This window comes from Pezoporus wallicus, unplaced genomic scaffold (assembly GCF_028554395.1).
Source record: "Pezoporus wallicus isolate ANWC-B61680 ecotype Strahan unplaced genomic scaffold, APGP_CSIRO_Pwel_v1 contig_1058, whole genome shotgun sequence".
Taxonomy (NCBI): Eukaryota; Metazoa; Chordata; class Aves; order Psittaciformes; family Psittacidae; genus Pezoporus; species Pezoporus wallicus.
This window is the reverse complement of record NW_026635192.1, coordinates 6503-150681: the sequence shown is the minus strand read 5'-3', so window position 1 is coordinate 150681 and position 144179 is coordinate 6503. Positions and strand designations below refer to the sequence as shown.

General features: G+C 42.7%; 3 protein-coding genes across 3 annotated transcripts; 1 reads left to right on the top strand and 2 right to left on the bottom strand.

Annotated features, from left to right (window-relative positions):
• Positions 1 to 64165: 64165 nt before the first annotated feature.
• On the bottom strand, positions 64166 to 104258 carry IFTAP (intraflagellar transport associated protein; the record flags this gene model as incomplete). Its single annotated transcript, XM_057411506.1, is given in 7 exon segments — positions 64166 to 65045; positions 79098 to 79138; positions 79141 to 79224; positions 85690 to 85744; positions 89859 to 89911; positions 104152 to 104204; positions 104206 to 104258. Coding segments are annotated over 7 exon segments (492 nt in total), but the record flags the coding sequence as incomplete, so codon positions are not given.
• A 13661-nt stretch (positions 104259 to 117919) lies between these two features.
• RAG2 (recombination activating 2) lies at positions 117920 to 119885 on the top strand. The gene has a single exon (XM_057411494.1). The coding sequence runs from the start codon at positions 117993 to 117995 to the stop codon at positions 119589 to 119591; it is 1599 nt and encodes a 532-aa protein (XP_057267477.1). The 5' UTR covers positions 117920 to 117992; the 3' UTR covers positions 119592 to 119885.
• Positions 119886 to 126307: 6422 nt separating this feature from the next.
• On the bottom strand, positions 126308 to 133017 carry RAG1 (recombination activating 1). Its single transcript, XM_057411480.1, has 2 exons — positions 132923 to 133017; positions 126308 to 130450 (listed from the first exon to the last, which is right to left on the bottom strand). Exon 2 carries the CDS (start codon positions 130422 to 130424, stop codon positions 127410 to 127412), a length of 3015 nt encoding a protein of 1004 aa, XP_057267463.1. The 5' UTR covers positions 130425 to 130450; positions 132923 to 133017; the 3' UTR covers positions 126308 to 127409.
• Between the last annotated feature and the right edge of the window lie 11162 nt (positions 133018 to 144179).

The following is a 144179-nucleotide window of genomic DNA, read 5'->3' as shown; positions in this document are numbered from 1 at the left end:
GGGCTTATTCAGCTCATACTCAGTTTTGCACTCTGTCACAATCATTGTTGTCACTGTTCACTTTCATACCTGAAGGAGCTTTTGAATGCAATGTCTCTGAATCCCGCACTCTGCTCCCCAGCAGCAGCACAGGGAGTAGAGTATGAACGTTTGGCCTCTGCTCGCACGGCAGAAGAGCCAGGAGGGAAACCTGTGCTGGGATTATTCAGCTCACACTCAGCTTTCAACTGGGTCACCATCCTTGCTGTCACCCTTCACTTTCATACCTGAAAGAGCTTTTGAATGCAATGCCTCTGAACCTGCACGCTGCTGCCAGGCAGCAGCGCAGGGAGTAGAGCATGAACGTTTGGGCTCTACTTCCACAGCAGAAGAGCCAGGAGGGAAAGCTGCTTCCAGTGATCTTCAGCACACCGTCAGCTTTGCAACGGTGCCTCCGTTATTGGTGTCACTGCCCACTTTCAGACATGGAAAGCATTTTAATGCGATCTCTCCAGAGCTTGCTCTTTGCTGCGCAGCAACACTATGAGCAGGGCATGAACGTTTGGCCTCTGCTCCCACCGCAGAAGAGCCAGGAAGGAAAGCTTGTGCTGGGCTCTTCAGCACACAGTCAGCTTTGCAACGGTGTCACCATCATTGCAGTCTCTCCTCCGTTTAATACCTAAAACACCATTTGAATACAAATTCTCTGGTGGTCGCTCTCAGCTGCGCAGCAGCACAGTGAGAAGAGCACGAACGTTTGGCCTCAACACCCACAGCAGAAGAGCCAGGAGGTAAAGCCCCTCTTGTCCTCTTCAGCATACAGTCAGCTTTGCAACGGTACCTGCAGCATTGCTGTCCCGGCTCACTTTCACACCTGAAAGAGAGTTTCATTGAAACCTCTCCGAAGCCTGCACTCTGCTGCCATCAACACAGTGAGTCGAGCATAAACGTTTGCCCTTTGCTCCCAGAGCCGCAGAGCCAGGAGGGAAAGATGGTCCTAGTGATCTCCAGAACAGAGTCAGGTTTGCAGCGGTACCTCCATCAGTCCTGTCAGGGCTCACTTTCATACGTGAGGCTGCTTTTGAATGCAGCCTCTCTGAAGCCTGCACTCGGCTGCCCAGCAGCACACTGAGTGGAACACCAACGTTTGGCCTCTGTTCTCACAGCCAAATAGCCAGGTGGGAAAGTTGGTGCTGGGAATCTTCAGCACACAGTCAGCTTTGCAACGGTGTCACCATCAGTGCTGTCGCTCCTAGCTTTCAAACCCAAAAGTGCATTTGAATGCAACCTCTAAAGAGGCTGCTCTCTGCTGCCCTGCAGCACCGTGAGTAGAGAACGAACGTTTGGGTTCTGCTCCCACAGCAGAAGAGCCAGGAAGGAAAGCTGCTGCAAATGATCTTCAGCACACAGTCTGCTAGTCAGCTTTACAACGGTGCGTCCATCATTGCTTTCGCTGCTCACTTTTATACAGGAAAGTGCATTTGAATGCAACCCATCCGGAGACTGCTCTCTGCTGCCCAGCAGCACCGTGAGTATAGCACGAACGTTTGGCCTCTACTCCCACAGCCGAAGAGCTAGGAGGGAAAGCTGGTGCTGGGATTCTTCACCACACAGACAACTTTGCAACGGGGCCTCCATCATTGCTTTCACTGCTCACTTTCATACCTGAAACAGCATTTGAGTGAAACCTCACGGAGGCCTGCACTCTTGCTGCCCAGCAGCACAGTGAGTAGAGTAGGAAAATTTGGCTTCTAATCCCACAGCGGAAGAACCAGGAGGAAAAGCTGCTGCTGGCGTTATTCAGCTCACACTCAACTTTTTTGCGTCACCGTCATTGCCGTATGTCCTCCGTTTATTACCCAAAATACCATTTGAATACAAATTCTCTGGTGGTCGCTCTCAGCTGCGCAGCAGCACAGAGAGTAGAGCACGAACTTTTGGCCTCTACTTCCACAGCCGAAGAGCCAGGAGGGAAAGCCGTTGCTGGGCCTCTTCAGCACACAGACAGCTTTGCAACTGTGCCTCCATCAGTGCTGTCTTGGCTCTTGCATACCTGAGTTTGGCGGAAACCTCTCCGAAGCCTGCTCTCTGCTGCCCAGCAACACAGTGAGTAGCGCACGAACGTTTGGCCTCTGCTTCCACAGCAGAAGAGCCAGGAGGGTAACCTGGTGCTGGGCTTATTCAGCTCATACTCAGTTTTGCACTCTGTCACAATCATTGTTGTCACTGTTCACTTTCATACCTGAAGGAGCTTTTGAATGCAATGTCTCTGAATCCCGCACTCTGCTCCCCAGCAGCAGCACAGGGAGTAGAGTATGAACGTTTGGCCTCTGCTCGCACGGCAGAAGAGCCAGGAGGGAAACCTGTGCTGGGATTATTCAGCTCACACTCAGCTTTCAACTGGGTCACCATCCTTGCTGTCACCCTTCACTTTCATACCTGAAAGAGCTTTTGAATGCAATGCCTCTGAACCTGCACGCTGCTGCCAGGCAGCAGCGCAGGGAGTAGAGCATGAACGTTTGGGCTCTACTTCCACAGAAGAGCCAGGAGGGAAAGCTGCTTCCAGTGATCTTCAGCACACCGTCAGCTTTGCAACGGTGCCTCCGTTATTGGTGTCACTGCCCACTTTCAGACATGGAAAGCATTTTAATGCGATCTCTCCAGAGCTTGCTCTTTGCTGCGCAGCAACACTATGAGCAGGGCATGAACGTTTGGCCTCTGCTCCCACCGCAGAAGAGCCAGGAAGGAAAGCTTGTGCTGGGCTCTTCAGCACACAGTCAGCTTTGCAACGGTGTCACCATCATTGCAGTCTCTCCTCCGTTTAATACCTAAAACACCATTTGAATACAAATTCTCTGGTGGTCGCTCTCAGCTGCGCAGCAGCACAGTGAGAAGAGCACGAACGTTTGGCCTCAACACCCACAGCAGAAGAGCCAGGAGGTAAAGCCCCTCTTGTCCTCTTCAGCATACAGTCAGCTTTGCAACGGTACCTGCAGCATTGCTGTCCCGGCTCACTTTCACACCTGAAAGAGAGTTTCATTGAAACCTCTCCGAAGCCTGCACTCTGCTGCCATCAACACAGTGAGTCGAGCATAAACGTTTGCCCTTTGCTCCCAGAGCCGCAGAGCCAGGAGGGAAAGATGGTCCTAGTGATCTCCAGAACAGAGTCAGGTTTGCAGCGGTACCTCCATCAGTCCTGTCAGGGCTCACTTTCATACGTGAGGCTGCTTTTGAATGCAGCCTCTCTGAAGCCTGCACTCGGCTGCCCAGCAGCACACTGAGTGGAACACCAACGTTTGGCCTCTGTTCTCACAGCCAAATAGCCAGGTGGGAAAGTTGGTGCTGGGAATCTTCAGCACACAGTCAGCTTTGCAACGGTGTCACCATCAGTGCTGTCGCTCCTAGCTTTCAAACCCAAAAGTGCATTTGAATGCAACCTCTAAAGAGGCTGCTCTCTGCTGCCCTGCAGCACCGTGAGTAGAGAACGAACGTTTGGGTTCTGCTCCCACAGCAGAAGAGCCAGGAAGGAAAGCTGCTGATGATCTTCAGCACACAGTCTGCTAGTCAGCTTTACAACGGTGCGTCCATCATTGCTTTCGCTGCTCACTTTTATACAGGAAAGTGCATTTGAATGCAACCCATCCGGAGACTGCTCTCTGCTGCCCAGCAGCACCGTGAGTATAGCACGAACGTTTGGCCTCTACTCCCACAGCCGAAGAGCTAGGAGGGAAAGCTGGTGCTGGGATTCTTCACCACACAGACAACTTTGCAACGGGGCCTCCATCATTGCTTTCACTGCTCACTTTCATACCTGAAACAGCATTTGAGTGAAACCTCACGGAGGCCTGCACTCTTGCTGCCCAGCAGCACAGTGAGTAGAGTAGGAAAATTTGGCTTCTAATCCCACAGCGGAAGAACCAGGAGGAAAAGCTGCTGCTGGCGTTATTCAGCTCACACTCAACTTTTTTGCGTCACCGTCATTGCCGTATGTCCTCCGTTTATTACCCAAAATACCATTTGAATACAAATTCTCTGGTGGTCGCTCTCAGCTGCGCAGCAGCACAGAGAGTAGAGCACGAACTTTTGGCCTCTACTTCCACAGCCGAAGAGCCAGGAGGGAAAGCCGTTGCTGGGCCTCTTCAGCACACAGACAGCTTTGCAACTGTGCCTCCATCAGTGCTGTCTTGGCTCACTTGCATACCTGAGTTTGGCGGAAACCTCTCCGAAGCCTGCTCTCTGCTGCCCAGCAACACAGTGAGTAGCGCACGAACGTTTGGCCTCTGCTTCCACAGCAGAAGAGCCAGGAGGGTAACCTGGTGCTGGGCTTATTCAGCTCATACTCAGTTTTGCACTCTGTCACAATCATTGTTGTCACTGTTCACTTTCATACCTGAAGGAGCTTTTGAATGCAATGTCTCTGAATCCCGCACTCTGCTCCCCAGCAGCAGCACAGGGAGTAGAGTATGAACGTTTGGCCTCTGCTCGCACGGCAGAAGAGCCAGGAGGGAAACCTGTGCTGGGATTATTCAGCTCACACTCAGCTTTCAACTGGGTCACCATCCTTGCTGTCACCCTTCACTTTCATACCTGAAAGAGCTTTTGAATGCAATGCCTCTGAACCTGCACGCTGCTGCCAGGCAGCAGCGCAGGGAGTAGAGCATGAACGTTTGGGCTCTACTTCCACAGCAGAAGAGCCAGGAGGGAAAGCTGCTTCCAGTGATCTTCAGCACACCGTCAGCTTTGCAACGGTGCCTCCGTTATTGGTGTCACTGCCCACTTTCAGACATGGAAAGCATTTTAATGCGATCTCTCCAGAGCTTGCTCTTTGCTGCGCAGCAACACTATGAGCAGGGCATGAACGTTTGGCCTCTGCTCCCACCGCAGAAGAGCCAGGAAGGAAAGCTTGTGCTGGGCTCTTCAGCACACAGTCAGCTTTGCAACGGTGTCACCATCATTGCAGTCTCTCCTCCGTTTAATACCTAAAACACCATTTGAATACAAATTCTCTGGTGGTCGCTCTCAGCTGCGCAGCAGCACAGTGAGAAGAGCACGAACGTTTGGCCTCAACACCCACAGCAGAAGAGCCAGGAGGTAAAGCCCCTCTTGTCCTCTTCAGCATACAGTCAGCTTTGCAACGGTACCTGCAGCATTGCTGTCCCGGCTCACTTTCACACCTGAAAGAGAGTTTCATTGAAACCTCTCCGAAGCCTGCACTCTGCTGCCATCAACACAGTGAGTCGAGCATAAACGTTTGCCCTTTGCTCCCAGAGCCGCAGAGCCAGGAGGGAAAGATGGTCCTAGTGATCTCCAGAACAGAGTCAGGTTTGCAGCGGTACCTCCATCAGTCCTGTCAGGGCTCACTTTCATACGTGAGGCTGCTTTTGAATGCAGCCTCTCTGAAGCCTGCACTCGGCTGCCCAGCAGCACACTGAGTGGAACACCAACGTTTGGCCTCTGTTCTCACAGCCAAATAGCCAGGTGGGAAAGTTGGTGCTGGGAATCTTCAGCACACAGTCAGCTTTGCAACGGTGTCACCATCAGTGCTGTCGCTCCTAGCTTTCAAACCCAAAAGTGCATTTGAATGCAACCTCTAAAGAGGCTGCTCTCTGCTGCCCTGCAGCACCGTGAGTAGAGAACGAACGTTTGGGTTCTGCTCCCACAGCAGAAGAGCCAGGAAGGAAAGCTGCTGCAAATGATCTTCAGCACACAGTCTGCTAGTCAGCTTTACAACGGTGCGTCCATCATTGCTTTCGCTGCTCACTTTTATACAGGAAAGTGCATTTGAATGCAACCCATCCGGAGACTGCTCTCTGCTGCCCAGCAGCACCGTGAGTATAGCACGAACGTTTGGCCTCTACTCCCACAGCCGAAGAGCTAGGAGGGAAAGCTGGTGCTGGGATTCTTCACCACACAGACAACTTTGCAACGGGGCCTCCATCATTGCTTTCACTGCTCACTTTCATACCTGAAACAGCATTTGAGTGAAACCTCACGGAGGCCTGCACTCTTGCTGCCCAGCAGCAGCACAGTGAGTGAGTAGAGTAGGAAAATTTGGCTTCTAATCCCACAGCGGAAGAACCAGGAGGAAAAGCTGCTGCTGGCGTTATTCAGCTCACACTCAACTTTTTTGCGTCACCGTCATTGCCGTATGTCCTCCGTTTATTACCCAAAATACCATTTGAATACAAATTCTCTGGTGGTCGCTCTCAGCTGCGCAGCAGCACAGAGAGTAGAGCACGAACTTTTGGCCTCTACTTCCACAGCCGAAGAGCCAGGAGGGAAAGCCGTTGCTGGGCCTCTTCAGCACACAGACAGCTTTGCAACTGTGCCTCCATCAGTGCTGTCTTGGCTCACTTGCATACCTGAGTTTGGCGGAAACCTCTCCGAAGCCTGCTCTCTGCTGCCCAGCAACACAGTGAGTAGCGCACGAACGTTTGGCCTCTGCTTCCACAGCAGAAGAGCCAGGAGGGTAACCTGGTGCTGGGCTTATTCAGCTCATACTCAGTTTTGCACTCTGTCACAATCATTGTTGTCACTGTTCACTTTCATACCTGAAGGAGCTTTTGAATGCAATGTCTCTGAATCCCGCACTCTGCTCCCCAGCAGCAGCACAGGGAGTAGAGTATGAACGTTTGGCCTCTGCTCGCACGGCAGAAGAGCCAGGAGGGAAACCTGTGCTGGGATTATTCAGCTCACACTCAGCTTTCAACTGGGTCACCATCCTTGCTGTCACCCTTCACTTTCATACCTGAAAGAGCTTTTGAATGCAATGCCTCTGAACCTGCACGCTGCTGCCAGGCAGCAGCGCAGGGAGTAGAGCATGAACGTTTGGGCTCTACTTCCACAGCAGAAGAGCCAGGAGGGAAAGCTGCTTCCAGTGATCTTCAGCACACCGTCAGCTTTGCAACGGTGCCTCCGTTATTGGTGTCACTGCCCACTTTCAGACATGGAAAGCATTTTAATGCGATCTCTCCAGAGCTTGCTCTTTGCTGCGCAGCAACACTATGAGCAGGGCATGAACGTTTGGCCTCTGCTCCCACCGCAGAAGAGCCAGGAAGGAAAGCTTGTGCTGGGCTCTTCAGCACACAGTCAGCTTTGCAACGGTGTCACCATCATTGCAGTCTCTCCTCCGTTTAATACCTAAAACACCATTTGAATACAAATTCTCTGGTGGTCGCTCTCAGCTGCGCAGCAGCACAGTGAGAAGAGCACGAACGTTTGGCCTCAACACCCACAGCAGAAGAGCCAGGAGGTAAAGCCCCTCTTGTCCTCTTCAGCATACAGTCAGCTTTGCAACGGTACCTGCAGCATTGCTGTCCCGGCTCACTTTCACACCTGAAAGAGAGTTTCATTGAAACCTCTCCGAAGCCTGCACTCTGCTGCCATCAACACAGTGAGTCGAGCATAAACGTTTGCCCTTTGCTCCCAGAGCCGCAGAGCCAGGAGGGAAAGATGGTCCTAGTGATCTCCAGAACAGAGTCAGGTTTGCAGCGGTACCTCCATCAGTCCTGTCAGGGCTCACTTTCATACGTGAGGCTGCTTTTGAATGCAGCCTCTCTGAAGCCTGCACTCGGCTGCCCAGCAGCACACTGAGTGGAACACCAACGTTTGGCCTCTGTTCTCACAGCCAAATAGCCAGGTGGGAAAGTTGGTGCTGGGAATCTTCAGCACACAGTCAGCTTTGCAACGGTGTCACCATCAGTGCTGTCGCTCCTAGCTTTCAAACCCAAAAGTGCATTTGAATGCAACCTCTAAAGAGGCTGCTCTCTGCTGCCCTGCAGCACCGTGAGTAGAGAACGAACGTTTGGGTTCTGCTCCCACAGAAGAGCCAGGAAGGAAAGCTGCTGCAAATGATCTTCAGCACACATCATGCTGAGAATCACCTGCACACAGTGAGCTCTGCTACAGTCTCAGCAACATCACCCTCTTCTATAGCTTTACAAAGTAAACCTCTGTACAGTGCCTCTTTCACCTTCTCTCCCGAGCTGCAGGACCAAACTCAGAGGTAGCGAATGTCCAGCTATTGCAGATAGTTCTGAGGAGACAGATCGGAAATCTGGTGCAGGGCATCACCAACAAAGAGTGAGCCCAGCAAAGGTGTCACCAACATTGCAATCCACCCTACATTTTCTGAAGAAAACTTAGGACAAAGACTATCTGATTTTGAAATTCCAGCTTCTGATACATAGCTGAGGAACCAGATGAGAAATAATGCTGTAAATTCAGAAACAAACACTGAACTGCCAAAGAGTGATACAAAGAAGGCACTCCTCCTACACTTTTTTTCAGAAAAACTTTTCTCTGATTCCTCTAATTCTGGTGCCTTCTCTCAGATGTCTAATTTCTAAAGTGAAGGATCTATCCCATGCTCCCACTGTGGAGGAGCTGTGAGAGAAACCTCATGCTGAGAATCACCTGTACACAGAGAGATCTGCTACAGACTGAGCAATTATGCTCACTGCCCTAGGTTTAAAAATTCGATCTATATACAGTGCCTCTTTCATGTTCTCTACCACGAACAATACAAAAAACTCACAGATTGTGAACTTCCAGCTGTTGCAGATAATTCTGAGGAGACAGAGTGGAAATCTGGTGCAGGGCATCACGAACAAAGAGTGAGCACAGCAGCGGTGTCACCAACATTTCAATCCACCCCACTTTTTCTGAATAAAACTTAGGACCAAGGCTTTCAGTGTGTAATCTTCCTGTTCCTGATACATAGCCGAGGAACCAGATGAGAAGGATGGTACTGTAAATTCAGCCACAAACTCTGAACTGCCAAACGGTGAAACAAACAAGGCGCTCCTCCTTCGCTTTGTTCACCAAAACTTTTCTCTGATTCCTCTCGTTCTGATGCCTTCTCTCAGATGTCCAATTCCCAAAGTGAAGCGTCTATCCCCTTCTCCCACTGTGGGGAAGCTAGGAAAGAAAGCTCATGCTGAGAATCACCTGCAGACAATGAGCTCTGCTATAAGTGTCATTAACATGGCTGTGTTCCCTAGCTACACTACGGAATGTCCATCTATGTACATTGCCTCTTCGATATCGCTCCTGACTTCCAGTGGGACTTCTCACAGATTGCCAACGCCAAGGTAACATCCAAACAGCCGAGGAGACAGATCAGAAAGCTACTGCTGGGCAACACCAATAAAGAGTTTGTTCAGCAACCGTGGCACCAAAGTGTCAATCCATCCTAGCTTGTCTGACTAAAACTGCAGGGTCTTGGTTCTCAGAGTGTGAACATCCAGCTCCTGCTTATATAGCCGTGGAGCCACATCAGAAAGCTGCTGCTTGGCACCACCTACACATTGTGAGCTCCCCAATAAGGACACCAACATTCAATCCGCCTTAGCTATATTAACTAAAACATTTTCTTATTACTGCCTTTCTGGTGGCCTCTCTCAGGTGTTCAGTTCCATAGTGAAGCGTCTATCACCTTCTCCCACTGTGGAGGGGCTAGGAAAGAAAGCACATGCTGGTAATCGCATGCACACAGTGAGCCCTGCTACAGTCTCAGCAACACAGCTCTTCATGCTAGCTTTACAAAGTCCATCTCTGTACAATGCCTCTTTCATGTTCTCTCCCGAGATTCAGGACCAAGACTCACAGATTGTGAATGTCCAGCGAATACACATGCAACCTAGAGTAAAGATCCGAAAGATGGTACTGGGCATCACCAGCAAAGAGTGAGCTCAGCGATGGTATAAGCAGCATTTAAGTCAACCCTACCTTTAAGAATAAAAGGACCAAGGCTCTCAGAGTGCAAACATCCGCCTCCCCCTTATATAGCCAAGGAACCAGATGAGAAGGCTGCTGCTGTAAATTCAGCCACAAACTCTGAGCTCCCCAATGGTGAAACAAACAAGGCAATCCTCCTTTGCTTTGTTCACTAAAACTTTTCTCAGATTCCTCTTGTTCTGGTGCCTTCTCTCCTGAGACCGAGGACTAAGACTCACAGATTGTGGATGTCCAGCTAATACACATGCAACCTAGAATGAAGATCAGAAAGATCAGAAAAAAATGTTCTCTCATGGAAATTGTTTTTATCTATAATGCATTTACATGCATTATAAAACACTTGAGTTCCTGATGAATCAGTCCTTGACCACTATTGAGAGACAGCAAACTAACTTAAACTAATTGATACAGTTTTGAAATGGAAATTTCAAAGTACATATACTTGAAGAGTAACCAACCAGCTGTTAAAGAAAACTTTCAGTCAGGAAACTGAAAGCGCTTCATAAGGAAAATCAGTTTCAATATCCTCATTTTACAGATTAGAAAATGAGACCAAGAAAAGGGTAGTGACTTAACAAAAGTCACAAGTCAAGCATGGTCAAAACCAAGTGTTCCTTGAAGTTTTCTGAGTCTTCCACCAGTTCTCATCCTGATGGGCCTGAACCTGTTGCTTGGTTAGTTCAGTTCTGTTTTGTTTTCACAAGGTTGTCTTCATGCAAGTTCTTCATGAATCTTGACTTAAACATTGGACTCATTCCAAGTCATTTTCACAGAGCTGTTTTCAGTTAATTCCACTGGAGTCTTCTTTGTCTGGATCAGCCACTGTCCTGGGTTCATCTGCGACAGTTACTTTTCTCCTTCTTGGTAGCTGGTGCAGGGATGTATTTCACTTTTAGTTTGAGAACAATACTGATAAATTGCAAATGTTTTCAGTTGTTGCTCAGTAATGCTTACCCCGATAAAGGACTTTTCAGTCTCTCATGCTCTGCCAGTGAAGAGGAGCACAAGAAGGCAGGAGGAAGCAGAATTTGTTGTTTTCTCTGCAATGAAACAGGCCCAGGAATGGTTATTTATAGGGTTTTTTTCCAGCTAGATCTGTCTTCCTCATGTCATCAGTCATCATACATTTTGCTCGGGACAAGTGTTGGTATATCCAAATGCTGATAGTCTCATGTTTAATCCTCTCCTGTTAATACAAACATTAAAAATCCTGTTGTTGTCTGGAATGTGATTACAATATATAACATAGGCAAGACCGTCCTCCAGAGCTGGAACAGCATACTGAAACCATGGCTTTCCAAGTGCTTATGTCGTTCTCAGAGTGGTCGGTTACATTTTCAATGGCAGGTTCTTGGTGCTTTTGCTGATGATACATCTAATAAGAATTCAAGGAAAAAGCAAGATCATGCATCTGATCTAGGCTCTACAACAAATCTGTTAACTGCCAGTACAACTTCCATATAGAACCTGGCCTCTTAGAAGGCCATGAATTAACTCATGTACACCATGAAGATCCTTATGTGCAAAGTACTTCCTGTGACAGCACTTAATAAAGTTGGCTGGTCTTTTGGCTGAACACTACGGAGACTGGCTTGTGTATAGTGGTGCAGTGTAGGTAACCTCGTTTGTATTTTGAATGTAATTATATTCTCATTTGTATTTGCTCTTGATACAGTCCTAAATACTTCATGTGTCCTCCTCATCCCAAAGTGACACTTTGTCATATGATTAATATCTTTTTTCAGCTGTCCAAAGGAAAACAAGAAGAAGAAAAAAACCAAAGCCAAAAACCAAACACACACCAAAAAAAAAAACAAAAACCAACCCACAAAAAAAAACAGGAACAAAAAGACAGTATTATATTTATTGGAACATGGATGTCAAATCAATTCAGTTGTTTTGCCTAAGGGTCACTAAATCTGACATTTAGGCTTTAAGCTTAGAGGGAGACAGGAGAGGAAAAAAGATCAAACCAAGCCAAATTGAATGAAGCTTGAATATTGAATATATCAATACTAAAGTTCTGTACAAGTCAATAAGCAGACATTAGCTTTGATGGGAATTTGTAAATCATTGTAGATACGGTGTGATACATAGTATAGGTAAACATTCTCAAGAAAATAAAAATAAGAAAACTGGATAAAAGTCACAGTATCACAGTATGTTAGAGATTGGAAGGGACCTCGAAAGATCATCTAGTCCAATCCCCCTGCCGGAGCAGGAACACCTAGATAATGTTACAAAGGAATGCGTCCAGGCGGGTTTTGAATGTCTCCAGGGAAAGAGACTCCACAACCTCCCTGGGCAGCCTGTTCCAGTGTTCCGCCACCCTCACTGAGAAGAAGTTTCTTCTCAAGTTTAAGTGGAACCTCTTGTGTTCCAGTTTGTACCCATTACCCCTTGTCCTATCATTGTTTGCCACTGAGTAGAGCCTGGCTCCGTCCTCGTGACACTCCCCCTTTATATATTTATAGACACTGATAAGGTCACCCCTCAGTCTCCTCTTCTCCAAACTATAGAGACCCAGCTCCCTCAGTCTTTCCTCATAAGGGAGATGTTCCACTCCCTTAATCATCTTCGTTGCCCTGCGCTGGACTCTCTCCAGCAGCTCCCTGTCCTTCTTGAACTGAGGGGCCCAGAACTGGACACAATACTCCAGATGCGGTCTCACCAGGGCAGAGTAGAGGGGAAGGAGGACCTCTCTTGACCTACTAACCACCGCCCTTCTAATACACCCCAGGATGCCATTGGCCTTCTTAGCCACAAGGGCACAGTGTTGGCTCATGGTCATCCTGTCGTCCACTAGGACCCCCAGGCCCCTCTCCCCTACACTGCTCTCTAACAGGTCGTTCCCCAACCTATACTGGAACCTGGGGTTGTTCCTGCCCAGATGCAGGACTCTACACTTTCTCTTGTTATATTTCATCAAGTTACTCCCTGCCCAACTCTCCAGCCTGTCCAGGTCTCGCTGGATGGCAGCACAGCCTTCTGGCGTGTCAGCCACTCCTCCCAGCTTAGTGTCATCAGCTGGCCTTGCCCCACATTCTCACCTACCTCTCCTTCAAGATCCAGGGCCTCGAACCTATTACGCAGGGACACCTGGGGAAGCAGGGCAGGAAGGGGGGAGGGTTTCCCACGACGTCGAACTGGAACTCGCTTCCAACCCTCGTCGTCTTTTTGGTCCCCTACCTCTGCGCAACAGCTACAGGGCAGGGGCTGCCTCGGGCCATCCCCCTCTGTGTGAGAAGGCAGGGGGTCCTTCTCCTTTTGGGGGGTATCTCCCTGGAACCGTTTCGACTGGCCCGCCAGGGAGTTACTCCACCAGTCGATCTCCCTTTCACACTCCCTGATGGTCCTCAGCGTCTCAACCTCCTCCTTAAGTCTTGCCACCAGGCTAAGCAGATCTTCTACCTGCTCACACCTCACGCAGGTGGAATGCTGTCCTCCCTCCCCCGGCAGCAGCAGGCTCTGGCACTCCCTGCACCCAGAGACCTGAACAGCCACGGTCTGGGACGGGGTCTCTGTCTGAGTTACTGTGGTCACCTTACTGCAAGTTCTCTTTCTGGAGGCAACCATATTGGTGCGCAGTCTGGGACACCAGCAACACGACCTGCTTGTTCCTCCCTGTGCCCGCTGGGCAGCGACCGGTCGCTGCCCTCTCAAAGGCTTTTTCAAGGCAAGCAGCAGGGGAGTGGTTGCCGTCACCGTGGGAACGCCCCCCGCCACGTCAGCCTCTCTCTCGCAAGGGCTGCTGGGGCTTCGGGGATCGGGAGATGTCGGGAGTCGCGATGTCTCTGTGCTGTCCCTCTGATTTTCCTAATCTCCGTTGACCCTCGCGTCGCTGAAGCGTGCCGGCTGTGGCTCTAGCTAGGCTAGCTCCGATCAGCTGACTTAAGTGACATGGAGGCCTCTGGGAAAGGATTGCTGTTGATAACTGGCCAGCTTCTATTGTGAAGCAATCAAGCTTTGAGAGGTTAATGAGTGTGCTAAAGCACTGACAATGGTTCCTTTCTGAGAATTTATTTTTAGACACCTTGATCTCTGATAATTTTTTTTTTAAATAAACGTGAAAAGTAATACCAATGCCATAAGCAGAAAATAGCTTTCTCCTTTCTGCAGATGTGTACGACCAGAATAATACTCGTTAGAGCTTTACAAAGATCAGCATTTCTTCCTGATGATGATGTCCAAGATTGACCATGCAGTGCACCCCCCCATGTTACAGGTTCAAAGGAGGGTTGACTGAGGCAAGGTCTGCATGGCAGTCTGATATAATGCAGCAAGCTTAGCTAGAAGCTTTCTCTGGACAGCCTGCAGGTTATAAGCAACATAGTGAGGCAGGTCTCAGATTAAGAGAAAAAGAAATGTTTTCATAGAATTTTGTCTCTGAAATGCTGAGATATGTGGAGCCATTGATCAAATTCACAAAGAAAAACCTTCTACCACTGTCTACACACTTAGTAATGAGATAAGAGCCCTTCAAACCTTCTGAAGAATAAACCCTTACCACTAAGGATCGCTGACTGTAAAACTTAGGTCTTCACACTCTGGCACCTCTCCAAAGATAGTTTAACAGTGAGCTGGAGGTTGAAAAGAGTCTAAAAAGCATAATGGAGTCAAAAAGGATTAAGAGTAGAGACAGATTGTGATAAATGCATGCCCTGATTACCCTTCTTGAAGAACTGTAGATAAGTTTGCACTAAACTGCCATAAGACTGAGACCTAAAGCAGAGCAAAAGCCATCTCTGTAGTATTCTGTTTCCCAGATCTCCCATGAGAAAATGGGAAGCAACAAACAAGCTACAATAGCAGATTAAAGATTACCATCCATTTCTATTTGACCATGAAAACATGCCTCCTTGTTCTAGACAGATTGAATGTGCAGGAGTTGTAAAATATTATCAGTTGTAAACGTCATGGTCAGAGCATTTTTATATTAGGTGAGGGCATTTTTTCAACAGTTTTTACAGTAATAGAACACTAATTTTTAAAAAGCTCTCAAGATGTTCAGGAAGAAAACAGGATCAATCCTCACCATTTTATATTAGCCAATTGCATAATGAAATTTAAATCTATAGTTCAAAATCATAAATTAGCCACTTTCTGCCCATTATCCTATGGAGAAGTGCAAGAAATAGGTTTTAAGAGCATGTGAGAGAGGAGATGGCATCATAGCTGCATCTTTTAATATGGTGTTTATAGCAACAAGATTCTGCACAAAATGTATAAAAGATAATTCTGTCCATAAGTAATTTCTGCATACGGTAAAAGCTTGATTTGATATTTACTTGAAGAAGGCTTTTGGTGATTGTCTATTGTCATAGAGAGACTCCCCAGTCCTGTGCTCAGCTCACAGCCCACACAAGAGGGACGTGGAGCTGTTGAAGCAAGTCCAGAGATGCTGTGAGAGCTGGAGCAGCTCTGCTCTGGAGCCAGGCTGAGAGAGCTGGGCTTGTTCAGCCTGGACAAGAGAAGGCTCTTGGGAGACCTTAGAGAAGCTTCCAGTGCCTAAAAGGGATACAAGAAACCTGGAGAGGGGCTTTAGACAAGGGCCTGTAGGGCCAGGACAAGGAGAAATGGCACACCCCTGGCAGTGTTCAAGATAAGGTTGGATGGGCTTGGAGCAACCTGGTCTAGTGGAAGGTGTCCCTGCCCAAGGCAGGGGGTTTGTAACTGAGTGAGCATTAATGTGCCTTCCAGTCCAAACCATTCCATGATTCAATGATTATATTATCTCCTGTTCTTCCCAGGGCACTTGAATCCCTGTGTTGCTCAAGTGGCAGTAGTGCCAGCAAGGTCTTGCTGGAGAGCTGAGGATGTGGGCTCCTGAGAGGACAGCATAAGGCAGGAGAGGAACATGCTGTTGGTTATGGACAGGTTATGTGACACCAGACAGCAAGCCCTGCTAGCATAAAGCACCATTACCACAGCTCCCAGCCCCCATCTGAACACCGTTTAGGTAATACTGTAAAAATGTAAAAATACTGTAAAAATGACAAAGAGTGCAAGTCCAAGTTCCACTAGATCTCAAGCTGCCACTTGGCCAGGAAGGCTTCATGGAGGTGAAGATAAGCAAGTAATAATTAGCCTATTAATTAATCTGTCTCCAGGCATGTCTCAAGATCATATTTATGGTACCTCAGCAGGCCCACAGAGGATTGGTTTTCATGAACTTTCTTGAATGTCTTCTGTAATGTACTAGAGACAAAGAGGTTCCAGGAATTTAGTGCATACTTTTCAACTCCACCCTTTCTTTGCTGCATTTCAAAGACTGTGCTATGCACTGCTCTCCCCAGCTTGCCTCAGAGTTGTACCATGGCAGTGGCTGAGCTTGTCTACAATGAGTTTACATCTCTCCTCAGCCACACACAGACTGTGGTCCCACATAGTAGCTGGGATGACAGAGGTAGGCTCTAACTGAAGAATCCATTGAAATGAGGAAGTACAGTGCTGGAGTAAAAAGAAGGTGTCCATTTCTTGCTTCCATCATTGATAGGAATATTTTATACATTTTTACTTTAAAATAGGCAGAAATAAATAAGTAGGCTAAGATCCAGTCTGACTAGATACATGCCAATAAAAGACTCATGTTCCTAAAATATAGCATACAATATATTTCATCTATTTATAAAGTTCACTGAAAACAAAGAACATAAAATTGCCTGACATGATCATATTTCACAGTCAATGAAAGTTGCTGTAAATGACAAATTCTTCATAAATTTGTAGAGACTAACCAAGTATTGCAGCCATTTTCTTGTATTCCAGATGGTTCCCAAGTTCAGCTAGGCATTGCAGGAAATGAGAGATGTTCTTTTCAGGGGCTTAACTGTTCCTGCAACCATATTTACCACATAAGGGAAATTAAGTAGGAAAGTACAACTCCTGTTTTTTTCTGTTCCATTTGGCTGCTTACGAGCTAAATAATCAGGACACATTTTAGCATAAGGGACCAATTTGCCTGAGATGGAATAGTTGATTGTATTATTCTAAAGGAATTATATACAGGATCTCAAAATAATTCCAGCTTGTTGCTCTGAGCTCACTAATGCATGATGTTCCTTGTAGAAACAATAACATTAGACCAGTTCCAGTCTATTTTTCAATGACACTTTTTTCATTTACTTTTTGGAAGAGGATTTTTTTTTACTAATCATACCTATCTATTAGTTAATACAAAATTGAAATTCATGTAATTTACTCCTTCATACTAAATTTCAAGAAAGTGTTTCTGAGATTTTCATTTTTCCTAGGATAGCTGGTGCACAGTTAAATATTTTTTATGCTACAGTAAAAGAGAACTAGCCGAACTTTTTGAGACTATCAGATGTAATTGTGTAGTTTTAGACTTTATGATGCCCAACTTAATTTAAGTGTTTAGTATACTAACATGGTTGTAAAATAGCTTACATGAGAGATAAGAACATACAACTTGCTATAAGTATGGAGAAACTAAGTAATGAATAAGTTTGTTAACTATACAACATCAGAAATCAAATATGTGGAAGAGCTTGCTGAGACACAAATAGTAATTCTAGTCAACTCAGTGAAACTACTGAACTGTTAATGTAGCTGAAAATAGAGGTTCAGTTTCACTATACATGAACTGTATGGGACTACAATTATGAAAAATTATTGATGTTACAAGAGTGGAAAACCCTGCCTTTTGAGATGGAAGAGGATCATTCATGAAATATACTATTTGTTGGTTCCTATATTAAGAGAGATAATTTAATTGCAAACTTTGGGTATCACATTAAAATGAACATACTTTTTTATAATAGTAACACAGAAGGGCTAGAGTACAAAACGCCCATATAAATGGCCAAAGAGCCTTAATTATGATCAAGCATAAGAGCCCTACTATGAATTTTATCAGGTGGGATTTTTTTCTCTTCCAAAAAAATTCCAAGTATTTTTCAAAAAAATCTACCTAAAACAGTTTTTAGAAAGAATGAAAAACTAAAATAGAAGAAATCTGGTTTGAAACTTCAACAACAATAAGCGCAGGTGTGTCTGCATATTTTTACAACCCTGCAAATCTTCTGTCAGGTAATTCAATACTGACTTGTTACTTGTGTCTAAATAGTAATTAATTGCTGTAGTATCTTTCAGACTTTTGAACTCTATTATACTCTTAAACTTTATCCTCTGAAGAAAAAAAAAAATCAAATTGGTTCTAGTCTACCCAATAATTATGTTCAGCCTTACGTGGAGGTGCCTAAGAATTACTGAACTCTTTGACTTCGCTGACAGAGTGCTTTCAAGACAACATGCAGCTCTTCATGAAGGCAGGCCTTTAAACCAAAATTTTCTTCCTTAAATTATTCCTAGCAACAAAAGTGTTCAGTAATTCATCCCCACCTGACCTATCCTTTATAAGAATTCCCTTCAGCTGTAAAAGCATGTATCTGTATTTGTGTTTCCAGTGGTTGGGAGTAAAGGGGTGCAATTTTAACATATTTTTAATTAGAGATATTTAGCATTGAATATTGTCTTACATCAAATATCTCAGCCGTTTTGATGCACTTATTCAAGTCTGAGACACAGAGCCCACAGTACTATGCTATGTACCATCATTTGCCTTCCAGTAGTATCCAGTAGTACCAGGAATCAAATGTATGGGGGGCTGGAACAGGATGAACTTTAAGGTCTCTTCTAACCCAAACCATTCTGTGATTCAATGCTGCTATGCACCACATTAGGCTGTGGTTCCCTAGGCCTGAATGAGGCTTTGGTACTGGATAAAAAGTCACTGCCACATTACGCAAAGTCATAAACCAATCCTGACACATTCTATCCATTCAAATAAACTGTTGCTGGCTTGGGTTTGATGTTTTTTTTTCAATGTAGAGGAGTAAGGAAATTTTATGCCATGTCAGTCTCCTACACCTTGCTGCTACTAACATGAATCAGAGCACTGGCTTTGAATAGCATACTTGAGCCTGGCTTTTATTACTCTCCCTGCTGATTCAGACAGTCTCAGGAGACAGGGTGGCAAAGCTGTCCTGGTTTCAGCTGTAACAGTTACTTTTTTCTTTCCCGGTAGCTGGTGCAATGCTGTGTTGTGGCTTTAGTGTGACAGTTGAGGTATGAAATAAGTAGTTCAATATCTAAAGTACAATATAATAGTAATAATAATAGTAATAATAATGATAAGGGAAATAACAAGGTGAGAGACTATAAAATTGAAAGTGAAAAGGAAAAAAAATAAACACAAATGATGTACAATACAATTGCTCACCATCTGCCAAGCAATACCCAGCCTGACCTGAGCAGTCATTGGTCCTTTTCGGGAAACTGGTCCTTCTGTAGGGTGTTTTTTTTTTTTTCTAAAATGGCATAAAATTTCTGAATGAATGAGAATTTTCTTTGAATTAGGAATTCTAGCAGTGTTGGCTTAAAGTAAAAAGGTAAAATACAGCTCTGTGTGCCTTCATTTTCTGAGCTGCCCAGCTTTATTTTTTTCGATCGTTTTCCAGAATATTAGAAATAGTAAATGCATAGGAAGTGTGAGGAGATTCCAGTTAGGATGTCTAATGGTCTAATACTTCTGTCTTAGCCAAGATGCTTCCACTGACTTCTGCTTCATGTGTAATTTTCTGTTATAGAATCATAGATCTATTTAGTATTAAAAAACTGTAGGAAAGCTAGTGGTTATTATTCATCAGGTCTTGCTTGAATTTGATTTAAGTTTTCAAAATCAGCTTCAACAGCTGGAGTTATTATTGCCCGAAAGCAGTCTGTCTGCCAAGAGGAACCAATTTGAGAGAATAGCTACTTTTCACAGAAATAACTTTTTCCTTTTATGGGTTGTCTATTCTGATTGTCTGTGAGTCCTTTCAGATGAGTAATAATCTGTTTGTTCTCTTGGGCATTTTGACATATTCGCAATAGCACAGTTTTAGCAAATATTTCCTTCCCTATCTCCCATGTTTAAACAAAGAATTAGAGAAAAAGTACAGTGAAAAGCTAATACAATAGGAAAATAAATTATGATGTTCTCTGTTGGCTTTCATCTTTAATTCAGAAAAAAAAAAGAAAAAAACAGTAAAAATTTCCACTCTATGACATTCCTGACAGGCCACAAAGTGTGAGTTATCATAAATAAATATTAAAACAATAAGGAGATATGAAGTTCTTCAGGCAAAGGCTTTTGTCACAATTTGCACTCATTTTCCAAGACAGGTACATAATATTCTTAATTAGTATTACACCAGAACACTTTCACTGTAACGTGTGTTAGGGCAGAAGGTTGCTTTAAATGTTCCAGAGCTCAGTATCCACCATTCATCATCTGTAATTACCCAGATTTTTGTAACCATTGCAGCCAAGGGCAATATACAACCAAGCATTTTAGCTTATACCAAGATAGGAAAAGTTCATAAAATAGATTCAGTAAAAACAACATCATATTTAAATTATAGTGACAAGAATTTTTTTGTAACACTTTAGAAACCTATAACCCACCAAGAGCTTAAAGGTCTGTTATGGTTAATGAGGCTAGTAATGTGATACTATTACAGGAACAAATGAACAGATATATGAATCACAAGAACAGATTGCAGTTCTAATAATATTTCTAACCTAAACTAAACCAGTACTCCTGTATAGAACACTTATCCAAATGCCACTTAATGTGCTGGCCTAGCTGTCAAATTATAGGACAATAACTGGACCTGTACCAGGTATGAAAGGGCAATTAACAGATTAAATTCTCCTCAGGGGTTGTTCCAATAGGCTTTGAAAAATGCTGAGTAAAAGTCTTGATGATAGCTGCTTCTGGAGCCATTTTTACAAATCAAATTGTGAAAAAAAAAAGAGTATTAAAATTCATTCCTTCTGCCACCTTTTGTTCATGCATTGGAAATATTAATCCTGTGTGACGGAAACTCTCTTTTCCACACTATTTTGAGATTAAAATAACCTAAGTGCAGTCTAGCATTTCAAACGAAATGTTGCTGCACTCAACATATCTCAAAAAAAAAATCACTCTGTCTTGCCTTACTCAGGCAGGTCCCACTCTATCGAATAAGGGACACATGGTCATTCTACTGTCAAAGGCCAGAGTTGCCTTCCTCAGAGACACTCACCCTGTCTATGAATGGTCTTACAGAGATGAGTGTCCAGCTCTTCTGTTTACTGTGCTAGGAGTTATTTGAATGCAGGTTGGTGGGGCTGCTGGAGCTACATGGCTGTAAACAGTCAGCTCAGAAAGAGTGAGGGGGTCCTCTTGGAACCAGCCCAAGAGCTCTTTAATCTTCCTGGGTGGCATTTTTTGTTTTTGTTTTTGTTTTTTTTAATATATATATATAAAGCTGAAGAGATAAAAAAGCTTTTTCTCAGTGTAATCTTTCTCCTTCAATTCAGAGCTGAGTACAGCTACAGAAATGTATCAAGAATGCACAGAAATTAATGTATTGTTACTTTAATTAATGCTGTTCATGTTGACAAGATCATTGGGCTGTATCTATTAAACTGCCTGCCCAAATTGTTACTGGATATTAATTGCATTTGGTAATTTTGAATTGTGGGTCTGCTATTGGATTGTGAGGAGACAAGCAGATCTTTCCCTTGCCTTTTCCCATATGTCTATCGAATAATTTCAGACGTTAATCCCGGGTAGCCACTTCTCCCATTTCCTTCTGGAAAGTCTGTCTTTTGTTTACAATATGCCTAAAGAAGCCCTTCCTGTTACCCTTGACATCCCTGGCCAGACTCAATTCTACTGGGCCTTCCCAAAGGCCTTCTATTCTTCCCAGTCTGCCTGTCCTTGCTTCCACCTTCTATAAGTTTCTTTTTTCTTCCTAAGTTTTCTCAGCATTTCCTTGCCCATCCATGGAGTCCTTCTGGCTTTCTTGCCCTATTTTGTTCTTGTCAGGACACAATGCTCCTGAGCTTGGAGAAGGTGATCCTTGAATATCAACCAGCAGTCTTGAGTCCCTGTGCCCTCTATGGCTTTATCCCAAGGACCATTACGGAGCAGGTTCCTGAAGAGGCCGAAGTCTGCTCTCTTGAAGTACAGGGCAGAGAGCTTGCTGTGTGACCTGAAGATCTCAAACTCCACCATCTCATGACTGCTACATTCCCCGCCATCCCCTTCCTGTTGGTGAGCACAAGGTCAAGCATGGCACCTCCCCTTGACAGCTCATCTGTCACTTGCAGGAGGAAGTTCTCTTTGAGGAATTGGGGAATTTGAGGAATTGAGGAATCTCCTGGTTTGCTTATTCTGGGCCATACTGTCCCTCTAACGGATTTAGGGGTGGTTGAAGTCCCCCATGAGGACAAGGGCCTGTGAGCATGAAGCTGCTCCTATCTGTCTGTAGAGAGCTTCATCCACAGACTCCTCCGTATTGGGTAGCCTGTAGCAGATCCCCACAGTAATGTCCCCCACTGCAGTTTTCCCTTTGACGCTGACCAGAAAGCTCTCTGTTAACACAGCACCTGTCCCCAGGCAGCCTATCACTGACGTAAACAGCTACACCTCCTCCCTGTCTGTATGGTCTGTCTTTCCTAAAGAGCCTATAACCTTCCATTCCAACACTCCAGTCACAGAAGTCACCATGTTTCTATGATTCCAACAACGTCATATCCCCATAGCTGTGTACACATCTCTAACTCCTCTTGTTTATTCCCTGTACTATGAGCATTTTTATTAAGTCATCTGAGCTGAGCTCCGTATGAAGCCACTTCATTGGCTGGAGAGGCTGGTGTAGGTCTGCATCATTCTGAGCATTCATTACAGGGGCTGGCATTTGACTGGAAGTGTTGAGATGGATCCGTGTTCCATTCTCCTGACAAACCTAGTTTAAAGCTTCCTTGACAAACATGGCAAGTCTTCTACCAAAGCTGCTCTGCCTGACTAGCCCCACCAGTAGACCTGGTCTCCCAAATAGAATCCCATGTTCTAAATAACCAAGACCCTGACTATGGCACCACACTTCTAAACTTTTATTAACCTGCCAAATCCACCTGGCCTTTTCAAGTTCCTCCCCTTTGAAACAGAGGATCGATGAAAAAAGTATCTGAGCCCCAGAGCACCTAACCACCCTCTCCCAGGGCTCTGTAGTCCTTCTTAATGATTCCCAAGCTATTGTTGCCTATGTCATTAGCACCCACATGGACCACTAGAAGTGGGTAATAGTCAATAGGACTTACTAGACCAGGTAGTCACTCAGCAACATCCCTGATCTGAGACCCTGGTAGGCAACACATCCCTGTGTGCCTCTGTGCCTTTCAAAGTGGAGTCACCTACTGCTATGACCTGCTGTTTTTTTCTGGGTGCACTAGTAGTAATCCTCTTTACTAGTGTGGCAGCTAGTTGGTCCTTTGGTACACTGGGTTTTCCTCGTTAGTTCCCTACAGAGCTGTGAATCAGTTCTTGGGGAAGTCAGATTTTGGAGGAAGCCACTTGCTTGTCCTCTTCCTTCTTTTTCTGTTGTGGTTTTTGTTGTTGTTGTTATTGTGGGTTTTTTTTGTTTGGTTGGTTGGTTATTTTTGAGGGGGTGTTGGGGTTTTTTTGTTTGTTTGTGGTTTTTGTGTGTTTGTTTTGTTGTTGTTGTTTGATTTGGTTCAGTTTGATTTGGTTTGGCTTTTTTTTTTTTGTTGTATTTTTTGGGGGCGAACAAGTAGTCCAGCCATCTCAGCTTCCTTAACATCTTTTCGCCTACTGTCAGTGTTCCGCAGCTCAGCCCCTTGCGGCAGGAGGACCTCCAAGAGGGCGCACGAAATGCAGCCCTGTCCATTGTGCACCGTCGCCTCAAGAGACCACTCGAGGCACTCTCTACACTCCAAACTCCGCGCTGCAGCCTTCCCTCTCATTGGCTCTGTCTGGTGTTCACGGTGTCACCGCCAGGCAGCCAGAGCAGAGCTGGCACTGGCCCTGGGGGGGAGTGACTGCCATTCCACTCGCTGCCCTCGCCAGCTGCCGACTGCCCAGCTCTGCTCGCCGCGCTCCCTGTTGAGGGTTTTACCTGCTCAGGGTGGTGCCGTTCTCCTTGGCACTGCTCCCTGTGAGTCTCTGCTCCAGCCAGCGGAGCTGCCGGCTTCCTGTCGAAGGCTTGAGGCTCCCTCGGTGGCTCTCGCGGCTCAGAACTGAGGCTCCTGGACACTGAGCTTCTCCCCACTCCAGTGCTGAAGGCGTCCTTTTTGGAGCTACTCACCTAGACAAAGCAGCAGAAGTAGTGACAGTGCAAGAAAGGGGAAAAAAGAAAAGTCACTGTGGAAGGATTATAGGCTAGCACATGAGAGAAGGAGTGACTGGGGAAAAAAATAAATCTGCAGAAGGAAGAACTCAGGGGATTATGAACATCATCTATAAATATTTTCATGGAGATAATAAAAATGAAAGAAGGGGATTATTAATGTTATCACAAGATGGATGTAAAAGAAGCAATGTCCTAAATGTAAGACAGGAAAAGTCTGTAACAGCAATGATAACAAATAATTAGGAATAGACAATCTTGATGGGTTTACAAACCTTTCTGGGTGATATCTTCAGTTCACAGGGTGTCACTAGCTTAAGCATGTCAAAGCCCCCTGCCTCCTCCTGTCAGCTGAAATGCTATTTCACCAGGGATACATAGGTGAAAAAAAATCTCTTCCAAGATACATGGTGGCCTGCGGCTCCCGCAGAGACTGGAAAGGCAATGGCCTGAACTAGGCTGACACAGGTCCCCTGTGGTTAAAGTCATCTAAATACTTCTACAAGCAATGCTCTCCTGACCCTACAAATGCCAGCTTGAGAGAACACCTTCAGCTTTTCCAGGAAGGAGTCAATTCAGCTCAAACTTGTCACCAAGCCACAAGCACTCCTAAGAATACCTATCCCTCATCTGCACTGGTGGTCTCCGAAGCCTCATGCTCCTACGACACGGGCCATAACCCTGTTTCCAGTAATTATAGCACTACCTGCCTCCCCCACTCTCCCATTCCTGCCTCGATCAGCTCAAATACCTAAAGGGATGGAAGCTTACAAGTGAAGGGACAGATATTCCTTTATGGCTTCTTTTAGATTGTCTTATTTTTTCTCTTAAAAAATTCAGTCTTGTCTTGTAACCTTTCTTTTAAATGTGTTTCACGTGAGCCAGTGCTCCCTTTTTGTTTAGCATCCTAAATTCATGCACGACTTCCACCCTTAGACTGACCAGAAAAACTGACTATCGGAATCAGTGCAATGACATTCTACTTTTATAGCAGCACTTTCACTACCATTAATGGAGACAGGACAGATCTAATCCGTTCTTGGATCTGTAAAAAAATCCCACTGACTTCAGTGGGAGTAGCAGCTAATGAGTGGCCTTGAGAGCAACTCCAAGGGCATTTATCCACAGTCTCAGCTGAATCAAAATGTTGTTTCATAAAAAGCAAAAATAAGAAAAGCTGTTTTGGGTACTTGGAGGATAAGAGTGTGCATTTGTAGTGCAAACATGTCAAAAATTTAAGTACCTACTGTGAGTAAACAAATTTACTGTAGCATGAAAGGGATTTTTTCCTATTAATTTGCTGATTTTAAAGAGAATCTAAAATCTTTAACTCTTGGAGAAATCTACAGTGATGCACTGTGTCCGGTATGAGAGATCTTTTTCAAGATCAAGATCAACTATCAGCCCCTTTTTTTTTCTAGAATCTCTTTAATAGCATAAACAGAGAAGGTATCTCTTCTTATATGTCACTAGCACCAGTTGGTAAAAACAGTAAAACAGAATTTAGAACAATCTTCATTATTCTGTTGTATTAAAGACTTTCTGTCTCTTACTGATGTTACACCTTGGAAATACACAGATTTTGCCACTCCTGACATGTCAATGTTTCCATACTCACCTGAAGTCTCTCATCAACTAGCCTGCAAATGCCAAACCATTTCACCTAAGTAGCGCTTGCTTGTTTTTAGGCAGTGGCTTTTGCAACTTATTTCAGTTTCCAGTTAGTGTCTTTCCTTTTTGTCTTTTTCACCCACATAAATGATTCAATGTCAAATCCTTAAGAAGCATGGCAAGAATCAATAGTAATAATAATTTATTTGATAACTAAATTATTTGATAACTATATTGCCCTGACATAATGCTTAGAATCCTGAATGATACTAGAATATTTTGCTAACTTGATATAGAATCATATAATAGCTAGTGTTGGAAAGGACCTTAAGATTATCTAGTTCCAACTACCCTGCCATGGGCAGAGACACCTCCCACTAACCCATGCCACCCAAGGCTCTGTCCAACCTGGCCATGAACACCACCAGGGATGGAGCATTCACAACTTCCCTGGGCAACCCATTCCAGTGCCTCACCACCCTTACAGTAAAGAACTTCTTCCTTTATATCCAATCTAAACCTCCCCTTGTTTAAGTTACCCCTTATCCTATCACTACAGTCCCTAATGAATGGCCCAACCCCAGCATCCCTATAGGCCCCCTTCAGATACTGGAAGGCTGCTGTGAGGTCTCTATGCAGCCTTCTCTTCTCCAGGCTGAACAGCCCCAACTTTCTCAGCCTATCTATCTTCACACGGGAGGTGCTCCAGTCCCCTGATTCATCCTCATGGCCCTCCTCTGCACTTGTTCCAACAGTTCCATGTCTTTTTTATGTTGAGGACACTAGAACTGCACACAATACTCCAAGGGTTGTCTCACGAGAGCAGAGTTGAGGGGCAGGATCACCTCCTTTGACCTGCTAGTCATGCTCCTTTCCATGCAGTCCAGGACACAGTGGGCTTTCTGGGCTGCAAGTGCACACTGCTGGCTCATGCTCATTTTCTCATCAAACAACACTTCCAAGTCTTTCTCCACAGGGCTGCTCTGAATCTCTTCTCTGCCCAATCTGTCCCTGGGATTGCCCCAACCCAGGTGTAGGATATGGAAGAAATGTATGTTGGTGAAATGGGATAAGTACTGGTTTGAAATGGCAGCAATACAAATGTGCACCATTTCTTTCTATTGTTGTTTCTCTGCAGCTGTTGGAAAAAGACTATTTCAGGAACATTTCAGATAATTTTAAATAATTGTGTGACAAATTTTCTAACCCATCAAGTAAAGCCAGGTATTTTAATAATTTTGACTGAAGCAGCACAGGGCTCTGGATGTCTCACAACATCCTTTCTCAAATTCCTTTTTTAACTATAGCAGTGTCATGACATTATATTTGTTGGCCATGGTGAAGATCAAGCTCAACAAATTAACTGTTGTTATCTAGGGAACGAATATGTTGAAAAGGCATTATACTTCAGTCCCCTCAAAAATGCCCCAGTTCTCTACTACTGTGTTACGCACCTGAGTATACACCAAATGTGCGCATTACAGAGCTTACCCAGGGAGTCACAGCACATATGGTGAGGAAGATCCTACCTCTGCTTCCAGCTTCCAGAACTTTGACCTGGTGGCAGCTCCCTGTTTCCTGCCATGAAGTTTATTTTAGCTATCTGGACATACTAATTTAGTTCAATAGCACGGAAAAGATCTAATTTTGATTCAACTTCACTGCTTCAAAGCAGGCATTAAGACCTTTGTAAGTGATGTTACTTCCAGACCAGGCATTTGACTGTCTTTTTCTTCTATGAAAGGCATGTGTTTTTTGATTTATTATTTAAAATAAATAAACAGACAGACACAGAAATAGACAAATAGATGGATAAATAAATAAATAAAGCCAAATCATAACAAGTAAGGCTGTTCCACAAGCTGTTTAATAAACATGTGGTTTGTCTATGCAGTATGACAAATATCCCAGGAACCAATGTTGCTCTTCTAAGCACTCGATAAAAAGTTGCTTTATCTGAATAATAATGTATCTAAATTTAACCTATCCTCTTCAGCAGACAAAATTAAACAGAGTAAATCTGCCTTGGGATATGAGCTTATTATTGATACAGATCTTCTAACTGTATGAAAAAATACTGTTGTGCTCCTTGACAATTTCAGTTCTGTTTGCACTATGGAAAGCTAATACATTAACTTGGCAATAAAAATGCATGGCGTTATGCAGTTAATGGATTGTATGAATGATTTCTGCTGGTTCTATGCACGGTCTCAACACATTGCTGGCATGCCCTTGTTTTTTGCAAGGGTGAGTAATATAAATAGTCCCATGCTTGGTAGTATATTTTGCGAGACTCATAAAGAGTAATAAACCTACAGTGAATTCACTATTTTGCAGACATCTTCCTGTGCAGAAATCGACTGTCTGGGGGGGTGGGCTGGGGACAACATTGTATCGCTTTCTTCCTTTTAAGGTGGCATATGGGGTTCAGTCTTTTAAAATCTCTTCACTGTTCTGCTATAAAAAATGACAGATCTCAGAAACCTCTTTAAAAATAACTGTTCTTCACAAGCTCTGCTTTCAGTCTACAAAAAGGTTTAAGATATTTCAGCAGATCTGTTCCAAGCTGTGATTGTCCAGGAAACTAGAAACAAGACACATTTACTGTTTAATGTTCACTGCATCTCATCTTTTTAGATTCACTTCTTCACTGCCTATTGAGTTCTTACATTTCAACATATGCCCTTGAGAGCTTTTGAATGAATCAAAAACATTAATGCAGCAGGGCATACTGATGTGCATCTCCTGAAAGTGTATTAATGGACTTGTATATACACCTCCATACAAAGTTCTAGCTGACATAAACAACTCACTTGACTCTCCAGATGTCAGAGTAAGTGGATACTGAGCAAAAGACCAAGCATTTGTTATTCATCTGAGCTGTAACACTAAAACTGGTTTTAAAGGCTACAAAGCCTGGCTGTATGAAAATTGCACACTCACAGATCTATCCTGGTTTTACTCCAGTCTCCTTATCCTAAAGGGCAACTTGCACTCAGAATTTTCCCTTTCACAAGCTTTTTGCCCCAGAAAAGTGCAACTTCGGTGTTAAAGCCACTGCTGCATAAGTCACCAAGCTCCTAGATTTTATAGGTGCTTCCAATCACAGCCATGAATTGTTAATAGCAAACTTTTGGCCCAGGTATACCTCTTCTCTCAATTTATTGCCTCAGCTTCTTTGCTCATAACACTCAAGTGGTTCCTCAGCACATTTAGGGATTGCAGACTAAAGTACAAAGAGGGAAAGCAAATTATACCATGGCATACAGAAAATGTATTTCTAAATCACCACTACAAGTTAATTCAAACTATCCAGCTCTCCGACCCTTTTGGTGAAGTAATTACTTCTAATATACACTCTAAACCTTTCCTGGCCCAATTTGAAGCCATTTCCTCTTGCCCCATCACTTGCCACTTGGGAAAAGAGACTGAACCCAGCCCTGCTGCAACATCCTTTCAGGTAGTTGTAGAGAGTGATAAGGTCCGTCTCAGCCTTCTTTTCTTCAGAATAAACAACCCCAGTTCCCTCAGTTGCTCCTCATAGATTTTAGAATCATAGAATCGTAGAATCGTTAGGGTTGGAAAGGACCTTAAGATCATCTAGTTCCAACCCCCCTGCCGTGGGCAGGGACACCTTACACTAAATCATATCACCCAAGGCCTCGTCCAACCTGGCCTTGAACACTGCCAGGGATGGAGCATTCACAACCTCCCTGGGCAACCTATTCCAGTGCCTCACCACCCTAACATTAAAGAATTTCCTTCTTATATCCAACCTAAACTTCCCGTGCTTAAGTTTTAACCCGTTACCCCTTGTCCTGTCACTACAGTCTCTAATGAAGAGTCCCTCTCCAGCATCCCTATAGGGCCCCTTCAGATACTGGAAGGCTGCTATGAGGTCTCCACGCAGCCTTCTCTTCTCCAGGCTGAACAGCCCCAACTTCCTCAGCCTGTCTTCATACAGGAGGTGCTCCAGTCCCCTGATCATCCTCATGGCCCTTCTCTGGACTTGTTCCAACAGTTCCATGTCCTTTTTTATGTTGAGAACACCAGAACTGCACACAATACTCCAGGTGAGGTCTCACAAGAGCAGAGTTGAGGGGCAGGATCACCTCCGTCAACCTGCTGGTCACGGTCCTTTGGATGTAGCCCAGGATATGGTTGGCTTTCTGGGCTGCAAGTGCACACTGCTGGCTCATGCTCATTTTCTCATCAACCAACACCCCCAAGTCCTTCTCCGCAGGGCTGCTCTGAATCTCTTCTCTGCCCAACCTGTAGCTGTGCCTAGGATTGCTCCTACCCAGGTGTAGGACCTTGAACACTGTACTGTAAAATGCATCAGAAAGTAGCTGTCCTGACACTTACTTGACCCAAACTCTGTATCTTTCTTCATGACAACCTGAGTCCTGTTTGAGCTAGAAGGATTTTGCAGTAAGGTTTGTAGCACTCTACAATATGGGAGGGAGGGGACTGAAACATAACAGTAGGGATACACGTTAGACTCTGAAATCTGTTTGTTAGATTCCAACATCTGTTTGTCTACCAGCAATCATACTTATTTTGAATATTTTGAACACTTGTTGTGAATAGTAGATGCTCCATATTTTATTTTTAAAGTTCTTAAAAGGAGGTAGACTTGTAGCTAGTTGCAGATCTGGCTTCACCCCAAAAAGATGAAAGAATCCTGTAGCAAAAAGGGGTGTTTCACCACCCGCTTGTGCAGGATAACCACAGAAATATCCTTCCCAGGGATTAAGATTTCTGCCTTGTGCCTGGCTTTCTTTCTGCAATTTGGAGATTGTAGGGAATGACACCCCCCTTCCTATATCCCTTATGCCTCACCCACGTGGAAAATCTCCACCATCTCTATCATCAACTCAGTCTTTCAAAAACATAACTCCCAGCATTCTCTATGGTTTTCTCCAGTTTTTTGTTTGGAGAGAAGAAAGATGATGAAAGAAGGAGTAGAGACATCTCATGTACAGCCCAGTTATTTATGCTGAGCCCTATCCACAGTGGAGTACCTGTCAGCACCTTTTGGCATGTCAGCAGAACTTCTGACAGACAGTCTCAGAGACAGGAGAAAAAGAAAAAAAAAAAAGGCATTGAAACCAGGAAATGTCATTCATAAAATTTCCTTTTTATGCGGATGCTGCTTTATTTCAATGCCTTCAAAGTCAACCCAAGAACTATTTAAAATAGTAAACCAATACGGCTTGATTTCTGGCTATAAGACAAATGACATGAAAAAATAATTACACAGCTAAATGGGAGAAATACAGACAGTATTGGCCCTCTGGATATATGTGAACAGAAACAAATGGGACTTAAGTATATAGTTATTTCTCAAGGATTGATTTGAAGGCAATTGAAGGGATTCATCAAGTAATAAGATATTTACTTGGAGAAGTTTTCCTTTTCTTAGCAGAAAAAAAAACTGAGATAATTTAAATAAAAGATCATGAAATAAAGTTTTCTTCCAGAAAAAAGTTTTCAACAGAAAAAATAGGTGAGTAACTACACCTCAAAATTCAAATGAGCCACAAATTTTGGAATAAATACTATGCAGGCCTAGTGTGCAATGATGCTATTGTGGATGCTGATTTGGTTTACAATGGATATAGTTAAACATAGTGAGATCAAAAGGTTAAACGTCAGAAAAATAAAATAGAATTAATAAAGCTTTATCAAATAAAGTTATAGAATTCATTGGTTAACTAAATTAGAAAAAATTACAGTACATTTACTGAATAGAAGGTAAAAGAAAATAGTATTTTTGCTCATTGTTAACCTCACCTCTATGAATGACATCAGATTTCACAAAACGAATGAGAAGGAAATTAATACCAAAACCATGGAACTACATAACCAAACCCAGAGGCTGTTCCAAAACTTATGGGTAGAAATGTCTAATTGGTCTTTAAATCGCACCTGTTAAGTTCTGTTTTATTTCATTAATGCAGATACTCTCATACATATTTTGACCCATTTATATGTCCCTGTAGCCTTGTTAGAGGAGTAGCTATTTGATCCAGATGCCTCTCTGTCCCCTTAGCACACTGTGGAGATCATCCAGCATTGTGTGCCAAGGGAAAATGAAGAAAACAGCCCATCCCCTGAGGCTCAGTATAAAGCCTTTGAGTGTTTGTAAGACACTAGAAAAATTGAAAGCCATGCAAACAAGATAGGGTCCCTTCAGCTAAACTTGCCTGAGTGGTCTCAGGGATGGTTTGCCCTTCTCAAGAGGATCGAGTGGTTCCACTACATTGATTTGGAGCAAGACACTGGAAGCACCAGGCAGCTGAGTGAGTCCCCATTCCTTCTTTTGAGTACTTTTTCTGATTCTGTTTTTCTCCTTTCACTCTGACTATAGCCCAATGTGAAGTTTACGGTGCTCTTCACAAGACAGCCTGGTCACAGCTGGACTCCAACCACTGCCCACTGAGGCAGGAGCACTGCCTCTTTAGACAGATTATCAGTAGATTTACATTAATAAAACATATCTGATTTTCATCTATTAATTGTATTTGTCTTAATTCACTTTATCTGTTTTTCCCAGTAAGAGTCAGAAGTAGATTCCTTGAACAGCCTTCTATATCCTAAGTAGAAACAATAATAACTGAAAAGAGTTTAAAGCCAGTTCCAGAACTATTCCAGGAAGAAGGATACAAAAAGAAAATGTGAGGTAAGCAGGCTCTAGATAAAGTTAAAAAGTAGGTGCTTTTTAGATGCTTTCCTTTGAGAACTATCAGGCAGTGTGGGTATCATCATGAGATTACTGTGGGGAAAAGAAATGAGCCAGCAAATTTCTCCAGATTGCCAGAAGCAAACAATGCTTAGCACTATAGTCAGTGCAGCTTCTCCCTTGTGACTTGAGCAGTGCTTGAAAATTATGACTAGATACAATCAAAACAGCCAGTGTACACAACAAAAGGCTGGAGAGAAGGCATTGCTAAGAGAAAGCCAATTAATGGGTTTCATAACATTGAAGCGTGTATTTAAGAGTAGCATGACCTATCTCTTTGCCTAATAGACATACAAACTTTTGAGACACGTTAGCTGAGTGACAGCTGTGAGTGCAGGATACATGGAATTTTTTAACTTGTGTGGAAAGAAAAAAAACACATAAATTACTTCACTAAAGGGACTTCCTTAACCCTTGAGCCCAGAAATAGGCTGATTATAAACTTCAGACTCACTGTCAGACATTTATCAATGTGACTTTTGTTCCTGTTCATCCACATGAAAGCCACTTTAGTAGCTACTGTTCTTCACCAATGTCATCTAAGTCTCTGAAGCAAAGACAGAACAGAAGATACGGGTTTTTTACATGTGTTTTCCTTATTTCTCGCTATTTTTCTGTCATGCTTACATGCACAAATAAAAGCTTTTTACTATTTTGTTTCAAAATTAAATGTGTGCTATAGACATTTTTGAAAGGATAAAAAAGAAACTAGAATGCATTCTTTCTTTTATCAAGAAATTATATAGTATGGGGAGAAGTTGGTCAGAAAAGATGATGTTGTATTTGCCTCTTAAATTTAGGGGATATTTTCAATATATTTGATTTATTTTAAATTAACGAGAACCACAAAGACTTTCAGAAGAAGGTATTGTGCATTTCAGTATAGCAGGCAGCATCTGTTCTGTCCCACAGAATGGCAGCTACCTCTGCAGACTGCCAAGTCCCGTAAGTTCAATGGTGCAGCCTACAAAAAACAGGATGATTATTTATCTATAAAAAGAGATTCATGGTGCTAGAAAGGCCCATTCAATCATCTAGCTGGCTTTCTTATGCATTGAGGTGCTCTTAAGCTTCCCACTGTAGCCCACAATGCAGGAGTAAATACATAGCTAGTCTTTATCACCTATGGCAATTTGAAATGAGCTCCAGATCCATACTAGCAGAGTCTGCAGTGTACACAGGGAGGGACTGCCACAGCATCTAGGGCAGAAGGGCATCAACCAGAATGGATACTTTTCTGTAAACCTGTTTCTTCAACCTCACTTTTTTTCATGTCTCTGCTACTTTCACATAAAAGCCCTTCAACCATGAAAACTTACTGAAATAGAGATGGGCTTCTTCTGTAGCCTAAAAAGCTGTAGCACAGTACTAGAAGTACTGGGGATAAAAACAGAGTCAGGCACTATAGGAAGAGAGAGTAAGATGGCAATGGCAGGTCTGGGGTGGGCTTTTTAAAATTCTGAGGGCCTTCATTAAAACTAAGCTAACTACTGAGTGTATAGACTGAAATTATTGTGCACCAATCATAGTCAATAGAATGGTGAGTAGTGTTAACACAGAAGACATCAAGCAAAATGCCTGACTTGAGGGTCAAGAGCTTTACAGTACAAATTCTGGTGTTATCCCAGAAAACATACTGGCTTTGGAGTGTAACAAAGAAAACTGGACTCTTTTGAAGCTGACCTCAGGATGGATCACAGATACATATTCAAAAAATTAGAAGTCATGTTTCTACATGTGAGCCTGAGGCAAACAGCAGATCTTTCCCAAAGATCTCAACATACAGCAGTCCATTAGAAATCTATAGACTTGTTTTGTCTTACCTCTTCTACTAATGTGCAGAAATTGGACTTAGCAGAATGAAACATGGATATTTGCTTGAAAATGTTGTAAAAACATGCTTTGAAATACTATACACTGACGTGAGGCATTCTGGAACAGACTAAGATTTGCTAAACTCAGGCTCCAGTGCTCAGTTTTGGATTGTCAGGCATAACTGGCCCACTTTGAATTATGTGGCTGTCCCCAGCAGAGACAAGTATCTGCATACCTGAAATCAGAGATGTTATTAATTCACAGAAGTCCCTATAGTAAGTACATACGCTATATATAATTTTCTGTCACTACAATGCCTTTTTCTTCCTATGTTGCATTTATTTCCCTCTTTCGTTAAGCTTGCTTTTCAGATAGTTGGTTAAGTTAACGTGCTTGGCTCATGCATTAATCTCTGCAAAGTATATGACATTTTACATACTGCACACCTTGCAATAAATTATTACTTCATAGTATGTATTACTCTGTATTGCTAACCACTTTAAAAAAGGTAAAGCAATGCGTCAGCTACTGGTGACTAACAAAATAATGTTGACAGAAGGAAGCCATTCCCAAATAGAGAAATAATGAGTATTTCTTTTCAACCTATTTGCTCCTTTTCTTAGTTCAACTTTGGAATAAAATCAAAACGTTGTTTTATTCTGTGGATTCTCCTACTTAAATTTATTTTTATCTCAGAATTCAATTACATCAGGCTCTGGCAACATTACATGATGTGTGTGCGGGGCAATATATAAATGTCAAATCTTGTTGCTGGAGGCTACAAGGGAAATGCTGCTTATGAAATATGTTTTAGGAACGGAAAAGAGTATTTCTAGGCTGGAGTTTACTAGCAACTTAAGTGCCCTCAGCCCTGAAAGTCAGGTGACATAAGCTGAAATCAAAGTTGTGACATTTGCAATTATTGTCAAGCAAATACATATGACTTCAGGGATAATATTTGAAGAAAACAAAAACTTACAACAATAGACTTTTTTCTCCCTCTGTCTTTCAAATGTTTGGAAGAGCAAAAATCTATTGCAAAGACACAATGAGCTACTAATAAACTAAATGAACATGCCTTTGTCGTATCATATGGGAAAAAAAAAATTAATTCTTTGTCATTGTTCAATATGTTATTTGCTAAGGACGCCTACATTTTCAAGGTCTGGGACTGGACTTGAAGCTGGGAATGGTTTTAACCTGCCAGAGGGGAGACTGAGATGAGGCAGAAGTTCTTCCCTGTGAGGGTGGTAAGGCACTGACACAGGTTGCCCAGAGAATCTGTAGTTGTCCCATCCCTGGCAGTGTTCAAGGACAGATTGGATGGGCTTGAAGCAACCTGGTCTAATGGAAGGTGTCCCTGACCATGGCAGGGGGTTGGAACTTGTCCTGGGTTCAGCAGTAGCAGTCATGTTTCTCCTCCTTGGTAGCTGGTGCAGTGAAGTGTTTTGACTTTCGGCTCGGGAACAGAGCTGATAGAGATGTTTTGGTTTGGCCAAGGACTTTGTGAGCCTCATGCTCTGCCAGGGAGGAGGGGAAGCTGGGAGGAAGCAGAGACAGGACACCTGACCCAAACTGACCAAAGAGGTATTCCATACCACAGCACGTCATGCCCAGGATGTAACTGGGAGTTAGCCGGAAGGGCTGGGAGACTGCAGGGTTGGAGGAGGTATCGGTCAGAGCTTGGTCGGGCTTGGGGGGCGAGTTATCGGTCGGCTGGTGGTGAGGTGTTGTATTCTCTTCCCTTGTTATTTCCTTTATCATTATTATCATTGGTGGTAGCAGTAGTGATTTGTGTTATACCTTAGTTACTAAACTGTTCTTATCTCAACCCGTGGGAGTTGCATTCTTTTCGATTCTCCTCTCCGTCACTCCGGGAGCAGGGGGAGGGCAAGAAAGGGGGGGAAAGTGAGCGAACAAATTACCTGACTGGGTTTAAACCACGACAGTTCTTTTTGGCGCCCAACGTGGGGCACGAAGGGTTGAGATAACGACAGATTTGACTGGATTAATAGTCATTCGTCACAATGCTGATTTATTGGGTATCAGAGTTGTTCTTCTTGATCTCACAGCTTCAGACCGTTGTAACTTACGCAGAGCCGGTATTTGCTGTGATAGTGTTTATCAAGTGTGGGGCCTGGGCTAAGGTTCTTGTCTCACTGTGCTTTATGGCAATGGCTTGTAATACGGGTGGGCTCCAGCAGCAGGGCGGGACGGACGTGGCCGTGGACTTGTACCTGGCCGTCCGGCTGCTCTTCACCGTCCTGGCCCTCACCCTACTCTCCATCTTCGTGAGGCTGCGGGGAACTGAGGGGGAGCGGTCCCGGGAGCCGGCGGCTGCTGAAGCGGCCCGGGAGAGCGGCCCCGGGGACCAAGCGGCGGCGGGAGCGGGGCCGGAGGCCGCCAGGGGACGGCTGCCGGTGGAGGAGGTCGGGGAGGTCGAGGAGCAGAAGGAGGCGGCTGCCGAGCAGCGGGAGAAGGCGGCGGAGGAGCCGAGCCCCGCGGAGGAGCCGAGCCCCGCAGCCGAGCCCAGCCCCGCGACGGCCGAGAGCATCCTCCGGAAGCCGCCCGCCGAGCCCCAGGAGGATGCAGGAGACCACGCAGCATTTCCCAGCAAGGCAGAGGAGGAAGAGCTGGACTCAGGAAAAGAGAAGCCGGTGGTGGGAGAGCCGGCAAGCACAGCAGCTGCACCAGCCCCAGTGACAAGTACAGCAGCATCGTGTGAGAGTTCTGAAGGTTCTGAATGGCCTTTGGGTACACCTGGGACCTGCCTGCTGATTGTGATGGGGATCAGCATGTTGGCACACATACAGGCTGTGTGCTACCCACCACCATTTTGTCTGATCTCAAAAGTTAAGCAGAGTCAGGTTTGGGTCTTGTCTGGGGTTAGACGACGATATAGGAGGACCAAGAGATTTTCCCCAAGGCTGGACAGCCATGAGTGGCAGGGCATGTGGGACAGTATGGGCAAGTATCTAGTCCACTGGCCCCCTCCAGTGCTTTGGAAGCATCGGAGATGGAAGGCAGCTGTATGGAGTCCCCAGCAACAAGCTGCAGAAACTGCTGAAGGGGACAGTGAATTATTTTAAGCCTGGTGGGCCCATGGCACTTCAGGCCATCAGAGCAGAGATGCAATACAGAGATGGACTCATGATCGAGGGGTGGACTTAACAATGGACACTATTGCCCAGGTTATTCACGAGTGTGAACACTGCACACAGTCTCTCCTGCTCTGGAAGACTGTTACAAGAGATGGAGCCTGACATGGACCAGATGGACGCAGCAGCTTTATAGGGACTGGTCCATGCACTAAGATAAGAGTGCACCGAGATAAGAGTGACGGTATATTGAAAATGTGGGATCTGAGCATGATGTGAATGGTATGGAATAAGGGGTGGATAATGTCCTGGGTTCAGCAGTAGCAGTCATGTTTCTCCTCCTTGGTAGCTGGTGCAGTGCAGTGTTTTGACTTTCGGCTCGGGAACAGAGCTGATAGAGATGTTTTGGTTTGGCCAAGGACTTTGTGGGCCTCATGCTCTGCCAGGGAGGAGGGGAAGCTGGGAGGAAGCAGAGACAGGACACCTGACCCAAACTGACCAAAGAGGTATTCCATACCACAGCACGTCATGCCCAGGATGTAACTGGGAGTTAGCCGGAAGGGCTGGGAGACTGCAGGGTTGGAGGAGGTATCGGTCAGAGCTTGGTCGGGCTTGGGGGGCAAGTTATCGGTCGGCTGGTGGTGAGGTGTTGTATTCTCTTCCCTTGTTATTTCCTTTATCATTATTATCATTGGTGGTAGCAGTAGTGATTTGTGTTATACCTTAGTTACTAAACTGTTCTTATCTCAACCCGTGGGAGTTGCATTCTTTTCGATTCTCCTCTCCGTCCCTCCGGGAGCAGGGGGAGGGCAAGAAAGGGGGGGAAAGTGAGCGAACAAATTACCTGACTGGGTTTAAACCACGACAGAACTGAATGAGCTTTAAGGCCCCTTCCAACCCAAACCAGTCAGTGTTTCTATGATAGCAAGGCCATTGTCTTCACTAGCCATTTTCTAGCCGGTGCCACTTCATATGAGGACAAACTGGTTTTAATTGTGAGACAGGCTGGGGGCCGGGCCATTGCGTTTCCATGGTCCTGTGTGAATTACTCATGATTTTTTCCACCCACACTTGCAGAAGTAATTGGACAATCTCACCCTCTGCTTCTAAAAGAGCTTATATTACATCTGAAACCTTTTCACGGAAGAAAGGATATATGAGGTACTATGGATTTTAGTGTTTGTTACCATCAGACCTTAACCAAGTAAAACATTTTCAAGGCAGTATAATAAAGGTACATCAGCTATGAACTAGTTATGAGTGTTAAATATCACAATCTCTGTAATTTTCTAGCCCTCAATCAGTACTCTACAGTGCCTGCCTTTACTACTGATAGCCACTGCATTTTTCATCAGTATTTTTCCTTTGCTGTAATACTTCTAGCTGCTCAGTGGAAACAAAGCTGCACATCAAAGAGGCCTTGCTGGGCATCCTGGGGACTTAATGCTTCAACTGTGAAAATGACACTCATATTTGTCCTTCCAAAAAGACTGGCAGAAGGTCATTGTGCCATAAATACAAAGTGCAAAAAGACGATGAAGAAGGTCATTGTGCCATAAATACAAAGTGCAAAAAGCAAAATTGTTTTATCCTGAGCAATAATAGAACAACTGATAAATGTTTGGGATTTTAACACTTGTTTGTGATTAGGGAACTGAAATTTTACCTATCTGTGAGGAGAGAAAACAAGCAAAAGGCAGCAGGAATTTTTTTAAGATGGGTAAGTGTTCCAGAAAGGATCTTAATGTGCTTCTTTCTAAATTACAAATGTTTAGCTTAGGTGTTTCTTCTGCACTTCATAGAATCACAGAATCACAGAAACATCATGGAATCATCATAGAATAATAGAATAATAGAATCATAGAATCATAGAATCACAGAATGGCTAGTGTTGGAAAGGACCTTAAGGTCATCTAATTCCACCCCCCACCGCCACAGACAGGGACACACCTTGTGTCTAACATAAGCTTATCCTATTTAAGTTTGAACCTGTTACCCCTTGTCCCATTACTGCAGACCCTGATGAAGAGTCCCTCCCTGCCATCCTTGTAGGCTCCTTTCAGATACTGGAAGGTTGCTATGAGGTCATCACGCAGCCTTCTGGTCTGTAAAGCCAAGTGTGCAGAATGTCACAAGAAATAGTACAATCCCGATGCACTACTGACAGGTGTTGGGCAAGTGGGGTCTTGGCTGAGCCTGAATAGGGAGATATATTTCAAGAAAATACATTACCATGGCCTCTTAATTTTTCTGTTCAAATTTGCTGATAGTAGAAATAATGATCATAACTTCTGGCTTATGTTACGCACTGAAAAAAAGAATTGTACGGCACTTAATGTTTCCTCCCTCAATACATTTTTCAGTGTACCATCACAGTTGTTGGACACAGGGAGAGCTAGGAACTACCAAGATATCAAACTCTTGAGCAGTTGTTGGCAAATTTCCATTACAATTTTTTTTCACTACCACATAAGCTATGCCTCCCTTGAATCAATAAAGATGTGAAATTGTAGGGCTCTTGATCTTCATCCTGGAATGTACACCTAAAAAGTACTTTAAGCATTGAAATAAACTCAGTTGATTGTCCTGCAGTTGATGCATCAATTACTTCAATATATTTTCAGTGGTTTTATCTGGGTTTTATTTACAGTAACCTCACCAGCAACATAAACTGAATACTTGTTTAATTCCTAATATTTATTTTTTTGCTGGCCTGTGTGAGTATGTGTCACTCACCAAAATCAGCCTATACAAGCCAGTTTGCATAGGTTGATCTCCCAAGCATGAATCTAAGCAGTTGTTTAAGTGTGGCTTGCTTGGAGTGCTTGCTCTCATGCTTTGGAATTCGGTGGGTTTTTTCCATTTTAGTTCACATTTGTGTCTGGTAGAATGGGTAGAAGGGAACAAAGACAGAAGAGCATAGCTTGCTATCTGAAAAAACTGCCTTTTCCTTCTTGCATTATAAGAAAGCATCTTAAGCCTTTGCAGCTTTGGTATTATTCTAGAACTCTCCCACTCCGAGAGTGAGGTAGTGCTGTGGAGAGTGGTTTGAGGATACCTGCTGGGTGCATTGCTCCTGCTACAGAGATCTAGAGTTGAATCCAGACTGTTAGGGCTAAGGATGATGGAATTATCTGGCAGTGGCCCATAACATGCCTAGACCTAAGAGGCTCAAAGGAAAAAAAACTCATTAATTTTGTGTTGGTGAAATGGAAATCGGCTCAGCTGTGATAGAAGCACAGAGAAGGGGTTGTCTGCCAGGCACAAAGCTCAGTGAAGGCAAAGGAAAAAACAGGGAAGACCATGGCCTAGGAACCAAACCAGGGGAGCTGCAACAGCACACCAAAAGCAGGACAAACAGAGAATCACAGAATCATAGAATAGTTTGGGTTGGAAGGGACCTTCAGAAGTCATCTAGTCCAACCACTCTGCAATCCGAGCATCTTCATCTAGATCAGGTTTCCCAGAACCACAGACAACCTGGCCTTGAATGTCTCCAGGGATGGTGCATCCATCGCCTTCTCTGAGCAACCTGTGCTGGTGTTTTACTACCCTCATTGTAAAGAATTTCTTCCTCGCATCCAGCCTGAATCTCCCCTCTTTTAGTTTAAAGACAACACCCCTTTCCGTATCATAACAGGCCCTGCTAAAAAGTCTTTCCCCATCTTTCTCATAGGCCCCTTTTAAGAATTCATGGGCCATAATAAGATCTCCCCAGAGTCTTCTCTCTGAAAGACAACAGCCCAAGAGAAATTAAATACTCAGTTGTCTCCATTGTCTTTGCAATGTAGGGCCTCTCCTTCTCTGTCTCCCTCTGACGGGGCTTCCTGTCAGGCTGAACAGAGAAAAAAGCCATAGGCATTGATCATAAAACTGATCTCGATTATGTTCCCCTTGTGGTCACCACCTTTATATTTTGGGAGGTATATAATAGAAGTGCTTAGCAGTTGCACATCTTTTTTCTCGTTCTTGGGTGGTCAACCTGTGAAGGAGACATTCTCTTACCCTCCCAGCCCCCTTGCAGACTGTTTACAGCATTGTTTGAGAGTTTTGAAGTTTTTGAATGGCCTTTAAATACCCTTGAGACCTATTTGCTGATCGTGATGGGGATCACCATGTTGGCATGCATACAGAGTGTGTTTTGCTCACGACCATTTCATCTGATTTCAAGTGTTAAGCAGAGTCAGGTTTGGGTCTTGTTTGGGGTTAGATGATGATATAGGAGGACCAAGAGATTTTCCCTGAGGCTGGACAGCCATGAGTGGCAGGGTGTGTGGGATAGTATGGGCAGGTATCTAGGTCAGTGGGCCCCTCCAGTGCTTTGGAATTTCACCACCAAACAAGTGCAAAATCCAGAAAAATTAGTAAAACACTTAAATGAGGTGTGTGGTCATTCTGGCCATACCAGAGACGGACAAATCATGGCAACGTGCTGGGGCTTGGCCTATGCTTACAGGGCCTTGTTCAACACTATCCAGCACCTTCAAAAGGAAAAAAAATGTCCCTGAATCTGAGGGCAAAGCAACAGATAGTGCAGCTACTCCAGCTCCAGGCACAGCAGCTACACCACCCCCTGCAACAAGTACAGTTGCTGCTCAGACTTTGGCTGCAATGGACAGCGCAGCTACCCCAGCAACAAGTACAGCAGCTACTCAAACTTCAGCTGCAATAGACAGTGCAGCTACCCCAGCTCCAAGCACAGCAGCTACACCACCCCCAATGACAAGTACAGTCGCTATTCAAACCACAGTGATAATTACTGCAGCTAAACCAGAGGACCAATTCATACCAATATCTGTTGCCCCTGTACTCAAGAGAAAAAGCAAAAAAGAGGCAAGAAGGGTGAAGCAAGATGAAGAAATAATGTACTCACCACCCGGGCCAGCATCTGATCAGGAGTCATCATCACATGATGAAGAAGAAGAAGAAGAGGTGACTTCTCGACCTTGGTCCTCAACCGAGCTACAGATTATGCGAAAAGATTTTCCCCGTCAACCAGGGGAGCACATCATCACCTGGTTGCTCCGATGCTGGGACAATGGGTTCACGAACTAGAAGGTACAGAAGCCAAGCAGCTGGGATCACTTGCTAGAGAAGGGGGAACTGCCAAAGCAATTGCAAGAGAGAAAAAGCCCCTCAGTCTTTGGAGGCGGCTCTTGGCAGCTGTGAAAGAAAAGTTTCCATACAAGGACGATGTTATGAATTGTTCAGCCAAGTGGACTACTTTAGACAAAGTCATCTAGTCTCTGAGGGAATCAGCCATTGTAGAGATGATCTATCACATCAAGCTGAATAACGGGGATATACCCGTAGATCCAGTTGAAGTTGAAGGTACACGACCCATGTGGCAAAAACATGGAATGCACCGTCATCATATGCCCATTCATTGGCAACAGTAACCTGGAATGACATAGCACCACTAACAGTGGATGAAATGATTCATAAACTCCGAGAGTTCGAAGACAATCTCACCCCTTCCATCATCTCAGCTGTGGAAAAACTGTCCCAGGATCTCAAACAACTGCGAGACGATCTATCTGATTTATCCAGCTCCTCACATGTACCAACACATGTCTCAGCTATTAACAAAAGGGGTCCTATTGTTTGAGAGAGAAGATACAGAACGTACACGCCACGTGCCACCCTATGGTTTTACCTGCAGGATTACGGAGAAGACATGATGAAGTGGGATGGAAAACCTACTTCAGCTTTGGAGGAACAGGTGCATGAACTGAAGACGAGAACAAGGGTCAAGGCTGATCATCCCATGAAAGCTGCGGCTTCAGTCTCTGGTAAGCAGGATCCCAGATGGAGTGGAAGAGCCGATTTTACTCCGGCTCCTGTGATAACGAAGAATAATCCCTTTCAACAAGACTTAAGTGTCCAACTTTGTGTCAACTATTAGAGAGGCCCTGCCTCCAGCCAGGGGGAGTTAGGGGACAATCAGATTTACCAGACTGTGTGGATCAGATGGACTGGCACATCAGTCCCACAGAAGTATAAGCCTCTAGTAGATACCCATGCACAGTGTACCCTGATGCCATCAAGCTGTCAAGGGGTGGAACCCATCTATATTTCTGAAGTGAAAGGGGGATCCCAAGAGTTGACTGTAATGGAGGCTGAAATCAGCCTGACTGGGTGGAAGGGGAAAAAGCACCCTATTGTGACTGGTCCAGAGGCTCCATGCATCCTTGACATAGACTACCTGAGAAGAGGGTACTTCAAAGACCCAAAAGGGTACCAACGGGCTTTTGGTATTGCTGCTTTGGAGACTGAGGAAATTGAGCAGCTGTCCACCTTCCCTGGTCTCTCAGAGGATCCTTCTGTTGTGGGGTTGCTGAAGGTCAAAGAACAGTAAGTGCCAATCACGACCACAACAGTGCACCTGCACCAGTGTTGCCCCAACCAAGACCCCCTGATTCCCATCCATAGGCTGATCTGTAGACTGCAGAGCCAAGAAATGACCAATAGGACCCACTCACCCTTTAATAGCCCCATATGGCCAGTGCAAAAGTCTACCAGAGAGTGGAGACTAACAGCAGACTATTGTGGCCTGAATGAAGTCACACCACAATTGAGCGCTGCTGTACCGGACATGCTAGAACTTCAGTATGAATTAGAGTCATAGGCAGCCAAGTGGTATGCCACAACTGATATGGCAAAGGCATTTTTCTCAATTTCTTTGGCGGCAGAGTATAGGCCACAGCTCGCTTTTACTTGGAGGGGGTCCAGTACACTTGGAACTGACTGCCCCAGGGTGGAAACACAGCCCTACCATCTGCCATGGACTAATCCAGAGTGCACTGGAACAGGGGCAAGCCCCAGAACACCTGCAATACATTGGTGACATTATTGTGTGGGGCGATACAGCGGAAGAAGTCTTTTAGAAAGGAAGGAAAATAATCCAAATCCTGCTGAAAGCCCGTTTTGCCATAAAACAGAGTAATGTGAAGGGACCTGCACAGGAGATTCAGTTTTGGGGAATAAAATGGCAAGATGGACGTTACCAGATCCCCATAGATGTGATCAACAAGATAACAGCAATGCCTCCACCAACTAATAAGAAAGAAGCACAAGCTTTTCTTAGGTGTTGTGGGGATGTGGAGAATGCACATCCCAAATTACAGTTTGATTGTAATCCCTCTCCATCATGTGACCTGGAAGGAGAATGATTTTAAATGGAGCCCTGAGTAACAACAAGCCTTTGAACATATTAAACAAGAGGTAGTTCATGCAGTAGCCCTTTGGGCCAGTCCGGACCAGGCCTGATGTAAAAAATATACTCTACACCGCAGTCGGGGAGAATGGTCCTACTTGGAGCCTCTGGCAGAAAGCTCCAGGGGAGACTCGAGGTCGACCCCTTGGCTTTTGGAGTTGGGGATACAAAGGATCTGAGGCCAGCTATACCCCAACTGAGAAAGAGATACTGGAAGCCTATGAAGGGGTTCCAGCTGCTTTGGAAGTGATTGGCACTGAAGCACAGCTCCTCCTGGCACCCCAGCTGCCTGTGCTAGGCTGGATGTTCAAAGGCAGGGTCTCCTCTACACATCATGCAACCAATGCTACATGGAATAAGTGGGCTGCACTAATTACACAACAAGCTCGAATAGGAAATCCCAATCATCCAGGCATTCTAGAAGTCATCATGGACTGGCCAGAGGGAAAAGATTTTGGAATGTAACCAGAGGAGGAGGTAATGCATGCTGAAGAGGCCCCACCATATAATAAACTGTCAGAAAGTGAAAAGCAGTATGCCTTGTTTACTGATGGGTCCTGCGGTACTGTGAGAAAGCATCGGAGATGGAAGGCATCTGTATGGAGTCCCTGACAAGCTGCAGAAACTGCTGAAGGAGAGGGTGAATTGAGTCAGTTTGACGAGGTGAAAGCCATCCAGCTGGCCTTGGACATTGCTGAACAAGAAAAGTGGCCAGTACTTTATCTCTATACTGACTCATGGATGGTGGCAAATGCCCTGTGGGGGTGGTTGCAGCAGTGGAAGCAGGGGAACTGACAACGCAGAGGTAAAACCATCTGGGCTGCTGCACTGTGGAGGGACACAAGGATAATCAAGGGACTGGAGCACCTCCCGTATGAAGACAGTCTGAAACATTCGGGCTGTTCAGCCTGGAGAAGAGAAGGCTGCATGGAGACCTCATAGCAGCTTTCCAGTATCTGAAGAGGGGCTATAGGGGTGCTGGGGTTGGACTATTCATTAGGGACTGTAGTGATAGGACAAGAGGTAATGAGTTAAAACTTAAACAGGGGAAGTTCAGATTGGGTATAAGGAAGAAGTTCTTTACTGTGAGGGTGGTGAGGCACTGGAATGGGTTGCCCAGGGAAGCTGTGAATGCTCCATCCCTGGTGGTATTCAAGGCCAGGTTGGACAGAGCCTTGGGTGGCATGGTTTAGTGGGAGGTGTCCCTGCCCATGGCAGGGTAGTTGGAACTCGATCATCTTAAGGTCCTTTCCAACCCCAACTATTCTATGATTCTATGGTTCTATGATATCGCTGCCTGGGTGCAGAACCTGGTGGTGAAGGTATGCCATGTACCCAAGAGTCAGGCCACTGAGGAGCACCAGAACAACCAACAAGTGGATAAAGCTGCTAAGATTGAAGTGGCTGAGATGGACTTAGATTGGCAACATAAGGGTGAATTATTTTTGGCTCGGTGGACCCATGACACTTCAGGCCATCAGGGCAGAGATGCAACATATACATGGGCCTGTGATCGAGGGACGGACATAACAGTGAACACTATTGCCCAGGTTATTCATGAGTGTGAAACATGTGCTGCAATTAAGCAAGCCAAACGGTTAAAGCCTCTTTGGTATGGAGGACGATGGCTGAAACACAAATATGGGGAGGCCTGGCAGATTGATTATATCTTACTCCCCCCAACCTGCCAAGGCAAGCACCATGTGCTTACCATGGTGGAAGCTATCACCGGATGGCTGAAAACATATGTTGTGCCCCATGCCACTGTCTGGAACACTATCCTGGGCCTTGAGAAACAGATTTTGTGGCGACATGGCACTCCAGAGAGAATTGAGTCAAACAATGGGACTCATTTATAGACACTTGGGCCAAAGAGCATGGCATTGAGTGGGTATATCACATCCCCTACCATGCACCAGCCTCTGGGAAAATTGAACGGTACAATGGGCTGTTAAAAACTACACAGAGAGCAATTGGTGGTGGAACTTTCAAGCATTGGGATACACACTTACGAAAGGCCACCTGGTTGGTCAACACCAGAGGATCTGCCAACAGGGCTGGCCCAGCCCAATCAAAACTTTTGCATAGGGGATAAAGTTCCTGTGGTGCACATAAAGAATTTGCTGGGAAATAGACTTGGTTATTCCTGCTTCAGGTAAAGGCAAACCCCCTCATAGGATTGCTTTTGCCCAGGGACCCGGATATACTTGGTGGTAATGTGGGAAGATGGGGGAGTCTGATGCATACCTCAAGAGAATTTGATTTTAGCTGAAAATAGCCAATGAAGTCAATTATATGGTGTTGCCTGCTACGTATCACTTTTATAGCCCACCAACTAGATGTCTTCAGGTCACCAGTGACTGGCCCTGACTTCCCTCTGACCATCATCCCAACAAAGAATGATGAAAAAACACAAGCTCAGCAGTGACCAGACAAGTTCCATGGTGTCATCAGCAGGGAACAATCCAACACTGCACACTGTCTCTCCTGCTCTGAAAGACTGTTGCAAGAGATGGAGCCTGACATCAGGGACTGGATGAACTCAGCAGCTTTATAGCACTAAGGAATGATATCTCTGTGTATGTGTGGATGTACATATATATATATATATATTATTGAGACAAGAGTGATGGTATATTGAAAAATGTGGAATCTGAGCATGATGTGAATGGTATGGAATAAGGGGTGGATACTGTCCTGGGTTCAGCAGCAGCAATCATTTTTCTCCTTCTTAGTAGCTGTTGCAGTGCTGTGTTTTTGACTTTCAGCCTGGGAACAGCACTGATAACACCGATATTTTTTAGTTGTTGCCCAGTAATGTTTACTCTGACCAAGGACTTTCTGAGTCTCATGCTCTGCCAGGGAGGAGTGTAAGCCAGGAGGAAGCAGAGACAGGACACCTGACCCAAACTAACCAAAGAGGTATTCCATACCACAGCACGTCATTCCCAGTATATAAACTGGGGGCAGTTACCCAGAAGGGCTAGATGGCTGCTCGGGTCTGGCTGGGTATCAGTTGGTGGGTGGTGAGCAGTTGTATTCGCTTCCCCTGTTATTTCCCTTATCATTATTATTATTGGTGGTAGCAGTAGTGGTTTTGTGTTATATCTTAGTTACTGGACCGTTCTTACCTCAACCCATGGGAGTTACACTCTTTCAACTCTTGTCCCCATGTCTCCCGGAGCAGGGGGAGGAAGTGTGGGGGGGGGGGAGTAGTAAGCAAGAAGCTGTGTGGTTCTGAGTTACCAGCTGGGCTTAAACCAAGACACTGCTCTGCTGCAGTGATCACCTGAAGGGTTCCATCAAACAACACCAGCTTCAGGGGGTTTTGTGCCAAGAGCCTGAAGCTTTTCCCTCTAAGTTCTTCTGCAATGCCAGCGTTTCTTTGTAGACATTTAGGGAAGCTTATATTTAGGCTAGAGATCTTTTTGAAAGCTCATCGCTAGCTTATTTGAGCAGTAAAGCTTTCTTTTGAGAGGGAGAAAGCTTCACAGCTCTTGTGTTATCTCTGTGCACAATGGGTAGAGGTTTTTATTAATCTAAGCGCTCCTCTAAGGCAGATGTATTTGGGTTTATGGAATAAAACTAAATAGTCATATCTTTTTCCAGTATCAGCTACATTATTTCTGCAAAACTTAAACTGTATCAGTGCTTAGGATGCACGTAAACAATATAAGAGTGGTAAAAGGAAAGGAAAAAAGAGTATTTTTCTTACAGTTTACTCTGTATTTTAATAGAAAACACAATCAGTGCTACCATGTGCAAGTATAATATTCCCTGGGTAAAGCATCACTCTACTGCATCTACCTATTTATTGCTCAGTAAATTAATATTGGCTGGGTAAGTGCCACATGACAATTCTTCAGGAGTGGTGCAACATTGCCATCATGTGTTCTGAAGTGAGAATTTGTTTTACCGTGTCAATACCACTACCCTCCTTTGCCCATTAGTTCAGAAAAATTTCTCCCCAGTAAAATATTTTCTTATTGTAGACTTAGGTATTGGGAAACAGCACCTGGAGCATTTTGGAACTATTACATGATGCTCAGAAAATCCCACGTTGATCTTAATCCCATTTCACAACTGAATCGTAAATTTCATGGAATCACAGAATCATAGAATGGTTTGGTCTGGAAGGGACCTTACAGCTCACCCAGTGCCAACCCCCTGCCACAGGCAGGGACACCTTCCACCAGACCAGGTTGCTCCAAGCCCCATCCAACCCGGCCTTTGCTCTCACCCCTTTAGTCTTTCTTCTCCAAAAGAAAAAACCTTTTTAGTTAGTGACCTTTCATCTCTCCCTTTGTCGGCTTTCCCTCAAACCCTGTCTCGTAATAGATTCAGACAGCAGGACACTTGGGATTCTCTTACTGGTCTTTTGTTCTTGTGGAGTAAAACTTGAGTCAGGAATTAATGACCTGACATCTAAGTGGAAAATTCAAGAACTGAAATAGATCAGGGCTGTTTGGGTTTTTTTCCTAAGAATAGTGTCTTTCTTTAATATTTCTGTGAAACTGTCAAACAGCATATTTTCTAAAGTAATCCAGTGGAAATCACATTCTAGATAAAGTGGGAGTGATTTGCTATACGTGCTATACATGCTGACTGCCTTTATGCATCAGTGACATGTTCAACCATCTTTGACACATTCTTCTGTCTTTCGGAGGGGTAGGTCTTGGCTATCTGTGATGCTAGTTCCAGCACTAACAGAGTTCCCAAACCATCTGTCTTTGCCTTTCAACAAGATCAGAATGTACTTTTTTCCTCTTGATGAAGAATGTTAAACATTAAAATCAGAACCTTAATGCAAGGAAAATACAGTAGTGTGAATGCATATGATATTTTTGTGATTTTTCACTTTGAAGAACTAAAAAAGTACACAAATGTATGGCACCTGTGATGATAGGAAAAACAAACCTAAATTGGAACTAGGTAAGCTTTAAGGTTCCTTCCAACCCAACTATTCTATGAATATATAATTCTATGAAATAACAAAACCAGGAAAAAGTCTTTTTTTGTGTAATGCCTATGGATGGGAAGGTTGTGGGCTACACTGAAACACTCATGCCACAGATACGCAAGGCAAATGTGTGTTTGTACCAGCAGTGTGAAAAACAAATACATTTATTTTCAAAGATATGTTTATTGACTGCACTGAGTCAATTAAGCCTGATCATTGTTGCAGAATGACTCTAAGAGCAGGACCATAGAGTTCTGGAGGACTGTGCAAGCAAGGCAGGGGGTGGCCCCCACAGGTGGCCGGAGACCGGACCTGGGAGGAGAATGTGGAGGAAGCTGTGGGGGGCTAACCAATACTGTTGTGCCAAGAAGGAGTGGCTGAATATCACTCCTATATATGTGTGAACTGCGTCACAAATAAAGTAGAAGTTGCTTATCACCCATATTGGGTTGGCCTGTCTGCTTCTCCTCGCCGCTTACAAATGGCGGCTGAACAGGGACGCGGACTACAGGGCCCTGGTCGCTGGGGACCCGGATTACAGGGCCCCAACTAGCGGGGACCCGGATTACAGGGCCCCGACTAGCGGGGACCCGGGATACAGGACCCCGGTCGACGGGGACCCGGATTACAGGGCCCCGGTCGACGGGGACCCGGATTACAGGGCCCCGGTCGACAGGGACCTGGATTACAGGGCCCCGACTAGCGGGGACCCGGGCTACAGGGCCCCGGGCGACGGGGACCCGGAAAGGCGAGTGAGCGGCGCCGGCAGCAGCAGACGGAAAGCGCGGGCAATGCTGCTGCGGTGGCGTGACGGACCCGGGTGCTTGGACTAACCGAAAGAAATCCGCCGCTGGGGCGAACCAGACACTGCTGCGTCGGGAGGCCAATCCGGAGACTGAGGTTACAGGACGACCCAGAAGAAGACGATCCGGAAAAGGCTGGCCATGAAAATGGACCGAGAGGCAGCCCTGGACTTATTACAGTGCTTTTTATAAAAGCGGAGAACTGAGCCCTGAACTTTTTACAGTGCTTTTTATAAAAGCGAGGAATTGAGCCTGAGACTCTAAAGCAGCTAGCAGGTCTACTGGCTGTAGGGAAGGCTAAGATATTTTTTTTTGCAGATCCTAATACAATATTTGAGGAGAGTGAGTGGCGAAAGTTTGGTGATGAACTATTTGACTCAGTGCTTAATGATTATAAAAAGGCAAAGAAACTCGGTAAACCACGGAGAGAAGTAATAAACTGTATAAAAAGATACAAGGCAGAAAACTGCCGCGGTAGCAACGGAGAAACTAGGAACAGACGTCCCCGGTCGGTTGAAACCGGGGGAAGATTACAACTCGTTCCCCCCAACTCGCGGGAGCAGAGGGTTTCCCACCCCCCCACCCCGCACCCCCCCACCCCGCACCCCCCCCCCTTCCTTTTCTCCCCCTCCATCAGAAGGTGCCGCGGAGGAGGTGTAACCCCCTGCTCCCCCACCACCCCAGTTCCGAAAGTAGGGACTTTGAAAAGGACAGAGAAAGTATATTAGAAGGTATACGCATGATAAATGTCGAGAAATCCGAAAGAAAGAGGGCGGTGCCTCGGCGCCGGATCGATTGCGGCGCCACTGTGAAGCACGCAGTAGAAAATAGGGACCATGCGCGAGCGGGAGATTTAAAGGAACCGCGAGCCTTTCCAACCCACTATGCCCTAGAGTGAAAATAATTTTAACTCAGTCACGGAGGAGCCAGGTCTGCAGATGGCTACATACCGAACGAAATACATCTGATAAGAAAGACACAGCTGCGAGCAACGGAGACCCCGAGTTCGGCGCAGGATCAGCCCCCGAATCCCCTGAATCCGATCCAGATTTATATCCTCTGCTTCCAGACCCTGACTCTTCGTCTCCCGGGTCGGTCTGCTCAGACTTACTGGCCCTGGAGACGCTCAGTTGTAACAATGGGTAACCAAATATGTGATCATTACTGGGGAATTTTCTGCAGTGGGCATCTTTGCATATCCTGTGTTTACTACACAGCAGGGGGCTAAAGAGTGGGAAGCTCTTGATCTCAAAATAGTTAAGGAGGCCTGACAAACAGTGACCACGTATGCGTTAAAATCCTCTTATACTCAAGCTGTATATGTTATGATTTTTTCTTGCGATTGACAGGGAGAGCCCATACAGTTTCTCTGTGATACTCATGTACTAGAAGTTGGTAAATATAAGTATGCCTAGGTTTCTATCAACCCTTGGAGACCTCTGTAGATACTGCTGGCCACTTTTTCCAGCACAGGCTGGCCACCTGTGTCGGAATGAGTGTGCATTTTGGTCAGTATAAAAGCCCAAGCCTCATACGATGTGGGGGAGGCAGAGCCTCTGTGGGGACGCCCGCTAAGGTTGAGCCTGCCACCTCGCACTGCAGTGATGCTTCTCGGAGCTGGTGTGCTGTTAGTCTCCACAGGATCCTTGTGCCACGTTCTGTAGGTGGGACTGTAGTGGGAGTAATGATGGCTTTTGCAGGGACTTAAAAAAAAAAAAAAAAAAGTGTGTGGGGGAGAGAGAGAGTAATGATGCTGCACTTAACCTGTCTAACCTGTCTACTTCTCAAGAACTGAAGAACTGATAACCTGGGGGAGGGGGTATATTTGTGTTCTCCTGCCTACAGGTCCATGGTGACTGCCTGCAAAGTTTGTCAAGCCTTGCCATGAGCTGGACAGACAAATGGATAAACCTGATGCCTCAGCTACAGGCGCTGACTGTGATTACCCCAAGCAGAATGAGATAGAGGAAGAGAAAGAACAAATAACTGCAAAACATCACCTGGGGACAACTGAAAAGTAACATCCTGAATATGTGTGCTTGTAAAATAGCTATTCTTAGAGGTTGTGATTTTGTGTATAAAACCACCTGTATTTACTAGCTAGTTGCTAATAAGAAACTGCACCTTGCATTGTGTAGATTTGTACTTGTAAAAGAGATGTTAGAGTATGGAAATTTGCAGTAGCTGCTAGAAAATGCTAAGGCAAAAGCTAGAAAAAATTTAATACAATGGTAGTGTTATAAAGCAGGTGATGGAACAAATTAAGAGGGGGGAGAATTCCACTGGTAAGAAATTTCTTTGGCTAGTCCTTCACTGCCATCAGCATCTTCAACATGCTGCTGCACCCTGTAATAGTTACTCTGCTAATGTAAATTTGTGTGTGCCTTGCTGTAGTAGCGACTTGTTACTGGATAAAACAAAAGGGGGAAGATGTGGAGACAGTGTTCTCACAGGAGAATGCATAATTGGTACATAAACTTTGAATAGTCCTGAGAGATACAGCAAGGCCATGGGAGGCCTGAAGAAGCTTAAGCAAGCAAGATAAGAGGCTGAAATGCACCAAGTTAATGAGAACTGTGGACTGTTGGCAAGCTTTCAAGGTTGAGTTCTCACACCTGTGTTTAACCAATTATATGTTAGTCACTAAGGGTCTTCAAAACATGTATCCAATCATAATATGCCAAATCACTGTAAGTGCTTCAGCCAGGGCCTTGGCTCAACTAAGCAGACTGGGTTGCTGAGTTGCTAAGCAGACAAATCTACATCAAAGGCAATTCCTGATTTGTTTTAATGTTGACTCTGTAAGACATGCAAGACTGCAGAACCTTTTGTTGTTGAAACAGGAACATGGATGTGAAGAGTTTGATGGAATGTGTTGTATGAGTCTCTCTGATTATGCTAATTTGACGCACGCACAGCTGAGAACCCTGGCTCAGCTTACCCAGCAATAGTAAATGAGCAATATCCTAAGAATAACTAGATGGTTGTCTTCACGGGGCATTACAGGTTGAGTCAAACACTGTTGTTTGAAGTATTGCACTTATGTATCATTGATTAGGTTAATCATCATAGCTGTTAGACTTGTTTATAGTTGTGTGATAAAACAGGTGAACAGAATAACCCATAATGCCTTGCTTGCACAAAGAAAAAGGGGGGAATTGTTGCAGAATGACTCTAAGAGCAGGACCATAGAGTTCTGGAGGACTGTGCAAGCAAGGCAGGGGGTGGCCCCCACAGGTGGCCGGAGACCGGACCTGGGAGGAGAATGTGGAGGAAGCTGTGTGGGGCTAACCAATACTGTTGTGCCAAGAAGGAGTGGCTGAATATCACTCCTATATATGTGTGAACTGCGTCACAAATAAAGTAGAAGTTGCTTATCACCCATATTGGGTTGGCCTGTCTGCTTCTCCTCGTCGCTTACAGATCATCACAGTCAAGGTTGTGGCATTTCACGACACGGACTCAAGTTGATGCAGAGACTCAAATCCAGCTTTATTACAACCAAGCCCTTTTTATCCCCCTGTTCGGTACTTTCCCAACCTCCACATACATACAACGTTCAATCTCATTGGCCCCTGTAAAACTCTCCAGGTAAATAGTCCAATCGCAATGCTGCAGACCCTCTCATAACCCCCACATCCTCTGGCCTTCAGCGCCCCAACTCATTACCCCAGGGCTTGTCAAAGCACCAAGGCCCCAGAGCATATTCCCAAACTGTTCTTCATGCAAATCGTATCGCCTTCACTCCCCACAAAGGTCACTGATACTACAGTTCCCAGTTGGTCCAAAATACTGGAGGGGCTTGTACTGAGTTAATCTATTTACCACACTGGCTCCCTCAGTGAGCCACAAGCACATTAGAAACCTACCCTTAAGGAAGCCAGTCTTCACTGAATTAGGTGGTGTAAACTGCACCCAATGCAAGGCAACATGATATGCAGCCATTCTGGTCATACTAAATATTTTTACTGGTACAGAAGCTTTGAGTGATATTATTTAAAAATCATATTCCCAGCAAACACACCAAATGTAATTGTTTTTGGCTAAGAGCTTGAGGCAAAAATTGTTTTAAGCAGCAGCTAGTGCAGCAGCTACTGTAGATGCTACTGCAAATTTGATGTGCTACCAATAGTCCATAGCTGCACAAGAGTTTGAATATCACCTGTCAGTACACAACAAACAAAGAATCACTTCCACTCCTCATTTCAGTACAGAACCGACACAAAATAAGATCTGAAGCCTGAATATTCCCCAAGTAGGGGCTGCCTTAAGCTGTGGGGGGCTGCTTCACTCCCCAGGGTGGGTACAGACTCTGAAGTTCAGCTCAGATTTCACCAAATTTTTTACTAGAGGAGACATTTCAGACTCTTCACTGAAACTGCCTTTTTGTTTACTCCATTTAAGCCTCTCTTCTGTATACAGCTAATAACTTTTCTGTCACATGCTCTGCAATTAATAGATAATTGCATCAACCCAGCAAGAGCATGACTCATTAAGTGAGCAATATCCATTTTCAACAGGACAAAAATATCCATATAGGCCAAATTAACTGTTCCATGATACAATTTAGCATGTATTGAATTAATTAAAAGGCTTTCCTCCCTGTCAAAGGTATAATCAAGGCAATTTGCTTACAAACATAATCAAGAAACTGTGCAAGGAAAGCTGAGCAATATGAGCTATTTTTTCATGTGGAAAGTTAATTGATTTTCTATCATTTTTCCGCTCTGGGATTCAAATAGAGCTTTACAAAAGTTGTTCTTTTATGTGTAATTGGTCCATGTGAAACTAGGCCAGGAAAGTACTTTTTTTCCCTTTTTCTCCTGAGAGATTGTATCAATAATTCTTTAAAAAAAAAAATGAGCTGAGGTCACAGAAAAATCCAGAATGCTTAAACTAAAATAACTGATGTTTGAAACAGAGAAACTTTACTGTGAGGTAGCAACTGATGGAGGTGTTTTGGGTTTGTTTTTTTTTTCCTCAGTGCTGGCACCAGAAGTAAAATTCCATCTGGAAAAGAAAGGTTAGGGAAGGTCACCTGAAAAGCTTGAAAATGAAAAATTGAAAGCTCAGTTAAACCAACAAGTGATAATCATAGAATCACAAAATGGTTTAGGTTGGAAGAGACCTTAAAGCTCATGCAGTTCCAACCCCCTGCATGGAAGGGACACCTTCTACTAGACCAGGTTGTCCAAGGCCCTGTCCAGCTGGGCCTTGAACACTGCCAGGGATGGAGCAGCCATAGCTTCCATGGGAAACCCGTCCCAGTGCCTCAGCAGCCTCATAATCATAACGACAACCATAATCATAATCATCATCATCAGTTGGCATTGGTATTCTCCCCTAGCTATTCCTTTGGGGCGGTAAGGGTGAGGCATGTTTTGGAACAGAAAAGAAATAAAAATTACACTCTCCTCTGGGAAGCCTCTTGATAAGCTGCAGCTCCCTGGAAATGTCCCAGAGAAACGCAAGAGATGGCAGTGAAAGTCAGTATGTTTCCTATGCTGATTCTGATAGAGCTACTGTGGGATGGGAGTATCAAGAGGAACTTACAGTGACCACAACAAAAACTATTATTTTGAAGTTGATTGAACTGAGTTTTCTTCTGAATTATTTCAACCAGCAGCACCTCCCTGACTTGGGTAATACAAATGCTTCATAAAAATAAGGGCTTAACGCAATACACACGTATTCAAATTGAAAAGTGGTCATTCAAAGGGAGACTCTTAGGCTCTTGATGTGGAGAAGGTTCCCCTTTCCCATTGAAAAATGTAGCAATGCTACACCCTGTTATCTGTATATTACACTAGAACCAGATGATCTTTAAGATCCCTTCCAACCCAACCCATTCTATGATTCTCTGATTATATATTTATTGCTGTATAGTGTGGCTGTTAAGACCAGTAAAGGCAAGGAGGAAAAACAGTACAAGAAGCATGCCCTACAAATACAAATTTGTTACTGGTTTTGAATTCTGGAAAAAAAAATAACTTCATATATTCCAAAGTAAGATCAAACGTGATGTAATTTACTCAGGCAAAGAGTTCAAGGCTGTACTTGAAGTCATGAGCCACAGGTCTACATAAAGACAGGTTTTCTCAAAGCCCTAATGTGGTTCCGATCCAACGTTTCCCTTCAAAATTCTGAATTAAGGAGTTTACATAAAAGCAGAAAAAAAAAAGCCATCTCTCCTATACTAGCATGCAAATGTAATGCACTAGACTGCTCAGAAAAGCAGAGTATTTAAATAATACATCATTTGAATTTTTGCAAATGCTGGCAGTGATGCATCATAAATGGGTTGCCATCCTGTGTACAAATCAAGATTTTATAGAGATGCCCTGGAACTAAGTCAGACTAAACCTACATCACTAAAATGTACCATCCTTTTTACCATTTTCAGAACTGGAATCCCAAGACAATAACAATCATAGTGAGCAAAATTCTCCAGACTTCAACCATTTGTTCTCACATTCCTTAGTCTTAGAGGGAAAATAATCAAATCCAGCTCCTAGCTGATGCAGTGCTTTGTTCCTATAGCATATTCTTCACCATTTTTTTTCAGATTTATTTTACTTAACCTTAGCCCACCAGCTTCCTTCTGTGGTAGCTGCAGAGTCTAGTATATAAAATAGCATATATTCACAATAGAGAATGAGAATAATATATATTCAAGGCCGGGGGGAGGGTTAGGACTGGATGAGTTTTAAGGTCCCTTCCAAACCAAACCAATCTGTGATTCTATGATTCTATATCTGAATTTCAGCAAGTTGGTTTTTTCCTAAATTTAACATAAGTTAATTTTATTTTGTTCCTTATTTCATCACTTCTGTTACGAGAACTCTAATTTATGTTTTTGCAGTATCATCTCTGAAGGATGACTTTAATCTGTTGGTTCTGGGGCAGTGAGCGAAAAGTATGAAAAGAATACATATTTCAAAAATGAAATTTGGACAAGTAGAGGATTCCAAGCAGATAAACACTTATTGGAACATTTCTGCTCAGAAATGCTCTCAATTGCAAGCACCTTGCAAAACACCCTATAATGATCACTATTACCCTTGGAATAGTAGGCAATTAAATTTGGATAGCTTGTTTGCCAGCACATTCATACTTGTGGGTTTGGGAGTGGGATTTTATTCAGCCAACTCTTTTGACAAGGAAGATTCTTGTACGACTATTGTAAAATCAAAAGAAAACATCAAGTGCCACATTCAGAGCACAGGCAACATTTGGCTGCTCAGCAAAACTCTCCTTACACTAGCTTCCTTCTTCCTTCTGTCAGCAGAAAGATACTCACTGGGCCATTATCTTTTTTATTGATAATGTACATTATCAAGTACAGTTTACTTTACGAATGTTTATGAACATTAAATAGATCTGTGGAATTCTAGAAGTGTTTTAAAACCCAAAACAGAAAGTCTTAAACTGATCCCAATTTGGTTCTGGGAAATGCTATTCAGCTAGTGAGAGCTGTCTGTACTTTTGGCAGTCTGGATTTTGAAATATGTTACCAGAACCCTTGGTGGGCAGAGGGGTCGAATTGTAAGCAGCTGACTTAAGCACAGGCAGCTTGTAATTAAATTTTCATTCAGTAAGCAGGCTGGCCAGCATTTGCATTTTCCTGAATGATTGTTTTTAATGGCTTCGCAAATGTTAAGCTTGTGCATGAAATTCTAATGGTGCTTTGATGTTTCCTGGCCCAGGCAGCAGCCTTCCATCTTTTTTAACTTGAAAAATTTATCCAGCAGGAAAGTCGTTCATTGCTTTAATGTAGTGTCTTATCAAGTTTAGGAAAGCTAGTTGCAAATTTGACATAGGAAAGACAAAAACAAAAACAAAACAAAAAAGGGATGAAAAAATGTATCTCAACATTTCTCTCTCAAAGAACAAATGTGCAATCTGCAGCAAATCTAAATGGCAGAAGCAACACTTCCAAGTAATTGGTAAAATTTGTCTACTAGCTAAGTCATTCTGAGGAGTATAGGCAACATGATAAATGACACTTGCCTCTTTCTAAGAATTATGCATATCATATTGCATACTACAAGGATTTATACATACAGAGAGAAAGCAGATGGATTTAATAGAACTTATTAAAATTAAGGTTTACTTGCTGCAAGTACACACCTGCACTCCAGAAAGGGCCACCAGATTCCTCAACCACAATAGCCACAAAAGAACGAAGTCTGTTGTAAAAGATGATAGAATGAGGCTAAAACCTTAATTTATGCTGTTAGCACTGCCACAGAATACACTGAAGAATCCTATACAATTTTTAATCTCATTTTAATGGCTCAAGAGGTAACTGGGTTGTAAATTCACTTGAATTACAAAATCATTACACTAATTTTTCAGCTGGGTATTCAAAGGTTCTCAAGAATTGTGTGAAGTCAACAGAATATTTTAGTATGGTTTATTATCTAGAAAAATGTATTTTTTGACTTAATGGTACTGCCTTTAGAATCCTTTTATCCATTATCTTCCTATACAGTTATTCCAACTGTCATGTTCCCTAGTTTTTTTTCTATGGGCAGGTCCCTGACTGCTTTGTATTTTGCAGTCCAGATGGGTACTAAATGGTTGCCTGAGAAAGGTTTGGTTAGAGATTTTTCAAGTAGAATATCTGCTTTCCCAAAGTTTGGGAACATTCAGATTAAAGAGGGCTTTATTTAGTGTGAAGTTAGACTTAGGAACTTTGTTAAGATCTGTCTTTGCTTATTATTTGGAAACATTTATGTGCATAGATGTACTGAACAAGACACCCCAGAGCACATAAAATTATAGATGATTAATCAGGGGAATTTTATTATCTGTCCTTTTTGGAAGTGCTGTAAATGAGACAAATATTTCTGAATTTTTCATAGACCATTAAAATTGATTTCCATTTTAACTTTGGAGCACTGCTGTTGCAAATAAAGTAGCCTGTCTATAAAAATGACAGTACCTCTTAAGATTCACTTTTCTTCTTGCAAACTTGTCATAAACAAGCACTAAAAGTATCTTCAGTCTAACTTCGTGGCATTTCACAGCACCTGCAAAATCCGCTTACAGTACCTTGCCAGCAAAACACAAGGTGTCACCTCCAACAGCCAGAAGTCCCAAACTTACCAAACTCATCACCTTTTGAGATGAGGTACAACTTAATACTATGTCAGAGAAAACTGTCTTGTTTTCCCAAGGGATAAGCAGTCATTTAGCACTCAGGTGAATTGCATATGCCTAAGACTGGCAAAGGCAGCTGCCTTTCAGTGAGAGGGTGCATCCCTCCATGAGGAGCCCAGGACACATGGTACCTCACACCCACCTGTGCTAACTGACGCCTCACCACAAGAAAGCACACCGTGATGGGAATGCCCTGCACTATCACAAGTGCTCAGCTCTGTGGTGAAGGGAGCTCACCTCCTGAGGCCAGAGGGAACCCTTATCATGGGTTTCCTCACTTCACTGGGTGCCCTGAAAACACCAAGTCTGAACTTCAGCCTGTGAAGGGGGGTAGTAAGCCACTTGTTCAGCATGGTCCAAGAAAGTCATGAGGTCATAAAAATCATAGAATCATGGAATGGTTTGGGTTGGAAGAGACCTTCAAGCTCCTCCAGTCCCAACGCCCTGCCATAGGCAGAGACACCTTCCACTAGACCAGGTTGCTCCAAGCCCCCATCCAAACTGGCCTCGAACAGTGCCATGGATGGGGCAGCCACAGCTTCTCTGGGAAGAACTTCTGCCTAAGAGCTCATCTCAATCTCCTCTCTGTCAGGTTAAAGCCATTCCCCCTTGTCCTGTCCCTACAGGCCCTTCTTAAAAGCCCCTCTCCAGCTTTCTTGTCAGCCCTTATTTCTTATTTCTGCATCACTAACCAAGAAAGTCTGCCTTTATAAGAAAGCATATGTTTTCACAAAGGATATCATACTTTCCTAAATTAATTCCAAGATAAAGCAAAGTTCACTTCCAATCCTTGCCAAGATGAAGAGGGAGAAAAGAAAAAAAAAACCCAACCCAACCCAAACAAACTTTAAAGCAGGTGGGAATCTTTATTAATGTGTGTAATCACGTTTCACAATTTGAACAGGATTTGAAAATACATGTGATATTTTTGTTAAAGCAAAAATCAATGTTCTAAGCACACGCCACTACAGAAACTCCAAAATTACCAGAGTAAAATTAGTAACTGAATTGTTAAAGATGTTTTTTACATTTCAAGATACGTTTTTAATATTTCATGTTTGCATTGGCTCTGCATTTAAATATTTTCCCATCATGAAAATAGGTCATATACATAGCTATATATTCAGTAATGTTAAATCAGGAACTAATTTGGCTCCATATTCTTTCAGCTAAGACTGTAAATACCTGGGTCCCATCTGCTCTGTATGAATACAGATGGCTTCGGTGGAGTTCTGCCAGTTTATAGCAGCAGAAAATCAAGGCCAGAGGATCAAAGCGTCTCCTCCATAAGAGTAAGGATTTGCTTCCATGCCACCCTCTTCAAGAGGTTCTGAATTATCTGGTGAGTACTCTCCATACTAAAATTATGTATGTATTGTATGTAATGTAATGATACCTTTGTGCATTAATAGAAATATACTTAGAACTGTATCTGAGTCAGATTCGTCTGCATCTCTTCATTTCTTCCATTTTTATCTTACTCTTTCACAACCATTATCTCAGCAAATAATTACTCTTCCTTTTACGCCCACAAGGAGTAACTCTGAGCATTAGTAATATCTAAGCTTGCACCACTGCCAGCCAAGGTAACAACCATTCAGGTTCCTACCCTAGTGGAAGGAGTATTATTCTTTCCATAAAACTCCAGGAGTTCCTCCCCACAGCTCAGGATCCATCAAGACTGCAGAAAGAAACAGTCTGGTAACACCTTTCACTATATCATTCCCCCTTGTCCTTGTCCAAAGCCCCTCTCCAGCTTTCTTATATGTCCCTTTAGGCACTGGAAGCTGCTCTTAGGTCTCTCCAGAGCCTTCTGTTCTCCAAGGATGAACAAGCCCAGCTCTCTTTGCCTGCCTACAGATGAGCTCTCTGAATTATATGGATGTATATCTGTTGCACTTTGGACATCAATGAAGTCACGAACACAAAGGGATTAGAGAGATGCATCACCCAGCCTTAACTTCCAAGGGGTGAAAGATTCTGCAGTTCTAAATCCTTGCCAGTGTACTAGGGGTAAAATCATATTCCCTACCGCAGCAGCTCCTAAGTTGATTCCAAGTAGCACTTTAAGCTTCCTGTTCCATGTGTGAATTTTGCCTTTAATTCTTCTGGAAAAGAGTCTAAATGTTTAGAAAAGACTGTAAATAGAAAAGGACAACATCCTTACAGAAAAGGACAACATCCCTCACAACTCATGCTGAATATTTTAAAGAGAATACAAGCTACAAGAGGAAAAGATACATATTATTCAGACTTTGAACCACCTTGTGAACACTGAAACAATTCCAGGTAACTAACTCCATGTACATGTATAAAATCTAACATGCACATAAAGTATGTTCTTAAAAATGACAACCTGGTAATGGAGAAGAGGGAAATATGCCTCCTCTGTGAAGGATAATCAATTGAAAAGTACAGTCCAAAAACAACCACAGGGGCAAGCCAATAAAATATTCAGAAAATGAAGCCTGCATTGCCTGACCACAACTGTGATATTCATCTTTCTTAAAAAAGAGCAAAAATCTATCTCATGAGTGGTGTAAATGTAAGTGAATTATCCCCATTCCTCTGTCACTAGAGTTCCAATTTTGTTGGGTATTCTGTAACAAAGTGCTTCTTTATATCAAACAGAACCATACAATGACTAGACTGAATGATATTTACAGAGCATAATAGGTATTCTGAACATCTGGTAAAAGAATCATCTCATCATATGAGGGAAGGTCCTGAATGGCTGGATGTATCTCTAATGTACAGGGAAAAACTGATAATGAAACGAACAGAAAATGTACTTAAGAGATTCCAGAGGTGATTTGGAATGAAGATCATCATGAATCCCTGGACAAGGTTTCTCATTGATGCTACTGGCTATAAGATTCCAACAGGACGAATCTCTAGTTTGTGTGCCTCATACCTTTTTTATAATAACATACAGAAAAGTTCTGAATTCATTATTCCACAAAAGTTCATCTTTATTTATGGTTGATTCTTTGTCTGCAGGATAGCAAACTCTGTACACACAGGTCTCTTGCTTTATATTTGCTATACATACATATAGTAATGAGGCTGTCCCTCTTATTTCTCTGTTGAGGCTTTTAAAGGCAGACCTTGCTATCTTTATGCAGTAGTTCTCCATTTGTTCCTCCCAGATTTGCCATGGGAACTCTTCCAGAACTTAGTTCTTATCCCTCCCATTTATACACATTAACTGTGTCTTCCAGAAGAAGGTGAATTAATAATTAAATCTGCTCAGGAAATTTTAGCTGAATGTTTCACTGGAATATTCCAGTTGGATCTGAAGCACTTCATTCAAAGTAGGTTGGGTTCAACAACACAATTCATGGAATTCAAATGAACTCACATTTAAAAAAAAAAAGGAAGATGTTTCCCAAACAACAGTAGAATCTGATAGATAGCAAATTATCTCAAAAACTACAGCACAGGCATCTTTATTAGTGTAAATGTAAAAAATTAATTTCTCATTATCTCCTACAAGCAAGAACCTATACAGACTAGTTTTTCTATACAACACACTGGCAGTTTTATATTACTCTCTTTAAACATCTTGTCTGAGACCCCTTTCTTTTCTGGAGAAGAGAAGGTTCTGGGGATACATACAGCAGTCCAGTACCTTAAGGGGCCAACAAGCAATCTGGAGAGGGGCTTCTGACAAGGGCCTGCAGGGACAGGACAAAGGGGAATAGCTTTAACTTGACAGAGGAGAGACTGAGATGAGCTCTTAGGCAGAAGTTCTTCCCTGTGAGGGTGGTGAAGCACTGGCACAGGTTGCCCAGAGAAGCTGTGGCTGCCCCATCCATGGCAGTGTTCAAGGCCAGTTTGGATGGGGCTTGGAGCAACGTGGTCTAGTGGAAGGTGTCCCTGCTCATGGCAGGGGGTTGGATCTAGATGAACTTTAAGTTCCCTTACAACCCAAACCAGTCTGTTATTCTATGAGTCTATGAATCTCGCTCTTGAACTATATCCCCCTAATCAAGGTAAACACCATTTCTCAGAACAAATGCTATTCAGATTTCAGTGGTGTGTGATTATGGTCTACAAAACTACTGATCCAGAACATTTACTTTGGAGAATCAAAGCACCTTTCCTTGCTTTTCTAAATTGCCAATAACAGATCAGCCGACCAGGCATGGGGATTTCATTCACAGCCTTAAGCAACTTGTGTTTTGGTCTCTAGTATGTCTGTTCCCTTCCTATATTGATCCCACTTCATAAGTAATATATTCACCCACTTCAGAAGTAATGGAGATAGACAGGCCAAGGACAAAATGTTGGTCAACAGACTTTAGCTAATGTAGTTTCACCAGAAAACAATTAATAATACAATTCAGTGCAGTGACGTTAAACCAAACCTCAATAGTGAAGCTTCCACAGTAAGCTGGAAAAAAGTAATTCTAAAAACCTCATAGCTAGAGTACATACTACCCTGTGTCAAAGATACACACTCTTCTCACCTTTACTCAACTCCAGAGTATGCTGTATTTCAGTGATGCTTAGTATAAGCCATAAGCTGGAATTTGGAATCATCTCAATGCCAATTTTCAATATGAACTGAAATTTGTATTTTCAATGCCAGTTCTTTTAATGCATGAGATGATTATTTTTTACTTTGTGTGGAAGGCACATGTTATTATTGTTAGGAGTTATACAATGTCAATTTTGATGAACTCAACAAGTTTATTGGAAACAGGAATATTTATTTCTCTGCAGAACTGAAGTAGCTCAAAAAACAGAGAAAAAAAACAAAACAACATTCCCATATTTATCCACTCACGTAACTCTGTACATTTAAACCTTATAATGAAGTGAGTTTATAGACTGATCTGTCAGCTGCAGAAAGCTCTTATTTGCATTACTGAAAGAAGTAGGTAAATGGCAGCTCTAGGACTAGTTTAGCACTAGTCAGGACCTGAGTCTGTACCAAACAGAAGCAATAGTAGCCATAGCGCTATTTTGAATTCCACCAGCTTGCTTTGGTCCTATGGAGCAATTACTCCAGCATACCTCACCTGAACCAATACAGCATGCACCCTGCTCAAGGATTTTTCTACAAAAGGGAATTCATGGTTGTCACTGGATACATCCTTCCAAATGTCTTGTACCACCTGGAAAACAACATCATAGCTAAACACTGCAGACTAAAAATATTATCTATATAAATATTTCCTATACAACATTATTATTATACAAAAATCCTGTTTGGGTTCAGGAACAAATGCAGACTTCAGTCAACCTGAATGCCTAAGCAAATCATTGTACAGACATATAATATAGTAGCTGAATGGCTATTATACAAGAACTCTGAGCAAGCACCATCTTCCTATTTCATGTTCTCATGAGGACTTGGAAGGAGGAGATACAGGGGAAGGGAACCAAAGTCTCCAAGGCACATTGGTACAGCAAGCAAAAAGGTATTGAGGATGTCATTTACTGGCCACACAGACAAAACCACTAAATAAGGATACAGTGAAGTGCTAGATTTACCCCCTAAAATGTTATTTAGCAGCACTGCACAGAATGCCTTCAACCCAGTCTTCAGCTCATGCCGACTTCACATCTGTCCCTGTTTTCTTCTCTTCAGACAAATCTATAATGGCCTTGAGCTCAGCTTCAGAGAACTTCGGGGTCAGTGCCACACTGTCATAATCAAATTCTTCATCAAGTGAGAATGGGTGAACATCATCTCCTAGTGGCTGTAATGAAGAGAAACAGATATGTAAGTAACATTGCTGCAAATGAAGATAAGGGAGCTCAAAATACAAACTTCTAATTAATACTTCCTGACTCTAGCACTGTCAGCTGATTAAGCTCTTTTTAAGTAAAAGAATAAATTCAATTATTCAATTTGACCTAATTTAAGCCATTTAATGTGCTCCATTTGTGCTGTACTGTATCTGAATTAATATAATTAGCTAATTTTGCCCAAGGCAAGGAATCTAAAAACCTCCCTTGCATGTATCTATTACATTCTTGACACTAATACTGGCAGGGCTGTGGAGATATGGACAGTTACGTACAGATATGTTAAATTTCAAAGACAGATTCCATATCCCTAAAATTTCAGCAAATATCACATGGAGCTTGGGTGTACATGCATCTGATACTAATGTAACATGCTTCCCAGAACACAGTTTCAACAAAGGAAATGCCTGGAATAAGCAAGATGACACAATCAATTTTCAGACTGTAATTCTTTTCACCATGTCAGAAATATGCAATTGGCTGGTTTGGATTTCTTGCATGATGACTGTAAGAGTTGTACTGCATTTGCCAATGTTTGCTTTGTTGACATAGTGTAAAGCATTTCTTTATTGCTTCTTATTGAAATAATTTAGAATAAACAATCTGCCTATAAAATAAAATAATGAAAACAAGTAACTGTGGCAGGCTGTATAAGGGGCCAAGACACAGAAGATTTATGGCCAGCAGTTACATAAAATTAATTCCAGAGCTACACAGAAGACACATCCTTCCTGCCCAAAATGGATATGAATGCCCCCTATCCTTTGAGAAGTCTAGAAATTTCAACCATGAAAAACAGCACATCTCCTTAAGGGCTATGTGTTTCAAAGATTTAAGTACTTGAGTACCAAGTAAGCAAAACATTTAAACACATGCTTATTTTTATAAACTTCTGACAAATCCTCAATGAAGCCAAGGACTACTGACACATATGAAGTTAAAAATATGCCTTTTTTTTTTTTTTCTGAAAGGCAAGAAGGACACTCAGCATCTTACCACTCAGTTTAGAAGGCCCAGTTTCTGGTAACATTTTCTAAGAAGCTGCATTGACACAGTTAATGCCATCTAATAAATCAGAGAAGTGGTAGTGGGATTTCTCTCCAGTGAACTGGAACCTGATAGAGATGGCAGCAAGTGCCCTGCAAACTCTACATCTTTTATTAATAAACTTTAATATTTTCTGACTGATCAGGAAATATTTTTCTGGTTTTGTACAATTTTATTAATCATCTATATTGCTTAATGGCTTAATGTACTATGGGCCTGGATTACATTGGCTTCTAGAGTTGCTGGATCATGTATACCATCTCAGATGCAGACCTTGAGACCCTAGGCAATTATAAATGAGAAAAACAAACTTTAGATAAGAGTTGGTTTAGAAAACAGTATTCATTCTGAAAGCAAATATTACCTTGATTATGTCCATAGACAATAAAAGGTAAACTGTAAGCGGCGAGGAGAAGCAGACAGGCCAACCCAATATGGGTGATAAGCAACTTCTAGTTTATTTGTGACGCAGTTCACATATATATAGGAGTGGTATTCAGCCACTCCTCCTTGGCACAACAGTATTGGTTAGCCCCACACAGCTTCCTCCACATTCTCCTCCCATGTCTGGTCTCCGGTTACCTGTGGGGGCCACCCCCTGCCTTGCTCGCACAGTCCTCCAGGGCTCTATGGTCCTGCTCCTAGTGTCATTCTGCAACAATTCCCCCCTTTTTCTTTGTGCGAGCAAGGCATTGTGGCTTATTTTGTTCACCTGTTTTATCACACAACTATAAGCAAGTCTAATAGCTACAATGATTAACCTAACAATGATACATAAGTGCAATACTTTAAACAGCAGTGTTTGACTCAACCTGTAATGCCCCGTGAAGACAACCATCTAGTTATTCTTAGGATATTGCTCATTTACTATTGCTGGGTAAGCTGAGCCAGGGTTCTCAGCTGTGCGTGCATCGAATTAGCATAATCAGAGAGACTCATACAACACATTCCATCAAACTCTTCACATCCATGTCCCTGTTTCAACAACAAAAGGTTCTGCAGTGTTGCATGTCTTATAGAGTCAACATTAAAACAAATCAGAAATTGCCTTCGATGTAGAATTGTCTGCTTAGCAACTCAGCAACCCAGTCTGCTTAGTTGAGCCAAGGCCCCGGCTGAAGCATTTACAGTGATTTGGCATATTATGATTGGATACATGTTTTGAAGACCCTTAGTGACTAACCTATACTTGGTTAAACACAGGTGTGAGAACTCAACCTTGAAAGCTTGCCAACAGTCCACAGTTCTCATTAACTTGGTGAATTCCAGCCTCTTATCTTGCTTGCTTAAGCTTCTTCAGGTCTCTCATGGCCTTGCTGTATCTTTCAGGACTATTCAAAGTTTATGTACCAATTATGCATTCTCCCATGAGAACACTGTCTCCACATCTTCCCCCTTTATGTTTTAGATATGGTTTGGGTGACCCTACTTGAGCAGGGGATCTGGACTACATTATATCTCCAACATATGCCAACTACAGGCTGCTGGGCCTGCCCCTTTTTTCTGCTGTATGGCTCTCTGGTAACAGGCTGTATAGCTCTCTGATCCTTCACATCAAGGTCTGGCATGGCATGTGTCCCCACCACTCCACGCCTGCTGGGTTGCAGCCAACAGCGGAGCTAAAGGTTCTTCTTGGTGGCAAACATAGAAGCCAACCCAGTCTTGCCCTTGATTGTGGTAGCAGGCATTTGGTCAGCCTCAGTCCTTGCACCTTGTTGTCAATGCACAGTTTCACCTGCTTCATCCTGTAACAAGTCGCTACTACAGCAAGGCACACACAAATTTACATTAGCAGAGTAACTATTACAGGGTGCAGCAGCATGTTGAAGATGCTGATGGCAGTGAGGGACTAGCCAAAGAAATTTCTTACCAGTGGAATTCTCTCCCCCTCTTAATTTGTTCCATCACCTGCTTTATAACACTACCATTGTATTAAAATTTTCCTAGCTTTTGCCTTAGCATTTTCTAGCAGCTACTGCAAATTTCAATACTCTAACATCTCTTTTACAAGTGACAAATCTATACAATACAAGGTGCAGTTTCTTATTAGCAACTAGCTAGTAAATACAGGTGGGTTTATACACACAATCATAACCTCTAACAATAGCTACTTTACAAGCACACATATTCAGGATGTTACTTTTCAGTTGTCCCCAGGTGATGTTTTGCAGTTATTTGTTCTTTCTCTTCCTCTATCTCATTCTGCTTGGGGTAATCACAGTCAGCTCCTGTAGCTGAGGCATCAGGTTTATCCATTTGTCTGTCCAGCTCATGGCAAGGCTTGACAAACTTTGCAGGCAGTCACCATGGACCTGTAGGCAGGAGAACACAAATATACCCCCTCCCCCAGGTTATCAGTTCTTCAGTTCTTGAGAAGTAGACAGGTTAAGTGCAGCATCATTACTTTCTCTCTCCCCCCCCCCCTTTTTTTTTTTTTTTTTTTTAGTCCCTGCAAAAGCCATCATTACTCCCACTACAGTCCCACCTACAGAACGTGGCACAAGGACCCTGTGGAGACTAACAGCAAACCAGCTCCGAGAAGCATCATTGCAGTGCGAGGTGGCAGGCTCAACCTTAGCGGGCGTCCCCGCAGAGGCTCTGCCTCCCCCACATCGTATGAGGCTTGGGCTTTTATACTGACCAAAATGCACACTCATTCCGACACAGGTGGCCAGCCTGTGCTGGAAAAAGTGGCCAGCAGTATCTACAGAGGTCTCCAAGCGTTGATAGAAACCTGGACATACTTATATTTACCAACTTCTAGTACATGAGTATCACAGAGAAACTGTATGGGCTCTCCCTGTCAATCGCAAGAAAAAATCATAACATATACAGCTTGAGTATAAGAGGATTTTAACACATACGTGGTCACTGTTTGTCAGGCCTCCTTAACTATTTTGAGATCAAGAGCTTCCCACTCTTTAGCCCCCTGCTGTGTAGTAAACACAGGATATGCAAAGATGCCCATTGGAGAAAATTCCCCAGTAATGATCACATATTTGGTTACCCATTGTTACAACTGAGCGTCTCCAGGGCCAGTAAGTCTGAGCAGACCGACCCGGGAGACGAAGAGTCAGGGTCTGGAAGCAGAGGATATAAATCTGGATCGGATTCAGGGGATTCAGGGGCTGATCCTGCGCCGAACTCGGGGTCTCCGTTGCTCGCAGCTGTGTCTTTCGCAGTTCCTTTAAATCTCCCGCTAGCGCATGATCTCTATTTTCTACTGCGTGCTTCAAAATGGCGCCGCAATCGATCCGGCGCCGAGGCACCGCCCTCTTTCTTTCGGATTCCTCGACATTTATCATACGTATACCTTCTAATATACTTTCTCTGTCCTTTTCAAAGTCCCTACTTTTGGAACTGGGGTGGTGGGGGAGCAGGGGGTTACACCTCCTCCGTGGCACCTTCTGATGAAGGAGGGGGAGAAAAGGAAGGGGGGGGGGGGGGGGGTGAAACCCTGTGCTCCCGTGAGTTGTGGGAAATGAGTTGTAATCTTCCCGCGGTTTAAACCCACCGGGGACGTCTGTTCCTAGTTTCTCCGTTGCTACCACGGCAGTTTTATTTTCCGCCTTGTAACTTTTTATACAGTTTATTACTTCTCTCCGTGGTTTACCGAGTTTCTTTGCTGTTTTATCATCATTAAGCATTGAGTCAAATAGTTCTTCACCAAACTTTCACCACTCACTCTCCTCAAAAACTGTATTAGGATCTACAAAAAATCCCTTAGCCTTCCCTACAGCCACTAGACCTGCTAGCTGCTTTAGAGTCTCAGGCTCAATTCCCCGCTTTTATAAAAAGCACTGTAAAAAGTTCAGGGCTCAGTTCCCCGCTTTTATAAAAAGCACTGTAATAAGTCCAGGGCTACCTCTCGGTCCATTTTCATGGCCAGCCTTTTCCGGATCGTCTTCTTCTGGGTAGTCCTGTAACCTCAGTCTCCAGATCGGCCTCCCGACGCAGCAGTGTCTGGTTCGCCCCAGTGGCGGACTCCTTTTGGTTAGTCCAAGCACCCGGGTCCATCACGCCACCGCAGCAGCATTGCCCGCACCTCCCGGCCGCTGCCGCCGGCGCCGCTCACTCGCCGTTCCGGGTCCCCGTTAGCCGGGGCCCTGTATCCTGATCCCCGCTGACCGGGGCTCTGTATCCGGGTCCCCGTTAGTCGGGGCCCTGTATCCTGGGTCCCCGCTAGTCAGGGCCCTGTATCCCGGGTCCCCGCTAATCGGGGCCCTGTATTCCGGGTCCCCGCTAGTCGGGGCCCTGTATCCGGGTCCCCGTCGACCGGGGCCCTGTATCCGGGTCCCCGTCAACCGGGGCCCTGTATCCCGGGCCCCCGCTAGTCGGGGCCCTGTATTCCGGGTCCCTGCTAGTCGGAGCCCTGTAATCCGGGTCCCCAGTGACCAGGGCCCTGTAGTCCGCGTCCCTGTTCGGGCACCATTTGTAAGCGGCGAGGAGAAGCAGACAGGCCAACTCAATATGGGTGATAAGCAACTTCTAGTTTATTTGTGACGCAGTTCACATATATATAGGAGTGGTATTCAGCCACTCCTCCCTGGCACAACAGTATTGGTTAGCCCCACACAGCTTCCTCCACGTTCTCCTCCCATGTCCGGTCTCCGGTTACTTGTGGGGGCCACCCCCTGCCTTGCTCGCACAGTCCTCCAGGGTTCTATGGTCCTGCTCCTAGAGTCATTCTGCAACAGTAAACCATCATTAACTTTTAGAAATAGCATGGTCAAGAATGTGTACATGTACAAGAATGTGAGACAAAGCCTGCAAACAAGTTCTTTCCTATTAAGTCTAAGGTCAACTCCTTGACCTCCTCACTATATTCATGTCCGGTTTCATCTTTTCCACAGGCAAAACATCTTAAAATTCCATGCTAGTAATGGTACCAGCAACTGGGTTCATTACTACCTGTCTTTCCCTAGCAGAAATCCAAAACACTCTTCTAAACTACAATGTAAGGTGCAAATATTTTTCGGTTTGTTTGGTTGTAACAACAGCAAATGTTTGCCAATGACACCAAGCTGTGTGGTGCAGTCAAGACACTGGAGTGAAGGGAAGCCATCCAGAGAGCCCTGGGCAGTCTAGAGAGAAAGAAACAGAGATGCTCTGAGGGCTGAAGCACCTCTGCTATGGAGACGGGCTGAGAGAGCTGAGCTTGTTCAGCCTGGAGAATAGAAGGCTCTGGGGAGACCTTAGGGCAGCTTCCAGTACCTAAAAGCGCCTACAAGAAAGCTGAAGAGGAGCTTTTGACAAGGACTTCAGGGACAGGACAAGGGGAATGGCTTTAAACTGACAGAGGGGAGATTTATATTAGGTGTTAGTCAGAAGTTCTTCCCTGTGAGGTTGGTGAGGAGGCACTGGCACAGGTTGCCCAGAGAAGCTGTGGCTGCCCCATCCATGGCAGTGTTCAAGGCCAGGTTGGATGGGGCTTGGAGCAGCCTTGTCCAGTGGAAGGTGTCCCTGCCCGTGGAAGGGGGGGTTGGAACCAGATGAACTTTAAAGGTGTCTTTCAACCCAAACCATGCTGTGATTCTATGAACATTTGTTACATTTATAGGTAACTAAGCTAAGAAGAGGTTAAATTACAGCAAGTCTTCATGAGGGTTCTACAAAACCAAATCTACGTTTTCTCTACCAACATAGTTACTGAAAGTATACACATTCACTATGCCCTTATGTCGACCTTGTTGTTCCAGGAACGTTTTATGCATGTGCAGAGAAACAGTAGACAAACCTTTGTTTAAAAGCTCGAGCCCCAAATGCTTATGGAAATTAGATACCAAAGTAGAACACACTCAACTTCACTGCTAACAATTTTCTCTTACCCACTCATTGCCTATTAGAAAAGTTTGTTCACACTGCATATTTACCACTATGCTTCATCCTTCAAATGATTCCTCAGTGCACTAGGGAGTCTCTTTTTCACTTCTTTTCCCAAAAAGCCATTCATTTCAAACTTCCACACAGACAAGTGGTCTAAAATTTTCACACTGCAAACTGCAATTTTCATCTATTTCAAAAGTAAGACATTTTGCCACAGAACATCGAATACTCTGAGCTGATCAAGTTATGATCTTGTTACTTTTGCCTAAAAAGCTGAGAGAAATAGGTGAATTTCAGGTGTCTAATTTAACATCTAATTGAAATCTTTTTGAGAGCTCTCTGGGAATAGAAATTTGCTCCATTAGAAAACTGACAGTAGCTTAAGATTGCTCCTGCAATTTACCCTGAAGAAAACAAATAATTTTCATTAACAGTTTCTGGATGTCCAAGTTAAAGCAGAAAAGACTGTAATATTCCTATTAATAACTAAAGTATTTTGCTAGAGGCTGGTTTTCAAATTAATCTTATAAATAAAGTACCTTAAAGTTGAGACTTTCAAAAGTCTATTGATAATTGGCAACTCAGTTCTCTTTATTAATCTGTGCAGAGTTACAGCTAACTGAACAGCTTGTCTCTGTCCTAGGATTTTTATTGTGTAATTATGGCACTCTATGATTCACTTGTTCAAACTATGTGAAGTATGCACATATACTCACCAATGATTTCACTGTATACTCAAGGGAAAGCTTACTAAATCAGTAACAAGAAGTTAAAAAAAATAAAATTAATATATAATGATGTATGTCTTGAGCTTGGGGCACTGCATTGGGAGTCAATAAATCTTGACCAATTTTTCACTTCTGCTTCATCATTCTGGACAAGTCACTCGTTCTCTGTGTCTTAACTGGCCTCTGAGAAGATGCAACTCTTACATCTTCTTTCACTTAGTCAGTCCTGTCTTTCAGTTCTTATTTGTTCTTACTGTATTTATGCATAGCATGTAGGAGAAAAAAAGCTCAGTTGAGGCCTGTAAGTAAAACCTTAAGCCAAAGAAACTCAATGAAGCTGTACTTCAGGTGACAGGTACTGCCATTCTGCAGAGAAAGACAGAACCATAGAATCATAGAATCACAGCATCAACTGGGTTGGAAAAGACCTTTAAGATCATCGAGTCCAACCATCACCTCAGGACTGCCAAGGCTACCACTAAACCGTGGTCATTCAGGGCCTCGTCTACACAGTTTGTGAACACTTCCAAGGACAGTGAATCCACCATTGCCCCAGGCAGCCTGTCCCAATGCCTGAACACTCTCCCTGTAAAGAAATTTTTCCTAATATCCAGTCTAAACCTCCCCTGGCAGAGTTTGAGGCCATCACCTCTTGTCTTGTCACTTGTTACATGGGAGAAAAGACCGATCCCCGCCTCACTTTTAGGTAGTTGTAGAGAGTGATCAGCCTTCTCGTCTCCAGACTAAACCCCCCAGTTCCCTTAGTCGTTCCTCATAAGACTCGTTCTCCAAACCCTTCAACTTTGTTCCCCTTTTCTGGGCCCACTCCAGCACCACAATGTCTCTCTTGTCATGAGGGGCCCAGAACTAAACACAGGATTTGAGGTGGGAATTCACCAGTGACAAGTGCAGGGGGTTGATCACTGCCCTGGTCCTGCTGGCCACACTATTGACGATACAGGCCAGGATGCTGTTGGCCTTCTTGGCTGCTGGGGCACAAGCTGGTGGCTCATGTTTAGTTCTGTCAATCAGCACCCCAGACCCTTTTCCACCAAGCAGCTTTCCAGCCCCTCTTGCCCAAGTCTGTAGCATTTCATGGGGTTGTGGTGGCCCAAGTGCAGGACCCTGCACTTTGCCTTGTTGAACCTCACCCCATTGGCCACAGCCCATCAATCCAGTCTGTCCAGAATGAACTGCAAGAGCCTTCCTATCCTTCAGCTGATCAACACTCCCAGACAACTTGGTGTCATCTGCAGACTTACCAAGGGTGCACTCAATCCCCTCACCCAGGTCATCAATGCAGATATTGAACAGCACTGGCCCTAACACTGAGCCCTGAGAGACACCACTAGTGACCAGTTGCCAACTAGATATGACACCATTTACCACCACTCTTTGGGCTTGGCCATCCAGCCAGTTTCCAACCCAGTGAAGAATCCACCTATTCAGGTCATGAGCAGCCAATTTCTCCAGGAGAATGCTGTGGGAAATTGTGCCAAATGCTTTACTTAAGTCCAAATTCAATGACCACAGCCCTTCCCTCATCAACCAGGTGGGTTACCTTATCGTAGAAGGAGATCAGGTTGGTCAAGCAGGACCTGCTTCATAAACCCATGCTGACTGAGCCTTATCCCTCCATTTTCCCACACATGCTTTATGATCTCACTTAGGATCATCTGCTCCACAGCATTTCCCAGTACTGAGGTCAGGCTGACAGATCTGTAATTTCTGGGTCTTCCTTTCTGCCCTTTTTGACCTCCAAACCTCTGGGACCTGCCAACTAGATCAGGACTGCTGAAAAATGATGGAGAGTGGCTTAGCAAGCTCCTCTGCCAGCTCCTTCAGCACTCTTGGGTGGAACTCATCCAGCCCCATAGAACTTCCAGCTCCTCCTGTTTGTTGCCCATGATGTGGGCATTGACAGAAATGCATTTAAGTTGCCCTGTGGATCTCGACTCCAACAGCAGCATGCTACCCTGTGGCTCATGTCTAGTGAGCCTGGTGTTATCCCATTCCACCTTCAAACCTAGTTTAAAGCTCTCTCCATAAACCCTGGGCTAGCACCTATTTCCCTCTTTGGGACAGCCATAACCCATCTCCCCTCAGCAAGCCTGGTGCTGTATGAACTGACCCGTGGTCAGAAAACCCCAAAATTTTGGTACTGACACCAGTCATGGAGCCAGGAATTACTTAATGCCATTTTTCTGATGTTACCATTGTCACTGTTTGTGACTGGCAGGAGAGATGAGAACACTACTTGGGCTCCCGAATCCTGAACCAGTTGCCCCAAGGCCCTGAAGCCCTTCTTGAGTCCCCTCAAGCTTCTTGAGATTTCCTCATTGCCCACCTGGAAGACTAATAAAGGATAGTAGTTGCAGGGCGATACCAGATGAGTGAGTTTTCTGGTGAAGTCCCTTAATCTGGACCCAGGGAGGCAGCAGACTCCTCTGAGTCTGGTCACAGGACAAAATGATAGGCATGGTAAATACTTTTTAAAATGCTCAAACTAAAGACAAACAAAGGATAATTAACAAAGAATTAATTTTTCCTAATCCCAGCCATATAAAAATTAGTCTTCCAGATTAAGATGGAATCCCAGCCAAAAAGGACTCAGCTGAGAGTCAGCTTGTGGACAGACACATACTACCATCATAGGACAAACAACTACAGCAAGTGGGATGAATCACTCGCTGGAAGTGCCCATCTCCCTTCCTGATGACAGAAGGACTAAATTAGACTACATTTAAAGCTGAAGGTAGGTGAGATGAACTCCAATTTGAATGCATGTTTATAGTGAGTGGATGGAAAATACGCATTCAACTGCACTCATATGTATGGGAGGTGAAGGGAAAATAAGGACAAATCCAGACCCTAGGAAGCAAAAAACTCTAATGTGTTTTATGAAATAAACTATTAAGTAGAAATAAAGGACAGAATAAATATCTGGGTAGGGAAGGGAAATCTTCTGTGATAACGTACTTCAACAATGGAGTTAATGCTGTTTGAATTTTCAGTGACCTGTGGGAAGTCATTAATATTGCACTGTTGATATTGAAATTCAGAAATATATTTATGCTAAAACCAGGGAAGAAAGATGAAGCAACATTGGTGAACAACACAAATAATTTGCTGTGTCATTCACTAAGCCTCTTTCCAACTGCTTTTGACAAAAAAACATTTTCAGGGAGACAATCTGTTCTTTAAAAATTAGCCAAGTCAGACACTGGGTCTTAACAGAGCTTCTTTTTTTAAACTTTCCCTAGCAATACATTCAGCAATACACACCTTGCCCTAAAGTCCTTCACAGATGCATCTGTAACAGACATTTTTGAAGCTTGTTTGTTTTTCATAGGGAATAGTTTTGCCCTTCCCTAACAGATTTGCTTTGATGGGCAGAGAACAGCCTCATTTCAAAGTAGGAATGTCTCCAGGGAAAATATTTTTCTCTTTCTAAACTAGTCCTGCCATAAGCAATAGAAACCTTAACTTCCAAGGCAATGACAACTTAAAGAACAGAATTATTTTAAAATGGACCTCTTCAGCCTTGACATTCTAAAAATCAGGCCACAGTTATATAATCTAAATGAAGCCACAAATACATGTATTATTTAGGGAATAGACTGCTTTCATCTTGAGTAGCTTGGCACCAACCAAATGGTTATGAAAATCTTAAGTCTTTCTCCTTGAAAAATGCAGCAGTGAGACACTGGCACAGGTTGTCCACAGAAGCTGTGGCTGCCCTATCCCTGGCAGTGTTCAAAGCCAGGTTGGATGGGCTTGGAGCAATCTTGTCTAGTGGAAGGTGTCCCTGCCTGTGGCAGGGAGTGGAACTGGATGAGCTTTAAGGTCCCTTCCAACCCAAACCAATCTGTGATTCTATGATTCTGTGAAACTCTAAGCAACGTAATAGTACTCAGTTTCTCTTTTATAAAGCAACTTTTACTCAAACGCAAAGGAATTTTGCATGCAGTGGGATCGTCATCTATTTTTCATGAATTACAGTTTAAAGGGTCACATGCAATCCTTTATGAACACTGTTGGCTGCTACAACCCTCCTTTGGTTTTATACAGAAGTTACCAGATAAGAAAACTATAAAATGTCATTCTAGGTTGGTTTTTCTGTGTGCCAAGGGATACTTCTCAAGGTAAAAACCTTGAATTATGTCAGTCCTTAGGGAAAAGGGTCAGCATTTTTATTCACAAAATGGTGGATAGTAAAGCTTGAAAGGTCATTTTAGAACATTTACTTTTTCCCAAAGCAGACTTGTTCCTTATAGTAAAGAGTTTATTGCAAAGAACTAAATGCAATTGAGCTCAGGAAAGGAGGTACCATATGCACTGCTGTAACATCGAACTTTCACTGGTCACACATCATTTATAAACTTGATTTAAGCCTCATGGGACATCAATGAGCACATGAAACTATCAAAACTGGCCTATTTCAGCCAGCACCTGGCCTTTCAGCCAGGCAAAAAGAGTGGTGAAGAACTCTGCAATAGAAATCCCCAAAACTTAATGCTCACACTCTACTTGAATAGGAAGCTTAATGACTTAAAATCAGCCTGTAAGCCATCCACACCTTCTGGAAGCTTGGAAAGAACTGAATTTCTGAGGAAAAATGGCCATTTTCATGTAGCGATTGTGACTGATTAAAAGACTCAGACTCCATAAAGCAAACCTCTCCAGCAAAGCATTTGACACAGTCTCCCACAGCATCCTTCACGGCTAAATTGAGGAAGTGTGGACTGGATGATCAGGTAGTGAGGTGGACTGCGAACTGGCTGAAGGAGAGAAGCCAGAGAGTTGTAGTCTATGGGGCTGAGTCTAGTTGGAGGCCTGTAACTAGTGGAGTGCCTCAAGGGTCAGTACTGGGACCGGTATTATTTAATATATTCATCAATGATTTAGATGAGGGAATTGAGTGTACTATCAGCAAGTTTGCTGATGACACTAAGCTGGGAGGAGTGGCTGACATGCCAGAAGGCTGTGCTGCCATCCAGCGAGACCTGGACAGCCTGGAGAGTTGGGCAGGGAGTAACTTGATGAAATATAACAAGAGAAAGTGTAGAGTCCTGCATCTGGGCAGGAACAACCCCAGGTTCCAGTATAGGTTGGGAAACGACCTGTTAGAGAGCAGTGTAGGGGAGAGGGACCTGGGGGTCCTAGTGGACGACAGGATGACCATGAGCCAACACTGTGCCCTTGTGGCTAAGAAAGCCAATGGCATCCTGGGGTGTATTAGAAGGGCGGTGGTTAGTAGGTCGAGAGAGGTCCTCCTTCCCCTCTACTCTGCCCTGGTGAGACCGCATCTGGAATATTGTGTCCAGTTCTGGGCCCCTCAGTTCAAGAAGGACAGGGAGCTGCTGGAGAGAGTCCAGCACAGAGCAACTAAGATGATTAAGGGAGTGGAGCATCTCCCTTATAAGGAAAGACTGAGGGAGCTGGGTCTCTATAGTTTGGAGAAGAGGAGACTGAGGGGTGACCTTATAAGTGTCTATAAATATATAAAGGGGGAGTGTCACGAGGATGGAGCCAGGCTCTACTCAGTGGCAAACAATGATAGGACAAGGGGTAATGGGTACAAACTGGAACACAAGAGGTTCCACTTAAACTTGAGAAGAAACTTCTTCTCAGTGAGGGTGACAGAACACTGGAACAGGCTGCCCAGGGAGGTTGTGGAGTCTCCTTCCCTGGAGACATTCAAAACCCGCCTGGACACATTCCTGTGTAACATTATCTAGGTGTTCCTGCTCCGGCAGGGGGATTGGACTAGATGATCTTTCGAGGTCCCTTCCAATCTCTAGCATACTGTGATGTCAGACCTAGACAATGCAGATTCTCAGCAGCATCTTGCTACTGTTCATTTCCAAGAGGAAAATGACCAATTCTGATCACAATATATTCTAAAACCTTCTTTACTTTTAATTGTCACGTTAAAGCAATTATTCGTTAACTTCTTGTTGCAAAAGATTTTTCCTATCTTCAGCCCAATGAAAATTGTACTATGTCATAAGATCATGAGATCACTGGAAAATTACATGACCCATCATTCTACATGAGTAATGATTTGTTAAAAAGTCAGAAAATGCAAGAATTTACTTGAGTATTTTGTGAGTTGCACCAACTAAATACTAAAAATCACACACAGAGTTTAAAGTATTGAAGTACACATTTTGAAAATGTCAGATTATACAGCAGCTCTGTGCAAGACAAAATAGTAACTTTCTGTTAAGAGTTTTTATCTCAGTTCTTAACGTATTTTTTTCATTAATTCTTAATGCAAAAAATCAATAATGTGACTTGTTAACTTATAGCAGTTCCACATTCTCCATCTTTATCTCTCTGTTTTTGTGGAAATAATGTTAGAAGCCAATATTTAAATAAACAAACATGACTTCATACCTCCTGGGTTTTGCTGTCCGATGGCTGGGGAATTGACAAGGTCTGGACTTCAGTTACATGGGTTTATCAAAAAAAGGTGTACAATAAGTCACTGTCTGTTCCACCTCTCCTGGGAGAAGTAATGACCCTGTTGAATAAAAAAAAAAAAATCAACTTTAACCTTCCATTCAATGTATAAATTTCAAAATCCTGTGTAAAAACCTGTAGTGCTCAGACATAGGCAGCAATTTGTTATTCAAAGCGTGCTGTACTTATTCTTGCATAATATAGGCAGCTATCTTCAAAACAGATCCATGCAGTCCCTGAGCTAAAAGCTAGATAGTAAACTACACTATGCTAAGGAATAATCAAACTTTGTTGAAAACAGTCAGGTAGCTCTTCTATCTTGAGGACACTGAATTAAAAATCAGTATGTAGACACTCCTAAACTCAGAGAGCACCTGGGATTCAGTTCATCTCTTTCATAGTAAAGTAGGAAGGTGCTGAGTAGAGATGTCTGCAGCAGGAGTTATAAAATACCAGACTGAATCCTGTCTTGCCATTGATTAACTGGGCAGTCTCATTCAATTCTCTTTCACTGGACTTTCACTACTTGTACATTGGGCATAAAGATCTTTGCATCTTAAAATACTCTCCTGAAACATTAAGTAAAAACATCTGCTGGAACTACTAATACTCCCCACTGCAGTGCTAGATGACTCTTTTGTCCAAGGATATTTCATGGATGTTTGCTCCTCCAAGAGCTGTCAAAAAAAAGAGGTACCTGAAAGGACTTCCCTACACCTGGGACATGGGAACACATAACCTTTCCATACAGTCAGGATTTGGTCCAGTGTTTACAAATGCACGGACTTTCTGAATCACTTTTTCTTTACATATTTAAGCAAAATGTGTCTATTGGGAACAGTAGGTTTGCTTTCTGTGACAGCTCAGAAGGATATGCCTTAGGTTTAGAAATATCCTTTAACATGAATCAATCTCAGCTCTGCTACAGCACAGATGCGTCTATCTTGTCTCAGTAATGTTTTTATGAAGGTACTTCAGAGGACCATATGTTTTGCAATTTATTCAAAGAATTATGTAAAACTAACCTACTATTTTTTCTGGCTGATACAGCAGTTTCTTTACAGCTTTATAGTACATTTTAGTAGCTTGTTTTCCTCTTGAAATCTCAGACTAAATTTTCAAAGTGTTGCTTAAATGTTAGTTAAAGGAAGCAATAAGATGGTACATAGATCCAGGGTTAAAAGGAAGAAATGGCTATTTACCTTTACCTGCACACTTTTGCCACAGTAGTGGAGTTACACACTTCTCATTCTCCTATAAATCTGCATTTGACCATAATGATTTCGTAGCTAGGCCTTCATAAAAAATGCGTTATTTAATTCTTCATTTCATTTTCTTCTGGGAATTGCATAGTATTTCAAAGCCAGCAGGGCTTTGCAATTGTGTAGTAGAATGTTCTTTAACATAGAGCTCATGCAAAATGAATTCATTCCTTGGGGTATTTCATTCCTGGGGTTTTGTCTTTTAGTTCATGATTCATGTATAAGTGGTTTCATTTTCATCCCTATTACATTGATTGTTTTTATCTATCTCTAGTCACCTATGTGCTTACAGTCCTTGTTCTCAGTATAGCATCTTATCTTATTCTGCATCAGTTACATGAGAAAGCTTTCTGAAAAGAGCAGTGCAGCCCACAAATATATATGCTATGTCTTCACACGCTCTTCAACTCCTTTTTTCCATCTTTTATAACTTGGGCCAAAACTATTTGTAGGACAGAAGGATGATTTGAATGCTCCTTTAGAGGCAACTGCATCTTCCACTGCTGTTTACAAATAAATATATATCACCACTGAAGGAAGGAAAGCCTGGACATTAGGAGGTTTGTATCACCTCTCGATATAAACACTTCTTCCTTCATTGAGAGGGCTCACCCCCTCAACAAACCAACCTGTGGAGAGATGAGGAGGAAGCACTGTTACACAACAGGCTGGCAATGGCTCAGAAAGGCAACCTTTAAAAATGAGGACAACAGAAGGAAAGGTATTTTTCCTTTTAGCAAGAACTACTTGACATACTCAGAATGTCAACTCCACTATTTTAAGGCTCGTTAGTAATGCAAACAATGTTTCAGATTCCTTTCAATCATCCCATGAGAATGGTAATCAATCTCTGTTTGCCAGTAGACATGCCAGACATGAACTTTGTCTCTCTAGCCTGGCTGCTGACAGTATATGAAAGTCTAATTGGTAAATTCTGCTTCCCCTCATAATGTTTAATCAAGAAACTCCTTCAGAAAGATTAGGGAGTTTTGACACTCTTCCTTCTTAGTGGAAGCTCCTAAAGGAACTGTACACTATCGTAAGTTCTGGCCAGTACCTCACAGCTGGTTTAGCCTGATGTTACAGCATTAGTGGACGATGATCCTAATTAAGCCACTAATTATGTTCTCTGTGGAGGTGAAAGGAAAATTAAAGCCTTGGAAAGCCTTGGATCCTGCCAATGGCACCACATACAGAGGTAAGAGGAGGCAGCGATACCAAAAATCTGAGATTTCAGAACACACCTCTCACACCATGAAGAATGAACTTCCTGGTGATAACAGCAGCAAACTCCAATGGTTTACCCATGTCCAGCACACTTTAATGAGGGCATATTTGGAAACTGAGCAATTCTTTTCTGTTCAGTCCCTTTCCCCACACACACAAAACAGACCCACAAAAAGTGATTACTAAATGTGTGAACACTACTCAGTTGGGTTTTTTTCCTCATTTTGTACCATTGACATTAATTACAAGTACAGGAAAATAAATCTATTGACACAAATCTGATTTGAACTTTCAGGAGTGAAATTCAAAGTTTTGTCTGTATCTTTAGCTTTACTGTAGCCAAATGATGCTCAGCTGGTAAAACACCGGTCTTACCACCTTCAGGCACTACATTTCATGAAAATGCTGTTGATGGGGGGCTGAGGACAGGGGCAGTGATAAAGAAAAAAGCTTAAAAGCTAAATGTTCTTGTCTCCTCTGATTCTCAGTCTTCAGGGTGTTGGCCCCAAAGACCTACCTAGCGTGAAATCAACATGGCAGTGTTAAATGATTGCAAAGAAAGGAGAAATAAAAAAGGGAGAGATTTACCAGTTGAAGGGAACCCTGTACTTGAAAAAAATCCACATAATTTAACTAAATCCTCTTCCTCAACTTGATTTTTCTGGATATCCCTGGCAGTGTTCAAAACCTGGTTGGATGGAGTCTTGGGTGACATGCTTTAGTGCGTGGTGTCCCTGCCTACGGCATGGGTCTTGGAACCAGATGATCTTCCGGTCCTTTCCAACCCTAACTATTATATGATTCTCCTCAACCTCTGCAGGGTAACAGAGAACTGAAACCTTGAAAAGAAAAGTTTACAGTACATCAGCACTCCAAGTTGAATTAGGATGAAACTGATATAGAATCATAGACTGGTTTGTGTTGGAAGGGACCTTAGAGCTCATCTAGTTCCAACACCCTGTCCCAGGCTTGGAGCAACCTGGTCTAGTGGAAAGTGTCCCTGCCTATGTATGAGCTTTAAGGTCCCTTCCAACCCTAACCATTCTATGATTCTATTTTGTACCATGCTTCTCACACTGTAAACTTTGAGCCACTTACCCTTGAGTGCAAATATTGTACTAATGTACAATTGCTGACTAAGCTTACTGATCTGCCCTTTAAAGCTAAACGAAAAATGAAGATACTCAACTGTTGCCAATGACAAGCAGAGATAAAAACTTGTTGTAATTACACTAGCAAGGTAAGATATTTTTTGCTAGGTGTCTTAGCTTGTTTTCTCAATAAGAAGTATTTAATCTACCATTTGTTCTGACATACAGGTGGCAGCATTTAAAAAGGACAACAACAGAATGGCTTTCAAATTCTGTCACACTTTTTGCCTCACTAATAAACTAACTGGAATTACTCAGAATTAATCCTTTACTGAAGTGGTTAGTACGGATAATTTTTGTATTACTTTATTACTACAAACAATAGAAGCAACACCATTTTGTATTTTGATTAGCATTTTGTTGGTATGGTTTCTATGTGGTTGCCCCATCCCTGGCAGTGTTCCAGGCTAGGCTGGATGGGGCTTGGAACAACCTGGTCTAGTGGAAGGTGTTCTAGTCTAGTGGAAGGGGTTGGAACTGGATGAGATTTAAGGTCCCTTCCAACCCAAACCAGTCTGTGATTCTATGATTCTCTGAAATTGCTTCTTTCTGCACTGAAGCAGTCTGTGCAGAGTTTGTGCAGGGGGTGCTGTCCCCTAGAAAAGCTGGGAGAGCAGAGATTCAAAGCCAAACCAAATGTCATGTAAAAAGCGAGTAGTTAGCACATTTATCTACAGTAGTGGTAGTATAATGTTGTGTTTATTGCTTTTATAATCGCCTATAAAAGCACTAACTGAAAAGTTTTCCCAGTGTGGCTTGCATAAAGTGCTATTTAGATACTACAAGCAGAGGATCATTTTTGTAATTCTCATCGTGTTCAAATACAGTCTGTTTTACTAGGAGTTTCTAAATGTGATTAACATTTAATCTTGCAGACAAAAAATACACAGAGATGACTGAAAAGCCTAGAGAGAAACATGGTCCAGAGAGTGGTGAGCTCTAGCAGAGCTCTTCTTTCCTCACTGCCCTGCTTGATATTTTAGTTTGGGGTTTATTTCTCATCATCCAATTTTTGGCCTGTTTTGAACTAGAGCTATCTAACTATACTTCCATGAACTAGACAGATTGAATTCTCATTTCATTACGGTAGAAGTGAACTGTAGGTTTATTCTTCCACTAGTAAGCCCTGGGAAAATATAGATATTACCAGAAATTAAAGCATAAACACAAAACAATGTCCTACAAAGGGAAAAATGGATACATTTGAACACAGCACTCAAAAGAAATCTTTGTACCTGATACAAGACTTCTACCTTACTTCTTCCTTCCTGAGATACCCACTTTGGAGAAAATATTTGCTGTAAACCTGACATGCTGATTTATTATTTCCTTGCAAGTTACAGTCAAACTCCAAATATTAAATCAACTAGAAGTTTAGAGGGCTTAAAAATCTCTAAGCCCTCTGACTGCACCTACAGCAAGGAAAGACTAAACAAATCTTTAATGTATTAGACAGACTCATCAAATAGCAATAAGTAAGGACCAAAGTCCTGTTCTGTACCAGCTTCTTTCAGTGACCTTAAGCAAATCCCTTCATCTGTGTAGCTTGGTTTCTTTGTGCAGTAACAGCTATAGACAAGGAAAACTAATTTAATCACTAAAAGGTTGTCAATGCTGATGGTAATAAAAACCACACAAGCAACTATGACAGACAAATAACTACAGACACTAGGTTTCTCTTTACTTGTTAGAGGTGGAAGAGTTATAATTATTATAGATACACAGAACACTTGAACAGAAATCCAAATGCTCCTAATTGGAATTCTTAAAGGAGTTCACTGTAAATTCAAAATTAGGCTCATTTATTAACCCCAGGATGGAATAATTTTAATAGGTAGAGACATTGTTATTAAATATTTCCACTTCACAGAACTCTCTTAGCACCCACAATACTTTGTGGAGAAAACTTCGTAATCAAAATAATTTCAACTGCAGAAAAAGAAGTGCATAAAAAATGTGGAAATGATGCTAAAAATAAGTGCTTTGCAATTCTGAAAAAAAAACAAAACACCAAAACACAAACAAAAAACAAACAAAAAAAAATTGACAAAAAAAACAAACAAACAAAACCGAAAAACAACAAAAAATCCCCAGCCCTGCTCACCAGGTGTCGTGGTTTAAACCCAGTCAGGTAACTCGTTCACTCACTCCCCCCCTTCTTTCCCTCCCCCTGCTCCCGGAGGGACAGAGAGGAGAATCGAAAAGAATGCAACTCCCACGGGTTGAGATAAGAACAGTTTAGTAACTAAGGTATAACACAAATCACTACTGCTACCACCAATGATAACAATGATAAAGGAAATAACAAGGGAAGAGAATACAAGACCTCAGCACCAGCAGACCGATAACTTGCCCCCCCTCAGCCCGACCAAGCACCAACCGATACCTCCTCCAACCCTGCAGTCTCCCAGCCCTTCCGGCTAACTCCCAGTTACATCCTGGGCATGACGTGCTGTGGTATGGAATACCTCTTTGGTCAGTTTGGGTCAGGTGTCCTGTCTCTGCTTCCTCCTGGTTTCCCCTCCCCCTGGCAGAGCATGAGGCTCACAAAGTCCTTGGCCAAACCAAAACATCTCTATCAGCTCTGTTCCCGAGCCGAAAGTCAAAACACTGCACTGCACCAGCTACCAAGGAGGAGAAACATGACTGCTATTGCTGAACCCAGGACACCAGGACAGACACAGTATAATAAATATTGCTTATAATTTATTATCTCATTACCTCCTAGAGTAAGGAAATAAATCCTTTGATTTGGGGAATTTTCTAACAATAGAACTGAGGAAGAATATCTTTTTCAGAGGAAAAAAGTTTTTTAAACAAAGTCCATACACTTGCATCCAAAGACAGACAATGATAGTAAATATAAAAGGGGGGGAGGGACCCTACCACTGCACGTCTTTTCATCTGTGTCGGTATCTTCCAAATACACGGCCTTGTCTACCTGTCATTAGAAAAAAAAAAAAAAAAAAGAAAGTAGATTAATGTATAAATTTCATAATATAATGAAATGGGGTTTGGAACTAGATGATCTTAAGATCCTTTCCAACCATAACTATTCTATGATTCTGTAATCCAAAGCAAAGCAAAAAAGCAGCACAGTCTGCTTCATCTTCTCTATTCTCCCCTGCATTTTTCTAAGAAAGCATATGAATTTTCTTTGAAATGTGTAGCCCAAAGGAAATAATTTTACCTGTAAGCAAAGAACTGCTGCCAAAATTGCTGCATATCAACTACTGCAACAGGAAAGAACCTCAAGCTGTACATCAACTTTTTCAGGAACTTAGCGGGAAGGTGGAGAAATAAAATATATATGACAAGTTACCTTGCAGTTTTGCAAGCTCACTGCATATGGCACAGAGATAATACATGCTGCAGGCAAAGAAAAGCTTTTGTTACTAATGGTGAACAGAATGGAAAACAAAAAAGCTAAGAATTATTACATTTTTGATATTTCATCTGGGACATTGCACCACTGTTTATTCAGGCTGATTTCAGTCCCTTGAAAGAGATCTAAACTATCTAAAATGTACCACAAGACTGTGTCCAGCTCTGGAGTTTCCAACACAAGTGGGACGTAGAACTGTTGGAGTGAGTCCAGAGGAGGCCACTGAGATGCTGCGAGGGCTGGAGCAGCTCTGCTCTAGAGCCGGGCTGAGAGAGCTGGGCTTGTTCAGCCTGGAGAAGGCTCCAGAGAGACTTTAGAACAGCTTCCAGTGCCTAAAGGGGTCAACAAGAAATTTGAAGAGGGGCTTTTGACAAGGGCCTGTAGGGACAGGACAAGGGGCAATGGCTTTGACTTGACAGAGGGGAGATTGAGATGAGCTCTTAGGAAGTTCTACCCTGTGAGGTTGGTGAGGCACTGGCACAGATTGCCCAGAAAAGCTGTGGCTTGCTCCATCCCTGGCAGTGTTCAAGGCCAGATTGGACTGGTCTAGTGGAAGGTGTCCCTGCTTGTGACAGGAGGGGGTTGGAACTAGATGAGCTTTAGAGTGCCTTCCAACCCAAACCAGTCTGTGATTCTGATTCTGTGTTTCTTATTTCAGGTAGTATTCCCTGCCTATGTGCACATATTATTACCAATGGAAGATTCACTACATACTGTGTTTCCATAGATTAGAAATGCTCCTAGATAATTTTATGAATTGATTTGACACCATTCTCATCCACACCTACATAACCTTTACATACTAATTAACACTGGGGAGAAAAAAAAATCCTGGATGGTGATGTGCTCATCCTTCTTTCCCACCTGTGGAAAAAAAAAAATCATCAAAGAATTGCAAGTACTTTGTAAATGAATACAGCAAAAATAAGGCATGTTCTGCTCATCTTCCCCACTTTGAGGAAAAACAAAGAAAACCTAACTGTCACTCTTTCAGACAATCTGAGATTGTTTTCATCAGGGCCACCAGCTTTCCAGCTCTTGTTCATCACTGGCTGTAGACAGACAGGTGGAAATGCTTACATTCATGAAACAAAACCATACCACAGTCAAAGATACTATGTTAGTATATACAGATCTTTTACAGTGTACTTAATTTAAAAAAAAAAATTGAATGCAATGTTCCTGAAAATAGAACAGACGCAGGTAACCCTCTGAAGTCACACACAGGATTAGACTGAATCAATTGGAACAACAGTACAAGAAATCATAATACACCTACAAAGCAGCATTTAGAACAGAATCATTGTTTTCAAAGCAGGGTTTCTTCCTCTTTCCTAAGGGCAGGCTTAAAGGTTCCAGTGGCCAACTTACTGTGTTACAGCTTCCTCCTGCTAGTAATTTTTCTGATGTATTCTCCTATAACTGTATTTGTTTCTTAAACCGCTAATGTGACAAAAATGTGCAGCCATGCCTGAAACTTTTCTGTTCTATAGCAACAAAGTATTAAGGTGTTCCATTATATAAAGAATAAAGTGTTATAAAAACCTAGCCAATCTGTTTTAATTGATTTTTATTATAATTAATATTGAGAGACAATAAGCAAGCAGTGCTGGGTGTGCCAGGGAGTCTCCGCTCCGCCTGAGACACACGAGGGGAACTTCTGGGGATAGTCTCTTATACTTTTTGGTTTCCCGGGCTTCTTGGGTTTCAACCAATCCTGTTGTCTTCTTTTCCCGCGCTTCTTCAGCCAATCCTGTTGTCTTCTTTTCTCGGGCTTCTCCACCTGTTGTTTGGGTCTTGTTTCCGGGTGAAGAAATATTATGTCTATCACAAGTTTGACCACCATCTTAGCCCCCATAAATTCCACTCCTTATGTGTTTATTTGTTCAGCTCACAGATTTCACAACGTTCTGTAACAGGACCTATCTCTAAGTTACCTACCCCCCCCCCCCCCCCCCCTTTTCTAAGGACATTCATGCAATTTAAACAATGAACAAAACATTTCTTTGCACAATACTGCGACTGACCCAGGGGAATTATTTCCATCTTTCTTCTTCCTCTTCACTGTGGTATAGACAGGGACACTTATCATACCCTTTGCACATAGCACAATGATCACAAGGGATTCCATCTCCACACAAAGTGCAATGATCACTAGGACCCCTGAGTTGCTGACACGAATCACTCTTATGTACCTCACATAAAGGAAGTTGCCCATTGCTTTATGGGGCAGAAAGACAATTCAAAGGGGCTAAAGTATGAGACCCTAAGGCAGTCTATCCCAATTAGGCAACCATATTCTTCATGAGAAGAATGGCAAAAAGATTCTTATTTATTATACAATCAATTGGCAGCATGGGATTGTTATAAAAGCCTTACTTGACTCCTTCTCAAAGGCACATGCTAGTAGTGAGGAAAATGAGGCCTGGCAGGCCCATCACTTGAAGGCACTTAAGTACAGGTCCGTGGGTCCTGATGAGATCCATCCACAGGTCCTGAAGGAGCTGGCAAATGAAGTTGAGAAGCCGCTGGCAATCATATTTGAGAAATCACGGCAGTCAGGTGAAGTTCCCGCTGACTGGAAAAAGGGAAATATAACCCCCATTTTCAAGAAGGGGAAAATGGATGACCCGGGGAATTACAGACCAGTCAGTCTCACCTCTGTGCCTGGCAAAATCTTGGAGCAGATTCTCCTGGATGGCATGCTAAGGCACATGAAAAACAACAAGGTGCTTGGTGACAGCCAGCATGGCTTCACTAAGGGGAAATCCTGCCTGACCAATGTGGTGGCCTTCTGTGATGGGGCTACAGAACTGATGGACAGCGGTAGAGCAGTTGATGTCATCTACCTGGACTTGTGTAAAGCGTTTGACAACTGCCCCACACGACATCCTTGTCTCTAAATTGGAGCGACATCAATTTGATGGATGGACCACTCGGTGGATAAAGAACTGGCTGGATGGCCACACACAAAGACCTGTGGTCAATGGCTCAATGTCCAGCTGGAGACCAGTAACGAGTGGCGTCCATCAGGGAACAGTGTTGGGACCGGTCTTGTTTAACATCTTCGTCGCTGACATGGACAGTGGGATTGAGCGCACCCTCAGCAAGTTTGCCGATGACACCAAGTTGTGTGGTTTGGTTGATACCCTGGAGGGAAGGAATGCCATCCAGAGGGACCTCGACACGATTGTGAGGTGGGCTGATGCCAACCTCATGAAATTCAACAATGCAAAGTGCAAGGTCCTACACCTGGGTCAGGGCAATCCCAGGCACAGCTACAGGTTGGGAAGAGAAGAGATTCAGAGCAGCCCTGCGGAGAAGGACTTGTGGGTGTCAACTGATGAGAAACTGAACATGAGGTGGTAGTGTACACTTGCACCCCAGAAAGCCAACCATATCCTGGGCTGCATCAAAAGGAGCGTGACCAGCAGATAGACGGTGGTGATCCTGCCCCTCTACTCTGCTCTTGTGAGAACTCACCTGGAGTATTGTGTACAGTTCTGGTGTCCTCAACATAAAAAGGACATGGAGCTGTTGGAACAAGTCCAGAGGAGGGCCATGAGGATGATAAGGGGGATGGAGCACCTCCCGTATGAAGACAGGCTGAGAAAATTCGGGTTGTTCAGACTGGACTGGTAGGCTGCATAGAGATGTCATAGCAGCCTACCAATATCTGAAGGGGGCCTACAAGGATGCCTGAGAAGAACTCTTCATCAGGGACTGTAGTAATAGAACAAGGGGTAATGGGGTCAAACTTAAACAGGGGAAGTTTAGATTGGATATAAGGAGGAAATTCTTTACTGTAAGGGTGGTGAGGCACTGGAACAGGTTGCCCACAGAAGTGATAAATGCTCCATTCCTGGCAGTGTTCAAGGCCAGGTTGGACAGTCTTGGGCGACATGGTCTAGTGTGAGGTGTCTCTCACCACAGCAGGGGGGGTGGAACTTGATGGTGTTAGCATCCTTTCCAAACCCTAACTATTCTATGATTCTATGATTTCTTATCAGCTCCTTTAATCTATCCAGGGTTTTATCTATGACAGTAGCTCAGCTGTCCAGAAAATATATAACCTCAGAAAATAAGTTTGCCAACTCCTGTGTACTATCTAATTATTACTGCCCAACTATGTGTCACAGGTCTTTTGATGCTAAAAGTGATATTTTATTTAGTGAATTCAGAACCTGTATTTTGGAGAAAGATGACATGATTTATATCCTGGAAGAATGAACACAGTGGTATCCAAGATAGACATGGCCTTGTGCAGAAGTATCATGTTTATTCAGAATTTTTTGGCTGTATGAATTATGTTGCTGATTATGCCAGTAGGTGATGCCCTTTGTCTCTCTGTTGACCTGACTGAGGAAAGTGCATGGCTTCCAGAAACCTTTCCTCACTTCTCATGCACAAAGGCTACAGATGTGCACAGGAAGGTTGCTGGGTCCTCAGTCCCTGTTTTTACTCTGTAAGTCTGCGCATGTTTGTCTGCATAATTTTCTAATACATACCTTAAAATACAGTAAATATCCTTTTATGTCTTGTCATTCCTAAGTATAAAACACTTGTAACTTCTTTGTATAAAACAGGAAGCCCATCCTGTCCTACTAACTAATAACACGAACAAAAGATTGAAGCTTTTTCGGTTAGTAATCCAGTTCTTCCTATAAAGAAGGCTGTCAGTAAAAACACCGTCTAATAGTGGGTGACCATTTTACCTGTCAAGAATTTAAAAGAGGGTTTCTTGTGTAATACTGCTTCATTTCTGTGGCTTGACAAAGAGTGCGTAGGAGGAAGAGCTTGCCCATATGTACTGATGCTTCCAAATGCTGTTATAAGAAAGTACTTACTGAAAAGGGAGGTAGAACCCAGAAGCTGTAGCAAGAGATGTGGAATTTAGGGATTATTCAGAGGATCCATCTGTGGTCTGAGCATTAGAATCTGTTTGCTCCATTCTGGTGCAATTTACATTCTATGAATCTTGACTCTTTTGAGTGAGGACTTGACATTACGCCCAGACTGCCAGCCCTCTCTGGGTGTCAAGGTGACTGCAGCACAGACCTGACCCTTGGGATTAATCAATAGCTCAATGTAGTAATCCCAAGATCATCATTAAAACTTTTCATATCAATCACTTCAATGCCTGTTACATATAGTTACGCTTTAGAAACATGCTGCAGTGTTTCTTACTGCTACAAAGTAGGTTTTTGAAACTAATCCAAAGAAACTCTGTTAAATGAGCTTTTATTTTTCATTAAGAACATGTGGTGTGAAGTTCATTTGAATGATTTGTCCTATAGCTGCTTCATATTTGATAATGGGATTTTTTGAAATAAAAAGTCCTGCATTTTTATTTTTCGTAATTATTTTGCATAATTCTTGTAGGTCTCCTTTGGGTACTAGAAAGTCTGCTATACGGTCTCCCTGGAGTCTTCTTTTGTTCAGCCTAGAGAAGCAGCTTCCAGTACCTAAAGGGGTCAACAAGAAAGCTGGAGAAGGGCTTTGGACAAGGGCATGTAGGGACAGGACAAGGGGCAATGGCTTTAAACTGACAGAGGGGAGATTGAGATGAGCTCTTAGGCAAAAGTTCTTCCCGCTGGGGGTGGTGAGACACTGGCACAGGTTGCCCAGAGAAGCTGTGGTTGCGCCATCCCTGGCAGTGTTCAAGGCCAGGTTGGATGGGCTTGGAGCAAGCTGGTCTAGTGGAAGGTGTCCCTGCCCATGGCAGAGGGTTGGAACTGGATGAGCTTTAAGGTCCCTTCCAACCCAAACCAATCTGGGATTTTATGATTGTGTGATTATGTGATGCTGTGATTTATTTTGGTCATAATTAACATATTTTTTGGCCTGTTGTGGGAAAATAAAACCCTAATAAGATTCAGCATAGGTTTGGAAATCCATACTTCCATGCACATACTTGTCCTGTTCTGTTGTCAGCTCCTAGATCCAGTCTGTCATTTTGAGGTTTCATTTGATGATCACCTAGCTGTACCCTAATTCTGCCTGCTGCTCCATGCCCCATGGACCTGGCTGGTAGGACAGTCAGAAGGAGTAATAGTTGTTGAACAAGGTAGTTGTTGTAGGAATAGTTGTTGAGCAAGGACAAGTTGCTCTTGCTATCCAAGGAGTTGTTAAAGGCCTGAAAGATGTCACAAGCTATCATTGAAAGACTGAGTTCTGTTTCTGAATAGTTCCCTATTTTCATTGAGGGCCTGATCAGCCATTATTGATACATAAAATAAACATGAGAAAAGTTTTTCCAATCTTCTATCAATTCACTGACAAAGTATTTTTCCAGTCTGCCTTTCAAGAGTAAAGGAATCTCCTAAGGGAACAAACCCTGCTTAAACCTCTGTATTTCATCTTTAATCTCAGGATCTAAACTCTGGCAATTAGATATCACTGGTGCAGTGCTGTTTGTTAGTCTGATCCCAATTAAAAAAATTTATACTTGCAAAATTTTCCCACCCAGTCAGATTGCTGATACAGGGAAGAAATCAAATCAGTAATAAGCTAAGTCATGAGCATACTTTACTTGTTAAACACTGAAAGCAGCAGTGCCTAAAGAAATCAGCTAAAATGAGGTATTCTGTCAAAGAATCTTAGAATCATAGAACGGTTAGGTTTGGAAAGGGACCTTCAAAATCATCTAGTTCCACCCCCCTGCCATGGGTAGGGACACCTTTTGCTAACTAAAGGTACAGGGACTATGTTATGGGGCCTGTTAGTGCATCTCATCAAATGGTCCTGGACTGGCGGAGATTCTGGCAGTGGTGCCCATGGACACGTGAGAGCTCTGTGGGTGCTAGCCCTGGTCAGATTCACCAGCTATTATCAGTATTAGCTCTGACAAGAGCTGCCAAGGTTCACTTCTATCCTAGGCAACATGGGCATTTGGTCTAATGGTTTTGAGGTTTCCTGATGGTCTAAACAGGGTGACAACCTGTAAGTTGAGATAGAAGATACAAGAACTACTCCAATTTTGGACCAGGTCATTGCTGTACTGTGATCAAAATCATAGTCCGGTCTTGTGCTTGGTAAGAAAGTACATCGTTTTGGTAATGTGAAGAAAAGGAAGGTCCGGAGAGGTTGTGTGCCCATGGAAGCTGTGGCTGCCCCATGCCTGGCAGTGTTCAAGGCCAGGCTGGACAGGGCTTGGAGCAACCTGGTCTAGTGGAAGGTGTCCCTGCCCATGGCAGGGGTTTGGAACTGGGTGAACTTTAACGTGCCTTCTAACCCAAACCAGTCTGTGGTTCTATGATTCTATGAATATGTGCACCTGAACTTCTGAAGATATCAAGTGATTTTACGAGGAGAGAGTCCACATAAGCACAAATGTTGGACTTTTAAAACTAGACACAAAGTGTTGAAAGTGTGTGTTGGTTTTGGGGAATGAGGGGGAGTTTTGGCTTTAATTCTAAAAATGTGTAACTAAAATAGCTGTGCTGAGCCTGTGCAGGTGCTAGGGGGTTTATAGTAGTGTTGCAAAGAAGATAGCCTTCATATGTCTGGTGTTTGCAAGTGCCAGATGAAGGCATGGGCAGAAATGTTATGTACCATTTTGTGCAGATTTCAGAAAGTGATTAAACAAAGTTTTAAAGTAAAAACTGATGTGCAACTTTCCTCACCGTCTTGATTTTTTTTTGAATTTTCATCTTTCATGTTGTTTTGTCAAGTTTTCGATATATTTCATAAGCTTTTGAGGCAACGAATTGTTCAATATTGAGGAATAGATGATACTCTGCACTTGAAGTTCAAACTGTATATTTAGTTCTGTGATAAAGATTGCAGAATGCATGTATACAATGCACATGGAAGCTCTGAGCATGAGAGGAAAAGTGAATGTGTGAAATAAGTCAATATTAGATTTAATGAAATTCATATTTTTCATTTTCTTGGATAGTGTATTATGTTATCTGATCTGGTATGGTTCTCCTTGCAGAGGAAGAGAGGAAGACAATTTATGAAAGTAAAGTTGACTCACTGAGGAAAATATTTTATACTTCTGAATTACCAAACAGAAATAAATGGGATGGCTCACGTGGAAGAAGCAAGAAAATCGAGGTGTCTCTTCTAACACAGCTGCCAAATGAGAATAAGGTAATGAGTTAACATTTATCCATGTGGACACGCACCATATTCAAACAGACGGAAATATGTGGAGATACACTGTCCAAATATTAAAGGCTAGTGGTATTTATTCCATCTGATGCAAATACTTAAAATGCTACCTTGATGTGTAATGCTTAGAGAGGCACCTGCAGGGATCACATTTGGCTGTGGCATTTGCTCTACTGAAGAGCTGCCATAATCTGACTAATAAATAAGGCATCCTGCAAGGACCTTTGCTATGCTTTCACTGAAGACTACAGTTAGTGGTAGGGTTGGCAAAAAGGAAAAGAACTTGAGTATATGAATGCCAGCATGCACAGATTTATTTTGATTTTGGTAGCTTCAGCTACCTAAAGTAAACAGTAGGCAGGCCAGCAGCATTTTTAATCTTCTGAAACATATGAGATTAGGGATTTTACTGTGTAGGTTCAGGAAAAAAACAGGCATTATCTGGAGAGAGCAAGATGGAAATCTTTGTCCACTTGTTAAGCACTCCTGATGTTCTACTTGAATGACAAATAGCTAAGCTGTGATCCAGCTTCTACTATTCACTTCATTAAAGTTTTTATTAAAAAAGAAGTAGTAGCTCATTTTGCGCAATACGCAGAGCAATATACTTACCCAAGGCCTCGACCAACCTGATCTTGAACACTGCCAGGGATGGAGCATTCACAACCTCCCTGGGCAACCCATTCCAGTGCCTCACCACCCTAACAGGAAAGAATTTCCTTCTTATATCCAATCTAAACTTCCCCTGTTTAAGTCTGACCCCATTACCCCTTGTTCTATTACTACAGTCCCTGATGAAGAGTCCTTCTCAGGCATCCTTGTAGGCCCCCTTCAGATACTGGTAGGCTGCTATGACTCTCTATGCAGACTACTAGTCCAGTCTGAACAACCCGAATTTTCTCAGCCTGTCTTCATACGGGAGGTGCTCCATCCCCCTTATCATCCTCATGGCCCTCCTCTGGACTTGTTCCAACAGCTCCATGTCCTTTTTATGTTGAGGACACCAGAACTGTACACAATACTCCAGGTGAGTTCTCACAAGAGCAGAGTAGAGGGGCAGGATCACCACCGTCTATCTGCTGGTCACGCTCCTTTTGATGCAGCCCAGGATATGGTTGGCTTTCTGGGGTGCGAGTGTACACTACCACCTCATGTTCAGTTTCTCATCAATTGACACCCACAAGTCCTTCTCCGCAGGGCTGCTCTGAATCTCTTCTCTTCCCAACCTGTAGCTGTGCCTGGGATTGCCCTGACCCAGGTGTAGGACCTTGCACTTTGCACTGTTGAATTTCATGAGGTTGGCATCAGCCCACCTGTCAAGTGTGTCAAAGTCCCTCTGGATGGCATCCCTTCCATCCAGCATATCAATCAAAATACACAGCTTAGTGTCATTGGCAAACTTACTGAGGGCACCTCAATCCCACTGTCCATGTTGCCGACAAAGAAGTTGAACAAGATCAGTCCCAACACTAACTCCTGAGGGACACCACTTGTCACCCAACTCCAGCTGAACACTGAGCCATTGACCACAGCTGTCTGCATCCAGCCATCCAGCCAATCCTTTATCCACCGATTAGTCCATCCACCAAATTTATATCTCTCCAGAATAGAGACAAGGATGTCATGCGGGACAGTGTCGAGCACTTTGCACAAGCCCAGGTAGATGATGTCAACTGCTCTGACCCCGTCCATCATTTCTATAGCCCCATCACAGAAGGCCACCAAAGTGGTCAGGCAGGATTTCCCCTTAGTGAAGCCGTGATGGCTGTCACTAACCACCACATTGTTTTTCATGTGCCTTAGCATGCTTTGCAGGAGAATCTCCTCCATGATACTGCCAGGTATAGAGGTGAGACTGACTGGTCTAGTTCCCTGGGTCTTCCATTTTTCCCTTCTTGAAAATGGGGGTTATATCGCCCTTTTTCCAGTCATTGGGAACTTCACCTGACTGCTGTGATTCTTCAAATATGACAGTGGCTTAGCAAGTTGATCCACCACTTCCTTCACCTGCTGGTGAAGACTGAGGCAAAGAAATCATTGAGAAACTCAGCCTTCCCCATAGCCAGGGTAGCTAGTTCTCCCATTTTCTTCTGGAGAGGGCCCACATTATCCCTAGTCTGTCTTTTGCTTGCGACATACCTATAGAAGCCCTTCCTGTTACCCTTGACATGCCTGGCCAGACTCTGGGCCTATCTGGGCCTTAGCTTTCCTGACCTGGTCCCTAGATTTCCTGACCTGGTGCCTAGATTTCCTGACCTGGTCCCTAGCTTCCCAGACAACATCCTGTATTCTTCCCAGGCTGCCTGCCCCTGTTTCCGCCTTTTATAAGATTCTTTTTTCCCTCTTAAATATATGAATGCACTTGCTGAGAAAGCTTATGTGCCATTTAACGGTCTCAGACTACAGCTAGAAGAACTATCCCTTTTCCTAAGAGATCAGTCATACACTGCTGTCAGAAACTTTTCTCTGCTTAAGACCATTGCAGAGTCATTGTGTTATAGAATAATAAACATTGTATTTGATGATGAAACATTCACAACTGCAATGTGATACTAGATTCATGACTGCAAGTGAAGAAAAATTAAGAAGGAAAAAAGTCTAAACCCAAAGCAGTTTTGAAATGGATGCTGTGGACAGAGTATCAGTTATGCAATCATGCATAATGAGGCTACACCACATAAAATGGAGGCAGAAGGACAATCAAACATTACATCCCTCAGGGCTAGTAGGATCCACCTTCAGATGTTCAAAGTAACTACTGATACCTGTAGTTTCTCAATGCACATGCCACATAACTGGCTCTTTTGAAGCAGTAATAGTCATGATCTTAAACAATACTACAAAAACTAACACATAAATTGTTCTAAATCTAAAGAAACTACAACGTGCAGAGAAATATAACAGTTGTATCCCTTTGACAGAGTCATGAAGTTCAATCATTTCTGTCCTTACTTTCGAAAGAGAAACGAAAGGAGGGAGGATTACATTCAAGCCAGAAAGAGGATCACTCTGCCTTCCCACTGATTTACTAGTCACAGTTCTCAACCCGCCAGGACCCAGATGTACAACACTGGTCTTTGCAACATGTGACAAACGTCCAAAATAAGGTATACAAACACAGCAAAAAGTAGCACAAGAAGGAGGTTGAAATGATGGATGGAAAGATTCACATATTCAGAGTTTTTCAATCTTACTTTTTAGAAATTCCACTGTCAGTGCCTTTACAATGAAATAACAATCTAGCTTAGGTCTCTAGAAAAGTATAACCAAGTTCCTCAATAGTAATATCTATCATAACTGTGTGTCACTGAAAAGTATGTTGCAAACTTCAGAAACATGTTTCTCTCAGAAAGTATATCCAGCTGGATAAATCTTTTTCTCTCCTGCTATGTATCCTGTATATTGATTAAAATTCCCTTTGTCTTCCACTTTGGAAGGGAATCGTTTGAAAATGTCCACTGAGCACCCACATATTTCAAAGAATAATGAACTCACTTATTACAAAGCCAGAGAAAACTGCTACCAGGACTAGCAGAAAAAAAAAATCCCATCAGTGAAATCTGTTAGATGAAATAGTAGCCCCAGAGGAATGATAAAAGTCTCATGGTCTGAAACATTTCAAAGCCAGACCACACACAACAATCAATAACAAAAGCCTATAGAAAACACTGGGCAAAACAACAGAAATTACCAGGTATTTCCTGTCTTTTTCAATTGAATGAATTCGTTCCCCACCAAAAACAAATCATGTGCAAATAAAAAATAGGTCCCTTTAACTACATACTGAAAAAATAATACAGCTAAGCTGCTATTGTAAATTCCAATTTACTCCTTTGTCTTCCAAATGCTGAATTAGGCAAGGGCCAGCAGAAGGCCTGTGAACCTCTTAAATCTCTTCCAAATTATGCTTTGATGGAAAACCTGGGATTCAAATAATCACAGAATCATAGACTGGTTTAGGCTGGAAGGGACCTTAAGGTCACCCAGTTCCAACCCCCTGCCACAGACAAGGACACCTTCCACTAGACCAGGTTGCTCCAAGCCCTATCCAACCTGGCCTTGAACACTGCCAGGGATGGGGCAAATACAGCTTCTCTGGGAAACCTGTGCCTGCTCTTCACCACCCTCTCAAGGAAGAACTTTCAATATCTAATCTAAATATCCCCTGTCAGTTTAAAGGCATTCCTCCTTGTCCTGTCCCTACAGGCCCTTGTTCAAAGTCCCTCTCCTGGTTTCTTGTGGCCCCTTTAGGCACTGGAAGCTGCTCTAAGGTCTCCCGTTAAGGAGCCTTCTCTTCTCCAGGCTGAACAAGCCCAGCTCTCTCAGCATGGCTCCAGAGCAGAGCTGCTCCAGACCTCGCAGCATCCCTGTGGCCTCCTCTGGACTCACTCCAAAGGCTCCACATCCCTCTTGTACTGCTGTCCCCAGAGCTGGATGCAGTATTTGCAGCAGGTGTTTCACCAGAGCGGTGTAGCAGGGAAGAACAATACAGTGACTTAGGGCAGGACTCCCAAACAAAAAATTATTCTACTCATAATAGCATGGTAACTGCACAAAGGTTATGAGTACAAATCTCATGTTCATTCACCATCTCCATTTTTCAAGCAAATCATCAGCAAACAGACACATTTTAAAACCAGATGAAACCCTATCACTGACATATTTCCATGAAATATCACTGTGCCATATTCACAAGATGAAAACATACCTATATTACAACATATTTACAACTATGTACACTGTTGTATGCTGAGTTCATGTACCATAAATGACAAGCTGTAAGTGTAAAAAACAGATTTAAAGGCTGAAAATACAAGCTGTAAGCGTAAAAAACAGATTTAAAGGCTGAAAAATACAATTATCTTCCCAATAACTGGGAAGATAATTTTTGAAGCCTTCTACTTCTTTTTCATAATTGAATCAAACCAACTCTCAGATATTTTGCAGTAACCCAATCAAAACTTGCAGCCTCCTTCTGCTTGTATATTGCTCAGCTGATAATAGTAGGTAGTGTTTTCAAGTTACTTAGTCCAGAAAACCTGCTCTGATTTAAATTCTCAAGCTATCTTCCTTTTTCCATGTATTAAAAAACCATGAATCTCTGTACATGAATGCCATTTGACAACTTTTCATGACAAGTATTCCATATAGTAAGTATCTGAAGGATTTCAGTATTAGACTTCTACATGCCAGTACATAAGAGCTATCCAGATGCACCTAAACTTCGTTATATAGTCCTTCTTTAAGAGACTTAGGGCATCCTATATGGCTTCTTGTTGCCACCCACAAAGACAGTGTATGTTCACAGAATCACAGAATCCCAAGGGTTGGAAGGGACCTCAAAAGATCATCTAGTCCAACCCCCCTGCAAGAGCAGGGTAACCTGGAGTACATCACACAGAAACTTGTCCAGGCGGGCCTTGAATATCTCCAATGTAGGAGACTCCACAACCACCCTGGGCAAGACACCATATCCTATCTGCCAGTCTTCAGCACCTGAATTGTCTAACCCCTAGTTATCTGAATTCCTGAAGTCCTTATTTCAATCTTACTCAATCAAAATCCTCACTACTTCCAATGACAGTAATCTTGCAGTAGCATTGAACAAGCAGAACTCTTCTGCCGACATACCTTGATCTATACAGCAGAGAAAAGAAGAACTTACTTGCCTAAGTGTGCAAATTAGTCTTTGTAACACATCTTGAAAGTCCAGTATGTCAAACATTGTGGCCTTCCCTTTCTACACTTCACCTCCACTTAAGAGTATTTTTGCTGTAGTGTTTCCTTCACTGTAGTGTTTCATTCACTGTAGTGTTTCCTCATTGTAACTCACTCCTGCCTCAGGAATTCTTTGCTCTTTAAACCAGAAGAGAGATTCTGCTGGAGCATCTCTGCTCTGGAGCCATGCTGAGAGAGCTGGGCTTGTTCAGCGTGGAGAGGAGAGTTACCTTTTGTCCTATCACTACAGTTCCTGATGAAGAGGCCCTCTCTGGCATAGGAAAAAGGCTGCAAATTCCTCTTCAGGTTAACATTGTCCTACTGGTCCATTTTTAAAATAAAAGCAAATTTACTTTCATTTCTTATATAGTTTTCTGCTGTTAAGACTCACATTTGTAAAGTGAAAGTGCCCCTACTGACACATATATAGGAAGTTGAAAGTTGTTGTTTTGCCTACATGTGGTTAATGAAAAAAAAAAGGAGATAACTACTGTCAAACGGACTGTGAACTAAACATGTTGCTCAGCCTTCACTGGGGAATTCAATTAGTCTAATAACAACCCAGAATACAGATTTTGCATACCACCTGGGAGCAGAGACATGGTCGGCCACTTTCCAACTTCCTCTGCGTGACAGCTTGCTTGGCACAGGGGCATCAAAACAACTGCACTGAGGCTATGAAGTATATATCCAAGGTTCAGTTTGCTTAGAGATGGGGCTGACCACCACCCTTAGGCTTTAAGGCATTGCCACGTAGTGTGAGGTATATGAGATCAAATACAGCTAACAGCAGGAATGGACTTAATTTAATCCCAGTGGTCAAATGTCCCAGACCATGGAAAAAAATATGTATCTAAACTTGGGTTTGGGTAAGAATTTTATTCATGGCAGCATTTTTCTATGCAGCTGATTGATCCAGGATCCCATATTTTTAGAAACGGGAGAGGACTAATTAAAAATCTAGATGAAAAATTTGAAGCTTGGACAATTCTTTTTTCCTTTTTGGTAAAAGGTCAAATAAAATGTTTTATGCTCCAGGGAATTTCCCAGTCTTCCTCTGAGTTTAGAAAAACAAGCAGATGCTGCTTTCTAATTTTGGATATTATAGTTCTCTCCACCAGATTTTGAACACTCTTCCTAAGATTTAAAAGAGTCTCTCGCCCTGTATGGCAACTGGGGATTTGATTTATTTCCATGAGATTTTCATCCAAAGTTGTTCTAGAAAGTGTTTAGATCTGAAGAGACCACACATTGAACACATCTACATAACTCTGTGTCATAGATTCCTTGGTAAATCAAACTCTTCTGAGGCTTCTTCCCTGTGAGGGTGAGGCACTGGCACAAGTTGCCCAGATAAGATGTGGCTGCCCCATCCCGGGCAGTGTTCAAGGCCAGGTTGGACAGGACTTGGAGCAACCTGCTCTCGTGGAAGGTGTCCTTGTGTGTTGTAGGGCATTGGAACTGGATGAGCTTTAAGGTCCCTTCCAACCCAAACCAGACTGGGATTATAAGATTCTATGATTCTTCAAGTGCACAGTCAAGAAATCTTTGAGTCTTAAGATTTTTCTCTGGACTTAATAAAACATAGCAAATACCTCAAAGCAAGCACCAGTTACCTGTTCTATTATCATCTTGTTTTTATACTCAAAGGTAAAAGAACAAGCTAACAAAACTAAATATTAACTGGGCATATGCATAAGTGAGTTCAGTGATTCTAAAACCAGCATATATGAATGTATTAAAATAAATGACTAATGAAATTTTTCCTCTAACCAACATGTTTGCTTTGGATTTGCACAAGAGGTGGTTTTGTTTTTTTTTTTTTTAATAAATGCTGAAAACTTCTGCAAAACTTTACAGTGAGCATGACAGTTTCATTTCTGGACCTGGGCTCTAATCACTAAAATACATTCCAATGGGTTCACCAAGCCTTTCATCTATCTATTAGTTTTGTTAATATTACCCTCTTGACAAAAAAAAACAAAAAACAAACAAAAAAAAACAAAACGAAACAAACAAAAAAAAATACAAACACAAAACCCAAACCTACTTTGGATGCTCTAAGAAGGAAAAGTAAGAGACTTACAGAATCTTAAACTAGCCAATCCATTAAATCTATCCATCCATTACAGAATCAATAAAAATGGTTTAAAAATTTCCAGTTATGGAGTAAGTGCTTAGATACTTTTTAAATATTACACATTTAAGATATATAGGCCCTGTTTGTTAGAGTATATATAGGTTTTAAAAGCTGAGTTCAGAGTTTTTGAATTACACAGAGGTATGTTTATCTAGGTCCCATCAGATATCACAGAACTGAGGTAAAAGCCTTACTCTGGGATTTACTTGTCAATTAGCCTATGAATTCTCATTCTGTCACAGCATCAAGCACAGTTTTAAAAATAGAATCATTAGGGGGTTTCAGGAATACTAAAATTAGGAAGATTAAATTCCTGTATCAAAGATAAAATTTTATGATGCAACTAATTTATAAGGTATCTGTGTGCTACTTAAGCCATACACATATCACTAAATCAACTACACAGAATTTAGAAAGACCTTATTTTGACTGCAAATCTTGTTCTAGTTGAGCTAAGACAACATCTTTTCAAATAGAACAAGGACGAATAAGAGTTAGCCAAAGATAATTATCACACATTTAGAGATAAAAAGACAACATTCTAAAAATGCAATTTTCTTGATTAGGATATTAGAAATCCTTAAAAAGCCAGTGGAAGTCAGGAATGCAAAAATTCAGTAATACTGTTATTTACAACAACGGAACTATTCCGCCAGCAGAAGACCCTAAGGTCTAATAAACTGAGAATGTGATACTGTATAAAGTATTTTGCACTGCTCTGATGCTAAAATGCCTCATGCTTTAAGTGGAATTGCATGGGTCATTAGTTCATAATGCAAACCAGCACCTTGTGGTATTTTTTAAGGAAAATAAAGGTGGGAGGAAAACAAGCTGAGCTGTTTATACCAGCATAGGCAACTGCATTTCTAAGTATTTGATTCAGCTGAAGCTCTAGCTTTTATGCAGTTTTAGTGGCAGATGCTGTAGTGACAATGAAAGTGACTGAAATACACGCTAGGGCTTCTTGCAAGTAGCATCATGATATGCAGCACACGTCTAAGATAGGAGCTATCTCCAGTATATCCATCATACATAAAGAAGACCAGAACCTAATTTTCAGTCCTCTTGCCTCATCCCCCAGTGTCTCTTTTCTCTTCTATTTTTTACTGGGAGGAGAGACAAAAGGTTGCCACAAGATTATTTCAATGGCAGCTTCAACTCCCCCAACTGGTTTTCTCCTCAAGGCCTGTGACTTGGTTCTGCCTGAAGGACAGGACAGATTTCTGAGTGCCAATCACTGGAGCATGCCACATGCTGTAAGTGAAAAATACAGTGCTACTGCAGTAGCATAAGGACATCATTTTTAATGCAAAGCTGTGGTAAAGAGAATTGTAAGTGAGTTGTATGTAGCTAGCATTTATTTTATGGCACCTGACTTAACATGAACAAAAGAAATGAACCTGAGCTACAGAGTTTGGACCCAGCTCTAAACTGCCTGTAATTCAGCAATGCTCAGATCAGTGTTATGCCCCACCTCTTATTTCATCTGCAGAGCATGAAACCTTTTCAGACTGATCATCCTAATCTGATGCCCTTATGTGCCTTCATCCGAGTTATCTGCTAGCTTGGCACACACAACAGCACAGCGTAGCATGCTAGTCTTAGTAAACCTGTGAAAGTATCCAAATTGCACAGCCCTTATCTTAGGCCATCTGATACTTTTAAGGACTTCCCTTAGACTCTTCTTCTTTTATGGAAACTTCTCTATCAAAACAATGCAGAACATACTTAGGAAAAGCCTATGCATCCAAATAGTGCAAGAAAACCATGATTCACCACCCGTAGAGACCTACCTTAGCAGTTTGTGAACCAAGCTAAGGAAAGTTATCCTTAGGGATTCCACTGATAGGAGAAACAAAAGTATCACAAGAATTTGCCTACACAAAACCCACAAAACAAGTGGGTAGCAGAATGACACTAAATACTACTGCTTCTCGCCTTTCTTTCTGGCTGTGATTTCTAATGGGAGATTTGGAAAGTTACATACCTTTCAAAAGATAAGTGAATGTGTTTAGAAAGTCTTCATATGACTGCTCATGGCAGGATGCTGCTGTTCAACAGTTGTTCTCCCATCATCCACACCTTGACAGTCAAACGGGTTTATCTGCTTTAGTAGGCTGTTTCTGCAAAAGAAAGAAAAGAGTAGCATGCATCTGCAGGCAGAAAACAACTTAAGAGTACCTAACTCAAATAGATGAGCACCAGAATGTCCACTTTTTATCCTCTCCTTTGAAGTTCTGATCTTGCTAACATTTCCCCCAAAATTCAAGTGAACATAGTAATTTTAAACACAAAGGGAGAGACTGATGCCTGAAATTTCTGTCCTTGGGAAGTATGAGCCACAGAAGTGCCAAACTCTCTTGGTAGTGCTCACTCCCTCTCATTTTCACAGTCATAGAATCACACAGTAGTTTGGGTTGGAAGGGAACTTTTAGTTCATCTAGTTCCAATGACCTGCTGCAGGCAGGGACACTTCCCACCAGACCAGGTTGCTCAAAGCCCCATCCAACCTGGCATTGTTTAGTCTTACAACAGCTGCCTTCTTTGCAGAAACTGTGCCAACAGTCACTTGCACGATGGATTTCACAACAGTGACACCCGTACATTCAAAACTTGGACTGGATCCATCATTTTGCAGGTGCACTTCTCTGCATCATCAAAGCCACTAAACCCAGATTTAGGGCATGTTAAATCATGATGACACATGTGTATGGTGAAACAGTACACAGAATAGGAAGGGTAGGATGGGACTGGGCAGCCACACAGGAAGGCAACGGACATTCTCAAGAGAGGAACAAATGCTGAGAGCTGAAGGAATCCCATAGAAGCTTCTCTGGACTTGAAAGCTCCACTGTCCATGTCACACAGCAGTTTTCTAGCCTAACCCCACCACTTTACCAGACTCTAAGAGAAACAATTAATGGTCCTGACATGGCCCTCAGTAAAATGAGTAAAATTAACTTGCCCCTCACTTATAAAAGCTGTGTAAATAATAGAATCACAGAATGGTTTGATTTGGAAGGGACCTTAAAACTCACCCAGTTCCAGAGGCAGGGACACCTTCCACTAGACCAGCACGCCCCAAGCCCCATCCAACCTAGCCTTGAACACTGCCAGGGATGGGGCAGACACAGCTTCTCTGGGAAGCCTGTGTCAGTGCCTCACCACCCTCACAGGGAAGAACTTCTGCCTAAGAGCTCATCTTGATACCCCCTCTGTCATGTTAAAGCCATTCTTCCTTGTCCTGGCCCTACAGGCCTCTCTCCTGGTTTCTTGTGGCCCCTTTAGGCACTGGAAGCTGCTTTAAGGTCTCCCCTTAAGGAGCCTTCTCTTCTCCAGGCTGAACAAGCTCAGCTCTCTCAGCCTAGCTCCAGAGCAGAGCTGCTCCAGCCCTCACAGCATCTCCATGGCCTTCTCTGGACTTGCTCCAACAGCTCTACATTCCTCTTGTGTTGTTGCCCCAGAGCTGGATGCAGGGCTGCAGCAGACGTCTCCTCAGAGCACAGCACAGGTGAAGAATCCCCTCTCTCAACCTGCTGGTCACGCTCTGGGGATGCAGCCCAGAACATAGGGGGGTTCTAGGCTCAAGCGCTCACTGCTGGGGCATGGAGAGCTTCTTGTTACCCAACACCTCTAAGTCCTTCTCAGCAGGACTGCTCTCAATTCAGTCTCTGTGCAACCTGTATTTGTGCTTCAGATTGCCCCAAATAGTTAATAATATTACTAAGTTTATATACATTGGACCAGACTACTAGAAGCAGAAAAACACAGGTGAGAGACACATATAACTGGCATATTTGACAACTTAATAAAAAAATTTGAATGACCATTTTGCGCATCTAACAAAGATGCAAGAATGCATTTTACACTATATATCTGATTTTCATATGTTCCTGTGCTGCTTCTCAATTTACCACAGCATTAAGAAGTGGAGTTTGGGAATGAAAACTTAATTTTTCAGCAAAACTACAAATCAAGAAAGGCTGCCAACCTGATTTTAAAGTTAAATAAGTTCAAACAAGAATTGTTCAGAGCACAGCAGGAAAATAAAGTGTGATTTCTAATGTAGAACTCTAATGTCATTGGATTGCCAGCTTCTTCAGAAGACTACTGTTCTGAAGATCTAAAAACACATGCACACCCACATGACCTAAACTTTAAGTCTTTCAGTGTTTTACAAAAAACCAAATCAGTATTAACCTCTTGGTGAACTGACCAAACAGAATGTCATTTACCAGATTCTCAGAGTGGTTTATGCAAATGGCAGTGGTTTTAGAAGGAAGCAGGGCCTTCTACTCCTTATTATTGTTCAGTTATTACAGTCTCTATTTGTGGTAAATTTCATTATATGAAGGACAGCAGTGATTTTTAAGGCTAGTGTCAAGGGGAAAAAAAAATCATATATTTAATCAAGAAAATGATAATGTAACCTTTTCTTCTTCTTTGGCTTCTGGTGCCTAGGCTCTCCAAGTCCTCTATAAACACTAATGAAATAAACTTCACAATAATCACATGAGGAACAGCAAACAAATATTATTCCAAATAACAAATGAAAAAACTGAGTTACCAGGAGTTTAAAAGACTTCAAAGCAAATTAGAGGAGGGCTGGCAGTAAAGCTTAGATTTCTTGACTCCAAAATGCTCCAGGAAGCTAGAAAATCATCAGCCTGAGATTAAGCAAAATCTCAGGTGTTACTAAAATGCTATAGCTCAATTCTTACTCTGCTGTGCAGCCTCTGCTTCCTACATAACAATGTCATTCTGGCATCTACACTCCATTGCTTTTTATAAGAACTTCATGGCTCTGCTTCAAAAATCTAAGCAGGAAATAGAATGCCAAATGGACTAGAGAGGTGCTAGTCCAACACAGCCCTGAAATCTTTTTTTCACAGCTGTTATTGACATCTACAGACTCATCTCCTCACGGAAAGGAAAAACAGCCAGGTTCTAATGAAAGCCTAGGTTCTGTCAGAAGAACAGCATTTACTCAGAGAGACTGGCAGCTGGAACTACTTGTGTTCCCACTGTTTTCAATTATTTTGAAGAACTGCAGGGTGCTGCTGCATCCTTTTAAATGAAAGCAAGCACAGAGGAAGGTATTTGGAGAACACCTACTATCCCTGAAACTGAACATACGCTTCAGGTAGGATAGATGGCATTAGGATGCAAGGCATTTGACACTGACCTGCACAAGATCCTTGTCTCTGAACTGGAGAGGCATGGATTTGACAGATGGACCACCTGGTGATACTCAAAAGAGTTGCGGTCAGCGGCTTGATGTCCAAGTAGAGACCAGCAAAAAGTGGTGTTCCTCAGGCGTTGGTGTTGGGACCAGCACGATTCAACATCTTTGTTGGTGACATGGGCAACGGGGTTGAGTGCACCCTCAGCAAGTTTGCCAATGACACTAAGCTTTGTGGTGCAGTCAACATGCTAGAGGGAAGGCATGGGATCAAGAAGGACCTGGACAAGGTGGAGAAGTGGCACCATGTGAACCTCGGGAAGTTCAACAAGGCCAAGTGCAAGGTCCTACGCTTGGGTCAGGGCAATCCCAAGCACAAATACAGGCTTGGGGAGACTGGATGGAGCAGCCCTGAGTAGAAGACTTGGGGGTGTTGGGTGATGAGAAGCTCCCCATGACCCAGCAGTGTGCACTTGAGCCCAGAACCCCCCCTGTGTGCTGGGCTGCATTCTCAGAGCATGAGCAGCAGCTCAAGGGAGGGGATTCTCTAGTTTGCGAAGCACCTCTGCTATGGAGACAGGCTGAGAAAACTGGGCTTGTTCAGCCTGAAGAAAACTCCAGGGAGACCTTAGAGCAGCTTCCACTGCCTAAAGGGGCCTACAAGAAATTTGGAGAGGGACTTTTGACAAAGGTGTGTAGGGACAGGACAAGGGGGAATGGCTTTAATGTGACAGAGGTACGACTTTAGGCAGAAGTTCTTCCCTGTGAGGGTGGCGAGGCACTGGTACTGGTTGCCCAAGAGAAGCTGTGGCTGCCCCATCCTGTCAGTTTTCAAGGCCAGGTTGGACAGGGGATGGAGCAAGCTGGTCTAGTGGAAGGTGTCCCTGTCTATGGCAAAGGGCTGGAGCTACATGAGCTTTAACATCCCTTCCAACCCAAACCATTCTATGGTTCTATTACTCAATGATTCATGGTACAACAGAGGTGTTCAGAAACTTATCAAAACCTATCAAGGTTTTTGAGTTTTTCCTTTTTACTCCACTTTGGTTTTCTGCTGCTTGCCACCTATTTTATTCCTGAGTATCTCTTAAATGAGCACCATACTTAGGTAAGCTTCAGAGAAGTCTGGTGATGTGAACAGCTGAAGCCAGGCTGACCAGAAGACTCTTATGTTTGCTAAAGATCTAACTGGTAGATTCTACATTCAGTAAAAGGTTTCAGCAATCATCTAATTCCCAGCCTCAAGGCAACGACTTCCTTGAACTGTCATGAGGAAAAATAAAAAAAAAAAAAAGTACAATAATTGACTGGAATCACAGTTTATGAACTGAAAAACATCACATCTGTATGAATGCAAGGACTGCACTGCTCTGTTAGAGAGTAACTAATCCTGACACCAAAACTCATCTTCTTTTTCCCAAAAGGCATCAAACTAACTTGGAGGTTTCAAAAAAGGCAAGTTAGGCAAGGGTATCCCATGCTCACTCTGAATGGTTGCAGAGTCAAATATCAGTATGTGATGCATTCAAGTAACAACTGTACTTTCTTTCTGCATCTCTTGCTTTTCCATCCAAAATACCATAATAAGGTTTCTTGAGGTGATCATTCACTAAGCCTTGGTGATCATGAGCAGACTGTAAAAAATCAGTTTTATTTCTCCAAATACAGTCTTCTTCCCAGCAGTTTAAGGCAAAGCAGAAATCTCTGCCTTGAATCACAGATGCAGGTCAAGTGAGTATCAGCATGATTTCAATTATACAGTTATTAGTACTATTAAAGAATAAAAAATGTGGTGGAATATAGGCTTCCTGTTTTACGCTGCATTTTTGAGGACTTTATTTTAGTTACTTTAAATATAATATAGGCAGTGAAAGAAAAATCAAGATTATGAATTTTAAATGGAAAGAGCAATAAGCTAATCCTCTCTACAAACTCACTAAAACCTGGCATAATTTTATTTTAAGGGGAGAAAAAACAACTTTACTAGTATTTCTGGCATAGGTTTAAGTCAGGTTTCCACACTATAAATTTGCTCTCCCAACAGATCATTCATAGTTCATGCAAAACATCACTAGATACACCTGTTCTCTAGATTTTATAACCTATGTCTGCAAAAATAAGACTGAACATAAATACATTTTTACACCTTATACTCTGTTATCACTAGACAATGTCTGATCTTTTCTCCTTATGGAGTTAACACTAACTGGAGTACCTACACTGGTCACAACTTTTTTTCCAAAAGAATTTCACAGAACCATAGAATGGCTTGAGTTGGAAGGAATGTTAAAGCTCACGGAGTTCCAACTCCCTGCCACAGGCAGGGACACCTTTCACTACACCGGGCTGCATGAAGTTCCGTCCAGCCTGGCCTTGAACACTGCCAGGGATGGGGCAGCCACAGCTTCTCTTGGGCAACCTGTGCCAGGGCCTCACCACCCTCAAAGGGAAGGATTTCTTCCTAATACCTCATCACATCTCCCCTCTGTTTGTGGTATAGCTAAACACAACTGTGGTCACTACCTTAACAAATATCCCAGGATGGCACTGTTAAAGTGGGCCTAGTGACCATAGTGATTCTGGGAATTCCTGCTCCCAGAAAGACACACTTTTGCAGTGGGTCAGCAATGGAAGGTTACTCCCTTTCCAGAAAGCAGTCAACTGTTTCCTTCTCGTTCACACATCTGCAAAAGCCAAAGCTACAGTTACAGACGAAAGCCCTCCCTGCTCTACTACCCTGCCCTACTTTTCTGTCTCATCCTCCCCACTCCTCACCACCTGCAGGGAGACAGAGCTCCTACAGCAAACTCAACAGCTGCAAGATCTGGCCACAAACAGGTGTGGGTCAAGTGTACTAGGGAAACAAACTGAAAGACAATTACAAAGGAATAAGAAACATAAAGATGAGGTTCCTTGCAGTGTTTCTCAACTCAATGTGATGTGTAACAGCTAACCCTGTTTGCATCAACTGGATGTTTGCCACTGCCTTCAGCAGGACACTTTAAAGGCACACACTTAATGCATCAGCAATTTGCACGGGTAGAAACTGCATTTGCTGGCATGAGTGCACTACTGAGCCTCAGAGCCAACCTTGGCAATGGTCAAAAATATGTGCCTCTAGTGCTCAGCTTGTAAAAGTTTTTAAGGCACATATCATAGAATCACAGAAATCACAGATTTGAGTTGGAAGGGACCTTAAAGCTCACCCAGTTCCAGCCCTTCATGGACAGGGACAACTTCCACTAGACCAGGTTGCTACAAGCCTCATCCAACCTGGCCTTGAACACTGCCAGGGATAGGGCAGTCACAGCTTCTCTGGGCAACCTGTGCCAGCGCCTCACCACCACCACCCTCACAGGGAAGAACTTCTGCCTAAGAACTCATCTCAATCTCCCCTCTGTCAGGTTAAAGCCATTCCCCCTTGTCCTGTCCCTACAGGCCCTTGTCTAAAGCCCCTCTCCAGGTTTCTTGGAGCCCCTTTAGGCACTGGAAGCTGCTCTAAGGTCTCCCCTTAAGGAGCCTTCTCTTCTCCAGGCTGAACAAGCCCAGCTCTCTCAGCATGGCTCCAGAGCAGAGCTGCGCCAGCCCTCGCAGCATCTCAGTGGCCTCCTCTGGACTCACTCCAACAGCTCCACGTCCCTCTTGTATTGCTGTTCCCAGAGCTGGACACAGAGCTGCGGGGTGGGGGGTGGGTGGGGTCTCCTCAGAGCGCAGCAGAGGGGGAGAATCCCCTTCCTCAACCTGCTGCCCATGCTCTGGGGATGCAACCCAGGACATGGGGGGTGGCTCTGGACTCCAGTACACACTGAAGACAGGCCATGGAAAGCTTCTCATATATTCTCAACATACCTAAGTCCTCCTCCTCAGGGCAGCTCCATTACGTCCCCCAGCCTGTATTTTTGCTTAGAATTGCCCTGACCTAGGGGCAGGACCTTTCCCTTGGCCTTGCTGATTTCCATGAGGTTTCATCATATACATCTAAGGGCTTTAACTGCAAGCAAGCACATTGATTCTGTTTGATTTCAGTGTTATTGTATCAGCCTCATAGATGATCACAAGCATTTCCAATGGCTTGTCCCTTTAAAGACTACTTGGAAGCCTCTGACAAGGGTAACATTTTCTTGCACCAAACACTCCTCCCAAACATGGCAGCCTGCAATGCAGTCATCCTGCATTTGATAGTCAAAGCACAGCTCTACTATTTTAGATGAGCCTTGCCCCCCACATGTTAAATACTGGTTACTGTATTGGATGGGTTTAGATGAGACATAAAATTGCAGACTGTGGGATGCTGGACTCCCTGTGCCATTTTTCCATAGGTTTCAGCCTTTGAACCCTGGCTAAATATCCAGCATGTCTGCATTCTGGCTGGCTAACCCTGCACAAATGAGTAAGGCAGCCTTCCCTTTCCCTGCTGGAATGCATTACTGCAGCCCACAGGGAGTGAGCTACATTCCAGCTCTGAGATTCCTGTGTTCTTCTGGCAGAAAATACACTGAAAAGTCTGACTAAAAAACTCAATGCAATTTTGAATTATATGAAGAAAATGTAAACCACAAATTATTTTAAGTAATTACTTGTGGAAGAAGAAAATCAAGTGGAACAAAGCATTTCCACAGCAGCGAGCAATCTGCTGAAAACATATTACCTATGTCAGTGCTATTAAAAAAGAAATTATGAAGGAAAAGTCTACTTATTCATTTTCACAAGTTCTCTTCCAAATAAATTTAGAATGCAAATCCCAGATGTTCTTGCTATGACCTGGACAGTTCCAAACGGTACTTTCCTGCCTTGTACATATATTATTCTGAAGCTAATTGCTGCACCTCCTCCAAAGCAGCTTGTCACTGACAGTTACAAAAGACCAGCTTGTACATACCATGTCCTCCTCCAAAACCAACATGTTGTTGCCAAAAAACTTAATTTCTCCATCTTCTCAACCACAGTAATTGCAAAAAGAATTTCTAAAGATAAGGCATGTCAACTGGCAAAATGAGAATAAAATTAATGTGAAATATTCAATGAGACACAACTGTGGGGGTTGGACATTTTCCATAAACATTTATACCTCTTTTGCCAGTAGATCTTTCATCACAGACCCAAACATTGGTCAGAGTATGAATAAGAAGCACTTGAATAAGAAGCTGTCGTATATCATCTAGGTGCTACTGAAGACAGAAATCGATGTAATCTGAATGCTCTTAAATTTGGGGCAAGTTCAGTTCTTCGGCATTCAACTCTGCAGGGTAGTCTTTCATCCTTGTTTCAGTAGAGAAGTAATAGGCCCATATGGATGCTACAGGGCACAGTGCCTTAGAGCTGCTCTATCTCAGATGAGAAACATCCTCACTGCACAGCAGTTATCCAATGTCTCAAGGCAATTTTCACAAATATTCGGTACGTTTCCTTTGCTGTACTAGTCAAATTCCATTTCAAGCTCTATTTCATAGCAGTTTCAAATGGGAGATGAGGTATTTCTAGAACACTGTGCAGCAGATGTTGTAATTAGGGAGTGGGTGAAGTAAGGCCAGGAAAACAAAAGCAGGGAGCTATGAAGAGTGAATCGTTTTCCAAGTTTCCCTGTTTCCCCGCTGTGCTATGTTATGTAAATGGCTTACCCTCTGTGCCCCAGCACTGCTAGCTGTTGAAAGGATATGTTCCCAGAGGACTTCCCAGGAGTCTAAGAATTTTTTGTTGGAGAAAAGCACTGGGAAACTGATAAGAATGCCACAGAAGGGTGCAAAGGCTTATTAGTCTTTTAAGGTCTGATCAGAAGGCCACTGAAGGAGAAAAAAGACATTCCTAATGACCTCAGTGGACTTTGAATTGGACTTCCAGTCAGCCCTCGATCAACAGGTTGCATGTATTTGTCATTTCCTTTGCTCTGTTTCAGTGTCACTACCCACCTGCAGGGGAGCATTCCTGGGAAAAGCAGTAGTATGCCCATCAACAGGAATTGCTTTATTTTACTAGCTATTGAAATTATTTTATCTTTTAACCTAAAGATTACATTTTTATATTACAATAGCACTGAAAAATCCCCAAAAGATCATGAGGTTGACAGTGTAAAAAATTAAACTATAATGCAGCAAATGCAGCATATGATGCATACATTTACAATCTAACTACTAGGGATCTACTGTCACTCTGGTCTGGTTTTACTGCAAAGAGTTAAAACTTCTAGAGGCTAGTGGGTTTCTTTTTGTTCCGAGAGGAAAGAGGTAAAAAAACCTGCCACAGCCAGTTAGCCACAGCAGACCGAGTTCTGAAGCGCACATCTGCAAATTCAGCAGATAGGTTCCCCTCTGTCAGGCTGTGTCTCTATGCCACAAGCTCCCTGTGCTGTTAGAGAAGATTCCTCAAAGTGCTCACATTTGAATCCAAACTACACACAAAGATTTCGGAGGACGCATAAACCCCTATCAGCCAGGTACGTTGAACTTATTGGTTTGCCCAAAGCAAACTTGGTTGATACACTTAGCAAATGTTCTCAGAAATACTATGTAAACATTTCTTTCCCCAAGTCTGATTATGGAGGACTTCAAAACTCTGTGTCTGAATATTATTTTGATTGTGCATAATTTGGGAACAGCACTTGCTTTTCAGGGATATGCTTTTTCACTTTGCAAAGGGATACCCAGCAGATCAGTAAAAGAAAAAAATATATACATATACATATATATAACATTGCAAATTAAATTTAATTTGCAAAATAAATTTAATTCTACTGTAGATATCTGTGTTTAAGCCAAGTTAAAAATAACTGCAAACTAATGACAGAATTTAATGGTCAGCAGTGAGCATTTAGCAAGTATGACTGTGCTATCCTGTAATCCATTCTCTCAGTGTCCAATCAGTGCTCTTCAAACACCTTATCTCTGTGTAAATTAAATATGGTTAGGGTTTGCTACAGTTCATAAAATAAAATCATTCACTATTTTGTAGCATTCAGATTACTGTGAAATTACAATGAACATAGCTTTTTTTCATATTGGTAACAAATATTAAGATGAAAATTTGTGCTATACAACAGACCTGATTATTTATTGCTCTCCTGGTTAAAATTATTTTGTTGCCTTATCAGGTAACTGGCACAGCACAGAGGTCAACAATTATTACACAGGGTCAACCAGAACAATAAGTAGTAAACACAGTTTGGGAGGGACTCAGTGCCAAAACATAGTAATGTAGTGACATTTATAAGCCTTAAATTTACTAGGACCTAGGAGACAGTAACTATGGGTGACTTGCTGCCTTCCATAGAAGACAAGAATATCCCATGGCATATGAAATGTCACTTGATATTGAGGTGCCTGAATCCTACCCTTTGTTTCTAAAACACATTCATCCTATAAAACACATTCTGAAATAATACCCTACATACAAAATTGGAAGTACATCCATCTATTTCCATATCAAGCACGCTTCAATTAAATTAGCTAGTGCCTTTAAAAATCACCTCTTTATTTGATCAGTCTGTAAGTAAATCTCCCAATGAATCTATCTAAATGTGAATACCTTGCAATCTCTTCTTGCCACACAAACAACTATCACCTGAAAATACCCAGCTCAAAATCATGTTTGATTTTAAAATAAGATAAAGGTGAATATTAAGTTTCTTCTTTCTGTTTAAAAAACCTTAGCTTCCAGGTCAGATCTCTACAGTTCACTTCTCAAATATGGAGGTTTTAAAAACAATGCTGGAATTCTCACTTATTTGTGTAATCCTTGGAGCTTCGCCTTTTATAAAAATAACAAATACAACGAAGCATGACTTGAGTCACTTTAACTGGTAATTGTCTATGTAACTCCACCCTTCATTATTTATCCATCTTGACTCTGATAGTGGCTTTTCCCCTCTATCTTAACTAATGCTAATCTGACTCCACAATGACATGGTTTTGAGCATAAAGCCACAAAAAAAAAAAAAACTTTATTTTTTGTTGTTGTAAGTTTAGATTTTCACCTTTTGGCCACCTTGAAGCTGTTCATGGTCAGATGAGGAAACAGCAGTGTTGGAAGGTTAGAGGTAGAGGACAGCACAATCAAATATCAACCACACTGTACTAATACACCATAATTAGCTGGAAACAACCTGGGAAGATAAAGCAATTCCAGCAAGTGCCTAAGGAGCTACTCCTGTCAGAGAATCTAGGATAAACATTCTCTCCTTTACTTACTGAACTGCTTGCTTATGTAAAGTTCAAGAAATACTAAGGGATGGCAAGGAGAAAGTGTGTTTAAGTAAGTTTATTTAACCAACAACTTCTGTGTGTTTATCAATCCCACCATCATTTTCATGGGTCACTTCTCCACTGTCTATATGCATCAGTCTCTTCAGACAGTATACTCTGGACTGAGTACTGCTCTAGATTTGGGAAACAGTCTGGGACATTGTGGACACTAATAACTGTCATATGTGGAGATAATTTATATATCTGTAAGAATATAAGAGGAATGCCAGCATTCCAATTAAAATGCTGGACATTTTTAATACTCTTGTTAGACCTTAAATATAAACCAGCCGTCAAATGTAGAATACTAGTATTACAAAACACAGAGCACTAATTTACACATGCACTTGTAGCATCTTCAGCATGAAGACACATATTACTTTTTTGAAAGATCTTGTAAAAACAAAGAAGCTAAGTAATCACTCAGTATGAAAGAAGACACAAAGGAAATCTAACTCAGCAAACCAAATTTACTGCAAGATTCTCTAACAAAACCTTTTTTAATGGTTTATAAGAAACAAGCAGCAGAAATTCCTGTTTAGCATATCACCTGACAGTAAATAACTGGGCAAATCTTCATGCAAATAATAAAAACAAAACCTGACAGAACTGTATTTTAGCACAGCAGTTTGCATACCAGCTTCTGGGCAGGCAGCACAACAGTTCCTGCTGTGCACAAGAACATGCACTCATGGCAATTTGATGTAGTCAGCATCCTCAGCTCCCATGGTTTTACACCGTACACTATATTTTCCCACAGTCTTCAAGTTTTGATGTCACTTAAGTAGAAGACACCGATCTTGACTTAAAAAAAGAAATACTATGTGCCCTGTTTTTGTTGTTAGAGCAAAATGAAAAGCAGAAGCAAGGAAAATATGAATCCTACAGATTTTAAAACATGGAACTGTATTTTAAAATGTGAGGATTCTTGGGATTTTTTGTTTGTTTTCAAATACTTTTTGTTTGTTTGTTTTCAAATATTTGAAAGCTAGTGCATGCCTTTAAGTTCTAGGGATTTGACAAAGGCTGTGACAGTGAACCTGGACATTTACTAAAAGGCACAACTAAGCTGTCACCAAGGGACTGAGCCAATGAACTTAGCCAGTTGTTTCCCTCCCTTGTGTCTGTGCGTTCCAAAGCTCTTCCAGTGTTATCATCCAGGCTGACTACTGCAAACTCTCTCAGATTTTGAACAAAGAGGTAAAAAACGTAAAAGATACCCCTTGAAACCTACCCATGAAAGCATAAGTGAACAGCAAACATCAACAATACAGAATTTGTTCACACTCAAAACACTTGGCAGCAAGACTCGGAAGCAACAAATTCACTTCAAACAGGCAGTTCAGCGTAAGTGTGCAAGACTCACCCCAGCACTAAAAGCTGCTGCTTCAAGATACCTACCTATATGGTTAGAAATACAGTTAGCACTGACTGCTCTTACATGTCTTCAGTAAATTTTGATGTCTTTCTTGTAAACTGCAAAACAGAATCACAGACTGGCCTAGGCTGGAAGGGACCTTAAAGCTCATCCAGTTCCAAGCCCCTGCCATGGGCAGGGACACCTTCCACTAGACCAGGTTGCTCCAAGCCCCTGCGTCCAACCTGGCCTTGAACACTGCCAGGGATGGGGCAGCCACAGCTTCTCTGGGCACCCTGTGCCAGTGCCTCAGCACCCTCACAGGGAAGAGCTTCTGCCTAAGAGCTCATCTCAGTCTCCCCTCAGTCAGTTAAAAGCCAATCCCCCTTGTCCTGTCCCTGCAGGCCCTTGTCTAAAGCCCCTCTCCAGGTTTCTTGTAACCCTTTTAGGCACTGGAAGCTGCTCTAAGGTCTCCTGGAGTCTTCTCCAGGCTCAACTTTCCTCCCCGCTTCGCCGGCAGCCTCGGGGAGAGAGAAGGCAGGAAAAAACGCCTTGTGTCACCGGTCCCACCAAACTTTTAATCCTTCCGGCCCGGAACCACACTCACCCGCTTCCTGCCCGCTAACCGCTTCCAGACCCGTTTCCTGAGGACCGTAGCCAGGCCGGCCTCAGGCGACAACTACCAGCCCCAGCAGGCCGCGGGGCCGCCGTTTCCATAGCAGCGGGCGGGCCCGGAGCGGGGCGCTTCTAGGTCCCAGAGCCGCGAGGAGGACCTGGAGGCTGCAGGTTCTGCAGCGTTAGAATGTTAGGGGCTAGCTGGTTGTAGTTCGTACAAAATCCTGCGGAACTGCACACGTCTCACCTTGATTCACGCCTTGAATCGTAGGAAAGGGTGCCTTTTAGGGTCTCAAAGTGTGAACTGATAACGCAATGTCAACACTAAGTCCTGATAAACAACTCACTATTGAAGCACTGCTAAACAACTCTTACAACAGTGTCTAAACCATATTTAATCTGCTTCTTTGTGTTTATTTTCCTCAGCTACTGACCCAAATATGGCCCAGTCAGCAGACAAAATGTCACTGGAGGTGGTATCAGCTGTCAGTAATTCATCGCTGCTTCAGCCAGGCTTCTCTCTCCTGAATTTTGATGGGCACACTTTCCTTTTTGGGCAGAAAGGATGGCCAAAGAGGTCTTGTCCTACTGGTGTTTTCCTCCTCTATATAAAGGAGAATGAGCTCAAAATGAAACCTGCCTTCTTCTCTAATGACTCCTGTTACCTGCCCCCTCTCCGCTACCCTGCCATTTGCAAGCTCAGAGGCAATGCAGTGTCTGATGAGTACCAGTATATCATCCATGGTGGAAAAACGCCTAACAATGACCTTTCAAATAAGATTTATGTTATGAGTCTGATAAGCAAAAATAGTAAGAAAACCACATTTCAATGTATTGAGAAAGACCTGGATGGAGATGTCCCTGAAGCTAGATACGGGCATACAATTAACATAGTTCATAGTCAGGGTAAAAGCATGAGCGTTATATTTGGAGGGAGATCATACACCCCTCTTGCACAAAGAACCACTGAAATATGGAACAGCGTAGTTGACTGTTTGCCATCTGTGTTTCTGGTTGATTTTGAGTTTGGATGCTGTACATCATACATACTTCCAGAGCTTCAGGATGGACTTGCTTTCCACGTTTCAGTTGCCAGAAATGATACAATATACATTTTGGGAGGTCATTCACTTCAAAATAACACCAGGTCCCCCAGGTTGTACAAGCTAAAAGTTGATCTCCCGCTGGGCAGCCCAGCCGTGACCTGCACCATCTTGCCAGGAGGGATATCTGTATCGAGTGCTATAGTGACTCAAACCAGTGATACTGAATTTGTCCTTGTTGGGGGATACCAGTCTGACAACCTGAAACGGTTGCTATGTAACACCATTGTTCTGGAAGACAGTAATATACAGATTGTTGAAAGGGAGAGCCCAGACTGGACACCAGATATTAAACACTGCAGGATGTGGTTTGGCAGTGATATGGGCAAAGGGTCTGTATTGTTGGGCATTCCAGGGGTCAACAAACAGTTAATTTCAGATGCAAACTACTTCTACATTTTGAGATGCAAAGGAGAAGAGGACAAGGAAGAAGAACTGACAGCACAAATTTGCAGTCAGACATCAACTGAAGACCCTAGAGACTCCACTCCATTTGAAGATTCTGAAGAGTTTTGTTTGAGTGCTAAAGCCAATAGATTTGATGTTGATAATACTGACACTTACAATGAAGCTGATGAAGATGAATCGGAAACAGGCTACTGGATCACCTGCTCTGCCAGTTGCAATATTGACAGTAACACCTGGGTCCCTTTCTATTCAACAGAATTCAACAAGCCTGCTATGATCCTGTGTTCCAGCGGGGCTGGCCACTGGGTCCATGCTCAATGTATGGATCTCTCAGAGACCATGCTTCTGCATCTCTCAGAAGCAAATGTCAAGTACTTCTGCAATGAGCACACTGACGTTAATAAAGGGCTACAAACTTCCCAAAAGGTGGTGCCCCTGAAAAAACAACCCATGAAACCACTTCCCAAAAAGACAACCATGAAGTTAACATCACCAGCGAAAAAGTCCTTTCTTCGGAGGTTGTTTTAATAGATTTACTCTGCTGGTTTGTATTCACCTGGAAGGAAATGAAATTGCAGAGACAGCTGGTAACGGTTGAAATAGGACTGGTTATTTGATTTCAATTATCTCAATATTTCAGTTGCGCTTCAAAGCTCATGAATTTATTTCGTCTCTTGTGTGTATTTTTATAACATCCAGATAGGAACCCCATCACAGAGAGCATTGTGCAAACACACAGCCAGATGCTGGTAACTGTGTTCTGTGTTTCATGGCACAAATTACCCCCTCATTATCCCCAATGAGTTTAATGGAACTGCTGGTAGGATAAGATATTACCCCATGTATTGAATGATTATATGTCAGTTTTGACTACAGATGTAGAATATTATCTCATAATAAAAATCAAACTTTTTTTAAACCACTGTGCTCAACAACTTCGTGTTTATATTTTTAAAAAGCTAGTAAGCTAATAAAGTTTATAATACAAGTTATTGCATTTTTTTCACCTACTCATGGGGTAAATCAAGCACTGTAAATCCCAAAATCTATGAAAGGACAGCATGTGTGCTTAGGAGGTCCATCTGAAGCTTGGTAAGGGGTCTAGCTTCACATCCACCCCACGCTATGAGCTCCTGTTGACTTCAGAAGAAGTTCCTTCTGATGAACAGGACTTTTATAATTTATTCCAGCTCCTTCCCTATGCATTTCTTTCTCTGCTCTCCCAGGGTGACTGTATAGAGTGTGAAAGCTTAAAAGTGCAAGCTGCAGGTCAGAGCATTTCACTGAGCCAGTGGACCATTGTGAGGGTGGGAACAAATGCAGCTGGGTTCTCAAAGCACAAGAAGACAGGATTCAGATTGAAAAGGACATCATCAAGGTTGAATAGCCCAAGAGTTTACTAAGATTTCTGTGGGTTCTCTTACTGCCTATTCATAAAGCCTCATCACTTTATTGTTTTTATTTTTATTACTGCTCCAAACATCTTTTCCAAAAATATATACCCTCAGCTCAACGTTTGTGAGCCAACAATAATAGCTCAGTATACACAATCCAGCTCTCATGCTGGACACCTATATAGAAAAGAAAACCAAGAGGAGCTGTCAGCCATTTGATCACTATGTGCAGACCCTGAGCAGCCACAAATTAGTATGTGCAGCACAGTATTCCTATAAACACAGTCATGTATGCACAGTACTCCCCTTAAAACTTTCACAACTCAACAGCAGAGGAAAGTAAAAGTCAACCATATAAAGTTTCTTTTTCCAACCTTTTCATGTGCTGAGGGAGCTTAAAGTTCAGGTAGAGCTTGTAAATGGGAGGTATTCACCTCCACCACATTGACTCTCCTCTCACCAGTCTGATACTGGTATAAATTTGCAGATTTCAGTACCAGCTTTCTGTTTCCTTTGCCATGCTACTTTACGTAAGATCTGAATAGTGAGTTTTCCAAGGAATAAATGAATATCATACTCATGTAAAGTCCCTTCAAACTGGTGAAATTAAATTGTCAGCATCCCCATTCCCTTTTGTAGGTTAGTCACAGCTCTTACTGAGCAGAATTGTCATTAAAATATGCATTCATCGTGCACTTTTCATAGACTTCATTTGCATCAACCAAAAAAGAAAACTCACAATGAAACTGAAGCCACAATATAACAAAAGCAACAAAGGTAGACAACATACTCAAACAACAAAACTCCATCCCTCATCCCTTCACCATTGTACAACAAAAGACTCCCCACAATAGCTGTACCAGTGCAGAAATGTTCCATGGACTGGAGCAGCTCTGCTCTGGAGGCAGGCTGAGAGAGCTGGGTTTGTTCAGCCTGAAGAAGAGAAGGCTCTGGGGAGACCTTAGAGCAGCTTCCAGTGACTAAACGGGCTACAAGAAACCTGGAGAGGGGCTTTGGGCAAGGGCCTGTAGGAATAGGACAAGCAGGAATGGCTTTAACCTGACAGAGGAGAGATTGAGATGAGCTCTTAGGCAGAAGTTGTTCCCTGTGAGGGTGCTGAGGTGCTGGCACAGGTTGCCCAGAGAAGCTGTGGCTGCCCCATCTGTGGCAGTTTTCAAGGCCAGGTTGGACAGGGCTTGGAGCAACCTGGTCTAGTGGAAGGTGTCCCTGCCCATGGCAGGGGCTTGGAACTGGATGAGCTTTAAGGTCCCTTCCTACCTAAACCATTCTATGATTCCATCAAGTGACATTCAGGCTGAGATAATGCCTGGTGGCTCAGGCACTGGTGGCATGGTTGCAGTATGTTGGGAGCATCTCTGTATTTCCAGAACTGACTCCTGCAGTCCCTAGGAGCCGAGAGCATGTTGCAAACACAAGCCCACATTATGGCCCCTTCCAATTCTTATCTGAGTTGTCATTCTTTAAGGCTGTGGCTATGACAATTCAGAGTCAAACTTTACAATATTCCTCATCAGGCACATACCATTAGTTTATTGTAAGATTAAACTGTGGAGTTTTCTAATGCTTTATTTGAGCAGGATGGAGAAATTGCTTCATCAAACCACATCTCAGCCTCCAAGTGACGGGCATTAAATCACAGCTCAGAGACTGTAGTCACTGCAGGAAGAAAAAATCATAAGTAAAGCAAAATATAATATTCCAAAGGACTCAAGGAGATACATGAACATTAGCCTGTGAAGAAGACATTTGACATAGCATTCAAGACTGAAGAAGGTACTTAACTCCCTGGTAATTCTGAGGACACTTTTGAGTCATATACTTGTTAGAGCATTGATTATCTTCAAAAGCAGCTAATCAATACAAGATGTTTCTTCCTCAGGCAATTTTGAATTAGAAGATAAAATGAAGTAGATTTGAGTGCAGAAATAAAGCTCTATTGTATCTGCATCTGACTGACCTATGTGTTTTGTAACCGCAACAAGCAGCATCATGGTTCCTAGCCACATTTTAGTAAGACTATGCTGTTATGATCAGCTTTTATGAGAATAATATATGGATTTTACTGCTACTGAAAGGTGCTTGGACCCTGAACTAGCTAATTAATCTACAAGAAAAGCACAGCACAAACTTTAGTGGTAGCACAAAGGCATGTGTCATTGCTCAGAGTGACTCATTGCACCAATTGAAAGGAGTGGAAATAATGCAACTGGGAGCCCAAAGCAAAAAGAAAACAACTTAATATTGAAAAGGAATCTGTAAAGTTATTTACTGATAGATTCAATGTACTAAAGACAGATAGCCTGGTTTACTTATTATTACTATTACTATGATTATTATTACTATTATTATTACTATTAGTATTATTGGCTACAGCTCCCTCCTGGTTTTATTTCCTACTCTATCCCATTTCAGACAAGGCTAACTTCTGGGAAGGGCTTGAGCAACAACCTCTGAACATCAAACACCAGTTTAGTGTCTGTCGTTCACCTTTGAAAATGGTGACACCGAAGTCTATTTTTTCTTTTAAAAAAGCAAGACAGTAATCATATAAGCTGTCTGATTTCTCAGTACATACACTGGTAGTGTTCAAGGCCAGTTTGGACAGGGCTTGGAGCAACCTGGTCTACTGAAAGGTGCCCCTGCCCATGGCAGGGGGTTGGAACTACATGACCTTTACGGTCCCTTCCAACACAAACAATTTTGTGATTCTATGATTCTATGACTTTCTGAAGTGTAATAAACAGAAGCTACAAATAATGAACTGAAAGATAGATTAGAGCTAATCTTTACAGTTCAGTCTATGGTGAGGAGCCAAAATTTGATGCAAAGGATGCACAGAAGCCAGTAAAGAGGGTTAATGTATCAGCATGGACATAATAGTGCAAGGCTGATTTCAAACAAAGAGATGGTATTTGTAAATGAAGCAAAAGTCATTTACAGACTAAATAAAACTGATTTAAATTAGTTTAGTTTTCTATCCAACAGTTGCCTGTGAGGAAGGGTGCTGACAGGACTGCTGAGAGTCACAGAGTAATCTTTATTTGATTAATTTAATGAATTTAATGAATTCCAAAAACAGGGCTGGAATCACAGCTGATTCTGGGTATTAGAACAGCCTAAATATGAAAAGCATACACAATTTGAATGAAAAGTAAGACTGGTACCATGAAATCATGTGCACAGCTGAAAAAAACAGTAAGGCAAAGCCAAAAACTTAAATATTTATAAAACCTTTATATTAAATAGGTTTCATGAATTAAGAAACTGCAATACATTAAGAAAATTTAAAAATGAAGCCATGTAGTGAGACAAAGCACAGAACTCAGTATAGTCAGAAATTAGGATGCTGTAAATATCTCTTTTTTTTTTCTGAACTATATGACCAAAATTCAAAGCTGATGAGCTTGAAGTCAGTAAAATTATTCCTGTGAGGAAAAAATAAGTGACACCAGAATCTTGGCTTCTAACATAGTTCACAGTGTTTCATAACTGTTTCATAAGCCATTGAATAAAAACAAACAAAAAAAAAGATACATAATATGATTGTATAAAAACTACAGTCAACATTTCAGAACAAGAAATTATTTACCATGAATTACGCAAGGATTTGTACCAAGTATTAATGTAGAAACGAAAATGTGAATATTTGAAAGAGTACCATCAATAAGTGTCTTCATTTTTCTAAAGTCTTTTCAAAATCAAAATGTTCAACATCATACTGTATAACCAAGTGATGCACCTGTCCAGAGTCAGAATTTCTTTGCCTTTTGATGCATGGCTGTGTGCGTGCAGCATCATTATTTGATCACCACTTATAAAAGCATCACTTGCAGGTACCTATCCTTCCAGTGCTGCTTGTTCTAAAGAATTCAAAATTCTCAAGAGAGATTCTTGATTCATAGAAGATGTCAACAATGGGGAAAAAGAAGATTAAACTAGATTCAAGTCAAGAGAAAAGAAAAGGTGAAAAAAAAAAAGCAGTTCTTTGTGTCAGCTATTTTGCCCACAGCTGCAGAATGTGAAATGTGTCTTGATGGCTTAATATTTCACAAAAGAATATTTCCATGTGTCACTGCATTCCTCTGTTCCCATCCAGGTTCTGTTCAGTCTGATGAGTTACCCCAGGATATAAGCCTCATCTTGAAAAATCATACATCTATGGATATTACTCAGCCTTTTGAAGGCAGTGAGATGATTCACTTGCTGTTACATCAGCAGCTTGTTAAAGCAAATTTGGAATTTAAAAATGTTAGCAGATGCACTGAAATTACGTGTAAAATGAACAGTCCGGTTTGTCTCTCTAGTGGCACATATGCATTACAAAGAAGAGGTTTGGATTACTTGGGGATGAAATTCATTCCTGTGCAACAAAAACTTTTACACCATTTGGAGTGAAAATCACTGTGAGGTGAGTCAGGGTTGTTAAACCAGGCCCTCGGTTCGTCAGGAAGAACCAAGGATAAGGCATAAGGTTGTTCCAAATCTACATACAGAGGAAAAGTGTGCAACTATTTGCATAATGAAGTATATGCCAGCCAAAAATGCAAATTATATATGCATTTACTGGTAAAGGATGCTCTTTATACCTGATATTTATACTCCCTGGAAAACAGCTGTATTTGTTGCCTGCATTGGTTTGTAAAGAATGATTCCCATGGAAAGCCAGTATTTATGTGGTATGGGAAATACCTGCTTTATTCCAAGAATTGAAAAAATGTAAATTAATGTAGAAATGAACACTTGTAAGTGCAGATGTAGATGGTACTCTATACAAAAGATGTTGTAGTCCTTCTGATGGCTTAAAAAGTACATGTTTTAAGTAAAAAGTATTATTCCAACTGCAAATTTTGACATAATATTAAACTATGTTTAAAGAAACCATATAAAAATAAAATCCTGAATCACAGAAAACTTTAAAAATACTTTAATTAAAAAAATCAAAAGACATAATAACATCAATATTGGTACTAATTGCTAACACTTTATTTTTTCATTGCATAAATGGTAAATACCAGACCCTCAAAGATATAGTAACTAATATGAACAAGATACTACTAATCTCAGACCATTAAGTTGCTGTTCCCTTACATTCATAAACCAACGTCTGACACATCAAAATGAAAATGAAAAGCAGATTCTTTTAGATCCATACTTTGATTGTTTCTGCATTTAATCTTGCTTCAGAAAAATTACTCCAAGCACAGTAATGCCCTAGCTACAGGTGCAGAGCTGAAAGGCTAGATTTCAGGCCATTTCAGGTACTTCTGAGTATATTTCATGAATATGAGGTTGGTGAGGCACTGGCACAGGTTGCCCAAAGAAGCTATGGCTGCCCCACCCCGGCAGTGTTCAAGGCCAGGTTGGACGGGCCTTGTAGCAACCTGGTCTAGTGGAAGATCTTCCTGCCCATGGCAGGGGGTTAGAACTGGATGAGCTTCCAACCCAAATAATTCTGTGATTCTATTATTCTATTAATATTGAATTAAAGACAGATAAATTTAGTATATTAATATACTAGATATTACTTCAGAAAGGCAAATACAACCAGCAAAATGAGTCAACTAATACAGTATGAAGGAGGAATGCCTACTAAACACTTCTGTAATAACATGAAATACAATATGCAGTAATTTCAAGACAATTCATTGCTTTTTAACTCATCTGGTACACCAGCTATCCTTGAGGTTAATAAATACCATTCCTCTTTTACAATTTGGAAAATGAGACTATGAGTGTGGTGTATCACAGATGGGAAAAGCTCAATATTGGATACAACTGGAGGACATCAGTAGTGGTAAGTGAAATACCCTAATAGGTTACATTAGGACATCAGAACAATGTCATGTATCTGATCAAGGTAATATCCATCTCCTGAGAAATGGGTCTGCTGTGACTAAAGGTGTTTGGGGAAACTGTGGGCCTGCTGGTATTAATTACAATTTACTGGTGACTTCTGGGACACCAGGAATTCACTAATACAAATACTAATACAAATTATACCAAAGTTACCACAGAAATCTAAAATGCTCATGAAGCACCAAGCTGCACAGCAGAGCTTGAATGTACTTTGTATAGTGAAATAACCAACCACAAAGTACTGTAAATCCTGATTTAGGAGCACGAGTTTGCATTTTAGTTTGCATTATTTATGATAAAAATATCTTTAAGAGATTCCAGCTACCTTTCCTCTATCTTCATATAGGAAATGAGCATTGTGATACCACCAGCTGCTCCTAAGCATACTACAATACAAATGTTAAATAATAATATTTTTTAAAGTGTGTGAGATCAAAGTTTGCATCTTTACTCAGCATTTTATACAAAAATAAGTGAACTTTGTCCCCAAACAAATACCCAAATGTCTTACTGATGAGGCTTTACTTATAAAAGCCAGGGGACTGTTAATAAAATAATCAAACCCTCTTAAGAAGTAAAAACCAAAATAGTTTTAAAAACAAACAGCCTGCTCCCTTTTTCAGCAACTGTCATAACTCTCCACAAACATACTCATTTGAAAATGCTACTTTATATAAATCTTGTTTACTTTGGCTTTCTCACTTCTAAGCAACATGCTAAGACCAAAATAAACTGAAGAACCTTCTTTTCAATTTGTTCCTGCTTTCATCTCACAGGACAGCTGAGTTACCCGATACCAACACACAACACATAATGCATTGCCTCTTGGAAAATCCCAACAGACATGGTGCTTAACTCCACTCAGCACCTTTAACAAGGAATGGAGAAATTATATTTTCACACTTCCCTGTACCTCTACAGCCCTGAAAAACAAGCTGCCTCCTTGCAGGAAGACACCATTATAAACCCAACAACAAATGCTCCTTTACATTTAGACTTCCCCTGAATCATTGCTTTCCAAGATATCCAGTGTCACAGGGTCACCTAAAGTATCCTCTGTATCAGTGGTAAAGCCCTAGTTTCTTGATGTTTTATGAGCATTCATGAACTTCTGGAGGTACTTTGAGGTATATAGCCAGTGATGTTTCAAGACATCCTCCATCTCATAGCATTTGGACTGCCTGGCATTCATTTTTCGGAACCTCCTAAACAGTTTGTTTCCAGACTCGTTTCCTTCACTTGCCCAGGCCCCAATGGACCCATCTCTTTCAATGATTTCAGGAACATGAGCAAGGGTTTTGTGGAAATAATTTGTAATCTTGCCTTCATATCTGTACTTGAATTTTGTAGATAGGAGCTCGGCAAAACGCTGTGAATTATAGCTATACTGGCACAGCAATTCTGGACATTCCTTAGCAGGGCATGAGGATCGCCACACTGGCTTCATCTTCAGATAAAGGTCCATTAGTTCTTTTAGGGCCTTATGCCTTTCTTCACACTTTATTAACTCACATACTGCCTCTACTGTCTCTTTGGACATGAGTTTTCTAGCAAAATTTCCACTCATCCTCATCATAGGCTTCAAGTTCATCTTTTTCCTGAGGTGTTTGTCAAGTGCCAACTGCCACCTCTTCTTCTCCTCTTTAGACACATCAGGATTCTTATAAACTTCACAGATCTCCATCTGGAAAATCCTGTAGAATTCTGCTGCATTTCCAATGTCGCAGTGCAACGCATCTATGGAGGGAACGGTCTCTATAAAAGGTTTGGCTGAAACACCCTTCACTCTGTCACGGAGCTTATCAACAGATTCATGATATGGGTTGGACCTCCATATTTCATATCGCTCCAGATTTTCAGCATGGCTCCTGGTTATGGAGTGAAAGACCACATTCTTGGATGCCTCCAGACGGGTTGCATCACACAGGGTACAAATGTAAGTGGAACCGGAGGCCTCCAGCCCTTCCACTTCCCGCACAAGTTTCTCATCATACCCTGTACCCCTAAAGATGAATTTGAATGTTCTCAGGATGCCTCCCATTTCAAGTAGCAGTTCACTGTTTTTCATAGCCTCTCTTTCTGCTATTAGGGGGCTCAGGATTGCTGTCAGAGTTTCATGATCTGATTCATCAGCCAGCATAAGGCACAGGGGCTTGCAACACAGCTCTGAATTGGGCTTTACTTCTTCAAAGATCCTCTTGCTTTCATTCCCATGTGCTATAGCAATGTTCATGACTGTGAAAGAAAAGCGAACAGCCTTCTCTGGGACAGCAGGCCCACTTCCATGCTTTTCACTGACATCTCCCATTCCATCACAGGACTCTTTCACTACCACAGTGAAGGGACCATTCAAATAGTCATCCAGGTTTTTCGCTTTCATGCCTTCCAAGATCTCCTCCTCCATGTCCTTTAAGGCACAAACCAAGGCTGCATCATACCGAAACCTCTTTGTAATTGTGTCTACTGGGTAGTCATCAATTGAGAGTGGCAATCCTGATAGTCCATCTATAATTCCCACTTCTGTGTTAGTGGACACATTTTTCAAGGGAGGTTTCCACTCAAATGGATGATAACCTGGTAGAAGGGCTTTCTCAGCAGTGCGAAGAGCATGCAAAGGCTGAAAGATCTGCCTTCCAGTGACAGCTTTTACTGTTCTATACATTTTATGATACTGGCTACAGCTGAGAAACGTGTTGACTCGAATTGCCAAGCAGACCGCAGGGTGAAGTCCACATCCCCTCCCTTGCATTATAGCCTCCAATTCATCTGCTTGTTGGTGTTCATTTTTTGCTCTTAAAGCTAGCAGAAACAAAGTCATGCATACAGATTTTATATCACCTCCCTCTTCTTTCTCAGCAAAAGCCTTGACTTGACGCTTCAGTTCTCTCAGACGATGTTTCTGAGCTCTCCTGGTTAAAGACAGGAGATGCTGCCTTGGTCGGCCACCTTTATTTATGTGGCTGTAGAGCTCTCTATCTTTCGTCTCCTTGTGGCTGGAGAGGTGTTGACCATATTTTTCATGCAAGATCTCTTCCTCACATTCCTTTACAGTGCATCTTATACCCAGATTATCAAGGATGTTCAGGAAGGATTTCACTGGGGTGACCAGATCAGTAGAGAAGCAAGGATACCAGCAGGAGGGGCAATAGCTGCCCATAACCTTGAAACATTTAAGGATGCAGGTTCTGCAAAACAAGTGCCTACATGATGTTTCCACTGGATCTGCCAAAATATGCTCACAGATCTGGCAGGAGATAGATTTAATGAAATCTATGGGGTAATTAACTGCAAGGAGCTTGGTGCTGAGATGTATATTCTTGCAACTGACAATCTCTTTCATTAAATTTTTGTTTATCTGGGCTTGGTTCTTTACATTTCTGTTTATTTGAGCACATTCTGCAACCGTTTTCGCAGGCTTGCCATACTGTACACTGGGTGGCTGGCTTTTCCTCTTGACTCCCTGACGGGTAGTGTGGCACACATCACAGTTTGGAGAGTGGCGTTGCCACTCCTTCATGCTGTTCCTAGAAAAACATACTTTATATGGAGTATTACTGAATTTTCTATGGATAATGCTCCAACAATCATGACAGAATCGAGTGGGATGGATAGTATCAACATCCCCCCGCACATCAATCTTAAAAACCTTAGAGATAAGATCTGGCCAAGAGGTTGCTTTTTTCTCTCTCTTCCTCAGAAGCCACAGAGTTTCATCATCCACTGGCCCATGCACTGGGTGAGTTCTGTTGTAACAATCAGTTTTAAATGAAACTCCACAGATGCGGCAAAGTTGCTTCAGATTGTTCTGATGAGCTTTATTGTCTTGTGTTTTCATGTTTTTGTCATCATTCTCAAGTACCTGCCTATTGCCCATTAAGTCCATGTTTTCTCCTCTTGGCACTGCTTCATCTTTACACAGTATGATTTCTTTCCTGGAAGAAGCAACTTCTTCTGCCTTACCCATGTTTATGTCATCAGAAGGTAGTTTTTCAAATGATCTCACTTTAAACAGCTTGAATTTCCATTCAGAAAAATTGGTATACAGATGCTGAATTTCTTCAGGCAGGTCCATTTGTGATGCTACTGACATCTGCTATCTGGCAGAAACCAAATCACCTGAGAGAGAGAAAGAAGCAGTAAGTTAGGTTATCGTCCAAAATGAATAATGATCCCATGGCTTTTAATAGAACAGTTCTAATCACTTTAACTGAGAAATGGTTTGACAGTGAGTTACTCATCCAAAACAACTACTGAACTGAGAGGCCCAGACGTGGCTGCCCAATCAGTATCTCATGTTCATCACCGGAATGAGTTTTGACTTCTATCCTGAGGCATACACGTGTCTATTCGATAACCAATACATCTTATATCAAGCCATTAGTCATCTGGTCTGAACAGCCAAATCTGCCCCATCCTTCTTATAGCTGACTCAGCTTATCATAAGTAAAGTTACTACAGACAACAGGATTACATTCTGAAAGCTTGGTGCTTTTATTATATGAAAATGAAAGTGCTACAGTTCCCTGGACTCCAAAGGAGATGGGGCCATTTACACTGGCTGCAGATTTGCTCTAGAAAGAATACTCATACATTTTAAGTTAGTTGTCTGTTGAAGTACCCTCTTGAGAAGTCTCTCTGTAATGATAGTGGTCCTGGAAAGATGAAACAAGTATCTGTTCAAATTTGACCCCAATTTTAGCTTTCAAAGATAGAGCCAAAAGGAATATCAATGTGGTTGCCATGGAAATACGGTATTGTATAAAAATAAAGACAAGACTGTTACCTCAAACACTGAAACTTTTTGCTACTGCATTAGATTTAGAAAACAAAATTGTGTAGAAACAACAGAAGTGACTAGCCTATTTTTTATTACGTGGCTATGAGAAATGCCAAGTAAGCAGTGCAGAGAAGATTCAGTTATGCTCTCTATAGTTTTACCGATCTGTTTGGTGTAAGTAATAAAAATTAGGAAAACTATATACATTAGGACTATACACTAGAACTAAAAATGACGTGGGTATGGCTGAGATTTCTTAAACTGATTATATTGCCACTTAGGAATTAATGTAACTTGCTATAAATCTCACTGCAGTATCTATTCAGAAGACATCCTTCATAAGAAATACATCCAAATTATGGTCTAAAGCAATGATGCCCAGGGTGCTTTTGAGATTATTTCATTTATAATCTTTCAATAAGGCATCATTTCAGTACAGTCCTTCAAAGCCCATTGGGAAAGAACCACATGCTTTAATTAAGCTCCAGACCCAAAATGACATATCAGTCTGCTCAGCTCTTTCCTTAAAAGCTGTGTATAACTTCAAAATAATTCATTAGGCCTTGGCAACTAAAATTTAGGTTTGTTTTCTTCCCAGCTCCTCTTCATTTTGTCCCACTGAGAACAAGCTGCCCATATCACTGTACCCAGATGCCTGCATTGCTCCATTCAGCTGCCTATACTGCTAAATATCAGCGACTGCACAGTCCCCTGCTGTTCCTCACAATCCAGCCTGGCAACAGGCTGGTTCATAGATCTGTGTTGTGCAGCTGTGCCCAGATGTGTGTAGAGCATTACCACTGCCTCACTTTCTTGGCTGCATCCTGTGACAGACTTGGTGAAAGCTATCCTCTGAGCAATGGGCCACTTGCCCTGAGTAGTCCTGAGTTCCTATTACCTGCAGAGTGAGCAGCCAGTTGCCCTATACTGTCCACAGTTCCTTTTCTTCTGCATAGCACCCTATAAAATGTGTGATATCACCATCTCTGGCAGCACCTTCAGAATTTCTTAAACTATGAGCAATGCTTCATCAGGGCAGTATCCAAGCCATTGTAAAGAATCAGCAAACACTGAGTACATTTAGAGCAAAATATGTAGTAATTTCTACTCTTCTAACCCTTTAACTGAGTGCCACCATAGTGCCATTCTCATTTCCAGACCCATGATCTAACTCTTCCTATTAATCACCAACTCCAATGAATCACATAGGGTTTACCCCTGCTAAAGAAAGTTCAAGCATTCTTTTCTTTTTTTCTCTTGCATTGAACATGCCCTTTGCAATAGATAGCTGTTGCCAACAAACTACTCATCAAACAGTTTTAATTGCCTAGCTCTCAGGCAGTGGAGATTTCAGCAGTTGTCTTTGGAAGAGCTAGAAATATTCTCAGTGCTAGGAATATTTCATAGTACTTATGCTGAATTTGCCTGTATTGTTATTCTAGTTGGGGGGCACAGTGAATAATCTTTCTTCTTCCTGCCTACTCCACTCAGATTCTTCATGAGTGAACCCCAGGCATGAACCCCAGCCATCGTTGCTTAATGGACTCTGACAGCTGTGTTCAGTATCACCCTTTTCTTCAAAAGGGACAGGAAATCCCTTTTCTTCCCAGATCACAGTGTTTCATACATTTCTGAAGACAAGCAAGATTGCAGTACTCTTACATCAATGAGGACAAAATGAATAGAACAACCTCTAAGGTGAGGAAGCACATATAAAATAAAATCACTGACATGCACATTAAACCAAGAGAAGGAATTGACACTATGTCCTACAAGTATCTGGGATGCTGTCATTAGTACTGCCAGCCTACCTTTAGCTCACTGTCAGTTTGTAGAGGCTGCTGCTATGTCTGCCCAGTTTGCTCCCAATGTCAAGCTTACTCTCCCTCTTGCATGCTCTTGCTCTGTGTTCCCTCTTCTTTTAAAAGCCACTGTAAAGCTGTTTATCTCACTTATCCCTGCCCTTCTAAGTTCCCAGTACCACCCTGGTCCTAACCACAGGTTACTTCAACTAAAAAGAATACAGCACTCTCAAATTCAGGTGGCACCTGGCAATTTATGAGGCTTAACCACAAAATTCACATAAACAAGGTCTTCTTGTGTGAGACTCCTGGGCTCTCAGATAAGTATGCAGACTCTCTGAGGAGCACCTGCACTGTTTTTTAACACCAAGTTCTGCATCTGCCTTTCTTCTTTATAGTTTCAGAGCTGCTTTCTCCACTGTTAACTCTCAGAGAAGAGAACCTGGTGTCTAGTCAGATCACTGTCCCACATAAAAGCTATTTCACTGAAGGCCAGTGGCCTACTTCAGCAGGGCACAGCAGCCAAGCTTCTGGGTGAATTAACAATGGAGTCAAAAAAATGTCCTGATAACCAGCATTTAATTTTCAGTGATATTAGTTCTTTGGCAATGTATGTCCAGGATCTTGAAGGCCCTGGGCAGTGAGGACAAATCCACAATATAAAAGGCCCCAAAATACTCCAGATCTTCTGATTCTAGATCTGCAAGGTTGGGGGGGGGAGGGGGGGGGGAATACCCACACAAATTTCTGAGGAGAAGAAACATCCCGTTTGGGATATTTGTGGTGGGTGGCTAATAGGGGTGGCTGTTAAACTGTTTCTTATCTCCAAGCCAAGAGTTTTCTCGTTTGTAGCCTTCTGGTTCTCTCCCCTATCCCACCGGCGACGGGTGCAGAGTCCCGCTGCGTTCCGCCGCACAGCCGGAACCCCCAGCGCTATGGTCATCCGTTGAGCAGCACCTCGTCAGGGAACGTGTCTCTGCTTTCCCGGCTTGGGGAGCATGGCCAGAACAGCTCCAGCCTTGTCCTGTTGTCAGAGGCAAAGGCCTGATCTGGGTTTTGGTATGGAGGCAACACTGTCGGAGCCGGGGCTGGAAAGGGGCAGAGAAGCGTCAGCCCTGTCTCCCCAGTAAGTAGTTGCTGTCCCCGAGGGTGTAACCTGGGCTGGGGAGCGACCGCTGCTCATCCGCTGCCTCTGCGTGGCCGAGTGCTGCCACCCCATGTGAAGAAATCGGTACTGCAGCACGGTCGCACTCATGCGCCATGGTGCTCCTACAGCTTCCGCAGCCGGTCCCCGGTAGCAGCAGCGCGATTCATGCGCAGTGTCCAGGAACAGCATGGTTACATGCAGGGAGCGGGTCTTGGCTCCGGGGACAGCGTCAGGTGGGATTTGAAGCCATCGGGGAGGTGTGTCGTCTCGTGTCGTCTTGTGTGTCCTGCGCGCTGACTCCCGACCACAACGGATCATAATCCAATTGAATTTTATTAATTATAGCAAGTAGAATATGAGCAAAGACAGCGCTGGACGACAGGGGAGTCTGCGCTCCGACAACTGCCGTACTGAACAGTTCTAACAGTCCCTTTTTATCAGTCCTCCAGTTCCGCATTCGTATCTTCAACGGAGTACTCTGCGCATGCCCCAGTTGCTTGAGGCTGAAGGCTTGAAGTCCTCCTCGGTTACCTTTAGATATCCTTTTCCATATATGGTCTTCAACTTGCTGTGCAATAATTTTTAGAATTGTTTTGCAAAAGCCCTTAGTAAGCGTCTTGCGGTTTGTAAGTAATTTTGGTGTCAACTTATGCAAGTAAAGCACTTAAGCAAAGCAATAGTTGCCCCCACCCATATGTCTGCCAGTTTTTTTTTTTTTTAGAACATCTTGCAGATATTTCCTCAAAACTTGCAGATATTTCCTCAAAACTTGCAGATGTTTCCTCAAAACTTGCAAGCGGTGTCTGGTTTAATCTGCACAAGCGACCACGGTTATCTTTTCTTTTGTTGTCTAATCTTTACATCAGGCTTAGCATAAATCTTAATAAACAATACCATAGTCCCTAGTTTTTCACAATCCCCCCTTTTTCTTTTTATCCTATTATTGTTTATTAGATGTTACTTTCATTTTCATTCTCAGTACTGTAAGCTAATTTGTTCCCACACTCCCAACACTTATCATAACATTCACAAGGTAATACCTCGCAGTTACATTCATAGCATTTTCGTGGTATAGTACATTCACAGTATTCTTCCTCTTCATTGATAGATACCTTCTTATACTTTGTTTCGAATTTTGTAGTTAGAATAAGCAATTTGGCTATGTCAAGCCTTTCCTTAATAAAATGTAAAATATAACGCAATATACAAGGTCCAAATACAAGTCCTAAGATTAGCATAATAAGCGGTCCTGCTAAAGTAGATAACAAAGTGGTTAGCCAGGGTGAAACATTAAACCAGTTCTCATACCATGACCTGCCCGTCTCACGATCTTTCTTACGTTGATCTAACCTTTTCCGGAGTTCAGACATGGTGTCCTGGACTACTCCCGTATGGTCAGCAAAAGAACAACATTCTTCATTGAGAGCTACACATAACCCTCCCTCCTTTAAGAACAACAGATCTAATCCTCTTCTATTTTGCAGTACTACTTCTGATAAAGACTTTACTGAAGTGGCTAAATTTTGGATAGATTGTTCTATTTTTGCTAAATCCTCATCTACAGCCATCTGCAAACTTTGTAATTCCTTACCTTTTACTAGGGAGGCTATGCCTGTGCCTGCTCCAACTCCGCCCGCTATCAGCAGTGTAGCTAAGGTTACCACTGTAATTGGCTCTCGTTTTTGTCTATTCAGGTCTCCTTCAAAATGGTGTAACACCTCCTCAGAGGTGTGATAGATCAGACGAGGAACAATAATCACCTGTACGCAAAACTGAGATTTATCAAACACCTTTAGGGATAGGCAAGGCGTTACTCCGATGTCTGAACAAACCCATTTAGCTCCTGGTGTCGGGATAGCCCATTTGTCATTTTTATTCTTGTGTTTCTCTATAGTGTGTTTTTCTATAGTGACTGTTCGGTTGCACAAAGGCTGATACTTTTTGGGCACTGTACCTATACATTTTCCTTGGCCTGTTACTAATTGAATAGTAATGCCTTGCGTATGGTTTCTCTGGTCATCCCATGGGCATTCTTGTGGGTTTGAACCACTAGACCATTGAATCTTCCCTACTTTTCCAATTGCCTCAAAATATGGTGGTCCAACATTGTAACATAACCAGCATTCCTTAGTTAGATCTGGTTTGCTTTCATTAAGGGCACGATAAGAGGCTTGCATTAAATCCCATAAAGGGTCTTTGAATTCTGACTTTCCTGAATCCCTAACTACAGAAGACTCAGTCACCGCGTCTGTTACTGATAGGGAGTTAACACTTGTGGGGACAATCTTTTCCTTAGGAAAAGTGGGTGGATTCAATACTTTATTCGGCCCAACAGGGAGTGGATCATGTGGTATTTTAACTTTTCTTATGAGAAAGTGCCCTCCCCTGTCTTTAGGAATTCCTGCATGGATACGTATTCCCCATGTTCGTCCTATTAACCACTTGTCATCTTGGGGATTTAATACTTGAAATTTGATGTAGGTACAGATTTCCCTGTCACGTGAAGATACATATTCGTCACGTAGACCTGTAAGATCTACACCTGTGCCTTCAGGTACACATCCGTTAGGAGTCCAGGTTGCTTTTATATATTTATCAGGAGTATTTACTGACCAGCCTGAGGCTATTGTCTCACATCCCCAATACCCACAATAGTAATGTCCGGGATAATTACAGTAAGTTGGTCCAGAGGCCGGGCATATATAAAATGGAGGCCCCTTTTCACAAGGTATTGGTATTAATTCACAAAGTTCCACTATGAATTCAGGTGGCCCTGGTCGCTAAAAGTGGCTATTGTTCTCGTTCCTTCCCAAGATACTAGTTCCCACTTAAATGGTTCATGTGGGTTTTCCCCTTTTGCCTGGGTTATTATCAATATCAAGACTAATGGTATACCAGGAAAAAGGGTGTTTGTCAATTTTGCCAATTTAAATATATTCTTACCAGTCCTGGGGAAGTTCGGCCATGGCTGCTTCTGCATCCCATTTTTCTGGCTCTTTTCTCCACGGTTTGTTTCTCTTCTGCCTCGCCCGTCGACTCGGTTGCTTCGAGCCACGGGGTGTACCATCTTCTCGGCAGCAAGGGAATTCTTCAGGAGAATAGCTGTTTCGGGCTTTTTGCCTGCTTACATAGGCTTCCCACTTTACAGCCTTAATTAATGGGGCCAAGCAAGACACGGTTAGTACTTCCCTCCGGCACTGGACAGCCACGATTTCAGTCACAAAAGGGACTGGTTGATTTGAGTGGTAACAATAATATTGGGGGTGTATTCCCTTAGCAAAAATATCCCACCATTGGGGGGATCCTTTTACAATTTCTCGTCTTTGTTCAAATTGTTTTAATTTCCAATCGGTTAATGATCTTTCAAATTTATAGCACTGTTCACAGACTCCGTTCGGAGGGTACCCCTCATAACAGTGCACCCACCATTTGTCCTGGCATACCTTGCATTTAAAACATACAAATGGATAACAATCACACTGTGGGTTGCTACACCTTAATCGTAGGTTTTGTATATAATTGTTCCTTATTCCCGTGGGGTCTCTATAGTCTATATCAGGTTGCATGGGTATTTAACAATTTTTACGACCGCACTTGGTATGTTTCCACAGGTAATACACTATTAAAGACATTATAACAGCAATTGCAAAACAAATCACACACTTAACTCCAAAGGGTAAAGCTTTAAAATAATCAAACCAAGTCTCTATCATAACTTTATCTTCTTAATATTATCTTGGTATCACCTGGTGCACTGATTACTTTCCAGTGGGGTTTGTCACTGGGCCTTTAATGCGACTGGCATGAGTCCATCCGCGCTCAGCAGTCCGGACAGCTGTTTCTGTTGTAAGTAAAACAAGATAGGGTCCCTCCCAGTTAGGTTTTAGGGTTTCTTCTTTCCACGTTTTAACCAATACCCAATCTCCAGGTTTAAGATTGTGAATTTTTAAGTCCAACGGCGGTCGTTGTACAATCAGTCCCCGTTCCCAAAGCTTATTACGATGTTCTGCTAATTGTAAAATATAGTCATTAATCGCACGGTCTCGAATTAAAATATTTGTCTGTGGGCTTTCAATTCTATAGGGCATTCCATACACCATTTCAAATGCTGATATTCCCACATCTGCTCGGGGTCGAGTTCTGAGAATCAATAGAGCCATGGGTAGGCACTTAATCCATGATAATTTGGTTTCTATCATTAATTTAGTTAGGATAGTTTTGATTTCCCCATTCATCCTTTCAACTTTTCCCGAACTCTGTGGATGCCATGGTGTATGGTATTCCCACTTAATACCCAAGCTTTCTGTTAGATCTCTAACAATTTTTGACACAAAGTGTGTTCCTCTGTCCGAGTCGATTACTTCAGGTACTCCATATCGAGGTATAATGTGTTCAAGTAACACTTTAGTAACTTGGTTAGCAGTAGCCCTGGAGGTAGGAAAAGCCTCAACATAATGTGTTAAATGATCCACCATAACTAATAAATATTTATAACGCCCTGCCCTAGGTAGTTCAGTAAAATCTACTTGTATGTGTGAGAAAGGTCTGTATGCTGGGGAACGTCCTCCAAGAGGTCTTTGTCTCATGTTGTTTCGATTAACCTTTTGACAGGTCTCGCAGGCTGCCATGACTGTCTTTGCTATATTATATACGCCTATACAGGCAAACTGTTGATTGAAATGATCAACTAACGCCTGTGTTCCCCAGTGTGTTTTACTGTGTATTTTTGAAAATATTTCGAGTGCTATGCCTTTCGGCAAGACTTCTCTCCCATCTGGCAATATGTACTTCCCATCTTGTTCCTTAGCTCCCATTTGTTCTAGTTTTTCCTTTTCTGCAGACTCAAAACTCAAATTCTTATTAACAGGTACTTGTTGCATAGTCAAAATCATACTATAATTGCCTGCCACTCGTTTTGCTTCTGTATCAGCTGCATTATTTCCCCTAACTTGATAACTTGTACCTCGCTGGTGTCCCTTTATATGTACAACTGCTATTTTATTTGGCATTTTCAATGCCCCCAGAACTCTCCGAATTAATTCCGGGTGTATTAGTTCTTTTCCCTGTGAGTTAACAAAACCTCTTTCCTCCCATATTTTTCCAAAAGTGTGCACTACTCCGAACGCATAGCGTGAGTCTGTATATATAGTTCCATCCTTTCCTTTTAGTGACACTAATGCTTTCCACAATGCATACAGCTCACAGGCTTGAGCCGACCAGCTAGCACTCAGGGGGCCTGATTCTATTGTCCTAAATTCCCCTTTTTCCAACTTAACAATGGCATATCCAGATAATCGTTTACCTTTCACTATTCGTGATGACCCGTCTATAAATAATACTTCTCCACATTGTAGTTCTTCTTCTTCTAAATCTGGCCTAATGCGTGTCTGTTGTTCAATTGTTTGAAAACAATTGTGCAATAATTCATTACCTTCTCCTGGGTACAAAAATTCAGCGGGGTTAACTGCTCCAATAGTTTTCAAAGATAGTTTAGGGGACTCTATAAGTATTCCCTCATATTTTAATAATCGGCTATCTGTAAGCCATTTTTCTGCTTTTTGTTGTAACACTCCCCGGATGTTATGAGGCGCATATAAGACAACCTCTCCATTAAAGGTAATGCGATTTGTTTCCTCAAGTAATAAGGCAGCAGCCACAATGATTTGTAAACAACTTGGCCAACCCCTGCTCACAGGATCCAACAGCTTTGATAGATATGCCACCGGTTTCTTTTGTCCGGCCCATTCCTGAGTTAATACTCCGAATGCCGTACCTTCATGTATGTTAACAAATAAATGGAATGGCCGCTTTAAATCTGGTAAGCTTAAAACCGGTGCTTGGCTTAGTTCCCTTTTGAGATTGGCAAACTGCTCTTGATCTTGTGGGGTCCATTTGGGTAGTTTGTCTTTAGACAGTTGTTCATATAAGAATTTAACTTTAAAGCTGTAGTTCTCTATCCACTGCCTACAATACCCAAATAGCCCTAATGCCTGCCTAATTTGCCTCTTAGTGACAGGCATAGGTAATTCCAGAATTCCTTTAATGCGTTCTGGATCCAATATCTTCTTGCCATTAAACAAATAATGTCCCAAATACTTCACCTTTTCCTCCACAAATTGTAACTTTTCCTGTGATACCTGTAGTCCTTTTTGTGCAAGAAAGTTTAGGAGTCGAATGCTTTCTTTTCTTACATCCTCCTTATTATTCCCTGCTATGAGTAGATCATCTACATATTGTAACAACACGTTTCCCGTTTGGACCTGGTATTCCTTTAAGAGCTCTTCCAGGGCTTGTCCAAACAAATTAGGGGACTCCGTAAACCCTTGGGGAAGCACGGTCCATCTCAATTGTTGTCTACGGCCTGTCTCTATGTCCTCCCATTCAAAAGCAAAATAATCACGACATTCCTCTGCCAGTGGACAGGCCCAAAAAGCATCCTTCAAATCAATTACACTATACCAGGAATTATGGGGTCCTAGTTTACTTAACAATGTGTATGGGTTTGCTACTACAGGGAACCGGGTAATAGTTCTTTTGTTTATTTCTCTTAAATCATGTACGAGCCGATACTTCCCATTTGGTTTCTTTACAGGCAGAATGGGAGTATTAAAGGGTGACATACAAGGCTCTAAGACTCCTTTTGCCAACAATCGATCGATTTCTGGTTTTAATCCTCTCCGTCCTTCTAGGGAGATGGGATATTGTTTCACCCTCACAGGTATGTGGGGTTCGGAAATCTGGATCTTAATTGGTGGGATTTCCAGTCTACTTATTGTATCCAGAGAGTACCAGACATCGGGGTTAATTTGTTTTTGATCATCCACGGTCAAAGGATAAGTAGACACTGTTAGTTCATTATTTTTTACTTTAATTTCTAATTGCAATTCAACAATTAAATCTCGTCCTAACAGATTAAATTCTGCTTCAGGGACGAGCAAGAGTTCACCCATTCCAAATTTATTTTCAGTTTCGAATACTACATTTTTGATTTTGCTTACTTTAAAGGGTTCTCCTTTTGCCCCAATTACTTGTACTTTTTCAGGGGAAACTTTACATCCCTCAGGTATTTGCTTAATAGTTGATTTTTCAGCCCCAGTGTCTACTAAAAAGGTGAACTCTTGTTTATGGGGACCTATTCTTAATTTTATCAAGGGCTCATGATGACTCCGGTCCCCTAAGATATAGAGCCCCTGACTCTCCTATTCTGTTTTCAACATTTCCTCATCCCTGATCCTTTGTCTGCAATTCTTCTTTATATGTCCCTTCTTTCCACAGTAAAAACAATATCTCTGTTCCTTCTCTACTACTACGTTCCCTTGTTTCGTTCCAGCAGATCTGTGTTCACCAGTTCGCCCTTTGCGATCCTCTCTGACCACTGCTACCATCATTTTTACTTGTCGCTTGCTGCTCTCTTCTTCCCGCCTTACATAAACTTTCTGAGCTTCTCTCAGTAATTCATCCAGCCCTCTATTCTGCCAGTCTTCTAACTTTTCAATCTTCTTTCTGATATCTTCCCATGATTTTGCCACAAACTGAGTTTTGAGGAGCGCTTGCCCTAAAGGGTCGTCTGGATTTACCCCAGAGTACAGCTGAAGGGCTTTCCTCAGTCGTTCTAGCCACTCAGTAGGGCTTTCATCTTTCTTTTGCATTTCATTAAATGCTTTATTGATATTCTGGCCACGGGGTACTGCTTCTCTAATTCCCTGAATTACTATAGTTCTCAGATCCTGCATATGAGTTCTATGTACCGGATCTTGATTATCCCAATTAGGTCTTTGGAGTGGCCATTTAATATCTGCTTGGGGTCCCTGGACATGTTGAGCATCCCACAGTCTCATTCCTGCTCGTCTGATCATATCTCTTTCCTCAGTAGTAAATAATTGACCAAGGATAGATTGCATCTCATCCCAAGTATAAAGGTTTGGTCCCAAAAATTGATCTAATCTTTCTGCCACTCCGAGTGGGTCCTCAATTAAGTTTCCCATCTCGGTTCTTTTAAAATCTCGTAGGTCAGCCGAATTTAAAGGTACGGAAATATATCCGATCACAGGTTGAGGTCCCCCCATGGGTATTTCCCTTAGAGGGTACATCTGAGCTGCCCCTTTTTGACTTCTAGTTACGCGTCTAGGAGGAGGGGGAGACTCTTGTTCCGACTCTGGTGGGGGAGTGGATGCTCTGGGGGCCTCTGGAGGGGCTGTGGGAGCAGGAGGAGGAATATAAGGAGGGGGGGGTCAGAAGGGTTTCATCCAATTCTTCCTTCTTTTTCTTTAATTTAGTTTTCAGTTCATTCAATGGATAAAGTCTAGTTCCTGGTTTTTCCAGCCAGACTTCTGCATATTGACTCTCCTCCGGGTTAAGGGGTTTTTTTACTATTAACCCAGAGGTTTAATTGCTGTCTTACCCAATCTTCTTCTGACCCATAGACTGGCCAAAAGACATTTTTAAAAATCTTCTTCCCTCCCCATATCTTAGTACAATATTCTATCATCTTCTGCTTATCTTTCCCTTGGGTTCCAGGGAAATATCTCCAATTATCTAAGATATATGCCAGAGGGGTATTCTTAGGTACAGTAGGTACCCTTCCCATGGGAGCCGAAGGCTTGCTGCCCTTCGCCCCCATCTTCTGGAATATCCACAAACACACACTCAGTCACTCCCCTTGTTCCTGGCCCAGTCCCTCGCGGGAGATGGAAAACGCAGTACTTAAGGGTCCACACTCGCTTGGTTCAGTATATCGAACCTCTCATTTGTTATATTCCAGGAAACCCAATCCCGCCCGAACGGCAAACCCACGAAAAATTTCGCAATATACTTACGCGTCCTGCGTCTTCGTCCGGACTCCTGTGCACAGAATTTTATGGGATTTTACCGGTTTCTCCTTTGCTCATTATTCTAGAATTTAGGTTCGTCGGTAAGGTTGGGGTGAGCTGTTGGTCGCGGGGCCGCGAAATGTCGCGGGGCGCCTCCCCGGAGGACCAAAGCCCACCGTTCCTTATCCGAGTCACGGCACCAAGAAATTGTTATAAATTGGGACCACAACGGATCATAATCCAATTGAAATTTTATTAATTATAGCAAGTAGAATATGAGCAAAGACAGCGCTGGACGACAGGGGAGTCTGCGCTCCGACAACTGCCGTACTGAACAGTTCTAACAGTCCCTTTTTATCAGTCCTCCAGTTCCGCATTCGTATCTTCAACGGAGTACTCTGCGCATGCCCCAGTTGCTTGAGGCTGAAGGCTTGAAGTCCTCCTCGGTTACCTTTAGATATCCCTTTCCATATATGGTCTTCAACTTGCTGTGCAATAATTTTTAGAATTGTTTTGCAAAAGCCCTTAGTAAGCGTCTTGCGGTTTGTAAGTAATTTTGGTGTCAACTTATGCAAGTAAAGCACTTAAGCAAAGCAATAGTTGCCCCCACCCATATGTCTGCCAGTTTTTTTTTTTTAGAACATCTTGCAGATATTTCCTCAAAACTTGCAGATATTTCCTCAAAACTTGCAGATGTTTCAAAACTTGCGCGGTGTCTGGTTTAATCTGCACAAGCGACCACGGTTATCTTTTCTTTTGTTGTCTAATCTTTACATCAGGCTTAGCATAAATCTTAATAAACAATACCATAGTCCCTAGTCCATAGCAGGCCAGAGGACCAACATGCACCGCAAGGTCTGCACATGTTACCTCCAGCACAGTACAGCCATGCAGAGCATGAGTGAGCAAGGCTGTGTGCCTGGGAAGCCTTGTAATGCAGGAGCTGTGAGACGACACCCGTCTGCTCTCTGATGGGTGAGAGAGGGGGCAGCCCAGAGCTGTAGAAGAGGAAGGGAAGAGACAAGGAGAAAGAAGCATATGACGCACCAAACTGTCCCAGTGGTGGTGAGAGCTGCAGTGAGTCCTGAGCTGTCAAGACCCTGTCGCTCCCTCATGTGTCCTGGTCCCTCCCTGGCTATTCCCTGGGCTTCTCTCTTTCCCTTGCTCCTGTGATTTCATTTTTTTTTTCTTTCTTGTACTTGTTCTCTTTATTCTCGTGTCCTGCTCCTTTCCCTCTTTTTATGCTTTTCTTTTTCATTCTCTGTCACTGTCCTGCAGTCCATTGCTGTATTTTTCTTTTTTATCTCCT

Excerpts from the sequence above, each read along its gene's own strand:
- RAG2 (XM_057411494.1), top strand. The coding sequence starts at position 117,993 with ATGGCCCAGTCAGCAGACAAAATGTCACTGGAGGTGGTATCAGCTGTC.
- RAG1 (XM_057411480.1), bottom strand. The coding sequence starts at position 130,424 with ATGTCAGTAGCATCACAAATGGACCTGCCTGAAGAAATTCAGCATCTG.